Source organism: Ammospiza caudacuta, chromosome 26 (genome assembly GCF_027887145.1).
Source record: "Ammospiza caudacuta isolate bAmmCau1 chromosome 26, bAmmCau1.pri, whole genome shotgun sequence".
Classification (NCBI taxonomy): domain Eukaryota; kingdom Metazoa; phylum Chordata; class Aves; order Passeriformes; family Passerellidae; genus Ammospiza; species Ammospiza caudacuta.
In genome coordinates this window covers 5,995,592-6,115,650 of record NC_080618.1, presented here as the reverse complement: position 1 = coordinate 6,115,650, position 120,059 = coordinate 5,995,592, and the positions used below count along the sequence as shown (strand labels likewise).

At 50.6% G+C, this 120,059-nt stretch overlaps 6 protein-coding genes across 10 annotated transcripts; 2 read left to right on the top strand and 4 right to left on the bottom strand.

Annotated features, from left to right (window-relative positions):
* Positions 1-6,986: 6,986 nt before the first annotated feature.
* On the top strand, positions 6,987-75,944 carry ANK1 (ankyrin 1). 4 transcript variants are annotated; one of them, XM_058820331.1, is made up of 44 exons: positions 6,987-7,127; positions 37,196-37,297; positions 41,762-41,860; positions 43,171-43,269; positions 44,006-44,104; positions 44,596-44,781; positions 44,897-44,995; positions 45,244-45,342; positions 45,612-45,710; positions 46,871-47,068; positions 47,544-47,642; positions 47,966-48,064; positions 48,266-48,364; positions 49,397-49,594; positions 49,758-49,856; positions 49,940-50,038; positions 52,948-53,145; positions 53,809-53,907; positions 54,241-54,339; positions 54,842-54,940; positions 55,041-55,133; positions 55,876-55,948; positions 56,352-56,375; positions 57,188-57,287; positions 57,546-57,693; positions 57,886-57,983; positions 58,570-58,794; positions 59,512-59,666; positions 60,022-60,233; positions 60,319-60,523; positions 61,394-61,490; positions 62,269-62,497; positions 63,072-63,197; positions 63,278-63,397; positions 63,593-63,677; positions 63,891-63,965; positions 64,811-64,942; positions 65,739-65,885; positions 67,414-67,969; positions 69,423-69,681; positions 71,490-71,573; positions 72,216-72,383; positions 72,623-72,748; positions 73,827-75,944. In XM_058820331.1, the coding sequence occupies exons 1-43, from the start codon at positions 7,002-7,004 to the stop codon at positions 72,719-72,721; spliced, it is 5,904 nt and encodes a 1,967-aa protein (XP_058676314.1). In that variant the 5' UTR covers positions 6,987-7,001; the 3' UTR covers positions 72,722-72,748; positions 73,827-75,944. The 4 variants fall into 4 exon arrangements, with proteins under 4 accessions (XP_058676314.1, XP_058676315.1, XP_058676316.1 ...); XM_058820332.1 differs by lacking the exon at positions 6,987-7,127 and adding an exon at positions 28,609-28,724; XM_058820333.1 differs by lacking the exon at positions 6,987-7,127 and adding an exon at positions 32,609-32,625.
* A 1,533-nt stretch (positions 75,945-77,477) lies between these two features.
* NKX6-3 (NK6 homeobox 3) lies at positions 77,478-79,663 on the top strand. Its single transcript, XM_058820306.1, has 3 exons — positions 77,478-77,916; positions 79,045-79,214; positions 79,282-79,663. The coding sequence occupies exons 1-3, from the start codon at positions 77,535-77,537 to the stop codon at positions 79,510-79,512; spliced, it is 783 nt and encodes a 260-aa protein (XP_058676289.1). The 5' UTR covers positions 77,478-77,534; the 3' UTR covers positions 79,513-79,663.
* Positions 79,664-81,439: 1,776 nt separating this feature from the next.
* GPAT4 (glycerol-3-phosphate acyltransferase 4) lies at positions 81,440-92,143 on the bottom strand. Its single transcript, XM_058820142.1, has 13 exons — positions 92,111-92,143; positions 89,841-90,793; positions 87,276-87,345; positions 86,739-87,036; positions 86,587-86,661; positions 85,959-86,048; positions 85,756-85,849; positions 85,243-85,358; positions 84,923-84,978; positions 84,524-84,609; positions 84,218-84,346; positions 84,063-84,142; positions 81,440-83,442 (listed from the first exon to the last, which is right to left on the bottom strand). The coding sequence occupies exons 2-13, from the start codon at positions 90,003-90,005 to the stop codon at positions 83,334-83,336; spliced, it is 1,368 nt and encodes a 455-aa protein (XP_058676125.1). The 5' UTR covers positions 90,006-90,793; positions 92,111-92,143; the 3' UTR covers positions 81,440-83,333.
* Positions 92,144-92,371: 228 nt separating this feature from the next.
* LOC131568245 (protein phosphatase 1 regulatory subunit 3C-B-like) lies at positions 92,372-93,617 on the bottom strand. The gene has a single exon (XM_058820229.1). It carries the CDS (start codon positions 93,615-93,617, stop codon positions 92,760-92,762), a length of 858 nt encoding a protein of 285 aa, XP_058676212.1. The 3' UTR covers positions 92,372-92,759.
* Positions 93,536-101,193, bottom strand: GINS4 (GINS complex subunit 4). Of its 2 annotated transcripts, none has more exons than XM_058820230.1 (8): positions 101,006-101,193; positions 100,833-100,919; positions 99,779-99,892; positions 99,277-99,374; positions 98,869-98,957; positions 98,473-98,563; positions 97,721-97,825; positions 93,536-93,660 (listed from the first exon to the last, which is right to left on the bottom strand). In XM_058820230.1, exons 1-7 carry the CDS (start codon positions 101,129-101,131, stop codon positions 97,729-97,731), a joined length of 702 nt encoding a protein of 233 aa, XP_058676213.1. In that variant the 5' UTR covers positions 101,132-101,193; the 3' UTR covers positions 93,536-93,660; positions 97,721-97,728. The 2 variants fall into 2 exon arrangements, with proteins under 2 accessions (XP_058676213.1, XP_058676214.1); XM_058820231.1 differs by lacking the exon at positions 93,536-93,660 and adding an exon at positions 93,780-93,981.
* Positions 101,194-102,515: 1,322 nt separating this feature from the next.
* On the bottom strand, positions 102,516-108,846 carry GOLGA7 (golgin A7). The gene is made up of 5 exons (XM_058820202.1): positions 108,646-108,846; positions 107,029-107,181; positions 105,995-106,096; positions 105,210-105,272; positions 102,516-103,733 (listed from the first exon to the last, which is right to left on the bottom strand). Exons 1-4 carry the CDS (start codon positions 108,754-108,756, stop codon positions 105,225-105,227), a joined length of 414 nt encoding a protein of 137 aa, XP_058676185.1. The 5' UTR covers positions 108,757-108,846; the 3' UTR covers positions 102,516-103,733; positions 105,210-105,224.
* Between the last annotated feature and the right edge of the window lie 11,213 nt (positions 108,847-120,059).

Sequence of the window (120,059 nt, the reverse complement as noted above, 5' to 3'; positions counted from 1 at the left end):
AGAGCAAGGCAGGACTTCATGTTTCATGTCTTGAAACAGGTGCAGAAACACCTTAAAACAGAGAGAGTCAAGAATTTATTTTCTTATTTCCTTCCTTATGGGGAGATTCTATTCTCTTGGACAGCTCTGTGGCACATAATGACCCCGTTCATAATTTTGTGTCATAATTTTCCTAAGGGTTCCTCTGTCAGTATTTGTTTGCTCTCCCTTGCCAAACACTTTGCCCTGTGAACTCTGGATACGTGACAATTGTCACTGTGTCAATATGTTTGTCATTTCTGTCACATCGTAGAATCTCATTTTGTGATTGAAGTAACAGATTTGTCATACTAAAAAAAAATCATTTTTTAAGGAAAAAGTTATATGGTCCTGTGTGACAAATAATTAAATAAAATTACTGAACATTTTCTACTAATATTTTGGCTAATATATTCACATGGTACCTTTCAGCTAAAGGAGAAAGTCTGTTTAGTGAAGTTGTCATTTTACACAGCAGCAACAAGAGATCATCTGCAATCCCAGATACTTCCCAAACAACTTCTCCAAAGAAGATAAAAATTAATGTTGGACAAAAAAAAAAAACAAAACAAAACAACATTTTGTGGTGAGATAAGTGAAATCGCTATTTTATTTTATTTTATTTTTTAATTTATTTTATTTTATTTTATATTTTTTATTTATTTTATTTTATATTTTTTATTTATTTTATTTTATTTTATATTTTTTATTTATTTTATTTTTTTTATTTTATATTTTTTATTTTATTTTATTTTATATTATTTATTTTATTTTATTTTATTTATTATTATTTTATTTTATTTTATTTTATTACTTTTATTTTCTATACAAAGAAACTCATCATATCAGTTCAGTCATCCACAAATTCTTTATGGATGCTTCTTACTGCAGCTTCAGGAAGAACTGAATTTGTTTCTGGTCACCAAATTTCCTGGCTCGGGGCTTCAGTGAGTCCCACTGGGAGGAGCTGTTCTCCAGGGGAGCAGGTCCAAGTTTCCGTGTGTTTGTTCCCTTCTGATAAAAACCTCCCGCAGTCTGAAGTAAGACTGCAGCTACTTTAGGAGTGTCCTTGTCCTCCTTTGCATTGTGCCAGCCAGCGTGCTCCTGAGACCAAAGCGAACCGCAGAAGTTGGTCTGCAGAAAGAAATCTTCAGAAGTGCCTGGGTATGGACAGCAAGGGGTCGGCAGGTGATGGCTGAAGGGCTGGAAACGATGGAAAGTACTAAAAAAACCCTGAGAATTAGAGGCCATTGCAGACAACCTTGATTGTCTCTGTCTATCCAGCTGTGCCACAGCACTTTGACCTGTTTGGAAGGTTCTGGTGGTCACAAGAACCTTCATCACTGCTCTCAAAAAGAACCTTCATCATGGTGTCCACAGGAACCTTCATCACGGATTCTGCTCAGGGCTCAGGAAATCCAAGCAGGAAATGTTGGTGCACAAGGAAGATAAAAAAGGGAATTGTGATGTTCTAGGGTAGAACTGACTGGAAGCTTGTCGCAGACATCTTTTATGGAAAATCCTTTCCTTGGGATTTTTCCTCCTGAGAAGCTGGGAGGCCTCAGGAACAAAATGTAAACAATGGTTATCTGCTGCTGTGGAATGCAACAGGTGCATCTGGGATTGGTCTCGTGGTTGTTTCTAATTAATGGCCAATCACAGTCAGCTGGCTCAGACTCTCTGTCCCAGCCACAAACCTTTGTTATCATTCTTTTCTTTTTCTATTCTTAGCCAGCCTTCTGATGAAATCCTTTCTTCTATTCTTTTAATATAGTTTTAATGTAATATATATCATAATAAATCAAGCCCTCTGAAACACGGAGTCAGATCTTTGTCTCTTCCCTCATCCAAGAACCCCTGTGAACACAGCCACAGAAAATCTGACAGCTCGTGTACAACTGGAGATCACTGTGTTCTAGTCAGGGTCTAAAGAATACAATAGCGCTCCAGGTAAAGTGATAAGGAAAATGAGTTTTAACAGGGAAACATTTCTAGCCCTAGAAAAATACAAGTATCAGCTGCCCTGGTAAAAGCTCTGCATCAACTCAAATGCACCTTCCTTTTCTGGGGATGGCAGATGATGCTTTTGGTGTCTTCCAGGCTATACCTGAAGTGCATTGGGTCAATAATCCCTCTGAGCTGTGCTGTTAACTTGGAACAGTAAATTCCAGGCTGGTTTTGTGAGTAAATTCTTTCTTAGATGGCTTTTCAAACTCTACCTCCGAGTTCATTAAGTCTCCCTATTCTTTAATGCAGCTGCTTTTTATTCCAGCCTCTTGTTTGGAGCATCTGGTAACACTGCATAAGGATGCCAGGTACAGGAAAAGAGAAATTGATAACTGAGGTCTCACACATCCCCTGCACGTGCTTCTCACTGCTCAGAAAAGGAGAGAACACAGTGCCTGGTGCACCAGGCAGCAAATGGGTTAGCGGGTTAAAAGCAGCAGTGACAAAATAAAAAGCTTTCCAGGGGACTCCTAGGTTCAACAAAGTGGTTGAAGTGCCCAGAGGTGCTGGGTTCTTCACCTTGCTCCCAGAGCAAATGTAGGAATTTTGCTTTTTAGCAGCTGAGACATCTCAACTTGCATGCCCACAGCATTCTCCAAAGCTGCAAAGCCTGGCCAGCCTCAGCATCTTCTCCATCAGTTCCTGGTTATTTGCCTGTGCAGAAACCCAGGAATTTTGGTTTTTAACATCTGAGACATCTCAACTTCATGCCCAGAGCATTCTCCAAAGCTGAGAGCACGCAAAGCCCGGCTAACTTCACCATCTCCTCCATCAGTCTCTGGTTATTTGCTGCTCTTGCTCTGTGCTCACTCTGCTCTGGTTTGTAGGGAGTTAAGAGGTGGGATTTGCATGTGGAAACCTAGGAATTTTTCTTTTTAACATCTGAGACATCTCAACTTCTTGCCCACAACATTCTCAAAGCCTGGCCAGCCTCAGCATCCCCTTTATCAGTTTTTGGTGCTCCTGCTCTGTGCTCACTCTGCCCTGGCTTCCAAGGAGTTAAGAGGTGGGATCTGTGTGTAGAAACCCAGGAATTTTGCTTTTTAGCAGCCGAGACATCTTAACCAGACGCCCATAACGTTCTCCAAAGCCGTGAGCACGCAAAGCCTGGCCAGCCTCAGCATCTTCTCCATCAGTTCCTGATTATTTACCTGCTCCTGCTCTGCTCTGGCTACCAAGCAGTTAAGAGGTGGGATCTGAGTGTAGGAGGGGTTGTGTCCTGCAGCCGGGCAGGGAGGATGCTCCTGCTGGATTTCTTGACATCGGAAAAAAAAGGGAATTCTTGTGCCAAAGGCGGGAGCGCAGCTCAGCCACCCCACAGGTTCTGAGCTCTGACCCTGTCTAAGCCTTGGAACCTGGAAGTGTCACCGCGATGTTTTATAAAAAATCCTCCCACCGGGATTTTTCTCCTGAGGAGCCTCAGAAAAGAAATGCAAACAACAATTATCTGATTGCTTGGAATGTGGTCTGGAGGTTGCTCACCACCAGGTGCATCTTTGATTGGGTCCATGTGAATTGTTTTTAAATAATGGCCAATCACCATCAGCTGTGTCAGACTCTGAGGAGTCAGTAATGAGATTTTATTATCATTCTCTTCTTCTGATGGAATCTTTTCTCTATTTCTTTAGTATAGTTTTAGTATAGCAAATATAATATAATATAATATAATATAATATAATATAATATAATATAATATAATATAATTGTTATATTAACAATATAATATTTGTTATATCAATATATAATTTATATTATATTATAATATAATAAACAGTATATTGCAATTATATTATAATATATATGAAAATTAATTAATTAATTAATATATTAAATAAAATGTTTAATATATTCATTAATAAATTAATATCGACAAATGTATTAATATAATCTATTTATTATATATTTTATTGTATTGTAATATATGATATGATATAATATGATATAATATGATATAATATGATATAATATAATATAATATAATATAATATAATATAATATAATATAATATAATATAATATAATAATATCAGCATTCTGAGAAACATGGAGTCAGATTCTCATCTCTTCCCCCATCCTGGGGCCCCACAAACACCTCAAGGCAGGACTGGAGCAAAGGCTCAGGCAAATTTGGGTCTTGCAGGGAGCTCAGGGTGGCTCTAATGCCCAGAATGGCTGAGAGAAATGAGTTTACTGCACACAGCAGAATTTGGTGTCATTCATGAGTTCCCCGTTTTGAAAAATTAAGAAATTCCACAGAAAGAAATGCAAACTAGCAGAGAGCTGATTTAGTCCAACATCTCAAAGTGAGGCGCTCCCACTGTGTTATGGTTAATTTTGACAATTAGTTATGGTTAATTATTATGGTTAATTTTGACAACTGCCTTCAGTTATGGCAAAGTTTCCTCAGCCTCAGTCCCCAGCAAAGGACTCGTGTGGAGGAGGCTCAATTAGGGTGATATTTTTTTATTTTATTATTATTATTAATGTGATAGTCCTACTGAAGGGAGCTCCCAGCTCCCTCCTGTCTGTGGAGCATTTAAATTCTGCAGCTCCTATTTAATTTTGTGATTTTTTTTTTCTTTTCCCATGGGCATTGAGAGAACATTGCTATAAAAAGATGTGCAGCTGTATCTAGACTTGAGCGTATTATTTATCGATGTGGGAAAAATGCACAGAACTGAAGCTGTACTAGGAAACACATTTTAAAATTTAATCATTTCCTGCCCTTCATATTTTATCAGGATCTTCTCTATGTTATCAGTCATCATATTCTTTAAAAACCGTACGGTGTGCCAGTCTTTTTTCTTGGTTTTAGCACTCCTTGGTCTATGGGTAAAGCAGCAGAACTGGGGGAACTTCAAAGGGAAAAGAAATAAAGGGGAAAAAATGCAAGAAAATTTACTCTAGCAAAAAAAGTGACCCACAGTGTGTGCACAATAAGTTTGCATCTCAGCTTCTCTCCAGTTATTTAGGTGACTGTTGGGTATTTGCTGAGGAATTGACATTAATCCCTGCTTTGCCATCTTTTATCACAAAGGGACCACAACTACCCAGAATTTGGGGAGCCGGTTCCAGAAAATTGCAGCATTTGCAGAGTTCCACCTGAGCAGACAGTTTTCCATGGCTGCTCTGCCCATGGGTTTGCACCTAGGAAATATTTTTGGCGAGGGACAAGAACTGAGCTGATAAAGGCAGGGATGCGCAGGAGCACACCTTGCTGCAGGTGATGCTGTGGTCCCCACGAAGAGCCCACCCCAAAAACCCCATCCTGGTTTTATCCTGGTCCCCTGACACACTGGTGGCGCTTTTTGCAGGAACCAAAGTCAAGAACTGAGCAGAAAAAGGCAGGGATGCTCTGGAGCACACCTTGCTGCAGGTGATGGTGTTTTCACCCATGGCAATGTTTTTTGCAAGGGACAAGAACTGAGCTGATAAAGGCAGGGATGCTCAGGAGTGCCTGAACAGATAAGCACACTTTGCTGCAGGTGATGGAGTTTGCACCCATTCCAAGGGACAAGAACTGAGCAGAAAAAGGCAGGGATGCTCAGAAGCAAATTTTGCAATTTTGCTGCAGGTGATGGTGTTGTCAGCCATGGCAATGTTTTTTGCAAGGGACAAGAACTGAGCTGAAAAAGGCAGGGATGCTCAGAAGCAAATTTTGCTGCAGGTGATGGTGTTTGCACCTTGGCAATGTTTTTTCCAAGGCACAAGAACTGAGCTGATAAATGCAGGGATGCTCAGAGGTGCCTGATAAGCACACCTTGCTGCAGGTGATGCTGTGGTCCCCACGAAGAGCCCACCCCAAAAACCCCATCCTGGTTTTATCCTGGTCCCATGACATACTGGTGCCCTGTAAAGTCATTCCTCCAGGCCTCACCCCTGCGTTCCAACCTGGAATTGTTTGCTCTTTTGGAAAACAGCAGCAGGAGGAACGCAGGGCTCTGTGTGGAGCAGGTATGGCTGACCCTGGGTACCCTCGGAGAGGATTTGAGCTCTGGGGATGCCTGGCCAGGCAGGAGCTGGCAGCTCGGGTTCACTTTGCTGCTGCTGCTGTGTGAAGAGCAGAACTGAGCCCTTCGTTCCTGCCTCCTGCTCACGGCTCAGATCCCTCCCCTCCCCTCGCTGCTCAGTCAGCGGGGAGATGCGAGCAGGGAAGGGAGGAAGGATGCTGCTGGGCTGCACTTTGCTCCAGCACTTGGCACATCCTTTGCAGAATCTGCTGTTTCCTGAGCAGGGACGCTGCCTGCCTGCCTGCTGAGCAATGCAGCCATTGCCCACTGCTCCCTTTGCAGGAAGATGGAACCATAACCGGGAGAGTGAGTGAGTGATGCGGCTGCTGCTGCTGCTGCTGCTGCACACAGGCTGACAGCGAGGAAGAGAATCGGAGAGCCTGGAATATGTGCCTGCCTCAGCAGGCACTGCAGTGGAAAAGCCCCTGACCGAACAAGATGCAGCTTGCTGCTCTTTAGGCATTGCCACAGAGAACTCAGGAGTCGGATGAAATGCATCGGCCTCCTTCTCCACCGCTCCTCTCTTGTCACCGGGCATTAATTGCTGGGAGTTATTTTCCTTCCTGTGGCTGACTGCCTGCAGCTTTTTTCCCCACTGCAGGAGGAGCGGTGAGGGAGGGAGAGCACAACACCAGCCCAGCGTCCTGTCCCACCACAAGGCTCCTGTGATGTGCCAGCACGGCCAAGGGCTGCTGCAATGGTGCAGAGAACCTCTGGAACACCTGGATTGGGGATTATTCGTGGCTCATAAAGTGGTCCCAGCTTGCATCTAGCAACTACCTGGAGACGCTGGCTGTCCTTTTGGGGCTTACTGACTGCTTCCAATTTTCCTCCCATCGCTGCTTCCACACTCATCTGGGTCGGCAGCGTCTGGGAGAGGGGAACGCATTCCCCCGGCCAGGGATAGGAGAGCGCTGCACAAAAAGTGCAGGTGTGAGCTCTGGAGGGGACTGCAGCGTGACCAGCCATGGCTCAAGCCGCTAAGCAGCTGAAGAAAATCAAAGACATCGAGGCTCAGGCTCTGCAGGAGCAGAAGGAGAAGGAGGAATCCAACCGCAAGCGCAGGAACCGCTCTCGGGACAGGAAGAAAAAGGTCAGTGCTGCTGCTGGGGTTTGCAGCCCTGCAATGAGCCCGTGCTGTGTCTGGGGGCACGGCAGGCTGGGCACAGCATGGCACAGGGGCACAAAGGTCCCTGCACAAGGCTGTGTGCAGGCAGCCTGTCGGATGTGGCAGAGGAACAGTCTGGCAAACACAGGACAACTTTTGGGAGCAGAAATCTGCTGTTTACCCTGAGCTGGGGGAGAGAGGGAGGGAGCTCAGATATTAAAAAACCTCAATGAGGGGTAAGGGAACTGAGGGCTTTATCCAGGCAGCTTACTAGACCCAGTAACAGATTTGATCTCTAAGATAAAAAATCCTGTTTTCTGGCTTCCTTCAGTTTCCCACAATTGTTTTTGTGTTCAGGGCTTAGGAACGTGAGACCCCCACCCCTTTTTGTTAGTGAAGGACTCATTTTGCTGCCCACCCCATCCCTTGCTTAACCTGCACCAGGATATTGAGAGGGGGTAGGATATTCTTGCCATGCAGAATATTGAAACCAGGGCACAGCAGGAGCAGACTCCTGGCACAGGAGGCATTTTTGTGCAGAGCTCTGTGGGTTCTGCTGCTGTATTTGTGTATGGGACGGGGGTCAGACAGCAGGTGAGGGGAATCAGGGACAGCACAGAGGCGTCTGTCCCTTCTGCCGATACCAGCATGCTGTTTGGAGCTCTAGATCCTCCCTGAAAAGTCACTTTTGGCAGTTTTTCCCTTGCTGCACGAGTGGGCATCTTGCTGAGATAGCTTTGCTGCCCCTTGAAGACCTCTTGAATGTGAATGTTCTTATCTCAGCGTGCTCTGAGGGTTTCTGGGCTATGCACCAGTGCAGAAAGGCAGCGAGGAGAGAGGTGAAGCCAAGGATAACCGAGGATTTCTCTGACAGGAGGTTGTGACACAGGGACTCTCAGGTGGGCTTCTCCTCTGCCTTTGAGTGCTGGAGATTTCCCTGTGCCCCTGTGGGCAGGAGCCTCACAGCAGAGCTCTGCTGGTGGAACATCCTCATAGCTGGGCCCTGAGAGTGCTGAGCAGAGCCCTGCTTGTCCTAAAGCTGGGCCAGGACAGCCTGGAGAGGTGTGTGACCACAGAGAGTTAGTCCTTGGTGGGCACATCAGGGCAGATGTGAGGCCTGCAGGCAGCAGCTGGGGGGTTGAGTGTGGGCTCTGTCCTGTCAGATCCTCCTTGTCCATGGATAATAATTACTGAGTGATTGCAGGCTGCTCCCTGCAGGGCCTTTTGCTGATGGAGCAGCTTTCCCCTTTTTTTGAAGGGGATCTGATGTGAGGAACCACCACATCAGGACGTTTTTCTGGCGTCTCCTGTTACCCCTGCCCCAAAGCTTCAGTGCCAGTGTTTTTCCTGTGCAATCTCCTTGGGGCCAGGCAGGATACATTGGAATCCCTCTGCCAGGATGTGCTGGAATCCCTCACCCTGCTTTGCTGCAGTTCTGGGTTTGCTCAGTGCCCGTTTGTGCCCTGTGAGCTGAATGAGACTCGTGTGGTGCCCATGCCCAAGGCCCTGGCAGCGTCTCCTTCCTCTGCTCCTCCTCTTCCTCCTCTTCCTCCTGCCAGCTGCGCCTTGCTGCGCACACAGACACAGCAGATGCTTTTCATCCACCTGGTGTTTTGCACAGTGCAGGGTATCATTGGTTTCATTGATATCATTGATATCATTGATAGTAGAGTTATACCTCTACTAACTTCCATTTCACCAAGCGCAGCTGGAATAAAAGTTAGCAAAGGTGACCAACTTATGATCCAGGAAAGCCTTAGCATGACACAAAGCAGAGGAGATGGAGATGATGGCCTCAGGATGAAATATCTTCTCATCCCGTTCCATGAGAGATGCAGTTGTGCCTTCAGTTTAGTATCCATTAGAATTTCCTGGAGTTTTTGTGTGGTTGTATGTGTCCCATGAACTGCATGGCTGTATCCTGCAAGAACCTTGTGTTCTGTGACACTTTGAGGCAGTAAGTTCTGTTATTTAATCCTGTATTGCCCAAAAACCTCCTCCTTGGATGGTTGTATTTGTACAATCCCCATGGTTGGATTTGTTGCTTTCCGGTTTCCGCAGCAATTTCTTGGGTTTTGTGTTAAGTGCAATTCCTTGGGTTTTGTGTAATGATAACCTGATTGACCTTGTTCTGTCCATGTGTTCTCCACCTCTTGTCTGTCTCCTGGCACCAGCACAGTCCAGATGTAGAACCTTGTCCCTCCTCCAACATTCCCTCCAATATTCCCAATATTAAGATGATGACAGCTGAGCTTTCATTTGCCTGCATCAGGGATTTAAGGAATGGCTCCTTGCCACTCCTCCAGGCTCCCTGTCCATTCCAGGAATATTTCTGCTTTGGGCAGAGCTGCCTGGCATGTCCTGAGGTGTTCCTGCTCTGCAGAGTGCCTGGGGGTTGTCTCAATCTTAGGGTGACCACAGAGGCCAAGTTTTCAATAGTTCTGTGTGTTCCCACATTTGATGTAAAAGTGAGGATTTGCCAGGGCTGTGGCATGATGTGTTTGTGACTTCTGACGGTGCCCTGCAGACAAATAAGCAAAATAGAGTGTGAATTAACACAAGCTCACTGCTATCAGAGAATGTGCCAAGCATCTCTGGGCTGGCTCCTTGCTGTTTCTGCTGCAGGATCCCAGCTTCAAATCTCTGTGTTTTCTATATTAAGGGGGACCAGAGCCATTCTGTCACTGCTGCAGGAGTTTCTGCGCTGACAGGGAAGCAGGGATTGACAGGAGCAATATCTGTGCTTTGGGTGCAGCTGAATGTCTCCTTTTTGTGGGTTTTTGAGAGGCAGCCATAGGCAAGAACTCTCCCTTCCCTTCCCTGCAGATGAGGTGGTGAGGCTGCCTCAGCAGGAAGGGAAATCATGAAGATCGCTTCAAAGGCAGTCCTGGCCTTGCCAGGGTCAGTGGGCAGCACCAAAACACTTTGGAAAAGTGGAAAAGTAGAAAAGCGACGTCCTGATGCTGTTTGTGAGGCAGCTCTTGTTACGTGAACACATTTATTTGGGCTCTTTTTGAGTTGCGTGTGACCATTGTAGTTAAGGCAGAAAATGGACCAAACCCCTTGCCAGGAAGGAATTTATGGCAGCATTGGCAGAGCTCACCAAATGGGTTAGAAAGGGCCCAAACTGGGGCCCAGAGCACTTGGCTTGCCCTTTACCTCAAACATAAATATTCAAGCAACTTGCAGCTGTTCCAGGTGGTCCACAATTCTGGTGGCGTTGTAACCTAACTTTAACAGAGACTAATAAATAAAAGTTAGTACTTCCATGAAAATCTTTCTTCCTATTGAAGCGTACTTATCCTGGTACTAAATTCACCCAAATATTTCATCAAGCATAACCAGGGGCAGGCACCTTCCTCTGCCTCTCTGTAAAGGTGCAGATTCCAGCTGCACTTCTCAGTGGACACACAGGAGGCTGGAACCTCTAAAATGTCTTTGAAAAGAGTGCAAATAGCAGGACGACTTCCAATATTGTGCAAAGAGCCCCTCAAGTGCTCGTGTCAGAGCATTCTCAGGCTCTGTGCAGCATAACTGGGGTTAAAGTATTAAATAACAATCTAAGCAAAAGCTTGAAGGGAAATTCTTGTGGTGATTCCTATCAGTGTTTAAATTATTAGTATGAAAGATGTGATAGATCCTCTCAGTACATTCAGAGCAAAATTTGCTTGGGAGCAAGGCTGCCTGAATTTACCACTACTTCTTCTTCTTCTTCTTCTTCTTCTCCTTCTTCTTCTTCTTCTCCTTCTCCTACTTTTTTTCCTTTTTTTTCCTTTTTTTTCCTTTTTTCCCCTTTTTTTTCCAGCAAGGGGGCAGGGAAGGTAAAATAAGGAACAAAACTCTTTTCTCTTTCTGCTTCTCTCTACTTTCTTTGTCTTGCAAATGTTCAAGAGTGAGACATTCTCTTGCTATGGATTTGTGGAGCATCTCCCACAACGCGTTCTTGAATAGCAAGTGATTCCTAATAAGAAACTCCCTGCCTAAAACTCCTTGGCTTCTTTTCTGGTTGCTAGTTTCCTGAAAACAGCGTGCAGATCAGCCTGAGGGCTCGTGGATCTCCACATTTCAGTCTGGCACCCATCCTTGGTGCTGTACTGCTCTGCGTGGAAATGTTTTTGTGCTCAGGATTACACACATCCTGCCAGGAGGGTGCTTTGGGGAAGGGAGGCAAGAAATTTGTGAGAGTGGGTTTGGATTTAGTGGGGAAGTGAGAGCAAGGCGTTTCCATCTGGCAGGGACAGAGCTGGAGTGAAATGGTGGGGAAGAGCTGAGGGAGGGCAGAGGATCAAGTGACCCCCTTCCTGTATTCAGACATGGATAAGGGATAAATGTGGGCAATTAAAAGGCTGATAACGACTGTCAGAAGAATCTCTGAGCTGAGCTGTGTGAGGTAGAGGCAGCGCTGAGCTAATTGGGGCGACGTGGAGGATGCTGATGAGAATGTTTTACATGGATTGATATTCCCCTCCTTTGGAAGCTGGGGAAATGTGGTAACTAGAGCAAGCCGGGCAGGGCTTGGACCAACAGCCACAAACTCAACCAGACAGAGAGGCAAATACAGACGATGATTCCTCAGAAGGACAGTCACTCTGTGCGGGGTGACTGCGCCTGTGCTTTTTGTGTGACAAGCAAAAGAGGCCACAGCCACTCAATTCACTGATAGGGTGTATCAGGGTGGTCTGAGCACGGCATTCTGAGGCAGAAAACCGAGACACCTCTGTCAGAATTATGCAATGAGCACACGAGAAACTGGGGTGAGAAATCGCTGCTGGAGCGCCGCCAAGGAGCAGCCACTGGGTTCGTTCTGTCTGCATCCCTTCAGATGCTGCTCCTTTGCAGCAGCCTTCAGCTTGCTCTGGGCGTGCAGAGGATGCAGAGAGAAGAGTGATGCAGACAGAAGGAGGGCAGAGCATTTCAGCACAGCCAGCTGCGGATGGCTCGGAACATCCCAGGGATAACTGGGCTCTGAGCTCCGCTGTGCCCTGCTCCCACGGGTGGTCACTGTGCTGGATTACTGAGATTCCTGCATTCAGCGGCTGTAGGTGCTGCCAGAGCTGTGGCGTGGCTGGCTGCGAGCCCCCAGGGCCCTCACGAGCTGCTGGAGGTGTGCTGGCATCTTACCTGCAAGCTGGAGCTCAGCAAGAGAAAGGACCTTGCTGCAGCACAAGAGCTGCTTTGTCTCCTTTCCCCATGATGAGGGGACAAACAGGAGCAGAAAATGGGCACCTGGGTGTGAGGGGTGCTGGGCAGGAGCAGAACCCACTGCTGCAGGGATGGCACAAAGCACTGGAGGGGGATGTTGGTGCTATTCTGCACTGCTCCTCTGCAGCCTCTTAAATTATTCAGGTGATAACAACATCTGTATGTGCCTGGTGAGCCCTCTGTGCTGAAAACGAGGTGAGCAGCCTCTGAAGCCTTGCAGCATTCAGAAATGTGTCTCAGGAGCAGGTTCTGTTCAAGCTGTGCCCCGTCCCCTGGCCAGGACACCTGCCCCAGGAGGGCACTGGCTGAATGCAGGCTGCAAACGCTTGCAGGAGCAAATGCTTGCAGGAGGGTGAGCACAAAAGGCACAAAAATCCTGCATGTGACAGCCTGGTGGGCTCGCTCTGTCCAGCACAGGAAGCCACCTGCAGTGTGGTGATGCTGAGGTAGAGCTGAGATCAAAAGGAAAGCAAGCTAGATATGAGAAAAGAAAGAAAGAAAGAAAGAGAAAGAAAGCAGATTTACAGAGCGCTAAAATTAGAAGTTTAGTCTGAATCATGCTAATTTGTTTTAATTGTCCAATGTGTGTCAGGGTTGTTCAGAAATGTAATCTCTCTGTCATGGTCTGGAAAGGTGTAGCAGCATCACCAGGGGTGTGATGGATCAAGAATGGTGGAGATTTCTGGGTGCCCTGGCCTATTTTACATCTTTCTTGCAGTCCTCACCTCCAGCTCTCAAAATGCCACCTGGCTAGGCTCTAAAAATCTTAGTTCTGGATTGAATAGACCAGACTTGTTAAAACTTTCAGTGAGCACAGGGCAGCCTCCTATGTGGAGGGAAGTTCCTGTCGCCTTCTCTCTCAAAGGGCACTTCTCAGCCTGACGGAACCATCTGAAAATTCACATTTTCTTTCACAGATGATTATGTCATGTTCTGAGCCTCGACTCTGCAAGCAGCAGCAAAAAAAAAAAAAAAAAAAAAAAAAAAAAAAAAAAAAAAAAAAAAAAAAAAAAAAAAAAAAAAAAAAAAATCCAAGCTCCCTTTTCTATTTGCAAATCAGATTTTGCTGACTGGGTGAAACTTTATGCCAGAGCCTCACATCTCTGTGTAGGGGCTGCGAGTGTAGGGGACAGCGGTAAATTTGGGGCTTCAAAATGCTGCATCCTCAGTGAAAAATCTACAGCAGGGACAAAGCAGCAGGTACTCACAGGTCTTGGGAGGAGGAAGGAGAGAACACAGCAGCAGGAGAGCATTTGGAACACAGACGAGGTTTCTATATTTGTACAGAGATGAGGAAAGAGGGAGAGAGTGTTGTGCATGTTTGTGCGAGTGTGGCCAGGCCATCAGGAGCATTCCTGTGTAAAAGAAAAGGTTCTCCAGCAAGAGAGCAGAGAGAAGTGAAGGCTGGGTTCTGTTGTATTTGCAGGGAATGCCTGGCAAAGGCAGGAATGATGCATCTGACTCCAGGTTCTCAGAAGGCCAATTATCACTTTATAATAATATATTATATTAAAGAATGCTAAACTATAATAAAGAATACAGAAAGGATACTTACACAATGCTAAAAAGATAATAATGAAAACTCATGACTCTTTCCAGAGCCTCAGCACAGGCTTTGGCCTTGATTGACCAAAGAGTCAAAACAATTCCCATTAAACCAATGAAACAATCATAAACAATCTCCAAACACATTCCAAAGCAGCAAAACACAGGAGAAGCAAATGAGATAAGAATTGTTTTCCTTTTCTCTGAATCTTCTCATCTTCCCAGGAGAAAAATCCTGGGAGAAGGAATTTTTCAGAGAATGTGGGTGCCACAATGGTTTGTCACTACCCTGTGGTGACTTTGCAGGGTGGATTTGTAGGGTGCAGTCATGTGCCTACGTTTGAACTTTTAAATGGGAAATGCAGAGAGCAGCACACTGAAACCCTTTGCAGAATATAAACTGTGTTTGGTTTTTAACCAGTGTGATAGTCTCTGCAAAGGAATAATAAATATTCTCACCTTCTTACAGTGGTTAGAAGTTGAGTGTGAATTATGCTGATTTGTTTTAATTGTCTAAGTGTGTCAGAGTTGTTCAGAAATGTCACCTTTCTGTCATGGTCTGGAAAGGTGTGGCATCACCAGTGCTGTGATGGTAGGATGACCTTCTTACACTGTCATTTCTCCAGATACTCTGCAGGAAATTCAGTGTACTGAGTCCATTCACGGTGCCATGCTTGGAATGAGGAGCACTGTGTCTTTCCCAGGACTTGCTGGTTACAACCCCAAAGAATCAGATAAATTCTGTGAGATAAACACTGTTTGGTGGGTGTGACAGACAGGTGTGGGTGAGTGAAACACAGGTTCAGCTTTAACAAAATACTGTGTACTGAGCTCTTTATTACATTGATCCGAATACGGAGGGGAAGAGTAAAAGGTCCTTCTTTGGTCTGCCTGGAAATCAGCTGTACCTTGCTGATAACTGAAGTGTGAGCTTTTACTGTGTGCTATAACCATAAACACAAATATCTTGTAGGTTCTCACTGCTGTTTGAATCAACAACATTCCTCTGTAAATGCTTTGCATGGATTTGATTTTAGTAGTAACTACTGTGTCCTTAAATAAGATGCTGAACTTCAACAACCCGGTTTTCTTGACTTGTGAATCACTGCATGGAGTTTCTCTTATTTTGGAGTGATTTTTAAAATTTATTTCCCCTTTCCATTTCCCTTGTGGTCAATGAAAGACAGTGGGAACAGGGAGTGGACTACAGAGGGTGGTGGTTTACTAGAGAGTTCTAACAAAGGTAAATCTTACTGAATTGGCTTTCAATGTTAAAATTGCCTTTACTGCCGTGGGGATGTTATAGTTCTTCCCATCTTTAACGCTGAAAGAGAAGGGAAGAGAGAAGAATGTTGACTCCATGCTTCAGAAGGCTTCATGTATTATTTTATCATATATATTATATTAAAACTATTCTAAAAGAATAGAATAAATTATTTCATCAGAAGGCTGGCTAAGAATAGAAAAAGAAGGAATGTATAACAAAGGCTTGTGGCTCAGACTCTCTGTCCGACCCAGCTGTGATTGGCCATTAATTAGAAACAACCACATGAGACCAATCCCAGATGCACCTGTTGCATTCCACAGCAGCAGATAACCATTGTTTGCATTTTGTTCTGTTCCTGAGGCCTCCCAGCTTCTCAGGAGGAAAAACCCTAAGGAAAGTATTTTCCATAAAAGATGTCTGTGACAGCCCACCAGGGCTGTATCAGCAAAACTGCTCCTCAAAACTTGTAAATTGTCCCTCAGACCTGGCAGGGAAGTCCTCCAAGGCCAGCAGCAGTTCAGGAGTGCATAACAAACACCTCCTCTCCATTCCAAAGGTGAGGCAGCAGCATTTGCTGCCTCCTGCCAGCATTTCACAGGGATCAGCAGCTCTGGCCTGCAGAGCTCTCGGTGTTTTGTGTGGCACCATCATCATTTTCTGCACAGGGTCAACGAGGGACATCCATTCTGCCTTCCCTGCACAGCCAGACACCGTGGGCAAATTGCAGATATTTGGGAAGAGGAGCTGACACCTCTCACTAATTCACTCTGCCTTAGAGCCAAGAAAGCTGTGAAGACACTGGGAGCAGCTGATTGGGATGCTCCGCTCACAGCTGCAATAATGATGCAACTTCCTCATGAAAATGGGAGATAAGGTGCATCACTGAGAGGGAGCGTTGCATATTGAGAGCTTTGGGCTGAACAGACCTTTTCTTTGCATTGGTGGAGTGGTTTTTGTCTGTTTTGTCAGGAATAAATGCAGCATTTTGCCTGGAGAAGGTGCACCGTGGTAAGACGTGAACCTGTGGTTTGTTCTGGACAGTAAAAACCTATTGGAAAACACTGAGAAATAAAAAAAAAAAACAGAACAAAACAAACAAACAAACAAAAACAAAAACAACAACAACAAAAACAAACAAAAAAAAAAAAAACAACCAAAAACCCCCCAAAAAATAACCCCCCAAAAACCCCCCCAAATTTTGGCTGTGTTTGTAAAGACCAGCATCAACAAACATACATGTAAACAGGTTTGGAGGGTGTTACGTCCAAACCTTGCAGGTAACCCATCAAAGCAGCTGTAATAGAACTGGTGCTCTCACATATCTTCCACATCCTGGCCAAAAAAGGTTTCTCAGCCTCTGCTTTTTGTTACTATATTATACCATAATACACTATGTTATATGAAAAATTGATCAAACTCTTTATTTTTACTACACTGTACCATGCTACACTATACTTAATGAAAAACTGATCAAAAACTTTATTGTTACTACACTTTACTACATGAAAAACTGATCAAAAACTCTTTATTATTACCACACTATCCCATACTACATGAAAAACTGATCAAACACTTTATTATTACTACATTATACCATAATACACTATATTACATGAAAAACTGATCAAACACTTTATTATTACTACATTATACCATAATACACTATATTATATGAGAAACTGATCAAACACTTTATCGTTACTACATTATAGTACATGAAAAACTGATCAAATACTTTTTTGTTACTCCACCATATAATAATACACTATATTGTATGAAAAATTGATAAAACTCTTTATTTTTAGCACACTGTACCATACTACACTATATTGTATGAAAAACTGACCACTTTATTGTTACTAGATTATACTACATGAAAAACTGATCAAACTCTTTATTATTACCACACTATCCCATACTACATGAAAAACTGATTAAACATTTTATTGTTACTACACTATCCCATAATACACTGTATTATATGAAAAATTGATCAAATTCTTTATTACTATATTATACTACATGAAAAACTGATCAAACACTTTTTTGTTACTACACCATATAATAATACACTATATTATATTAAAAACCGATAAAACCCTTTATTGTTACTACATTATAGTACATGAAAAACTGATCAAACTCTTTATTATTATGATAAACATTTTATTATAACCGATCAAATATATTTATTATCACTATCCCATCCTGCACTATACTACATGAAAAACCCTTCACCCTTGTCACGCACACATGGATCCAACTGGTCAATAAATCAAAACACCAAAGCCAGAGTCCAATCAACAAACTAAATTTTGGTAAGCATCCTCCATAATGTACACGTTCCACAGGTGCAGAGATTGAGAGGAGAATTGTTTTTCTCACAGCTTCCCAGGACAATCCTAGGACAGCTCCGTGTCTCTCTCTGTTCAGAGGATGTGTGATTACCACAGTAAAGCATTCCCTGGCACTGACAGCACTGGTTTTTTTTGCAAATCCTCGTGGAATCACGGCGCTAAATGCTACAAGAGTGTTAATTTTGTAAGGTGAGCCGTTGTGCAGCCATAAGCTCAGAGGTGTCCTTGCCATGCAGGGGATCTGTGTGTGCTGCTGGAGAGGGGACCAGAGCACCAGCTCCTCCTGTGCTTGGCACACCTTGTGTGTGACGTGGAATTATTTCCTCCTCTCTGCTGTGATGCACTGGGAGATGGGGACCAGGTTGTGCTGCGTTTAACTTGGCTCTGCTGGCTGGTTCTTGCTGTCCATCCTCTCCTGGATTCCTTTTTCTGGCTGTCCATCCTCTCCTGGATTCCTTTTTCTGGCTGTTCAATCCCTCCTGGATTCCTTATTCTGGCTGTCCAATCCTTCTTGGATTCCCTGTTCTGGTTTAATCCCCTCCTGGATTCTCTGTTGTTCATCCCCTCCTGGACTCTTTATTCTGGCTGTTCACCCCCTCCTGAATTCCCTGTTGTTAATCCCCTCCTGCTTTCCTTTTTCTGGCTGTTCACCCCCTCCTGGATTCCCTTTTCTGGTTCATCCTCTCCTGAATTCCTTATTCTGGCTGTTTACCCCCTCTTGGATTCCCTGTTCTGGCTGTCCATCCCCTCCTGGATTCCCCTCCTGGATTATTCCCCGTTTTGACTGTTCATCCCCTCCTGGATTCCTTATTCTGGATGTTCATCCCTCCTGGATTCTTTATTCTGGCTGTTCATCCCCTCCTGGATTCCTTATTTTGGTCCATCTCCTTCTGAATTCCCTGTTGTCCATCCCCTCCTGGATTCCCGGTTAGTGTCCATCCCCTCCTGAATTCCCTGTTCAATCCCTTCTGCATTATTCCTTGTTCTGGCTGTTCATCCCCTCCTGGATTCCCTGTTAGTGTCCATCCCCTCCTGGATTCCTTATTCTGGCTGTTCATCCCCTCCTGGATTCCTTTTTCTGCTTCATCCCCTCCTGGATTCCTTATTCTGGCTGTCCATCCCCTCCTGGATTCCTTATTTTGGTCCATCTCCTCCTGAATTCCCTGTTGTCCATCCCCTCCTGGATTCCCGGTTAGTGTCCATCCCCTCCTGAATTCCCTGTTCAATCCCTTCTGCATTATTCCCTGTTCTGGCTGTTCATCCCCTCCTGGATTCCCTGTTAGTGTCCATCCCCTCCTGGATTCCTTATTCTGGCTGTTCATCCCCTCCTGGATTCCTTTTTCTGCTTCATCCCCTCCTGGATTCCTTATTCTGGCTGTCCATCCCCTCCTGGATTCTTTATTCTGGCTGTCCATCCCCTCCTGGATTCCTTATTTTGGTCCATCTCCTCCTGAATTCCCTGTTGTCCATCCCCTCCTGGATTCCCGGTTAGTGTCCATCCCCTCCTGAATTCCCTGTTCAATCCCTTCTGCATTATTCCCTGTTCTGGCTGTTCATCCCCTCCTGGATTCCTTTTTCTGCTTCATCCCCTCCTGGATTCCTAATTCTGGCTGTCCATCCCCTCCTGGATTCCCTCTTAGTGGCTCTCAGCTCCCAGCCCTGATAAAATGGATACCAGCATCCTGATTTTCATCACTTGGAAGGAAGGAGGATTTTTTTTTTTTTTTTTTTTTTTATTAATAACCCAAATTACCCCGTGAAACGGCACTTGTCTGATGTTAAATATTAAACTCCCTTAAGTGGGCGAGCTGGGGCGCAGGAGCAGCAGTGATGGGCTGTGCAGGAAGACGAAGTGCTGCTGGACAGGCATTAATTCCTCCTCCCTGGAGAGCCTTCCATCCTCAGGGCAGCCAGGTGCTCTTGCACGCAGCTCCCCGGCTTCCAAACGGCATTTTTCGCACTTTAGGCATTTTGCACGCTTTGAGCAGATCTGAACATCAAAAGGCTGGTGGATCCTGGCTCTGGGGTTGCCATGGCAACAGCAGCTGAGAGGATTTGGATGTTTCTGGGGTGGGATTTTGCTGCTGGGTGTGCTGGGCACACTGGGGCTGCTCTGCTGAGGGAGGGGATGCTCCGGCCCAGCCCAGGAGCTCTGGGGTGCAGGATCTGTGTCTGAGCTGCTCATCTCAGCTCCCTCCAGTCCGGGAGTGGAGAATGGAGCCCTTCTTCCCATGCTATGCCACATGTGGAAGTAGGTCAGCTCAGTTATACCCTCAGATATTCTCATTTCTCTCTAAGCATTGAGCTTTGCCACCAAGCATTGGCTTTGTAAGAGCCCAAAACTGCTTCAGTTTTGGGTTATCTTTGGGATATTGGCTTGGGATAGTGGCTGTCCTTGGGATGTGGCTTCAGGTGTCTCTCCTACCCCCCTGCAGCTCCAGATATGCTGGACACAATGGATTTTCAGGAGTGAACACCAAGCTCCAGGGCTGCTCTGCTCACGTCGGCGCTGCTGAGGGAGGGGATGCTCCGGCCCAGCCCAGGAGCTCTGGGGTGCAGAATCTGTGTCTGAGCTGCTCATCTCAGCTCCCTCCAGTCCGGGAGTGGAGAATGGAGCCCTTCTTCCCATGCTATGCCACATGTGGAAGTAGGTCAGCTCAATTATACCCTCAGATATTCTCATTTCTCTCATTGGCTCTCAAGGGAGTTCAGCATTGAGCTTTGCCACAAGCATTGACTCTGCAGGAGCCCAAAACTGCTTCAGTTTTGGGTTATCTTTGGGATATTGGCTTGGGACAGTGGCTGTCCTTGGGATGTGGCTTCAGGTGCCTCTTCTACCCCTCTGCACCTCCAGATATGCTGAACACTGGATTTTGAGGAGCGAACATCAAGCCCCAGCAGGGCTGCTCTCCTCACATCAGTACCATGGTGGGGCTGTGTAGGATGCTCTGCCCCAGCCCAGGAGCTCTGGGGTGCAAAATCTGTGTCTGAGCTGCTCATCTCAGCTCCCTCCAGTCTGGGAGAGGAGAAGGGAGTCCTTCTTCCCATGTGGAAGTAGGTCAGCTCAATTGTACCCTCAGATATTCTCATTTCTCTCATTGGCTCTCAAGGGAGCTGAGCATAAAGCCTCACCACAAGCAGGAGCCCAAGGATAACCCAAACCTGAAGCCCCAACTTCTTCAGGTTTGGGTTATCCTTGGGATGTGGCTTCAGGTGCCTCTTTACCCCTCTGCAGCTGCAGATATGCTGGACACGGTGGATTTTCAGCAGTGAGCATCAAGCTGAACACTGTGAAAATATGATATTGATCTGTCTGACAGCAGCACAGTCAAGGAATCAAAACACCAGAGTCCAATTAAGAAACTACATTTTGGTAAAAAATCAGTCTAGGGGCTGCTGTTGACCCTCACTGTGAGTCTGTCAGGCTGTGTGTCCTGGGCAAAATGCAAAATGCCCCATCCTCCTCCTCCTCCTCCTCCTTGTGTGCTGTAAAATGGCCCCTGGGAATTCATTGTTGTTTGGGTGGGAATTCATTTCTCATTTGGGTGACTCTAGCAATATCTGCTGGGGGAAACAGGTATGTGTTAAGGAACTGCCTGAGACCTTATTTTGTTTTTATTTTTTGCGGTGTTTTCATGAAAATGGAGAGAGCTTTTGGAATTAAAAGCTGTTCATTTATTATACTTGTATTTATTATTTTTCACGTGTGATTTATTGGGACATGCAGGTAGCAGATGTCCTTTGGGGGGTGGCAGGGTGGGGTGTGTGTGTGCAGACAGGCACTGCAGACAGATTGAGGGTTTGGTGCAGGAAATCAGGTAATTCTGAGCACCCAGCCTGTTCCCTCTGCTGTCACAGCAATAGACACTGCTCAGACTTGTGATCTCAGTGCTGTTGGCCGCTGCATACTAAAAGGAGAAAATATTTTGTCAAACTGCCTGAACATGACAGAGCAAGATCGTTTGGGTGGTGTTTAGGCACAGTGCAGACCTCAGAGACTGAGAATAAAGGTACACTGAAAAGTGTGGGGCAATGTGATGGTGGTCACAGGGGCCTGAGGATGAGGGAAGAGACAAGAATTTGACTCCATGGTTCAGAAGGCTTGATTTATTATTTTATGATATATATTACATTAAAACTGTACTAAAAGAATAGAAGAAAAGGTTCTCAGAAGGCCGGCTAAGAATGGAATAGAAAGGAATGATAACAAAGGTTTGTGTCTCAGACAGAGAGTCTGAGCCAGCTGACTGTGATTGGCCATTAATTAGAAACAACCACATGAGACCAATCCCAGATGCACCTGTTGCATCCCACAGCAGCAGATAACCATTGTTTACATTTTGTTCCTGAGGCCTCCCAGCTTCTCAGGAGGAAGAAATCCTAAAGAAAGGATTTTTTAATAAAAGTTGTCTGCGACAGGGCAAGATCTGAGCTCTTTTCTCTGTCTGATGCTCAGGGGCAGAGCAGATTTCTGTCCAATCTGCCTGCCAGGTGGGGACATCTTTTCTCACAGGAGGTCAGTCTCTGCTGCCTCCAGGCATGTACTGCAGCCAAGTGATGGAAATCTCTTGGCTTTGATGCTCCCAAACAGGCAAAACATCCGGGCATCTCTCAGTTATCAATAGACTTGCAGTGCCAGCAGGAGCAGTGGATTCAGCAGGATCAATAGCTGGGGTGCATTAAGTGCAGCCTGAGAAGAGTCTTGTTACATCCTTCAGGTGGTGCCTGTCTGAGTGGAAGCTGAAATCTGCACCATGAGCAGTAATTAAGAAGTGATTTGCCCTTGGCCCAGATTGCGGGCATAGTGCCAAATTCTGAGTTCCCAGACGTGGGAATTTTCAGATTCAGGCTGAGTTAGGTGATGTTTTTTGCTCTCAGAGCTGCCTGGTCTCTGAGAGAGGTCAGACAGTGAGTGCTGATCCTGCAGAGATGTGCTCTGGCCCACTGGATAAGGGAGGTGGATGCAGAGGTTGCTTTGAACAACTTTATCTGAGCAGAAATCAGGATGGCACAGCACTGAGCTGCAGCATAAACAATGGGGCATGAACATTCCTCTCCTTTGGGAGCTTTGCAGCTCTTTCATGTCCTCACTCCGAGAATCTGACTTTCTGAATAAGTATAAATAAGGTAAATATAAGTATAAATCAGGTAAAGTATATAAGTAAAAAATGTAAGTATAAATAAGGTAAACTATATAAGTATAAATAAGTATAAGTAAAAAATATAAGTATAAATAAGGTAAACTATATAAGTATAAATAAGTATAAGTAAAAAATATAAGTATAAATAAGGTAAAGTATAGCAGTATAAATAAGTATAAGTAAAAAATATAAGTGTATAAATAAGGTAAATATAAGTATAAATAAGGTGAATATAAGTATAAATAAGGTAAAGTATATAAGTGTATAAATAGGTATAAGTAAAAAATATAAGTGCATAAATAAAGTAAATATAAGTATAAATAAGGTAAAGTATATAAGTATAAATAAGTAAAAAATATAAGTGTATAAATAAGGTAAATATAAGTATAAATAAGGTAAATATAAGTATAAATAAGGTAAAGTATATAAGTGTATAAATAAGTATAAGTAAAAAATATAAGTGTATAAATAAGGTAAATATAAGTATAAATAAGGTAAATATAAGTATAAATAAGGTAAAGTATATAAGTGTATAAATAGGTATAAGTAAAAAATTTAAGTGTATAAATAAGGTAAATATAAGTATAAATAAGGTAAAGTATATAAGTATAAATAAGTATAAGTAAAAAATATAAGTGCATAAATAAGGTAAAGTATAGCAGTATAAATAAGTATAAGTAAAAAATATAAGTGTATAAATAAGGTAAATATAAGTATAAATAAGGTAAAGGATATAAGTGTATAAATAGGTATAAGTAAAAAATATAAGTGTATAAATAAGGTAAATATAAGTATAAATGAGGTAAAGTATATAAGTATAAATAAGTATAAGTAAAAAATGTATTATATAAATAAGGTAAATACAAGTATAAATAAGGTAAATATAAATATAAATAAGGTCAAGTATATAAGTATAAATTGGTATAAGTAAAAATATAAGTGTATAAATAAGGTAAAGTATATAAGTAAAAATAAGTATAAGTAAAAAATATGAGTGTATAAATAAGGTAAAGTATATAAGTAAAAATAAGTACAAGTAAAAAATATAAGTGTATAAATAAGGTAAATATAAGTATAAATAAGGTAAAAATAAGTATAAATAAGGTAAAAAGGTGTGATGAGATTTTCAGTTGTGTTGCCTTGTTCAAATGATGAGCAAAAAGAACATTTGATAAGTCATGGTAAGATGCCAGAGAGGCACATGCTATGAAATTCTGCTCTGTATGAGTGCAGAAAGGGGAAAAAGCCTGCTGAAACCTCTTGTTTTGGGGGTTTGCTTCCTCTCCAAGAACTAAATTGTGGTTGTGCTGGTACAAGGCAGTCTGCTCCATCTCCAAAGCCATGCCTTTGGAGGAACAGGGCACAGTTCAAGGAACACAACCCCAAGAAGATCTATTCAATTTGTGTTTCTGGATTTCCCTTGGGAATCTCAGATTAAAGAGTTCTGCGCTGATAAATGACCACTAAATGGTTTCTTAGATCAGGGCTATGACAGGACGAGATTTCTAATAGCTGCTGAGCCTTGCAGATGGGTTTCTTTTCCACTGGGTTTCTTTTCTTTCATGCAGGGGCTTTCTTTTCCACTGGCTTTCTTTTCATTTGTTCTGTGCTTCTGCGTGCCAGCTTTTAGGCTGATTTGGAGAGATTTGGCTTCCCCATCAACAACAAAGGAGACGGAGAGGCAGCTGGAGAGCAAGGGCTGGGATATTTGTGTGTGCAGCAAATCTTTGTCTCCCTCCCACCCCATCACATTGCACAGCTCCTCAGAGGGAAAGGCGGAGAGCATCCTTACCCACTTATTTATGCCTGCATCACTGCTGCTCTCCCCCAAGAGCAGGAAATGGCCTGACAGCATCTCTGCTGCGCTCTGTACCTGCTGTTACCCGCGGCTGGGCAGCAGCAGCGGAATTGCCAAACATTTAAATTATTCAGCCGCTGTTGTTGACTCAGCTTTGGAGCTGCATTGATGTTTCCTGAGATAATGGCTCGCTGACTGGAACCTGGGAGCCCCAGCAGGGGCACAGGGAGGGTTTTCCTCTCTAAGGGGAGAGGGGACAAGCTGGGGTAAGGTGAACCTGTGTGGGCATCCACGTCCTTGCACCAGGAGAGAGTGCAAGTGCTCAGGAGGGAGCAGCTCCCTTCATTTCTCAGCCTGGCCTCATTTCTCATTTCTCAAGTGGCTGAGTTCAGGAGGGGCTGTGCTTCCTTCCCTGGGCAAAGGCACATGCAGCTTCCTCAAAATATTCAAGCCCGTTTTTACATTATTTATTTTAAAGCCCATTTTTATGTTATTTACTTTTGAAGCCCATTTTTACATTATTTACCTTTAAAGCCCATTTTTACATTATTTACTTTTTAAGCCCATTTTTATGTTATTTACTTTCAAAGCCCTATATTACATTATTTACTTTTCAAGCCCATTTTTATGTTATTTACTTTCAAAGCCCTATTTTACATTATTTACTTTTTGAGCCCATTTTTACGTTATTTACTTTTCAAGCCCATTTTTACATTATTTATTTTAAAGCCCATTTTTACATTATTTACTTTTTAAGCCCATTTTTATGTTATTTACTTTCAAAGCCCTATATTACATTATTTACTTTTCGAGCCCATTTTTACATTATTTACTTTTCAAGCCCATTTTTACATTATTTATTTTCAAGCCCATTTTTACGTTATTTACTTTTCAAGCCCATTTTTACATTATTTATTTTAAAGCCCATTTTTACATTATTTATTTTTAAGCCCATTTTTACACTATTTACTTTCAAAGCCCATTTTTACATTATTTACTTTTGAAGCCCATTTTTACATTATTTACTTTTTAAGCCCATTTTTACGTTATTTACTTTTCAAGCCCTATTTTACATTATTTATTTTCAAGCCCATTTTTACATTATTTACTTTTTCAAGCCCATTTTTACATTATTTATTTTAAAGCCCATTTTTACATTATTTATTTTTAAGCCCATTTTTACACTATTTACTTTCAAAGCCCATTTTTACATTATTTACTTTTTAAAGCCCGTTTTCACAGGTTATTTACTTTTCTCCAAGGCGATGTGTCCGAGGTTCTCTGCTGCCCACATTCCGCCCCTCATTCCCTTTAAATGAGAGGAAGAACAGCTGAGGGCAGCCTGGCAGCAGCCAGGTTCTGGGCAGCCACTTCTCTGGTTACATGGCAGATACCAAAACCCAGGAAGGAGCCTTGCATTCCTTCACAGCTACATCATCTCACAGCTGAGGAGTTCCTCCAAAGGTCAGAGGCAGAACTGTGTATCTTGAAAAAAAAAAAAAATTTTTCTAAATTTCTGACAGAGCTTCTCCTCACCCCTGGCTCTGTCTGCAGGTGCTGGAGTTCAATATTTTCATCTCAGGTGTGAACCCCAAATGCAACGGCTCTGAGGCACTGGGGATGCTGAGCCTTGTCCCAGCATAAATTAATTTTCATGTGGCTATGCTAAGTATTATAGCATCCAGTATTTAAGAGAATATTGGAACCCTGGCTTGCAAAAAAATCCCTAAAGCCCACTGAGGTGCCCAGACGTTGTTATTTGGTATTTTCACTGGAATTCTTGGTTGCTTTTTCTCTATGTGAATTTGCTCATTTGTAGGCAATATTCCTGTTTTTTTCTAGTGTAAATGATGTCCCTTTGCAGAGCCCCAGTTTAACTCAGTGTGGCTTTTGTGAGGCACTGATAGACACTGGCTCTGTGTTGTATTGCACTAAATTCACGAGCAGCAGCATTTTTAGGGTGAATACAGAGTGCCAGGCAGGCAGCAGGGCAGTGCCCATCCTTTGGCAACAAACATTTGAGCTCTACCTGAACTGGAGGTGGAGTCTGTTGTATTTCAAATATTAGAGGGAATCTAGGCCGTCAATGACTCTGGGCAAAGGGAAGTTGTTTTCCCCAGACTGAGGTAAGGACTCTGCTTTGCTCTAATGCTAAACTTGGTACAAAAATCTCAATTTCTATGTAATGCAAAACATTTTGCCATCCTAACACTCTATTGATCTCCTTTTCCTGCCTCTCAGTTTATATAAGCTTTTCTGGTGGTGGGGCTGGGCTGTTTTATAGGCATTCCCTAGAGAGATAACAGTTGGCAAAGCAGTTGTTTCTTCCTCAAAGCTGCAGATTTTAAAATCTGTATTTATCCCTATATTTCCCAGGCCTTTCCAGGTGTGATCATCTCAAGGCTGTGCATTCACTGGTTTGGCCCCAGGGCCTGGCTGGAAACACCTTGTGTGGTATTTTTGGGGTCCCCAGGACAAAGGAAGGAATTGATGAATCCGACTCCGTGTTCTTAGAAGGCTAATTTACTATTTTATTTTATTTTATTTTATTTTATTTTATTTTATTTTATTTTATTTTATTTTATTTTATTTTATTTTATTTTATTTTATTTTATTTTATTTTATTTTATTTTATTTTATTTTATTTTATTTTATTTTATTTTATTTTATTTTATTTTGTAATGCTATCCTAAACTGTACAAAAGAATAGAGAAAGGATACAGACAGAAGGCTACAAAGAATGATAATGAAAACTTGTGACTCTCTCCAGAGTCCTGACAGAGCCTGACCATGATTGGTCATTAAGTTAAGCAATTAAATTAAATTAAACACTTCACATGTTGTATAAACAATCTCCAGACCACATTCCAAAGCAGCAAAACACAGGAGAAGCAAATGAGATCATATTGTTTTCATTTTTCTCTTAAACAATTCAAATGTTGGATAAACAATCTTCAACCACATTCCAAAGCAGCAAAACACAGGAGAAGCAAATGAGATCATATTGTTTTCATTTTTCTCATAAACAATTCAAATGTTGGATAAACAATCTCCAGACTTCATTCCAAAGCAGCAAAACACAGGAGAAGCAAATGAGATCATATTGTTTTCATTTTTCTCTGAGGCTTCTCAGCTTCCCAGGAGAAGAAATCCTGGGTAAAGAAGATTTTTCAGAAAATATGACAGTGACCCACCTTGTCCTTCTTGACTCTTTACGTGGCAAAAGGTGAATGGTAGCTGGAAATAGAACCCAAGCTAAGGGGTAAGGGTTTTTTCAGAATATGTGACAGTGACACACCTTGTCCTTCTTGACCCTGTGAGTGGCAAAAGGTGAATGGTAGCTGGAAATAGAACCCAAGCTGCGTGTGGGTCCCCGGCAGCACCCCAAATCCTTTGCCAGGCTGGCCCAAATGTAGCACGTGGAGCCAGGATGGAGCACCTGGAGCAAAGCACGAGGGGTGAGCCCTGCCAGGCTGGCCATGGTGGCCCTGCAGGGTCACCCCAGGAAAGGGTGGGACGGGAGTGATCTCCAGGAGCTCTGATCCTCTGGACATTGGTGTGACTCCCTTGCGTGTCTTTCAGAGAGGGCATGCACCAACCACTGTGGACCCCTTGCCTTCTTGCTGCAAGCAAGGATCTCCTGAAGGGATGCTGGAGCAGGAGTCTGCTGTGCAGGTAGAAGGGGGGAAGGGGCGCGTTCGTTGTGTCGCAGCGGGCTCTGGGCCCTGCACAGAGCCTGGAGCTGCTGTCACCAGCCCTCATCTGCCACTTCAGCTCCATCTCGGTGTCCTCCATGTGGGACTGTGCCCAGCCAAGCTTCTGCAGGGACCTGGGAGGAACCTCAGGTCTCCTGCTCGCTGTCTCCAGCACAGACCACGAGACAGCGCAGTTCTGCCCACAGAGCTTTCATTTTGCTTCCTATTGCTGTAGTTTCATCTTCCCTTGGTCTGAAGGGCAGAGTTCATGCACACGGGCTCCTCAGACGTGTTTATGAAGTGTGGCTCGGGCGTGACACTCAATAAACACCGCCCAGCTCCTGACGTAGGACGGGCCACAATCTGCAGACTCCAGACAGAATTTGTGCTGCCCTGCAGCCAGGTGTGTGAGTGCTGATAGGGTGCAAGCCCAGCTGCTGATAAACCTCCCCCAGCCCGCTCATGCTTGGTTCTGGCTGCAGCATTCAGCACTGGTGGGTTGATGGGAGCTGCAGACGGGCTGTGCAGGGTGAGCTGACCTTCTCCTGCAGGGATGACATGCTTGCATTGCCTGAGGGTGAGTACTTGGGCATGGTCAGGGGTTCCTTGGGCAGCAAAAGAGGAGAGGATGGTTCACCTGAGGGAGTTTAGGTATATTATGATTATTTAGGTATATTCAGTCCAAAGATAATGCCTCTTCTCCCCAAACAGCTGCTGCTAAATAGACCTCAGGGTTTGCTGCCCTTCCTAGGTCACTGATAACTTACCTAAGGTCATCCTTGGAGCCAATGGTATTGAAAACTGGTCTCTCTGTGCTGTATTTGCCTTGTCCCTCTCACCACTGCTTTACTGGCAGAAGGGAGATGCCCTGGGTGTTGTGTTTTTGCAGTATTGTGATGGTAAATGTTGATTCCTGTTGTGTGGTCACCTTCCAGCCCTGGGACAGGTGCACAGGATGGTGTTTCTGTCTCAGCACAGCGCTGTGCTGGCTCTGCTCTGGAGCAGGTGGCTGTGCTGCAAAGGCTTTGCTTGCATGTCCTGGCAGAGATTTATTTATTGCCAGGCCTGTGCTTCTGGTGCTTTTCTGTCACTGCTTTCTGCCCTGCATGGCTTCCCCAAGCAAGGCTGGCTTGAGGCTCAGGACAGTAAATCTATGGTGGCCACAGCACAGGGGTGTCACCCTGTTTAAGATTTTCTGAGCCTTCTGATGTTGGCATTCTTGTAGCGAACTTTCTCACATGCTTTCTGTAAATAACTCATTGTTTTACATTCCTTTATAGAAGAGTTGATGGGCTGTTGGCTTGTCCAGTGTCACTGGAGAGGTGGCACTGTCACCCTCCAATCCACTGTCACTTTCGGAAAATTATAAATGCTAGAGACAGAAGTCAAACTTCCCTTTTTTCTTCTGTAAATAACTCATTGGTTTGCATTCCTTTATGGAGGAGGAGAAATTTGGTAGACTCTTGGTTTGCCCAGTGTCATTGGAGAGGTGGCACTGTCACCCTCCAATCCACTGTCACTCCTGGACAACTATAAATTTTAGAGACAGAAAACAAATTTCCCTTTTTTTTCTTCATTTTGAGAGCAGCAGTGTGTGCTTGTGTTGTTTTGTGTCCGACAGTGACACAGGGGCTGTACTGTGACACCCCCCAGCATGCAGATCCCTGCAGAAAAACCCCTTTTAAGCACTTTGTGCATGCAGGGAAAGCAGGTGTGGACTCATCCTGCTGGAGGGAATGAGCAGGGAATGAGTCAGAGCAGACTGCAGGAATCAGGAGCAGTTTATAAAGCATAGGAAAGAAAAGGAAGATTCTGCACAGGGCAGCTGGGCAGATCCTGATGGTGTGACCTGGGCTCCAGCCCCTCACCTGAGGGCACTGACAGAGCCCAGGGCACGTCCAGAAGCTGTGCCTTAGTCCCAGGCTGACACCAGAGCACATCTCTGATCCCCCCTTGCCCTGAGCCCTCTCAGCTCCCCAGCGTTCACTGCCCAGACCTGCCTGAGCCATGCCATGGCCCAAAAAAGGCAGAGCATCAGGAAAGCAGCAGGGAGAAAGCTCTGCTGCTGCATCTCTTGGCAGCTGGAAATGTTGTGGTGCTCTTAGCAGAGGTGTAGTGCCTGAGCAGAGAGCTCTCATGTATTGTCTTCAGTCACAGTCTGTATATTTTTTGATGAGGTAAAAATAGCTTTTCTTTTTCAGGATATGCAGAGAGCAGAGGCTCCTGCTAACATCAAAGGAGAGTGACAGCTTTCCCCTGGGTGTGCGTGGCCTCAGCTGGCAGGAGCAGCAGCTCTGTTAATTCTTGCCTCTCTGTGAGAGGAGAAATGTGAAAGGGAAGATGTTCCGCTCTCCTTTTCCTGTTCTGCTCTCTGGACCAGCCTCTGTTTCACTCCCCACTGGTGCTGCAGACCCAGCACTGTACTTGAGAGGGAAAGGGATAGTTTGCAAATGATAGTTTGCAAAAAAAAGAACAAGATCTTGAACGTGTTCCTTAGAAAATCCATTAGGCAGCAAGAAGGTGCCCTCTGTTAATTCTTGCCTCCATGTGAAAGGGAAGATGTTCTGCTCTCCTTTCCCTGTTCTGCTCTCTGGACCAGCCTCAGTTTCACTCTCCACTGCTGCTGGAGACCCAGCACTGTACTTGAGAGGGAAAGTGATAGTTTGCAAATGATAGTTTGCAAATGATAGTTTGCTAATGGCAGAACAAGATCTTGAACACGGTCCTTAGAAAATCCATTGGGCAGGTGGATTCACAGAGCTCTAGCCCCCCAGGGATCCTTATCAGGAGCATCACCCTGCTGGCTGGGGGCATCTCCTCGCTGCCTTGCTGTGTGCAGATTAAGCTGTTTGTGATATCTGCCCTGCCCACAGCCCTGAACCTGTTCCAGCCAGCAAGGGGGAGCCGTGAGCAGGGCAGGAAGGAGTCAAATGGCAATGCAGGTGCCTGAAATTGCTCAGTTAACCTTCACCCTGAGCTGCACCACCAGCGGCAGCCCAGAGCTGCCTCTCCTGTTCAGAGTGCACAAAAATGGGCTTTCCACAAGCTCATTACTCCTGATTATGTAACGGTGGAGAGGCCAGCCTGATGCTGGCACTGGAAAGCTTGCCCTCTCCTCAGCACTGCAAAAATGCCAATTGACAGGTTGCTTCCCTTCCCACAAACCTGCCAGGGCCTTCCTTCCCTGTTCCATCTCCTTTGGGATTTCTCCTTTGCCAGCTGTGTCTTCTCCAGCTCTATCCTTGGCACGGGAATGCAAACAGATCTTCCACGTCCTGCATGCCCTGATTCACCTGCTGCAAGATGGTTGAGCTCCCCCTTGCACCCTGCTCTGGGGATCAGCCCTCTTGGGGCTGTTGTGAAACCTCCACCAAGCAGAAACGAGCATGGGCAAAGGGTTTGCTCAGGCTGGTGCATGAAATGAGGCCAAACTCACCTGGCAGGTGCCTCCCAGAGATGATTTCTTGTGCCTTGACTCCCATCGTGGCTCCTATCTGCAGACCTGTGCTAAACCATGTGAGGGTGATGGCAGAATGGAGCTTGGGCATGTGGATTTATCTGTCTTGAGTGGATAAGGGTGAGGATGGTGAAGGAATAGAATTTAAGCATCTGGGTTTATCCTTTCATCAGATGGATTTTTTCCCCAATTTGGTTTTCTCTTTTTTCTGGGCGTGCAGTCTCTGCCTGCTCCCTGTGTTCTGCTGGCTGCCTGCCTGGGGCTGTGCTGCTGTGGCCTCTCAGGAGATGCTGTGTTCTGCTGAATGCTGCCTTCTACTCAGAAGGCAGAGACCTGCCAGCAGGGTTTGTTTCTGCTGCAGGGCCCAGTTTCTGTTAATAGAGACAGGAGAGAAAGTTCCTGCAGGAGAGACAGCGTGGCTTCTGTTTCTGAGCGCTTGGAGTGGAATTTCCTCTCTTCCCTGATTTTCCTATGGATTTTCCTATGTTATCCCTAACTGCTCTTAATCTTAGCAGCTCTTCTAGTGCGTTTTGAGGCCTGACAAATTCTTCTCACCTGATGAGAGAGGACTGAGGTTATCACCTGCAGAATTGTGTGGTTGATATAGAGTTCCAAATGAGCACTGGCTCCAGAGACATTCCTAGGCTGGACAGTTCCTCAAAAGTTAAACCACCACTCTGATGTGAGGTTTTGGTGTTTCTGCTGGAAATGATGCCTCAAAGGTGAGGATCATGCCCACTGTTGGGCACAAGCCCACGTGAGCAAGGAAATGCCCAAGCCAGTGGCAAGGGCTGCTGCCCTTGGCAAGGGTTTATGACACACCCTCAGCTGGCAGAGCTGACTTTGGGCTCCAGAACACTGGCTTTAGGAGCTGGATGACCTCTGAGATGTGAGCTGGACCTTTCCACAGCATCTAGACAGGATTCCCACGGCAATATTGGTGCCAGGGTTAGGGTTTGCATCTCGCTGCCAGTCTTGGTGTTATTTGGCTGTTGGGTGCTGTGAGCTGCCCAGAATTCTGGTGATTCCCTGCTGGACCTCCTGTCTGCTGCTCCACGCGTGTCAGCTTGGCTGAAGGGATGAGTGGGCACACAGGATAAAGAGGGCAATGCAGCAGGGGGTGTGTGTGTGTGTGTGCCAGGCTGGAGCAGTGTGGGGAGCTGCTTCTTGACTGTCCTTGTGTCCCAGAAAACGCCGTGAGAACATCACAACTCATCTGGGCTTGGAAATCATCGACTTGCAGCATCTAACAGCTCACACGGGGCGGGCCCCTGCCAAGTGTGGCCACCTTGGATGCAGAGACCCTCCCTTGTGTTATCAGTGAGGAGCAGCAGGAGTTTATGGGAGCTCCTCCCTGGGTGTGAGGAGCTGCTAGGAGAGATTAGAGCAGGAGCTGCCTGTGACCAGACACACAGCAGGCTCACAAACCTCTGAGTGCAGCCTTGAAATCCATCCTGAGTTTGACTTCTTTGCTCTGGAGCCTTGGCCACGGCTGCAATGCAATGGGCTCGTGTGGTTCCATTATTGCTGTGAGAGAAGGAGGAAACCTGGGAAAAGGGGCAGAAAAAGCCTCTCCTCAGGGCCAGGAGAGGGTGTCATGAGAATAAATTGACTCTGAAACCAGGACAGAGGGAAAGGGAAAATTTAGATTGTCAGCAGACAGGGGGAGATTTTTCCTGAAGGAAAAGAAAGGGAGGGAGAGTAGCAGCACAGTCTGATGCGCTGTCCTGAGTTTTGACTTTAGAAGGTCTTGGAGCACTTAAAGCCCTGATCTGAGGCTTCTCTCTTGTAGAATTGCTGTCAGCAGCCCCCTGACACTTCACAGCTTGGATGTCTGTAGAGCATGATGCCTGTGTTTAGGATTTAGCAAATTCCACCTGAGAGTGCAAGAGGTTCACAACAGCAAGTGAGGCAGCTTTGATTTCTCCCCTGGAATATCCCCATCCTGGAAAATTGCTGGGCAGGCAAAGGAGAATGGAAAGAAAGGGAAAACCAGCAGAGGCAGTTTCTGCATCTGGAAGCACAGGGGCACACGGGGAGTGCCTGTGTGCTGTGCTGAGCTCTGTGCCTGTCAGAGGGTGCTGATAACGTGTGTCTGTGCCTGGGTGAGTGGGATGTGTGTGTGTATCTCCTCCATGTGCACATCACCCTGTGGTCACAAGGTGTCTGCACTCCTTGCTGTCCTTTTTGCTGAAATTTGGGCGGTGGCAGCGACCCAGCCTGTGCTTCCATTTCCCGGGGAGCAGATTGCCCTGACAGTGGGCAGACAGACAGACAGACAGAAAGGAGGACAATCTGACTGTGGATCTGCTTTTATCTGAGCTGAGCTATCCCATCCTCCCTGGTGGGATGAATTGCTGGTGTCTGATGCCCTGCGCCTCTCTGTGCATCTCTGGAAGGTTCATGCTGAGCATGGGCAGCAAAAGGCAGCACCTCTGACACGTCCCAGCCTTGGCATCTTCTCCAAGGGCATCCAGAGGGATGGAGGGAGCTCAAACCCTCTCCTCTGTGGCAGGAGTTACCTGTGGGCATTTCTGGGGGCTGCTTTTCCTCTGCTGCTCCAAGGTGGTACCTGTGAGTTTCCAGGCTCCTGGGCATATTTGTGGGGCTGCTTTTCCCCTGCTGAGGAGGTACCTGCAGCTCTGACCCCCTCCCTGCGCCTGGCAGCAGCCACATTTGCTTTCCGGAGGTGCCTTGGTATTAAATATCCTGTCTGACACAGTAATGGAGAGAAAATGAACAAATTCCATTAGCAGTTGGCGATCCCCGCAGGGTCTGCATTGGAGGGAGGACGGAGCCTGTATTTTTAGCTAGAATGCAATGTAACTCACTGGCTCTCTCAAAGCTGGGGAGTAGATAACCAAGGAGGCAGAGAGGGGACACCAGGCTCAGGTTTCAGCCGAAGTGCCGGGCTATGGCAGCACGAAAGGGCAGGTCCGGTCCAGACGTGGCTGTGAGTACTCAGCACACTTCTCCTCCGTGCCCACACACACCTCTGCTTTGCTTTTCTGCTTTGCTTTCTGCTTGCAGTCTCTGCTGCTGGGTGTGCTGGGCCTTTGGGAGCCCCTCTGCTCCTACAGGGCCACGCAGAGTTTTACCTTTAATCCTCAGAGCTCCATGTGTGTCCCACGGATGGCAGAGCCTGGCCGAGCCGTGCTTTGATTTTCCAGGGCTTTGCTGCCTTGTGGTCGGTCCTGCCCTGAGAATCAGAGGCTTCCAGCCGTGTCTGGAGCTGGAAAAGCTCTTTGCATTCAGCCTGTTGCTCGAAGCTGTCAGTGTTTCCTCGCTGGACCCCAGCTCAGGGCGTGAATGTGCATTTCTGAGCGCGGCGCTGCTGCTGCTGCTGCTGCTGCTGCCTCTGTGTGAGCAGAGCGAGCACCGAGGAGCTGTGTTGGCTGTGCATTCCCAGCCCTCCAAAGGCACAGCCCTGCTGTGTTTGCTGTGCATTCCCAGCCCTCCAAAGGCTCAGCTTTGCTGTGTCTCCTGTGCATTCCCAGCCCTCCAAAGGCCCAGCTCTGCTGTCCATTCCCAGCCCTCCAAAGGCTCAGCCCTGCTGTGTTTGCTGTGCATTCCCAGCCCTCCAAAGGCCCAGCTCTGCTGTGCATTCCCAGCCCTCCAAAGGCACAGCCCTGCTGTGTTTGCTGTCCATTCCCAGCCCTCCAAAGGCTCAGCCCTGCTGTGCCTCCCAGCAGCCCTGCTGTGAACCTGGGGTCTCTGCTCTGAGCTGGGCGCAGGCAGAGCCGGCTGGCGCAGGAGGGGATGGGATCCGCACGTGGTGCTGCTGCTGCTGCTGCCCTCCAGCTCTGTCCCTCTGACCCAGGGGCTGCCCCACAGGGCCCATGGCACCTTGCCACCCTGCTGGTGGCCTGGCCTGAGCTCTGTGCCTGGTCACCCTCTTTGTGGCCCTTACTCTATAGCAGGAGCGGGGCAAGGCTGCCTTCCTCCCTCCGTAGGGGTGTCAGGCAGAAAGGATGGGCTGGGGGAGGCAGATGGAGGAGGCCAGAAGGCATCCAGAGCCCCAATTCAAACATCTGAGAGTGCAAAGAGAAGGGAAGAGAGGAGCCCTGAACCTCTCCTAATCCAGGATCTTCCTGACCCTGGATGCTCCTCTGCAACCAGGCTGTGGGCAATCAGGATGGGCTGGAGGAGGCCAGAAGGCATCTTTGGAGTTGTGCTGCTCCAAACCCCAATTCAAATATCTGAGACTGCAAAGAGAAAGGAAGAGAGGAGCCCTGAACCTCTCCTGATTTAGATTGTCAGCATCATCCTCCCTGTTATGCCCCCAGGGCTTTTGTCTTTGTGGTGCTTCCAGCTCCTGCCCAGGAGTTTCCTAACTCTGGATGCTCCTGGGCAATACAGGATGGCTTGGGGTGGCAGAACAGAAGCTCTCCTAGCACAGGAGGTCCCTTGGTCAGTCCTGATGTAAATGGTACAAGAGGGGCTCTGATTTTCTCTTGGAGCTGAGGACAGAGGAGTGTGTGCTGCACCCATGCTGTGATGGTGGTCACAGGGGTCTTAGGATGAGAGAGAGATGTAGATTGGATTCCATGTTTCAGAAGGCTTGATTTATTGTTTTAAGATATATATTACATTAAAACTACAATACAAGAATAGAAGAAGGAAAAGGTTTCATCAGAAGGCTGGCTAAGAATAGAAAAGAAGAATCAACAAAGGTCTGTGGCTCAGACAGAGAGAGAGCCAGCTGACTGTGATTGGCCATTAATTCCAAACATCCACATGAGACCAACCACAGATGCACCTGTTGCATTCCACAGCAGCAGATAACCATTGTTTACATTTTGTCCCTGAGGCCTCCCAGCTTCTCAGAAAGAAAAAAATCTTAAAAGAAAGATTTTACACAAAAAGATGTCTGCGACACCCATGCCATGGATCTGGTGGCTCTGGGCTGCACAGATCCCTTTGGGCTGGCACATTCCAGTTACCAGTTCAGGTTCCCACACCCACAGACCCACATCACTGCATTTCCACCCCTCCAGTGAGCCATGCCATCGTCTCCATTTGCTGCCTCACACTGCTAAGTGGTGTTGCTCAAAGTATTGCTGTGCCTTGCCTGGGCTGGCTGTGGTGTGGCAGGGAAGCACTGCCAAGAAAGAGAGTTGGGAAGCACTGCCAAAAAGCAGAGTTGTGTCTTTCCCAGCTGTGAGGTGCTCAGCTGGGGCTGTTCTCCCTGGTGCTGGTGCCCGAGCTCACCTCTGTTGCTACTTCTGGAGGAGGGTAGGGGTGGGTTCATTACAGCTCCATCAGTGCAGTTCCTCAGCCCAGGTTATATGGGGGTTTTCTGGGCCAAGAGAGGCTGCCATGGTGGCAGGAGCTCCCTCCATGCTGTCCCCATAGCGTGACAGAACAACCTTCAGACCTTCTGCCCCATCATCTGGATGCTCTTCATTTACAGTCCAGCTCCCAGCCCTTCTTTCTCCTCAGCCTTGTCCCACTGTGACTTTTCCTGCCTTTTCTGCCTGGTCTGTGTAGTTCTGTTCTCTGCAGCTGAGTGAAGAGTTGGCCCAGTGCTGGTGGTGGGGGAGAACAAAGCGGGCTCTGAGTTTCATGCTTTTTCCTTTTTTGTCCCCAAGGCTGATGCTGCAACCAGTTTCTTGAGAGCTGCGAGATCTGGGAACCTGGACAAAGCCTTGGATCACCTCAGGAATGGGGTAGATATTAACACCTGTAACCAGGTAGGTGAAACACACGGGGCTTCTGGTACTATCTAGAGTTAATGGAAAATGTGGCTGACCAGAGGAGCAGTTGTTTTTGGGGCCAGGAGGGCAGCAATAGCTGTAAAGAGCATGGATGTACTGGTTGGGGCATAGCAAAGGACATTAACAGGTAAGCAGAGAGGGCTCCTTGAGTGTGACAAGCAAATGGGACACTTGGAAGAAGCTCAGCTACTTCTCAGAGGGCAGAGCAGCTGTGAAGAGCAGCACTGTGAAGAACATTACAAAAATAGCTTGTGGGGATTATTCCCCTTGCCCGCAGCGCTGAGGATTTTTATTCCTAGAAGCTGCAGTTTACCACAAGCAGTGAATGTTTGCAAAGTGCCAGTTGTGGTTTGGGAGGTGCTGGGCAGGAGGAGCCCTCCTCACGCTGCACAGAAACAGAGCAAAGAGCTGCAGGCGCTGAGGAATTGTTTGCACATCATCATCATCATCATCATCATCATCATCAGAACATTCTGTATCTGTGCAGCTGCACGTGGCTGAGGCTGCAGGGACAGGTTCAGGGGGTTTAGGCTGAGCAAGGGGGGGCAGAGGCTGAGTGCTGTGTGCTGTCCCTGCTTTGTGGAGCTGCTGGGGAGGCTGACTCAGCAGGCAGCACAAAGGAACTCTCATCTATTTCAGTCCCCAAACCAAGGGAAGCTCAGACCTGGTTTGTGCTGCAGCAGTTGCTGGGGACTGTGATGGTGCTCACAGGGGTTCTTGGATTGGGGAAGAGACGAGGATCTGACTCCATGTTTCAGAAGGCTTGATTTATTATTTTATGATATATATTACATTAAAACTATACTAAAAGAATAGAAGAAAATGTTCCATCAGAAGGCTGGCTAAGAATAGAATAGAAAAGAAAGAATGATAACAAAGGTTTGTGGCTCGGACTCTCTGTCTGAGCCAGCTGGGCTGTGATTGGCCATTAATTAGAAACAACCACATGAGACCAATCCCAGATGCACCTGTTGCATTCCACACCAGCAGATAACCATTGTTTACATTTTGTTCCTGAGGCCTCCCAGCTTCTCAGGAGGAAAAATCCTTAGGAAAGGATTTTCCATAAAATATGTCTGTGACAGGGGACAGGGTCCCACAGGGCAGGCAGAGTGCACCAGGGATATTCACTCATTTCCAGAGCAAACCCAAGAGGAGAGGGAGGATTTCTACATCCACTGGTCCTGTTAATGCTCCAACTCAGAGGAGTGTGGGGTTCTGGAGAAGGCTCTGTAAAGAATCACAACAGGGTGACTCATCCACAAGCTAAAAATGATGGCTTTGAACTTCTCCTTCACCAAAGACATGGTCTGGTTGACTTCTTTGAACTCTTCTTCACCAAAGAGATGTTCTGTCATCAGCTATCTCCACTGATAAGCTTCAAGTCCTTCTCCCAACCAGAATTCTGGTGCTGGTGAGGGTGTTTAACACTTTGATGGGAAGAAAATGGCTGGAGCAGTATGAAGCTGTCCTCTCAGTGATGTCTCTGCCCTGGTTCCTGCCATCTCCCTCAGGTTAGACGGCACTTTGGGGTTTCCACCTGAGGAATATCAGACCTGTGGGAAAGGTCCAACCTCACATGTCCTGTATAGAATAAAGAGGGATATATGTGGTCAGACCTATCCCACAAGTCCTGTATTCTGGCTCAAGTTCTGAGACCTTGACATGCCATCTGACCTTCATCCCGCCGACTTCACCTCCTCCATGGCTGCACCAGTGTCTCCATCACTCACCTTCCATGTTCCCAATTCCAGCATGCTCCCATCTCATCCACGAGGAGCTGCAGGACTGAGGATGAGTGCCAGGACCCTCACCAGCGTCGTGGTGGCACCTGGGTGCCCAGGACATGGTCTTTGTTGAGGTGGCCTGATGGGCATCTCGGCTGGGACAGCCAAAGTGTGAAGTCTCTGTTTTATTCTTCGGGGCTGCATTTGGCACATTGGTAGCTACTGACTGGGATTTCTGGGAATTATTTGCAGCACTCAGTGAGGAAAATACAGCACCCTTCAAACTGTGCACATCCTGTGGCAGTTTGGGGTCGGATGAGCTGTCAGGACAAAGCAAACGTGCAAAACAGCCTGGATTGCTCCTGGAGCAGAAATACCAATGGGCCAGCAATGGAAACAGTACTGTGTGATTGCTGCACAGATATTTGTTATAGCTTAATGATTTTTCACAGATTTATAGCATTCAGAAGGTTATTTATGAATCCTTTGCATCAAAGGCCTTATAGGCTGAGGGGAGAGTATCTGTGGTCTTGCTCTCCATTTGTTGGTTATGTGAGTGTAACTGAGAAAAAACTGCATGTCTGTGGCCACTTATCACTTATAGGACTTGTGAGGTGTTATTATAATCAGTGATTATCTGTTTGGGGCTGTGTAGGTGTGTCCTCATCAAAGAAATGGGGTTTGGCCAAAGATGGACTCAGAGTAGCCAGACACGGATGGGGAGCACTGCCTTTCAGTGTTCTGAGGGTTTTACAGCATTCCCACCTCATCTCCCCTTGGAAGCAAACCTTTTTTCCTTTGGGCTTGATAGATCTGTGGTGTTGGTGTGAAGGAAGCCTGTGAGTTTTTAGGTTTTTGCTCATGGTGCTGTAATCAGAGTTGAGCAAAAGAATCTGTAACTCTTCAGCTACGATCCTGGGCAACTGGTTCTTTGGGTGAGAAAGAGTGGAAAACCTTTCTGCAGTCTGACAGCACTCCTGAAGCAGTTCTGAGTTTATCTGGAGTGCTGAGGGCTGGAACTGAACGTCCCTGGGCATTTTCCTGCTCCCCTGCCAATATTTAGGTGGGGATGAAGCATTTCTGTGAAGTGACCTTCCAAACAGGAGTTGAAACTCATGATTGGAAGGTGGAGTATTTGGGCAGGAATCCCTCTGCCATGCTCCAACACTGTGTAGGGGTGAGTAAACCTGGCATATCTATCTGGGAGAAGTGAGGGACAAGGAGAAAAAGTGAAAATGCCTGCAGGTATTTAACCTCTTCTCCAGCAAATATCCCAGCCCTTGTGTTCACATGTGAGAAGTGGTAGAAATAACGGAGTAGAAGCTGTCTTAGTAGACATCAACATCATCATCATCATCATCATCATCATCATCATCATCATCATCATCATCAATCATCATCATCATCATCCCTGAGGGTGCTGTCTGAGCTGGCACCCCTCCTTCTGACAGCCTGGGGATGCTAAAGGGGCATTGGCCAGTGCTCTGCTCTTCAGGCTCCATGTGTAGGATAAAAACAGGCTAAACTGGGGCAGAGATGTTCCTGAGAAATCACTTGAGCTCTTTGGGAGCTTCCTGGAACCAATGACACAGCCAACACCTTCTCTACACTGTTTGCTGCAGCTGAAATCTGGGGGAACAAAGCCCAGCATGGGCTGCAGAACAAGGTGCTGGTGGGCACTCTGAAAGCCAGGGAGAGGCCAGCTTCTGGCCTGGAGGCTCACAAACCACTGAGAATTAAATAATTAAATTTGGCTGCTGCTTGATGAAATCATTGTCCGAAGCAGGGCTTCTCACTGCACATCTGTCTAAATGTTAAAAACCTGACTGTGAGGAGGGGAACCCCATGGAAAGTCACTTGAGCAAAGACACAAGGGGTGTGCCATGAGCAGGGAGGGCTGAAGCAGCTCCTGTGCCTCAAGCACACAGACACTGAGCTGTGATTCCACCCATCCATCCATAGGAAATTGCCAACGTGGGCTGCATGCTTTGCTCATGGAGAAGCCTCCAGCATTACTCAGCAACACAGTGCTCAATTATGTGAGGTTTTCCTGGCAGCATGGAACTGTTGATTGTGGCTGTAGGACACGAAAAAACACAAGCACACGCTGCTGTTCTCAAGGTGAAGAAAAATGGAAGTTTATTTTCTGACTCTAACATTTATAGATTTCCAAAAGTGACAGTGGGTCGGAGAGTGACAGTGCCACCTCTCCAATGACACTGGTCAAACCAACAGCCCATCAAATTTCTCCTCCTCCATAAAAGAATGCAAAACAATGAGTTATTTACAGAAGAAAAAAGGGAAGTTTAATTTCTGACTCCAAAATTTATAGACTTCCAAAAGTGACAGTGGATTGGAGGGTGACAGTGCCACCTCTCCAATGACACTGCACAAACCAACAGCCCATCAAATTTCTCCTCCTCCATAAAGGAATGCAAAACAATGAGTTATTTACAGAAGGTGTGTGAGAACGTTCACTACAAGAATGTCAACATCAGAAGGCTTAGAAAAATCTTAAAAAAACAGGGTGACAGTTGGTGGCACCATGGCTGGTGCTGGACGTCGGTGCAGGGCTCAAGGACAGGGAAATCCCTCCTGACCCCACCATCCTGGACTTTCCCCAGCACAGGAGCTCAGAGTAGGGTGTTCCTCAGAGGGCTCCATCCCCAGATGACGATGGCTGATTCCCCTTTGCCACCTTTGCTCCCTGCAGAATGGGCTGAACGCCCTGCACCTGGCCTCCAAGGAGGGCCACGTCAAAATGGTGGTGGAGCTGCTGCACAAGGAGATCGTCCTGGAGACCACGACCAAGGTAAGGACAGGGAAGCCTGGCCATGCTGGTGACAGCTCTGCACATTGCCTGTGCTGCCAGGAACACCAGGAGCTGAGCAGTGGTCATGGTGTTTGCTGTCAGCCCCTCTGATGGTGTTCACAGGGGTTCTTGAATGAGGGAAGAGATGAGGATTTGACTCAATCGGAAGGCTGATTTATTATTTTATGATATATATTACATTAAAACTGTACTAAAAGAATAGAAGAAAGGATTTCATCAGTAGGCTGGCTAAGAATAGAAAAAGAAAGAATGATAACAAAGGTTTGTGGCTCAGCTCTTTGTCCGAGCCAGCTGATTGTGATTGGCCATTAATTAGAAACAACCACATGAGACCAATCCCAGATGCACCTGTTGCATTCCACAGCAGCAGATAACCATTGTTTACATTTTGTCCCTGAGGCCTCCCAGCTTCTCAGGAGGAAAAACCCTAAGGGAAGGATTTTTCATAAAATATGCCTGTGACAAGCCCCCAGAGTGACTGTGCCAGTGCAGAGCTGCTGGGCTGGGCCCTAGGACCAGGCTCTGCTTTTGGCACAGGTTTGGCATCTCTTGGTGGGTGAGAGGTGCCTCTCCCCTGTGGGCTTCAGAGAGGAGGAGCATAAACAACAGCATGGGCTATTCCTGCCTTACCAGCATCTCCTCCAGGCTCTCCCCCACACGTTCCAGCCCTGAGATGGCCTCAATACCATTGTCACAAGCCTGGAGAGCTCTGGTGCTCGGTAAATAACATATTGTTCTCTCAAGCATCACCACAGCAGGTGTGGTTTTTCTCTTGATGACAAGCAGGGCTGGCAGAGGAGCAGCCTCCAGCACGGGCTGAAGGGCTGTGAGAACAGGGGGAGGCTCAGTTGCCACCTCCCTGGTGCTCTCACGGGGCTCAGGACGCAGAGCAGGACCTGGCGTTGTGCCCCACCACCCAAAGGCACGAGCCAGGAGAGCCTGTGTGTGCATTTTCATCATCCCTGTGCTATCTGCTGGGATGCCTTGGCTGCCAGGGTGCACACTGCAGCGCTGCCAGCTCAGCTCCCCCGTCCTCCCCCCTCTGCTCATCTCACAGCACCTGACAGTGCACACAGCTCCTGCTGCCAGCAACTTCATGGGAGAGATGAAATCACTCTGCTCCTCCCTGGCCAGCAAAACAGGGAGGGCGGCTGGTTGGCTTACAGCAGGGATGGCACATGCAGCGAGAGCTGCACGGCCTTCTAAAGGTTTTTAGCACGTCAGGCCCACCTTTCCCTGGCATCCTGGGTTGCTTCAGCCCCTGAGGGCTGTTCTGTGGTGTTTTTCAGAAGGGAAACACAGCCCTGCACATCGCTGCCTTGGCTGGACAGCAGGACGTGGTCCGGGAGCTGGTGAACTATGGGGCCAACGTCAATGCACAGTCCCAGGTAGGGTGAGCTGGTCTGGGACAGGGAGGCACAAATGTGTGTGATGGTGGTGTCCTCGTGGTGGGAACTGTGCCCAGCAGGGCTATTTCAGCAGCCCTTTCCCTCAATTCCAGCAATTTCCCTCCAATCTTGCTCAGCAGCAAGGACTTTCCATCAGCTCCAGCAATTTCCCCTCCAGTCTTGTTCAGGGCTGCTCTGCCAGGCTCCTGAAAAGAGACAAGTGTGCAAATGGTGTGGAGGAATCTTGAGGCACTTGGGAGGGATACCAGTGTGGTCTCTGTTGAGGGAATCCCTGTGAACACATACCAGAGTGCTGAATTTATCCTGAGAGGGCTTGTGGCCGATGTCTTCCTGGCAAAGCTTTGAGATCTCCAACAGCCCCTGCAGTTACACACACACTGCTTCCTTTGCTTTCTCTTCCCTGGGCCTGGTAGGGCTGAAAGCTCTTCAGGTTTTGCCTGATGGGAGAATTGCCCCTGAAGCTAGAGATAATACCAGCAGTGTCTCCTCTAAGTTGATTTTTTTGAAGCACTGTTTGTTTCTGATATATGGAGCCTTGGGCTCCATCTCTCTGTGATTGTTCCCCTATTGCCAATTTTTTCTACCTTTTCACCCCCACAATGGATGCTTCCTGCCCCTGACCTGTGAGAGTGGGTGTTGATGGGGTATAAATCTTTAAAGAACTCAGGAAACACAAGGAAGAGTTGTGTTGATGTCCATGGCCCTGTGTTTGCAGAAAGGCTTCACACCTCTGTACATGGCAGCACAGGAGAACCACCTGGAAGTTGTGAAGTTCTTGCTGGAAAATGGAGCCAACCAGAACGTAGCCACAGAGGTGAGATGTGATGGTGTTCACAGGGGTTTTCAGATTGGGGAAGAGATGAGGATCTGACTCCATTTTCAGAAGGCTTGATTTATTATTTTATAATATATATTACATTAAAACTATACTAAAAGAATAGAAGACAAGGTTTCATCAGAAGGCTGGCTAAGAATAGAATAGAAAGGAATGATAACAAAGGTTTGTGGCTCGGACTGGGCTGTGATTGGCCATTAATTAGAAACAACCACGAGACCAATCCCTGATGCACCTGTTGCATTCCACAGCAGCAGATAACCATTGTTTACATTTTGTTCCTGAGGCCTCACAGCTTCTCAGGAGGAAAAATCCTAAGGAAAGGATTTTCCATAGGAGCTATCTGTGACAGTAAGATCCTTGGGGAGGAGCCCGTGGCCCTGACTGAGGGATGCAGTCCCTGGCTGATGATGTAGCCCCATGGCTGGGTCCTGCCATGGCTCCTGGATTCTCTCCCTTCTCCTTGGCAGGATGGCTTCACCCCACTGGCTGTGGCTCTCCAGCAAGGGCATGAGAACGTGGTTGCCCACCTCATCAACTACGGGACGAAGGGCAAGGTGCGCCTGCCTGCCCTGCACATCGCAGCGCGCAACGACGACACGCGCACGGCGGCCGTGCTGCTGCAGAACGACCCCAACGCTGACGTCCTCTCCAAGGTGGGGGCTTTCCCTCTGCTCTCTCTGGCGGAGCAGCAGCTCGGCGTGCTGTATTTATCCCTAGTTTCAGCAGGGAGCGTGTGCCTGGCTGGCTGATCCCTCCTTCTCTCCCTAGACTGGATTCACCCCTTTGCACATTGCAGCCCACTATGAGAATCTCAGCGTGGCGCAGTTGCTGCTGAACCGTGGGGCCAGCGTCAACTTCACACCCCAGGTGAGTGCAGAGGGAGAGGGACACTGGGGTTTGTGCTGCTCCAGCACCAGAGGAGGATGCTGTGCCTCTTTATCCATGCAGCAGCTGCCAGGGCACGCCATAGCTGCACCGCCCTGTTAAACAAGCTGTTCCCCAGTGTTGTTCCTGGGCAGAGATGCAGCTCTCCCTGCCCTCTCTCCTTTGTTTGTTGCCTCGTTGAAGGAGGAGGGAGTGCTCCTTCCTGAGAGACTGTTCATTCCTCCTGACAGAATGGGATCACTCCCCTGCACATCGCGTCCCGCCGGGGCAACATCATCATGGTGCGGCTGCTGCTGGACCGTGGGGCCCAGATAGAGACCAGGACCAAGGTGAGAGCACTCTGAGCACTGCCACCTCCCTCCCTGGGCTCCCTGTGCCCAGTGCTCACCCTGCAAACACCCTGCTGGCACTGGGAGACCTCTCTGGTGCACTAAGGGGATGCACCAGGTTTTTGGAGAAGGCTGCATGGCTACAAAGGCGTGCCCTCGGAGCTGAGGTTTTGCCTTATTTTTCAGACAAAGTCCCCGTTAGCCCTCTAGCTGAGGGAACCCTGCCCTTCCACGCCATACTGAGCCCCTGAACCCTCCTCTCTCCCCAGGATGAGCTGACCCCTCTCCACTGTGCAGCACGCAATGGACACGTGAGGATTGCAGAGATCCTCCTGGACCACGGGGCTCCCATTCAAGCCAAAACCAAGGTACCCAGTGGCTTGGTGTGATTGGTGCCAGGTCCCAGGGCAGCACAGTGGGGTAACAAGCTATGCACAGTTGCTGGATGGCACCCATGGCTGGCTTGGGGCTTTATTTGCCCTGATGAGGGGTTAGGAGCTTCCTGCCCTATTTGGCCCTAGCTGGAGTCCTTTGCCTTGAGGCTCTGCTCCGTGGTTCTCCATGGTTCTCCATGGTTCTCCATGGTTGCAGAATGGAGAATGGTTGCAGAATTGTCGCCCATCCACATGGCAGCCCAGGGTGACCACCTGGACTGCAGGGTGGGATGCCTGGACCCCTCATGGCCCAGCAAGGCAGGGGCAGGGTGGGATGCCTGGACCCCTGGTGGCCTAGCCTTGAGGCTCTGCTTCATGGTTCTCCGTGGTTCTCTGTGGTTCTCCATGGTCCTCCATGGCTCTCCATGGTTGTCCATGGTTCTCCATGGCTCTCCATTGTTCTCCATGGCTCTCCATGGCTCTCCATGGTTCTCCACGGTTGTCAGTGGTTCTCCATGGCTCTCCATGGCTCTCCATGATTCCCCATGGTCCTCCATGGTCCTCCATGGCTCTCCATGGTCCTCCATGGCTCTCCGTGGTTCTCCATGGCTCTCCATGGCTCTCCGTGGTTCTCCATGGTCCTCCATGGCTCTCCATGGTTGTCGTGGTTCTCCATGGCTCTCCATGGCTCTCCATGGTTCTCCATGGTTCTCCATGGCTCTCCATTGTTCTCCGTGGTTCTCCACGGTTGTCCGTGGTTCTCCATGGCTCTCCATGGCTCTCCATGATTCCCCATGGTCCTCCATGGCTCTCCATGGTCCTCCATGGTCCTCCATGGCTCTCCGTGGTTCTCCATGGCTCCCCATGGCTCTCCGTGGTTCTCCATGGTCCTCCATGGCTCTCCATGGTTGTCCATGGTTCTCCATGGCTCTCCATGGCTCTCCATGGTTCTCCATGGTTCTCCATGGCTCTCCATTGTTCTCCGTGGTTCTCCGTGGTTGTCCGTGGTTTTCCGTGGTTGTCCGTTGTTCTCCATGGCTCTCCATGGCTCTCCATGATTCCCCATGGTCCTCCATGGCTCTCCATGGTCCTCCATGGCTCTCCATGGTTCTCCATGGCTCTCTGTGGCTCTCCATGGCTCTCCGTGGTTGCAGAATGGCCTGTCGCCCATCCACATGGCGGCCCAGGGCGACCACCTGGACTGCGTGCGCCTGCTGCTGCAGTACAGCGCCGACATCGACGACATCACCCTGGACCACCTGACGCCCCTGCACGTGGCCGCTCACTGCGGGCACCACCGCGTGGCCAAGCTGCTGCTGGAGAAGGGGGCCAAGCCCAACTCCCGAGCCCTGGTGAGGAACAGAGGGTGGGCTGTGATGATGTTCACAGGGGTCTCAGGTTGAGGCACAAGACTTTATGTTTTAGAGGATTTGACTTTGTGTTTTAGAAGGCTTGATGTATTATTTTATGAGATATATTGCACTAAAACTATACTAAAAGAATAGAAGAAAGGGTTTCTTCAGAAGGCTGGCTAAGAATAGAATTATAAGGAATGATGTGCCTCAGACTCTCTGTCCGAGCTAGCTGGGCTGTGATTGGCCTTTAATTAGAAACTACTAACATGAGACCAATCATAGATCGACGTATTGCATTCCACAGCAGCAGATAACCAATGTTTACATTTTGTTCTTGAGGCTTCTCAGCTTCTCAAGAGGAAAAATCTTTAAAAAAAGGATTTTTCATAAAGGATGTCTGCAACAGTGGGGCAGGCTGGGCCAGGGGAGAGACAGAGTTCATACAAATGACTGTCCATCTGTCTGTCTGCAGAATGGCTTCACGCCCCTCCATATTGCCTGCAAGAAAAACCACATCCGAGTGATGGAGCTGCTGCTGAAGACGGGTGCCTCCATTGATGCTGTCACAGAGGTGGGTGGGCTGAGCCCATCCTTAGCTCTCTTGGTTCTGCACGTGTGGCAGGATGTGATGTCCCTGCTGCTTCTGCCATACCCCCAGCACCTTTCTTGGTGCTCTTTGCAGCTCAGATTTAGTCTGGCAGCCTCATCCTGAAGGGCAAGGAGATGCAGGGGAGACAGCAACTCCCTGTGTTTCCTCCTCACTCACCTGCCAGGCTCCTTGGGCAGATGGGGACTCAGATTTTACCTGTCCTGGGGAGAAGGAGGAGGGGACAGTGAGAGATATTGCCAAGGCCATAAGTCCCATCTTGTTTTCTGGCCCCTTTCTCTTCACAGTCCGGCCTGACCCCCCTGCATGTGGCTGCCTTCATGGGACACCTGCCCATCGTCAAGACACTGCTGCAGCGTGGAGCCTCTCCCAATGTGTCCAACGTGGTGAGTCCCACCCTGGCTGGGGCTTTGGGAGCTCAGCTTACTGGGGTTCAGCAGGATATCCAGCTCCTGCACCCTCTGCTCACCTGAGCAGTCCCTGGTGCCTTCTGCTTTGTGCTGGCACTGCTCTCCTTTGTTCAGAATGACTGCAGGAAGGCATTTCCCCTCCTTTGGCCTCACCACTTTGTCCTGTCTTTGGTGCAGAAAGTAGAGACTCCTCTGCACATGGCAGCCAGAGCTGGGCACACAGATGTGGCAAAGTACCTGCTGCAGAACAAAGCCAAAGCCAATGCCAAGGCCAAGGTAGGTGCAGAGGATAATCAGCTGTGTGATAATCACCTCTGGGAACAGCTGGTGCTGGGTTCCTTTGCTGTGCCCAGAGCAGGGCTGGGATCCCTTTGGCATCACAAGAAGGGACTGGTCTGCCCAGACTGTTGGGAAGGATGAAAGTTTGGCAAGAAAGTCTCACAGATATGTGTGCTTAGCAGAAAGATTTTTAAATGTAGAGTCTGATGAAGGAATAGAAGTTAAAGCAAGTTTTGATATAGAAGAAAAGAATTGCTGAGCCAGTCTTGCTGGCTAACCAAGGAGGCAAAGGGTGTGTTAGTTCGAAATTTTTATAGCTTAGTGCAAAAGACAAACCCACCCCAAACAAGAAGATGTTTTTACCAAGCAGAAGGCACAGGCAAACAAGTCAGCAAAGCTGCAAGTAGAAAAAAGATCTCAGAATTTTACACTGCAAGAAAACCGAAAACCAACTTCTAGCTTAAACTGTAATGTACTGACTTTTAGTGATTGGAGAACAGTAACATGAATATGGTAATTACAGTAGTTATGATAGGCTATAGATAATAGTTAAGGTATAGCTTGGTTGTACTGTATGAAGATGCTAAGCAAAGAAAAGTAAATAATGCATTGTAACCAAAAGAAAAGTAAATAATTCATTTTAACCAAAACCAAAGGGTGTCCAGGCCTGCCTGCAGCTGGAGCTGACAGCTGTGGGCACAGCTCTGTCACCCATGATCCCAGACTGCTGTGACCTCTTAGATACAATAAACTGCATTTTGGAGAGCCCCTGGAGTGACACAGCTCTCATTTTGGCTCTCACAGTGGCGCCCAACGTGGGGCACCATTAGTAGGAGCCTGAATGAGAGATGTGGGTTTCCAAGCCTGCCTGCAGCTGGAGCTGACAGCTGTGGGCACAGCTCTGTCACCCACGACCCTGGACTGCTGTAACCTCTCAGACAGAATAAACTGGATTTTGAAGAGCTTCCTAGACTCCCACATCTCTCATTTAAGCTCTCACACCAGACAGCTCCTTTGCCCCCCTCACAGGACGACCAGACTCCTCTGCACTGTGCTGCACGTATCGGCCACACTGGCATGGTCAAACTCCTCCTGGAGAACAACGCCAACCCCAACCTGGCCACCACGGCAGGGCACACGCCCCTGCACATCACTGCCAGAGAGGGGCACATGGACACAGCCCAGGCCCTGCTGGAGAAGGGAGCCTCGCAGACCTGCATGACCAAGGTAGGCTGCTGAGCCCAATGCTGTGGGAGGCATGGCCCAGCTGGGGCAAGGCTGGTGGCACAGTGTCCTTGTGGCAGGAGGGGCAGCCTCCTCCTGTGTTGCAGCAGGTGCCAGCACTCTCCTTCATCTCTGCCACCCTGTGATGGGCTGCCTTTCTCCTCAGAAAGGATTTACCCCTCTCCACGTTGCAGCCAAGTATGGAAAGGTGGATGTGGCAGAGTTGCTGCTGACGCACGACGCTCAGCCCAATGCAGCAGGGAAGGTGAGAGTTGCTCCTGTGGGAGGGGTGGTCTCGTGTGGGGAGAGGCTCTGTCTCACCTGCCTGTCCTGTCTCATCCACTACAGAATGGCCTGACTCCTCTGCACGTGGCTGTGCACCACAACAACCTGGAGATCGTCAGGCTGCTGCTTCCCAAGGGCAGCTCCCCACACAACTCAGCCTGGGTAAGTCTGGACTGAGATGTGGGGATGTGGGGTGTGACCGTGTTCACAGGGGTCCCAGGTTGAGGGAAGAGATGAGGATCTGACTCCATGTTTCAGAAGGCTTGATTTATTATTGCATTATATTTATTACATTAAAACAATTCTAAAAGAATAGAAGAAAGGATTTCATCAGAAGGCCAGCTAAGAATAGAATAGAATAGAATAGAATAGAATAGAATAGAATAGAATAGAATAGAATAGAATAGAATAGAATAGCAAAGAATGATAACAAAGGTTTGTGGCTCAGACTCTCTGTCCGAGCCAGCTGGGCTGTGATTGGCCATTAATTAGAAACAGCCACATGAGACCAATCACAGATGCACCTGTTGCGTCCCACAGCAGCAGGTAACCATTGCTTACATTTTGTTCCTGAGGCCTTACAGCTTCTCAGGAGGAAAAATCCTTAGGAAAGGATTTTCCATAAAAGATGTCTGCGACAGTGGGGATGTGGGGATGTAGTATGTGGGGATGTGGGGATTGGGGGATGTGGGGATAGGGGATGTGGGGATGGGGAGATGGAGATGTGGGGATATGGAGGTGTGGGGATGTGAGATGTAGGATATGGTGTGTGTCCAGTGCCAGCCTGGGGCCAGCATTGCCCCGCAACCCTGGCACTCAGGGAATGCACGAGGGACTGATCAGCACCAGGCTCTCTTCATGAGGCACACTGATGTCCTCAGAGCAGGTGGAGCAGGCAGGCAGGGTGCCAGGCAGTGGTCCTGCTCCAGCAGCTAGGCTGCGTCAGGCATGGTCCTGCTAGCAGCATGCTGGCTGCTGCGTGGGGAACGTGTTTCCATGGCAAGTCCTGCAGAGCAGCGCTGCAGTCTGGCAGCTTGGGAAAGCACAGGCAAATGTTTGCATGCAGCTATGAAGCAGTGAGTCAGAAAACCCACAGGCTTGCGAGAGCTCTGAGCCTGAGCGTGGCGAGCAGCATCTCCCCACAGAGCCCACCAGCAGGCGCCTTGCCTCCCGAGCTGTTTGCAAAAGCTGCATCCTCAAAACAGCCAAGTGGCTGCTGGTGCCAGCCCTCCCCATCTGGCACTTCCCTCTCCCCTGTGCAGACAGGCTGGTGAGAGGAATGGGGGATTTGTCTTTGCAAACAAGCTGTGGGTCTGCTGGGAGATAAAACCAGCCCTGGGTGATGAAAGAAGCAAGGGGAAGGATTCCACTGATTGATGAATGGAAGAAGATATTTGCTTTTGCAAATAAACTTTAGGGTTGCTGGTAAATGAAATTAGACATTGAAAGATGGAAGAAACAACAGGGAAGAAAAACCCCTAAATTCAGTAAGAATTAAAAAATAGAGGGGGGTTGTGCATTAGAGGGAAATCTTTGGGATCAGGTGTTCGGGGAAGTCTGAACTTCTCAATTACCTCCAAAATGGGGAAAACCTCCTAAATTCCATAAGAATTAAAAGGGAGGGTTATGCATTAGAGGGAAGTCTTTGATATCAGGTGTTCTGGGAGGTCTGAACCTCTCAAGTACCTCAGAAATGGAGAAAGAGAGAAGGGAAATGTGGCTGGAAACTGGGATTAAAAGGGAGGCTGCGTCCCCCAAAACTTGTATAAACCCCAGGGGAATGCCCCATGGCCTCTGCCTTGATTGGAATAAAGTCAAAGGACTCCTCTGTCTCCTTTTTGGACACAAAGCTCTGGTGTTTGTGGGTTAATTTCCCTGGCACGGGGCAGGTGCCAGTGCCGGTGCCAGCCCCGCGGTGTGCCTGCGTCAGCGGCAGCCTGCGCGCCAGCCGGGCAGCGGGTGCTGCCAGCTGCTCTGCTCTGCTCTGCTCTGCAGCACGGGCACGGCTCGAGGCCCTGCAGGCTCTGCTTGAACGCTGATGCTGTGTGCTGGGATTTTTGCTCCACATCTCAGCCAGGTTCATCCCTGTGTCAGCCCCAGGAGGGTGCACGCTGTCGTTATAGTGTGAAGATGTTCACACTATAATGGACTGGGGAAGAGACGAGGATCAGGCTCTGTTTCAGAAGGCTTGATTTATTATTTTATGATATATATTACATTAAAACTGTACTAAAAGAATAGAAGAAAGGATTTCATGAGGAAGCTAGCTAAGAATAGAATAGCAAAGAATGATAATAAAGCTTCTGTCTCAGACTCTCTGTCCGAGCCAGCTGACTGTGATTGGCCATTAATTAGAAACAACCACATGAGACCAATCACAGATGCACCTGTTGCATTCCACAGCAGCAGATAATCAATGTTTACATTTTGCTCCTGAGGCCTCCCAGCTTCTCAGGAGGAAAAATCCTAAGGAAAGGATTTTCCATAAAAGATGTCTGCGACATTATAGGGCACCAAACAACACAACTGCACACACTGTTGCTGTCAAGGTGAAGAAAATTGAATTTTATATTCTGATTCCAACATTTATAGATTTCCAAAAGTGACAGTGGATTGGAGGGTGACAGTGCCACCTCTCCAATGACACTGGACAAACCAACAGTCCATCAAATCTCTCCTCCTCCATAAAAGAATGCAAAACAATAAGTTATGTACAGAAAGCGTGTGAGAAAGTTTGTCACAAGAATCAGTAAACAACAGAAGGCTTAGAAAATATTAAAAAATCAGGGTGACATCACACTGCTGCAGAAATTCATGTGTGGAAAACTCTGGGAGAGCCCCTAATAGCCAAACCTGAAGCAGGTGGTCTTTGAAACCCCTTTGCGCTGATTTGGTTTGAAGAGGGAGCGGGATTTGGCATCCGTGGCAGGGCTGGTTGCTGTCACAGAGATGGTGTTGGGGGGACACCCCTGAGCTCTGGAGGCAGCCAGGCAGGGCAGGGTGGCACCTCCTGTCCCTTGAGCTCTGCCTGGCATGGCTGAGCACTGCCACGAGCCCCTCTCCCCCTGCAGAACGGGTACACCCCGCTGCACATCGCTGCCAAGCAGAACCAGATGGAGGTGGCCAGCAGCCTGCTGCAGTACGGCGCCTCTGCGAACGCCGAGTCCATGCAGGGAGTCACCCCCCTGCACCTGGCTGCCCAGGAGGGCCACGCCGACATGGTGGCTCTGCTCTTCTCCAAACAAGCCAACGGCAACCTAGGCAACAAGGTGAGTTGTGGCGGTGCTCGCAGGGGTTTTCAGCACGAGGCAAGAGATGGAGATCTGGCTCCGTTTTTCAGAAGGCTTGATTTATTATTTTATGATATATGTGTTACAATTATACTAAAGAACAGAAGGAAAACTTTCGTCTCAGAAGGCTAGCTAAGCTAAGAATAGAAAGGAATGAATAACAAAGATTTGTGTCTCAGACAGAGTCCAAGCTAACTGGGCTGTGATTGGCCATTAATTAGAAACAACCACATGAGACCAATCACAGATGCACCTGATGCATTCCACAGCAGCAGATAACCATTGTTTACATTTTGTTGCTGAAACCTCTCAGCTTCTCAGCAGGAAAAAATCCTAAGGAAAGGATTTTCATAAAAAAGATGCCTGCGACAGTAAGTTGTACCAGAGCATCCTGCCAGGCTGGGGGCAAACCAGCCAGCAAAGAACAGCACGGAACAGCAGAGAATAGCAGAGAACAGCAGAGAACAGCAGAGAACAGCAGTCTAGAAGGTGGTCCAGCCTCTGGAATAGCAGAGAACAGCAGTCTGGAGGGTGGTCCAGCCCCTCCTTTAGGCAGCGGTGCCCTGTGTCAGTCAGTTTGCCAGGCTGGAGACCCCGGAGAGTCTGGAGCTGCCACTGTGCTGAGACCCTCTCTCTTTGCAGAGTGGACTGACTCCTCTCCACCTTGTGGCCCAAGAGGGGCATGTGCAGGTTGCTGATGTTCTGGTGAAGCATGGAGTCACAGTGGATGCAACGACCAGGGTAAAGTAGTGCATTGACCTCTTTTTATTCTTTTCTTTGTATTTCTGCAAGAGACTCCTTCTAGCAGGCATCCTTACCATTTTACCTCTATCCTGGGGACTTTTCCTCCTCTTCCCCCCATCTCTCTGGAGGGGTGATTCTTGCCTGCACCCATAGCTCACCTCCATGGTGGAGCATTTGAAGCTCTGTGATTTAGTCTTGGGCTTTTGGGGAGCCCCCAGATGTGTGCCTCATCCTCCATGCACGGAGGCTTGCCTGTGGGATGAGCATATCCAAGCCAGAAGGGCAGAGAGCAATGGGGAGGGCACACAGAGACCTGATCTTGTCTTTCAGATGGGCTACACCCCTCTGCACGTGGCCAGCCATTACGGGAACATCAAGCTGGTGAAGTTTCTGCTGCAGCACCAAGCAGATGTCAATGCCAAGACCAAGGTACAGAAGTCCAAGGGCCCTTCTGCCATGGGCAAAATGTGGTGGTGTTGACTCCATGTTTCAGAAGGCTGATTTATTATTTTATTATATATATTATATTAAAAGAAAATTATATATTGGAAATATACTAAAAGAGTAGAAGAAAGGATTTCATCAGAAGGCTTGAAAGGAATAGAAAGGAATGATAACAAAAGTTTGTGACTCTCAGAGGGTCCAAGCCAGCTGACTGTGATTGGCCGTTAATTAGAAACAACCAACATGGACCAATCAAAGATGCACCTGTTGCATTCCACAGCAGCAGATAATTATTGCTTTTCATTTCCTCTGAGGCTTCTCAGGAGAAAAATCCTGGCAAAGGGATTTTTCAGAAAATATCATGGCAACAGCACATGGGTTGATGGGGAGGTGGAGCTGTCGCAGTGCTCCAGGTGTGAGGCCTGGGGGTATTTCTGGGCCAGCACCTTCCAGAACTGATTGCAGCGTGCTCTGTCCTCCCCTGCAGCTGGGCTACACCCCCCTGCACCAGGCAGCCCAGCAGGGCCACACGGACGTGGTGACGCTGCTGCTGAAGCACGGAGCATCTCCCAACGAGATCAGCACCGTGAGTGCCATGCATCCCTGCCCCTCTGCACTCTGGCAAGCTCAGGCAGCTCCCTGAGCTGCCCCGTGGCTGCCGCTGACCCTCTTTGCCCCCTGCACAGAATGGCACCACTCCCCTGGCCATCGCAAAGCGCCTCGGCTACATCTCTGTCACCGACGTGCTCAAGATTGTCACAGAGGAGACCGACATCCCGGTGAGCCCCCGGGGGCCAGGGTGCTGGGCAGGAGGAGGGCTGGGAGTGGGAAAGGTCTGCAGATGGGTGCCCCAGTCCTATGAGGTGCCCAGCCCGAGTGTAAGGAGTCAGCTGCATGTAGCTGTGCAGCAAAATAGGGTTCTCCTTCAGCCAGGTCTCATAAGAGATCTGTTGGAGATCTATTTCACACCCAAGACAGCTCAGCTACCTCAGAAGGCATAAAATCAGCAGGATGGCTTCTGTGGCAGTGTTGGAAACAAAAAGGTTTTAATAAAAGGCAAAATAACAAAACTTTTTACAGAGAAAAACCAAGCCAGGTGCAAGAGGTCCTTGTAAAACACCTCACAAAAGCAATTAGTTTCTTTGTTCTCTTCTTTTTCTAGTAAATTGCTCAGGCAGGACTTTTTGTCTTCTGTGCAATTAGTTATCCTTAAGTTTGAGGTGAAGGTTCTGTGAGATATCTTTTCACCTAATTGGGGAGAGGGCTTATTTCCTTTTTAAGGGGACAAAGGATCGTTTTGTCATTCTGTCAACAGGGAGCACATTCCTATACAAGACTTTTTGGCTCCTGTCCAGTTAGCTATCCTTAAGTTTGAGGTGACGTCCCCCAGATCCTATGAGGTGTCTTTTCACCCAATTGAGGAGAGAAACTTCTGGGTTTATTTCCTTTTTAAGGGGACAAAGGAGAGTTTTGTCACATTCCTGTAGGCTTCCTCTGACCCTGCTCTCTCTGCTCCCACAGTCTGTTGGTGACAAACACCGCATGAGCTTCCCAGAGACTGTAGACGAGATTCTGGACGTGTCAGAGGATGAAGGTGAGGGGTGGGAGGTGGGTCCCACCATCCCAGAGATGTGCCACGCTGCTGGGTCAGTGCCAAGGGGATGGCACTGGTGTTCCTGCTGGAACAGGGACATCCCCAGGCCAGGGAGCTGTGTGGGCCCTGCTGGGGTCTTGCAGAGAGGATGGAGGGAAGCCCACCAGGCTCCTGAGGTGTCACCTCCTGCCTTGGGTGCCTCCCTGCACTGTGCAGGAGGGATAAGTGTGGACATCTCCGTGATCCCATGGCCCAGGGACTCTGCAGAGAGTCCCAGGGCGTGCAGAGCCCCCACTGCGCCTTGCTCAGGCAAGGAGGGTCCCAGCTGCCAGCCCAGCTGCAGCTGGTTTGCTCCTGCACCCTCCCAACCAACACCTCACTTTTGCCTCTTCTTACTTTGCAGGCACTGCTCATGTCACAGTAATGGGTATGAAATGTGTCCCCTGCCCCAGCTCAATGGCCCATTTCACCCCATGGCCACTGACCATCCGCACGCCATGTCCATTGCTGAGCCTCGCTGCTGCTCTGCAGAGCCAGCCCTGCCATCCTGCCCTGCCAACCGTGTCCGTGCTGCTTGCTGTGGTGTGACTGCATGAACGGGCATCCTCCCACCCAGGAGGAGCCTGAACGCCCTGTCAGAGCCCAGGTGGAGGAGCCTGGCGCTGTGACAATCCCTGGAACTGTGACAATCCCTCCACGACTGCCCCACGCCACCCTGGCCAGAGCGGGGATTGACCCGAGAGCTCAGGGGTCTCTCTTGCTGTGGTCCCCTGCCCATTTCTGGGGCACTCTGCTGCAGGAAGTGCAGGACACCCTTCCCACAAGGCACTGGCCAGAGCCAAACCCTGATGTGCTAATTAGCAGGTATTAATGAGGCCAGTGGTCAGTATTAGCAGAGCTCTGTGCTTCCAGTGAGGGGTAGTGTTAGGGCAGCATCGTAATACCCCTAACATCCCCCAGTGGTGCCCATGTCCCTGTGCCAGGCACCAAAGTGTAAAGCATCCCCTGCACTGTGTTTGGTGCTGTGAGAAAGAGTTGGGGAGCAGCCACGTTTCCCAGTGGCTCCCACAGCCCCTGTCCCCCTGTCCTGCCATTGTGGCAGCAGCAAAGCCCTCCCTGTGTGTGTGTGTGTGTGTGTGTGTGTGTGTGTGTGTGTCCAGCAGGGATGGGCCCAAGGGTGGGGTATCTGTGTTCCCTTGTCCATCCGCCTCTGCTTGCTGAGCGCACTCTTGGTTTCAGAGGAAGAGCTGGTTGCAAAGCCCAAGACACCAGATCTCAGGGAGCAGGAAGGCAAAAGAGAGCTGCTGGAGTTCATGGCCACAACGACACTGGAGCAAACGTAAGGGACGCTGCGTGGTGGGGAGGGAGCAGGTACAGGGCACAGGACCAGCTTTATGCTGGGCAAGGGGCACATAAAGCTCTGGGCAAGGAACAGATCACTGAGCCCTCGCAGCAGGCAAAGCTGTTCCTGCAGCAGGACATGGGGCTGCTGCTTAATTTACCTTTATCCAGTGGCCCCAGGACTCTGTGGGGATGGATGGGCAGGGGCTGAGGGTCCCTAACACTTCCATGGCTGTCACTGACCCTCTTCTGGCAGGGTGGAGTCTCCAGCTGTCCTGCAGGTCCCCTGCGTCCCACCTGAAACTGTGGTGACCAGAGCTGAGGAGACTGAGCAGGTAGGACCTGTGGAGACAGAAGCTGAGCAAGTCAGCCTGCTGCATGCACCCTCGGTGTCCCCACAGGAGGTGAGCATGACACACAGCCTGCCACGGCCTCCCCCAGGCTCCCCCATCACCACAGAGCTCAAGTGTGTGGCGGGTAATGGGCACTGACCCGGTGGTACAGGATGGTCCCGTGAGGATTGTGTAAGGGTGGGCAGGCTCAACACCGCAAGACGGGACTATCTGCCCACAAAATCTCTTCCCTGCCTTTCACAGCCCTCCAAAGAGTTCGATGAGGACTCTCTGATCCCCAGCAGCCCAGCCACGGAGACCTCAGACAACATCAGCCCAGTGGCCAGCCCCGTGCACACAGGGTGAGTGCCCAGCCCGGGCAGCACATGCATGTGACCGTGTTCACAGGGGTTTTTGGATGAAGGAAGAGATGAGGGTCTGACTCTGTTTCAGAAAGCTTGATTTATTATTTTATGATATATATTACATTAAATCTATACTAAAAGAATAGAAGAAATGTTTTTGTTAGAAAGCTGGCTAAGAATAGAATGGAATTGAATGGAATGGAATAGAATAGAATAGAATAGAATAGAATAGAATAGAATAGAATAGAATAGAATAGAATAGAATAGAATAGAATAGAATAGAACAGAATAGAATAGAATAGAATAGAACAGAATGATAACAAAGGCTATGTCCTGGACTCTCCATCTGAGCCAGCTGGGCTGTGATTGGCCATTAATTACAAACATCCAACATGGGCCAATCACAGATGCACCTGTTGCATTCCACAGCAGCAGATAATCAATGTTTACATTTTGTTCTTGAAGCCTCTCAACTTCTTAGAAGGAAAAATCCTAAAAAGACGATTTTTCATAAAAGGTGTCTGCGACACATGCGTGCTCTGGCTGCAGTGTGCCCACATTCCCGTGATTCTATCCCCTCCAGGTTCCTGGTGAGCTTCATGGTGGATGCTCGTGGTGGCTCCATGCGGGGCAGCCGGCACCACGGGCTGCGCGTGGTGATCCCGCCCCGCGCCTGCGCGGCGCCCACCCGCATCACCTGCCGCCTGGTGAAACCCCAAAAGCTGCCTGCGCCCCCTCCCCTGGCTGAGGAGGAGGGTCTGGGCAGTCGGATCATTGCTCTGGGGCCTGCTGGTGCCCAGTTCCTCAGGTGAGCACAGCTGGGATAAGAAGGGCAGACTGGGCTGCCCACAGCAGGACTGGGAGCAGATCTGGGTTCTTCTGGAGGACTTTGCCACGCAGGGCAAGAATTCTGCCTCTATCTGCTTCTTGAGGTTGCTACAGGAGACATCCTGTGACGGTGTTCACAGGAGTTCTTGGTTGAGGGAAGAGATGAGGATCTGACTCCATGTTTCAGAAGGCTTGATTTATTATTTTATGATATATATTACATTAAAACTATTCTAAAAGAATGGAAGAAGGGATTTAATCAGAAGCTAAGAATAGAATAGCAAAGAATGATAACAATAGTTTGGCTCAGCTCTCTGTCTGAGCTAGCTGACTGTGATTGGCCATTAATTAGAAACAACCACATGAGACCAATCACAGATGCACCTGTTGCATTCCACAGCAGCAGATAACCATTGTTTACACTTTGTTCCTGAGGCCTCCCAGCTTCTCAGGAGGAAAAATCCTAAGGAAAGGATTTTCCATAAAAGATGACAGAAATCCCACCTCTTGTGGGGTGCAATGTGTTTCTGGCATGAGCCATTCAACAGTAACAGAGCAGTGTCACAAAAGCCCTGAGCAGCCCCCAGGTGCAGAGCCCTCTTTGGCAGAGAGAGGGAGGTCAGCACTCCTTCCCCAGGGCCACCTTGCTGCCTGCGCGTCCTTGTGGGTGCCAGTGGCCTCCCTGTGCTCTCTGCAGCCCTGTCATCGTGGAGATTCCACACTTTGCCTCCTATGGCCGTGGGGACCGCGAGCTGGTGGTGCTGCGCAGCGAGAACGGCTCCATGTGGAAGGAGCACCGCAACCGCTACGAGGAGAGCTACATGGACCAGCTGCTCAACGGCATGGACGAGGGTGAGGGGACAGCAGGGCAGGGGCTGCTCGCCTGGCAGGTCCCTAAAGGCTGCAGGTGGCCTGGGAGGTGGAGTGGGGCTGAGTGGTGTGGTCAGTGTGGCGTGGTGGGGCGTTGAGTGACATCCACAGGCTTGGTGTATGAGCACCAAGTGACATCCACAGGCTCGGTGTGTGAGCACTGACAGCCACAGGCTGGGTGTATGAGCACCAAGTGACATCCACAGGCTCAGTGTATGAGCAGTGACAGCCACAGGTTTGATGTATGAGGCACTGACAGTCACAGGCTTGGTGTATGAGCACTGACATCCACAGGCTTGGTTTTGAGCACTGTTTGATGGCTGTGCTGCCCCTGCAGAGCTGGAGAGCCAGGAGGAGCTGGACAAGAAGCGCGTCTGCCGCATCATCACCACCGACTTCCCCCTCTACTTCGTGGTCATGTCCCGGATTTGCCAGGACTGCGACATGATCGGCCCTGAGGGAGGGTGTTTGAAAAGCACACTGGTGCCCATGGTGCAGGCCACCTTCCCAGACGCTGCTGTCACCAAGAGAGTGAGGCTGGCCCTGCAGGTGAGCCTCAGAGAGCCTGGCCTGGAGCTCAGACATGCTTCTGGGGAAAAACCATCCCTGACGCCCACCCTTGTGCTCCCCACAGGCACAGCCTGTGCCTGATGAGTTGGTGACCAAGCTGCTGGGGAACCAAGCCACCTTCAGCCCCATTGTCACCGTGGAGCCGCGGCGGAGGAAGTTCCACCGCCCCATCGGCCTGCGGATCCCGCTGCCACCGTCCTGGAAGGACAACCCCCGGGACAGCGGCGAGGGTGACACCACCAGCCTGCGTCTGCTCTGCAGTGTGATCGGTGAGGCTGCAAATGTGCTCTCCGTGGGGACGGGATTGATAGTGGAGCCCTGGAAAATGTTAAAGATAGAACTTTGAAAATGTTGGGCTTTGTGTTTTCTCAGATCGCTGCACCTGCGTAAGCAGTATGATAAATGATATGATTGTTAGATGTGATGATTGTTTAGTAATTAAATATAATTGTTATATAACCATAAGAAGAATCATGAGAAACTATGTTGGAAATTTAACGGGGCCATCTTTAGCTGAAAACTGTATATACAATAGAGCAATATAAGTTTAATAATTAACATGAAAGTTATATAACGATAGAGTATAAAAACATGTTCATCTCGGATGTATGGTTGGAATCAGATTCGGGTTCTAACACCCCGATTCCCCGAGCTCTTAATAAAAGCACTGCATATAATCACTTATGTGATTATGTGTTTTTGAACGCTAACAGGATGGACTGCCTCAAGGTGTGCAGCTCCAGGGACCTCATTTCCCCTGTAGAGAAACCAAATGCCCAGGGGATGCAGACCCCAGGCTTTTTGTCATGCTTTTTATAAGCTACAAGAACAATATTTGGTGGGTGATTAGCCGATGGTTTATCGTCATGGTTTGTATTTTTTTTGTTTGGTTTTTGGAGGGGGATCAGTTCTGGGGTTAGTTCTATGTTTGTTTGGGGATGGTCGTGAAGCAATGATGATGGTTGATCGTTATTTTTGATAGTAGAAAATCTAGAGGAAGGTTAATTGAAGGTGCTTTGGTGACAAGTGATTTGGATAATGCAGGGATATACGGTTTAATTATTTGACCAAAAAAAAAAAAATCAAGATTAAAAAAATAGATGGAAAGACAGTATGCTCACCCTTGCTTTCTGCTGCAGGAGGGACAGCCCAAGCCCAGTGGGAAGACATAACAGGCACCACAAAGCTAATCTACGAAAATGAGTGTGCTAATTTTACCACCAATGTGTCTGCCAGGTGAGTCCTGGGCAAAATTGTGCCCGTCTGAGGATATCTGGTGCTCCTTGGGCCTTGCTACAGCCTTTGCCAGGAGAAGCCCCTTACCCCTGGGGCTATTCCTCCATGCAGGTTGGTTTCCTCTGGCTTTGAGACCCCCATAGCAAACTTCTGGAAACAGTCATTACAGCTGGGCGTGCAGAAGGAAGGGGATCATTATTTGTATTTGGCTGGGTCCATATCCAAGATGGGGCTACACCTTTGTCCAGAACTCTTGGGGCTTCCTTTGCAGTCCAGTTGGGTGTTGAGTGTGGGATTTTCAGGGTTTCCCCATGGCAGGAAGAAATTATGAATCTGACTCCATGTTCTTAGAAGGCTAATTTATTATTCTATTCTATTCTATTCTATTCTATTCTATTCTATTCTATTCTATTCTATTCTATTCACTGTACTAAAACTATACTAAAGAAAAGAGAAAAGATACAGGCAGAAGACTACAAAGAATGATAATGAAATCTCGTGACTCCTTCCAGAGTCTCGACATAGCCTGACTGTGATTATTAAGTTAAAACAATTCCCATGTTGGATAAACAATCTCCAAACCACATTCCAAAGCAGCAAAACACGGGAGAAGCAAATGAGATAGTATTGTTTTCCTTTTTCTCTGAGGCTTCTCAGCTTCCCAGGAGAAAAATCCTGGGCAAAGAGGATTTTTCAGAAAATATGACGGTGACAGTTGAAGGGGCTGTGGAGGGCAGCAACCACTGCCCAGCAGCCCCCTGACCCAAATGTCCTGCAGGTTCTGGCTGGCCGACTGCCCACGCACGGCTGAGGCCGTGCACTTTGCCACCATGCTGTACAAGGAGCTGACAGCCGTGCCCTACATGGCCAAATTCGTGGTGTTTGCCAAGATGAACGACGCGCGGGAGGGCCGGCTGCGCTGCTACTGCATGACTGACGACAAGGTGGACAAGACTTTGGAGCAGCATGAGAACTTCACTGAGGTGGCCCGCAGCAGGGATATCGAGGTTTGTGCCCTCAGCAGCGTGTGTGGAGGGGAGAGGCATAACAAAGTGAGGGGAGAGGGATAACAAAGTGAGGGGAGATTTGTGACCCTGTTCGCAGGGGTCCGAGGATGAGGAAAGAGGTGAGGATCTGACTCCATGTTTCAGAAGGCTGATTTATTATTTTGTGATATATATTACATTAAAACTATACTAAAAGAATAGAAGAAAGGATTTCATCAGGAGGCTAGCTAAGAGTAGAAAAGGAATGAATGATAACAAAAGCTTGTGTCTTGGACAGAGAGTCCAAGCCAGCTCAATGTGATTGGCCATTAATTAGAAACAACCACATGAGACCAATCACAGATGCACCTGTTGCATTCCACAGCAGCAGATAATCATTGTTTACATTTTGTTCCTGAGGCTTCTCAGCTTCTCAGGAGAAAAAATCCTAAACAAAGGATTTTTCATAAAATGTGTCTGTGACAGAGACTGACACCACTGGAAGGGGCTGGCCCTGGCCTGGCTGGGAGAGTCAGGGTTACCTGCCCTGAAGCAGCTCTGCACAGGCTCTGAGGATATTTTCTGCTCTGGCCAGGTGGTGGAGGGAATGCCTTTGCACGTGGAACTCTCAGGGAACCTGGTGCCTGTCAAGAAGGCTGCTCAGCCCCGCACCTTCCTCTTCCAGTCCTTCCGCGAGAACCGTCTCGTCATTCCCATCAAGGTAACGCCAGGGTACAAGGCTGGGCAAGCATTTAGGGCCCTTGGCTGGTGCCAAGGCACCTAACTGGGCTCTGCACTCAGGTCAGGGACAGCAGCAGGGAAGCCAGTGGCTCCCTGTCCTTCCTGCGCAAGGCCATGAAATACGAGGACCTGCAGCACGTGCTCTGCCACCTGAACATCACCATCCCACCCTGCAGCAAGGTCAGTGCAGGGCCTTTGGCACTCTGGTTGGGCCCATCCCTTCCCCAAGCGCAGGGGACAGCCCTTGGTGTCCTCACCTGCTCCACGTGGCCATGCCAGGCCACTCAGGAGGTGAAGGAGAAGCAGCCGTGTCAGGGCAGAGCTGCTGCCTTCTCTTCAAGCTGCTGACCCCTTGGTTTGTCACCACCTTCACAGGGAAGTGGCAGTGAGGAGCGAAGGAGGACACTGACCCCATTGTCCCTGCGGGAGCGATACAGCATCCTAAGTGAGACCAGTTTTGGTATGCAGCCTGCTGGGAGCATCCCAGCCCACTCACCACCTGCAAAGCTGGGATGATCCTGTCATAGTTGCACTCACAGCAACTCCCCTGTCCCTGGAGGTTCCCTTGGTGCTGCCTGCAGGGTCTGTGACCCCCAGGGCCAGCCCCCCTTCCCCTCACTGCTCTGCTGCAGGACCCTGTGCAGCTGAGCTGTGACTCCTTCTCCCCTTCCAGGCTCTCTGAGCAGCACAGACAAGGCAGACCAGAAGATGGTTGACATAGCAGAGCAGCTGGGCCTCAGCTGGGCAGGTGAGTGCACACCTGAGGGTTCTGGGGATGCACAGCACTCCTGGGAAAGCTGGCACTTAGGGAGGCTGGCAGTGTGCTGGAAGTGGCTGCTTTGCAGTGCATTGTGACCGTGTTCACAGGGGTTTTCAGATGAGGGAAGAGACGAGGATCTGACTCCATGTTTCAGAAGGCTTGATTTATTATTTTATTATATATCTTATATTAAAACTATACTAAAAGAATAAAAGAAAAGGTTTCATCAGAAGGCTAGCTAAGCTAAGAATAGAATAGCAAAGAATGATAACAAAGGTTTGTGGCTCGGACTCTCAGACTCACAGCCCAAGCTGGGCTGTGATTGGCCATTAATTAGAAACAACCACATGAGACCAATCACAGATGCACCTGTTGCATTCCACAGCAGCAGATAATCAATGTTTATATTTTGTTCCTGAGGCTTCTCAGCTTCTCAGGAGGAAAACTCCTAAGGAAAGGATTTTTCATGAAAAGATGTCTGCGACAGTGCACCCCTGCTGCGAGCATTCCAGGGCACTGAAATGAACCTTCCCATGGCTGTGCACATATTCTCATGCATGGCTACCAGGCTAGGGCTTTGTCATGAGCTGTACAGCTCTTCATTGCAGCCACACATCCAACGAGCCCACAGTTTTTAGCATGATTCCCTCCTGTGCTAGTCACAGCAAGGGGGTTTCAACCCCTGCCCCATCCCAGCTCCTGCATGTTGTGCTGTGTTCAGCTGTATGGAACAGAGGGTCTCTGCGCTGCTCCTTCACTGGCTGAGCCCTTCACAGCATCCCCAGCCTGGTGATGGGTTATAAGGTGTGACACTGACCCGCTGTTTTCCCCAGAGCTGGCGCGTGAGCTGCAGTTCGGCGTGGACGACATCAACAGGATACGTGTGGAGAACCCCAACTCCCTCCTGGAGCAGAGCATCGCCTTACTCAACCTCTGGGCCAGCCGTGAGGGCAAGAACGTCAAGAGTGAGTAGCTGTGGTGCCCTGACACAGGCACAGGGGTGGCAGGGCACGGTGTGCATCTCCAAGGACCACTGGCTGGCTTTGCAGTGGTGGTCCATGCATACCTGCCTTCCCACACCTGGAGGGTGTGTGGAGCATGGCTGTGCCTCCCTGTGAAAAACGCCAATGGCTTCATTTTAAAATTTTAAAAGTTTAGTAGTAATGAAATGGTTAAAAAAATAGTAATACAATTAGAGTAATAATAGTTTGGACAATTTGAATTAGGACAATTGAGACAATAGAAACAGAGAGTTATGGACGTCTGGGTGCCTTTTTCTGGGCAGCACAAGCCCGAAAAAGGACCCACATTAACAGAGGATTAACCCTTAAAAGCAACAGCCTGTTGCATATTCATACACCTCATACATGATGCATAAATTCCATTCAAACACAGGATTCTGTCTGGTCAGTGTCAGCTTCTTCCTTCTAATCCTAACAGCGCCTTCGAGGCAGGAAGAAGTTCCTTTCTTCTGATAAGAGGGCAATAAATTCTTTTTTTCTGAAAGATTCAGGTATCCTGTGGCTAATATCTCTCTGTAAGCCCTTTCTTTAAAAAAAAAAGTATCCTACACAGCATTGTTCCTATTTTAACAATTTTTACAACCTAAAACTATATTTAACACACGACTTAAGAGAATTAACACAGCATCACTTTCCAACGCAACACATACAATACTCATTTCAGTATTTGCAAAAAGCCAATCATAAAACACATGCATTTTTCACGCTCCCCGAGTGACAACCACCTTTCCCCCTGCAGTTGAGAACCTGTACACGGCGCTGAGGAACATCGACCGCAGCGAGATCGTCAACATGCTGGAGGGCTCGGGCCGGCAGAGCCGCAGCCTCAAGGGGAGCTGGCGCTACTCGGACAGGGATTACTCCCTCTCCCCGTCCCAGATGAATGGTGAGCCCCATCTTCTGCCAGGGAACGCAGGAGGGCCCTGGGGGCACAGTCTGTGCGCAGATTGGGGCTGGGGTCTTGCCTGAGCAGGCTGCACCCACTGAGAAGTGAGTGGGCACTTTGCTGGCAGGTGTGGCCTCTTCAGTGGGGCTGGTGCTGCAGAAAGCTTGGCTCTGCCATGCTGCTTTCTCAGGAACTCCCCAGCTGGGGTTGAGGTGTGCTCCTCATCCCACATGAGAGGTGAGAGGCGTCTCTGGCTGGTCAGGGAGCTCACTGAGCCCTGGTGGTGGGTGCCATCCAGGCAGAGGGGGCCTGGATGTGGGGACACAGCCAGAGCGAGCTGTGGCACATGCTGCTGGGGAGCCAGCACAGCAGACAGGGGCAGGGCTTTGTGCTGCTGCAGCCCTGCACTGCGGCCCTGCAGCGCCGGCTCATGGCTCTCTCCCTCTCTGTCTCTCCCCTTGTTCTGTTCTCTCAAATATGCCACCTAGCGCTGCCAGGTGCGGGCACTCCTCCTGTGGGTCACTTCTTTTCATCTTTCTCCTCTGAGCTCATCCCGGCCTCTCCTTCTCTCATCCTCCACTGCCTGTCTCCACTGTCTCCACCTCAGCTAAGCCCTCTGGGAGCCGCATCCAGCGACTGCATGGCACCAGGGACTGCCCCTCTGACAGCTGCCACGCTTGCAGGCAGCCATCCCAGGCCTTCTTCTGCACAGTCCCAAGCTCCTTCCCCTACTGGCACTGCTCTGCATGCCCCTGCCCATGGGTGAGGTGCCCTTCCTGTGCCTTGGCTGTGGCTGGCACTCCCTGGGCAGCAGAACAGCTTCACTGCTGAAATCCAGGGGTGAAAACGTGGCTCAAAGCTGGGAAAGGCTGAGCAGAGCCACCTGCATGGGTGGGAGTGCCTGGCTTGGTTGTGGTTCATGTAGAGCTGTGCACATGGCCCTGGGCATGAGACGTGACAATGGTTTGTGGCCCTGCAGACACCAGCGGGGTTGTGAGGCCCTGGCTGCCTTCTGCAGGGCCTTGGGGATGCATGGCATGCTCTGGGGCCATCCTTCTCTGCTCGTGGTCCTTCCAACCCGCTCCTCTGTGCTGTGTGGAGTGTTTGGCTTTGAGGGTTGATGCCTACTTGAACTCCAGGCTAACTGCCGGCCAGCTGGTGCTGGATGGGGGCTGTGGGCAGGGGCCAGGGGGTCTGATGGAGCAGGGTAGCAAAGAGGGCACTGTGTCCTGCAGTGCGGATGGAGAACCGTGTGAACACCGGGCCAGCCCTCCTCACGGGGAGGAGGCAGCCCCAGGACCTGCCCAAAGCAGCCCCAGGATGTGAAGGGAGGCATGGCAGCATCTGCAGGGACCTTGAGAGCTCTGCTGTGAGCACAGCCCCGCTCAGCCTGGCCCTGGGGCATGCCCATCGCTGTCCTCGGGGCTGCCATCCCTCCCGAAAGCTGCGTCCCTTTCTGCCCCCACTGCGCTTGTGCGTGCCTGAGGGCGGCTGCTGGACATGATGATGCCTCTGTCTGCCCATTTAGGTTACGCTTCGCTGCAGGACGAGCTGCTGTCCCCTGCCTCCCTGCATTACACACTGCCATCCCCGCTGCGTGCCGACCAGTACTGGAATGAGGTGGCCATCATGGATGCTATCCCCATGGCTGCCACTGAGCAGGATGCCCTGATGGAGATGTCCGACATGCAGGTGTGGTCCTCGGGGCTCACCCCCTCGCTGGTGACTGCTGAGGACTCCTCTCTGGAGTGCAGCAAGGCGGAGGACTCGGATGCCACGAGCGAAGGACGCTTCCCAGGGCAGCTCCTGGCAGATGCTCATGGCCCAGACCACATGGGCTCCATGGACCTGGTTGAGGATGACACAGTGGACTCAGATGCCATGAATGGGCTGATTGACCTCCTAGAGCAGGAGGAGGGGCAGAGGCCAGAGGGGAAGATGCCATCTGGTGATCATCATCAAGCAGGGACTGGGGAGCAGGACCCGGAGAGTGAAGTCTCTTTTGTTTCAGTTCAGGAGAAGGTGCAAACCAGGATCTTGACATCACCCACCTTTAGCCACGATGTGGAGAAGAGTGCAGACAGGTACTGCAGCCTGGGTGAGCGTGCCAGGGGAGCACAAAACTGCTTTGCCAGCTACTGCCCTGCGCTGGGCCAGCTGCAATGATCTCCCCGCTTTGCTTGCTTCCCTGCTGCTCTCCAGCTCTGCAGCCCAGGCATCTGCAGTGCACAGAACCATGGCTGGGCCTCATTCCTCTCTGGAAATGCTCTGGAAGAGAGCCCCAGTCAGCCAGGCCCTGCATGGAGGGCGTACTTAGGAGAGCTAACCCTAACCTGGGCTGCCTCCTCCCACATTGTCACTATAGGATATGAAACAACACAAGCACACACACTGCTGCTCTCAAGGTGAAGGGAAAAGAGAAGTTTATTTCCCAACATTTATAGTTTTCCAAAAGTGACAGTGGATTGGAGGGTGACAGTGCCACCTCTCCAATGACACTGCACAAACCAACAGTCCATCAAATCTCTCCTCCTCCATAAAGGAATGCAAAACAACGAGTTATTTACAGAAAGTGTGTGAGAAAGTTCGTTATGAGAATGTAAGCGTCAGAAGGCTTAGAAAAATCTTAAAAAATCAGGGTGACATCACATTCCCAGTGGCACTGGACCCATGAAGTCCTTGGCAGCACCCAGAAATGCTCCAGAGCATTAAACCACATTAGAGTTAGAGCTAGACCACACTGGACCACGAGAGCACAGCATGCTCTTGCCTCAACCCCTGGCCACTGTGATGGTGTTCACAGGGATTTACAGATGAGGATCTGACTCCATGTTTCAGAGGGCTTGATTTATAATTTTATTATATATATTACATTAAAACTATACTAAAAGAATAGAAGAAAAGGTTTCATCTGAAGACTAGCTAAGAATAGAATAGAATAGAATAGAATAGAATAGAATAGAATAGAATAGAATAGAATAGAATAGAATAGAATAGAATAAGGAATGATAACAAAGGTTTGTGGTTTGGCTCTCTGTCTGAGCCAGCTGACTGTGATTGGCCATTAATTAGAAACAACCACATGAGACCAATCACAGATGCACCTGTTGCATTCCACAGCAGCAGATAACCATTGTTTACATTTTGTCCCTGAGGCCTCCCAGCTTCTCAGGAGGAAAAATCCTAAAGGAGAGGATTTTTCATGAAAAGATGTCTGCGACAGGCCACCAAGCTGTGAGGCCGTGGGATGGGCAGGGAGAGCATGGCATGGAGGTGGCCTGTGCCTTTTGTGCATCTGTGTGCCTTGTGCTGCTTCTGCCAGGTGCAGGGGTGCCTGTGGGGTGCCCAGCAGCGCCCGTGGGGTGCAGGTGTGGGGTACAGGTGGGGTGCAGGTGTGCCTGTGGGGTGCAGGTGTGATGCAGGTGGTGCCTGCCCGAGCTCGGCTGCTGCTCAGGGTGCAGCACTCCGTGCAAAGCTGACTTGCCCCTCTCTCTCTCTGTCTCTCTCTCCCTGTCCCTGTCCCTCTCTGGTGCCCAGGCTGAGGGACTGGAATGCAGAAGGCTCCTTTATCTCCTGCCTACAGGACCTGACAGCGGGCTCCTGGCAGGAGGGAGTCACCCGAAGGCTGCTCCCAACGCACAGCACAGCCTCCGGGGCGCAGGGCCAGCAGCAAGGGCAGGTCCTGGTGGCACCCACGGAGCTGCTGAGGGTCAGCTCTGCCGAGGACAGCGAGTGGCAGCCCCAGCACCCCACGGGCGGCTGGCAGGAGGAGCCCCAGAGCCGCTTCTTTGGGCAGGTGAGAGCAGGAGCAGGGGAGTCAGCCCCGCAGGAAGGTGTGACCCCATGGACAGCCCCTGCTGGAGCCCTGTCAGGCAGACCAGGTGACAGCAGACCTCCTCAGCTCCCCTGGAATACTTCCTGCCCTTTGGGGTGCCTCTCAGCCCAGAATAGCCTGCTGGGCTTGACACCTGAGCTCTTGCTCTCCGTTTATAACCCAGTCACCCTCCCAGAGCCGTTCCTTACTGAGGATCTGCCCTGGCTGGCAGCCCAGCAGCCTGCCAGAGCCACAAATAATCCAGGGGCCAGGCTGGGCGGTGGGCTGGATGCCAGGGTCACACAGAGCCAGCAGGTACAAGGCGAGGGGGAGCACCTTTACCAGCCAGGGCACACATGGCCACGCTTGGAGGTGGCCGCTCAGCCCCGTGTCACCTGAGACAGGTGTGATTCCAATGACACCCCAAAGCTCTGGGCTTCATTTGTCCTGTGATGGAGGACTGCCCACCATAGTCAGGGGGACAGGATGTTGGGCAGGGTGACAGAGAAAGGGACAGATCTGTCCTGTCGCTGCCATAGTCAGGGGGACAGACAACAGGGACAGATCTGTCCTGCTCTCCCTGTCCATGGGACAGGCTGGGTGACAGAGCAGAGGAACAGATCTGTTCTGCTCACTGCCATAGTCAGGGGGACAGAGAAGAGGGACAGATCTGTCCTGCTCTCTGCCTGGGCATGGCACAGGCTGTTGGGCAGGGTGACAGAGGGACAGATCTGTCCTGCTCTCCCTGGGCATGGCATGGGCTGTTGGAAAAGCTGACAGGGAAAAGGGACAGATATATCGTGCTTTCTGCCTGGCCATGGGACAGGCTGTTGGACAAGCTGATAGAAAAGACGGACAGATCTGTCCTGCTCTCCCTGGCTATGGGACAGGCTGTTGGATAAGCAGACAGACAGACAGATCTGTCCTGCTCACTGCCATAGTCAGGGGGACAGAGAAGAGGGACAGATCTTTCCTTCTGTCTGCTGTAGTCAGGGGGACAGGCTGTTGGAAAAGCTGACAGAGAAGAGGGACAGATCTGTCCTGCTGTCCCCGGCTGTGGGACAGGCTGTTGGGCAAGGTGACAGAGAAGAGGGACAGATCTGTCCTGCTCTCCTGGCCATGGGACAGCTCTGTCCTGCTGTCCCTGGCTATGGGACAGGCTGTTGGGCAGGGTGACAGAGAACAGGGACAGCTCAGTCCTGCTCAGTGCCTGGCCGGGTGACAGAGGACAGGGACAGCTCAGTCCTGCTCAGTGCCTGGCCGGGTGACAGAGCAGAGGGACAGCTCAGTCCCGCTCTCCCTGTCCGGGCACTCCCATCCACATGTGACCGCCCAGGACGCTCCCCCTGCCCGCTCCCTTCTCGCCGCCCAGCGGGAGCCGCGGGCGGGCGGCATGGCCGGGCTCTGAGCGCCGCACCGGGCACCATGTGGGCTTTCCTGGCCCAGCTGCTGATCGCTCTGGTGCTGCTGGCCTTCCTGCTGGTCAGCTGCCAGAACGTGATGCACATCGTCCGCGGCTCGGCGCGCTTCCTGCTCAAGCACGCCCACCGCGAGCTGGACAAGGAGCTCGGCGAGAGCCAGGGGCTGGCGGATGATGAGGAGGCTCTCTCCGCCAGGGTGGTCCGCCGGAGGGTCCTGCTGAAGGTAACGGGAGCGGACAGAGCAGCCCCGGGCAGAGGCAGAGGAAAGCAGGGATGGATGGGGTGCATGTCAGGTGTGCTGTCCTGCCAGGTAAACCACTGCCGTCACCGCCCTCGCGTGCCCTGATCTCCCCATTGCTGTTCCCGCAGGGGAATGAAGCTCTTCATCTGCCTGGAGAGCAGGTGACTGAGGAGCAGTTCACGGACGATCAAGGCAATATCATCACCAAGAAGGTGAGTGAGTGACCTGGGTATGGGTATGGGTATGGGTAAGCCTTTTCCTTCTCCCCTTCACCCTGCAGCCTTTCCCTTCTTCCCTCGAGTCTTCCAGCCTTCCCCTTCTCTCCTCCACCCTTCAGACTTTTCCTTCTCCCCTCCAGCCTTTCCCTTCTCCCCTTCCAGCCCTGCAGCCTTTCCTTTCTATCCCTCCACACCCTGCAGCCTTTCCCTTCTCCCCTCCAGCCTTTCCCTTCTCCCCTGCAGCCTTTCCCTTCTCCCCTGCAGCCTTTCCCTTCTCCCTTCCAGCCTTTCCCTTCTCCCCTCCAGCCTTTCCCTTCTCCCCTGCAGCCTTTCCCTTCTCCCCTCCAGCCTTTCCCTTCTCCCCTCCAGCCTTTCCCTTCTCCCCTCCAGCCTTTCCCTTCTCCCCTGCAGCCTTTCCCTTCTCCCTTCCAGCCCTGCAGCCTTTCCCTTCTCCCTTCCAGCCTTTCCCTCATCCCCTGCACCCCGCAGCCCATGTAGGGCATTGATTGCCGTGCCGCTGTCTTGGGTTACACTCGCGGCATTTCTCCAGCTCTCTCACACCCCGGGCAGGGTGGGCAGGGGCTGGTGGTGCCCCGGTGCCGGCTGTGACACCCAGCTCCGTGCGGGTCCCCACAGATTATCCGCAAGGTGGTGCGCCAGCTGGGCCCTGGGGACGTGGGTGACAGGCAGGAGCAGGAGGAGCTGATCCTGGAGGGCTCCCTGCAGGAGCACCCGGACCTGGAGGCTGACGAGGATCACTTCATGAAGTACTCCATCCTGCACCGGGATGGTCTGGGCGCCAAGGTACGGCGTGGCTCACAGCCCTGGCTTTCTGCAGGGTCAATGTCACCCTCTGTCCTTCCTTCTGCCTCTCCTGTTTCCCCTCTAAGATTTCTGAAGCGAATCATGCCCACTGCGCCAGTCTTCTTGCTCGGTGTTTTCTGCCTGCCAACTGACTCTGCCTTTCCCTTTCCTGTCCTTTTCTCTCTGTCTGTCTGTCTGTCTGGGTGATGTCCTGCTCCCTGCCCCTTCGGCTCCCTCAGGAGGAGGTGCGAGTGCGTGTCCCGAAGCCAGAGGTCTCTGGGGGCAGGATGGGGGCTCAGATAGTGAAACGAGCCAGCCTGAAAAGGGGGAAGCAGTGACCCCCCTCAAATGGCCTCTTTTTTGAGGTAACCCTGCCTTTGCTCTTGCTTCTGTCCTGGCTGCCTGCACTGAGCTGCTGGTCGTGCACATTCTCCTGGGGCAATTGTGGTGGGGCAGTGCCCAGCTCTTGGGGGCACTGAGGGTTTGCTGTGCTGCAGAGAAGCACTGAGGGTGGGCAGCAGTGTGCCCTGGTGCTGTGGTCTGCAGGGGTGCTGCAGCCAGCTGTGTGCACTACAGTCACAGTGCCAAGGGCTGCTCCTGCAGTGCCAGCACACTGAGATGGTCCCCGGTGACAGGGTCACAGAGTTGTTATTCCTGGGCTACAGACACAGGGATGGTCTTTGTCCAAGTCACTACAGGGACTTGAGGGATGGATGGTCTCTGTCCAGGGACTACATTGCATTTGCACGGGGTGTGAGCAGAACTTCCCCCTTCAGGCATGAGCACTACCTGTGCAGCCTTGTGGCAGATGAGAGCAGCCCTCGTTGTGCCCTTTGGTGTGCCCCTTCCCAAGGGGTGCAGCTGAGCCCTGGCAGAGCTGTGGGTGAGATGCAGGGTGGGTTTTGTGGGGCTGGGGCTGCTCCTTCTGCTCACAGCCCTGCAGTGGGACGTGCAGCTGCTGCCTCTGCCAGCCATGCAGAGGAAAGCAGTGATTCTGCTGAAGGCAGGATGGGGCCCGGCCTTGGCAGGTGCTGCAGGAATGTGACACTTTGTAGGGGCTGACAACAGGGCACCCTCCTTTGTCCTGGGATGTTTCTTCAGTTGATCCTCACTGAGCTCAGAATGAGCTTGTGCATTCCCTGATCCCCCTGCAGAGTGGGACCAGGCCAGGTTGAGGGCAGGGTGCTTGGCACAGCACATTTGAGCCCAGCTGCACCATTTTCCTGTCATTTTTCTCTGTGCAGATGGGGCAGCACCATCAGTGCCACCCTTGTCATTGCTCCCAGCTCCAGGCCTGCCACTTAGTGCTGCTCTGTCACTGTCTGACACCCCTCAAATCTTGTCTTGGGTGCATGTGGGACAAGCACAGTGTACAGAAGGGGCTCCCCATCCACCATTAACCACGGATCCCTGGTAACCCCATTTCTGTGTCTCTCCCTCCAGGATCACACCTCAACACCAAACCACTGAACTTCACCCACGTTCTGACACATCCCTGAGGAGAGAGGAGAGGAGAGCAGAGAGTGGAGGGGAGCAGGGCTGGCTGTACATGTTTCTATAGGCTAATGGCATGATTCCTGTATGAGATATACTTACCCTCCTATCCGCATGACTGACTGACTGCAAGACGCATGAGCTACAGTTCTTCAAACAGATGAGGGGCCTCCATCCTTGCCCCAGAGACAGCACCACGCACCAGGGGCCTGCTCTCAGCTCCTTGGGGAAGCAAGAGCTGGAGCAGAAGAAAAGGAGAAGGAAGGAGATTGCACCTCCGTGCGTGGATGCATCCCCGGGCGTGAGCTCCAGCTGCAGGAGGAAAGCTGGCACAGCGTGGCCCAGCTCAGCGTGGAAGGAGAGGTGCTTGGCCCCCCCTGCAAATGCCTGTGCTGCCTCTGCTGGACTTGCTTCTCATCCCTCCCTGTGAGTGTTGGGTTCTGGGGAGGGCAGCAGTGGCCGGAGGGCGCCAGGGGAGGCTGCAGGGACAGAGGGGCTGCTGCAGGGCTGCCCTTCCTCTCCCCAGCACGTGCAGAGCCTCCCAGCAGGGCAGGGCGCACTGAGCTCGTCGCTTCTGTCGAAAGTGTAAAACTGTACAGCAATCAGCCTTGTGTATATGAACCAATAAATACTATGCAAACCCCTAGGGACACTCTAGCAGTATGTACAAAGCACTGACAGCTCTGCTCTCATATACCTCTTCAGGCTGCAGGGTGGGCAAAGCCTTCGGGAAATATTTGAGCAGGAAGGCTGTGGGAGCGAGAGGGCAGCAGCCTGCCCCTGTGCTGTGCCCCTCTGCCTGAGCCTGGCCCTTTCCTGGCCTGAAGAGGGGGGTTAGAGGTGCAGTGCCACCAGTTTGTGTTGGCTCCAGCTGCGCTGAGGTGCTCGGGGCCCCAGGGAGGATGTGCAGAGAGAGAGAGAGAGAGAGAGAGCAGGAGGTGCTCGTGCCACGACGTGGGGTTGTGCCTAGCTCTACTCAGCACAATATCTGCTCAGGAGATGAGCCAGGAGCTAGCAATAGCCAGCAGCTGTGCAATATGCACCCCAGGCAAGGGCTTTGCAGGGAGCCTGGCCTGCCTGCAAGGGGGGGTGAGCAGCCCTGGATCCGACTGCCCCGGGACCAAACCCAGAGCCACGGGAGCTGCTGCCGCCCCGGTGGCTGCGTTTCCTCCGGGTGGAATCTGCCTGAGCCCTGGGAGCTAGGGAGCCTCCGGGAGAGCCGTGCTGGGCAGAGCTGCCCAGGCAGCTCAGAGCTGGGCAGGACGCTGACCCTGCTGTAATACTTGAGCCCAGGAGAGCAGGGAGAAGGTAGTGGCACTTGCTCCCAGGTCCCTGCCCCTGTCCTTTACCCAGCTGATGCGGGGACCTGGCCCTTTGTAGCACAGCGATGTGGGGACGCCCTGCTCTTTCTGCTGGAGGTGGCCGCTGCTTTGGAGAGTCTGTTCTCTGTGGCCAGGTGCAGAACAAGCGCCCCTCCAGCTCCAGGCTGCGTGCTGGTGGCCTCGGCAGGGCAGCCCTGCTTCTCAGCGGGTGCAATCCGCTGGGAGAGCCCCTGGCTGCCCCGAAAGCCTCGCTGCAGCCCAGCCACCGACCCAGCCCAGCCTCGGAGAGCAAAGCAGTCCCCTCCCCGCCCCAAAGCTGAGCCATACGGGCACAGAGCCTCCATCCATCACCCTCGCTGCGTACAGTAACCTCCCTAGGCCCACTGCAACAGCTGACTCCGTAGCATCACCCTAGAGTTGTGTGTGGGTCCAGTGCTTTGGCCTTGTGTATGCCGTAGGGAATGTGCTGTGCTGAACCGTGCCAGGCACCTGCAGTGACATTGCTTCGCGCTCAGATTGCTTGTAGGGCTGGTAGGGGGAGGCTGCACCCGACATTGAGCCTAGAGAATGCTGCAGTCTGCACACTAGAAGCTTTTTAGAAGTTTTAAAGATTACTTTTATTTTCTTTTTTTAATTGGTATGGAAACAAGCCTTTTGGATCTCCCTGTCTTAGGCCCCCTGATGTATAGATCATTTCCCTGTACACCAGCTATCAGAATATGAATTAATAAAGAAATCAACACAAGCTGTGTCTCGTCTCTGCTTTTCCAAAGGTGGGGATGACGGAGAGCCCGGGGCTGGGTTCTCTCTTGCAGGGAGAGCAGGGGCGGCCGCGTTTCTGCCGTTCCTGGGGAAGCTGAAGGGAGCAGGAGCCCCCGAGGGGCTGAAAGGGCCTCTCTGGGGGTGGGTGATGGGGAAGCGTCCGTGTTACCCCTGCGGAGCTGGCCCGGGGCCGCGGCGCTGCTGAGACCGCACCGGAGAGCACCGGAGAGCACCAGAGAGCACCGGAGAGCACCGGAGAGCACCGGAGAGCACCGGAGAGCACCGGAGAGCACTGGCCCGACCGGCGCTGTCCAGGGTCCGCGCTGCCCCGTGCTCCGGTCCTGTATCCCACCCATCCCTTCCCATCCCATCCCATCCCATCCCATCCCATCCCATCCTATTCCCGTGTCCTGTTCCGTCCCGTCCCATCCCGACCCATTCTCATGTCCTGTCCTGTCCCGTCCCATCCCATCCATCCCTATTCCCGTGTCGTGTTGTGTTCCATGTCCCATGTCCCTATTCCCGTGTCCCGTGTTCTGTCCCATCCCATCCTGTCCCGACCCATTCCTTCCCATCCTATTCCATCCCATCCCATCCACCCAGACCCATTCCCATGTCCTGTCCCATCCTGTCCCGTCCCAACCCGACCCGTCCCTTCCCACCCCATCCATCCAGACCCATTCCCATGTCCTGTCCCATCCTGTCCCGTCCCAACCCGACCCGTCCCTTCCCACCCCATCCATCCAGACCCATTCCCATGTCCTGTCCCATCCTGTCCTGTCCCAACCCGACCCGTCCCTTCCCACCCCATCCATCCAGACCCATTCCCCATTCCCATGTCGTGTCATGTCCTGTCCCATCCCAACACGTCCTGTCCCATCCCATTCATCCCATCCCATCCCATCCCATCCCGTCCCATCCCATTCCCTTGTCCTGTCCTATCTCTTCCTGTCCCGTCCCAACTCGTCCCTTCCCATCCATCCTGACCCATTCCCGTGTCCCATCCCATCCCATCCAATCCCATTCCCGTGTCCCGTGTCCTGTGCTGACCTGTCCAGTCCCATATCCCGTGTCGTGTCCCGTATCCCGTGTCCCATATGCCGTGTCCCCTCTCCTGTCCGGTCCTGTCCCGTGTCCCGTCCCGTGTCCCGTCCCCGCCGCCGCCTGTGTTCAAAGCTCCATTTATCTGGACCTCACCAATCAGGCGCTGCCGCCCCGGCTCAGCCAATGGCAGCCGCGGCCGCCGACTCCTGGCCAATCAGCGCGCCGCCCGCAGCCGCGCGGCCAATGGCAGCGCGTTATTCTAATGAGCCCGTCTTTATCAGAGAAATGTTGGTGCTGCCCGAGCCCAACTTGAGGGGCCGGGGCCGGAGCCCCCCGAGGTCACCGGGACCCACCGGGACCCCCGTGCCAGCCTCACGCACGGGCAGCGCGGATTCTGGGGCTCTGCAGCCGCCGGTGGCAGCCCCGCCGCGGACCCCGGGGCTCCGCACAGCCCGCAGACCGGCGGCGATGGCCCAGCCGTCGCACCTCGGGGGTTACGGGCTCTGAGTGCCGCCTCGCTGCTGCAGCCATGGATGCCAACCTGCCGGGCACCTTCCTGCTCAACGGCCCCTCGCTGGGCGCCTTCCCCGAGGCCAAGGCGCCCGTTTGCCAGTACTCAGTGCAGAGCTCCTTCTACAAGCTGGCACCCCCGGGGCTGGGCGCCCAGCTGGCTGCGGGCACCCCGCACGGCATCTCCGACATCCTCGGCCGGCCCGCGGCGGCGCCCAACGGCGGCATCCTCCCCGGGTACCCGCACGCGGGCGGATTGAACGGACTGGGCTCGCCGGGCGTCTATTACGGGCCCCAGGTGGGCGCCCTCCCCAAGGCTGGCGGCGAGTACCTGCCCAGGGGCCGGAGCTGCTGGGCGGAGGCGGCCCCGGAGTGGCGGGGCGGCCGGCAGTGCGGCGGCCGTAAGTACCGGGGGGCTCGGAGCGGCTGCTGCGGCCCGGGGGGGTCCGTGGGTACCGCAGGGGATACAGACGAACCGCACTAAGGCGAGGGAATGGGCCGGGCTGTGTCTGTTCCATTGCCCTGCATGAGGTTGGTCAGCGGGCTCACCCAGGAGCCCAGTGCTGGAGTTGCTGGACCTCAAACGGTCACAGAACTTTTTGGCTCTAATGGCAAATAGTGGCTACTTTCACATAGTGGGAAAGTGCAAAAGCAAAGCAACAGGAGCGGTGTTGCTTTGCCCCAGAGACAGGCAGAGCCAGGGCGTGTATGGGGAGTGGGGCAGAGTCTGCATGAGCGAGCATAAGGGTCCTGACTCTCATACAGCCACAGAGAGCTCACTAAGGGAGGGGAGAGGGAGGACACAGCGAGTCGTGCATGTACAGCAGAGGCCAGAGCACCAACTGCCCCCACTCCTGCCAGGATTTGTCATTAGAGCCGATTCTTTGCCCCCAGGCAGCCACAGCTGGCAAGGACAGGCAGAGCGCTCTGGCTCACAAGATCTCCCTGATTCTCAAGCAGCCTCACTGGGGTCCGTGCCTGGGTGGTTCATGGCAGAGACAGGCAGGATCAGGAGCCCCAGGCTGGCAGCACTGCTGGAGAGCTGTCAGGGGCATTGCAGAATGTTGCTGCTGTCCCACAGGGTGGATGGGATGGGTGCATCCTCTGTCCCGTGGCAGGTTGCGTGCAGCTGTTCAGAACCTGCAGCTCTGCTCCCCTTCACCCCTTTGCAGGTGATGGTTTTGGAGCAGATGGGTTAGGCAGCCACGAGCCAATGACCTGCATCCTGCAAGGTGTGGGACATGGAGGTGTTCCCACTGCTGCATGGCTCTGGGGTCAAGCACTGTTGATAGTCCTTACCCTCTCAGCACAACCACCTAGCACTGTCCTTGACCAGGAGGTGCCTATCCCACCTGTGGGACCTTTACCCTGGGCAGCTCAGCCCTCCTGTTACAGGGGAGCAGGAATGAAGTTTTAATTTGCAGAGGAGCGGGTGTGGAGGGATTCTCTGGTCACTGAGTGTGGACAGAGAGTTGTCCAGAGCCGTGGGCTGCCCAGAGCTCACCCACTCCTCCCTTCCTCTCCTGTAGCCCCTGCTCACCTGGCTGACAGCATCCACAAGAAGAAGCACACGCGCCCGACCTTCACAGGACACCAGATCTTTGCCCTGGAGAAGACATTTGAGCAGACCAAGTACCTGGCAGGTCCGGAGCGGGCACGGCTGGCCTATTCCCTGGGCATGACCGAGTCCCAGGTGAAGGTGAGTACGGCGTCCCGCGCGGTCGGGGCGCGCAGCGTGCTGCCCGCTAACCGAGCTGGGGCACCAGGTCTGGTTCCAGAACCGCCGGACCAAATGGAGGAAGAAGAGCGCCCTGGAGCCCTCCTCATCCTCGCAGCGGGCGGGGGGCTCTGGCGGAGAGCGGGCGGCCTCCGAGACCGAGGACGATGAGTACAACAAACCCCTGGACCCGGACTCGGATGACGAGAAGATCCGGCTGCTGCTGAGGAAGCACCGTGCAGCCTTCTCAATGCTGGGCTTGGGCACTCACAGCGGCTGAGCGGGGGCACAGCCTGGCCCCTCTGAACGCCCCCTGAGCAGCACAGAGCCCTGCCTGGCTGCTGGCATGGATGGAGCTGCATGGGGAGCACGGCTCACAGGGCTGGGAGCAGCGCGCTGGTAGTGGCAGGTGCAGCTGTGCCATTGATGAAATAAAGGTGCCAGTCAAGTCCCAGCACTTGTTTCGTGGTCCAGGGTGGCCTTGTGAGGCTGGGCTAGAGAAGGGTTGGGGATAGGATGGACGGGGCAGGGTCTGGTGCTGCATGTGGCACAGGAGGTGCCCACAGAAGAAGGGGAGCCCTGGAGATTTTCCCAGGGTGTGACCCAGCAGCAAGAGCTGCTGGTTCAAAAGTCACTCACTGGGGCCTCTTACTGGAAGCTCTTAGCAGCAAATAAATATCATTTATCTTAACGGCGTGAGTGAGAGCCCATTCACCTGTCGGGGCTGCAGGATTGATGTGGCATCAATAACCCCAGTGTGTTTGCCTGCCAACCTGTTGGGTGCCCCCCTGCTCTGTGCTGCACCCCTGTGCAAGGGGGGCTGCACATTCAGATATTTGTGTGCACATGGGGCTGCACACCCCCTGTTCTGGCTCACCAGTGGCATGCCAGCTGTGGGTGCCAGCTGTGGGTGCCAGCTGTCCTTACCTGCTGAGGACACCAAAGGAGCTCCAGCTGGCACAGACAACAAGCTTGGCAGTTGTTCAGCCAAGAGCCAGCTAAGTGCCAGGCAGGTGTGAGCAAACACGTGGGCTGTGTCTTGGAAGGAAATCGATAGCAGATAAGGCACTGATAGCAGCAGAGGGGCAGCAGTGGGGCTGGGGAAGGGCTGCCCCTCCCTGCAATGTGGCTGAGTGCACGCTTGGGCCACTGGCACCTTTCAGTGCTGGGCACCAGCCTTGTGTGGGGCTGCAGATCATTGCTGTACAAGGCTCACACTTGGCTTAAAGCCCTTTTCAATGTCTCACTGGGCTCTGGGCACTTTGCAAGGAGCTCTGAGTGCTCAGTGCCACTTTTCCAGGGCTTAGGGCACTGCTGTCCCTGCTCAGGTCCCTCCCCAGCCCCTGCATTATGAGGGGCTCATAATGCTCCCCCCTCAGCCCCTCTGCCTCCATGGGACAAATGCTGGGCCAGGACAGAGCTGATGGAGCTTTGGGATGGCAGGGAGCTCCCTTGGGAGCACAATGCCACCAGGAAGGGACACATCACTCTGTGGACAGAGCCAGCACTCAGCAGCAGCAGGTTCCACATGGTGGGAGAAGTGAGGGGCTGCTGCTGCTGGGATATTTTTTTAACATTTTCTAAGCTGCCCCCAGCTCGGCTGACAATTTTTAATGTACTAACTGCCTGGTCCAGTGAGCTGATTAATTGGTGCTGTGGAGATCAATACAAAACAGAAAATTAAAACAATTTTAAAGTGATTAAGTAGTTTAACACCTGTCTGATGCCACGTCAGGGCTGGGAGACAAATAAAGCAGGTGGCAAAGGGCCTGCTGTAGCCAGGGAGAGTGACAAATGGCTGCTGCAGCCTGGCTGCCCTGTGCATCCCCACGTTGAGACAGGACCCCAAACAGTGCAGATCCACACAGGGATCAGCCAGGTGGGCAGGACTGACCCTTCTCCTTGTGCTCGGCTCCAAATTTGAGCATTGCTGCTGTGCCCATCAGTGCTGGGGAGCAATCGGCAGCTCTGCCAGGCTGTGCCCGGTGCCAGGCAGCCTCAGGGTGTGCGGGCAGAGGCAGGAGGCACACGGGAGGTGCAGAACAAGGCAGGCCAGGCTGGCAGGCAGATGGATGGCAGCTCCGCTTCAATTCCGCATCGCTTTCCTCGCAGACAAACCCCGTCGGATTTTCATAAATCAAAGCACCACACTGTTTAATAAAAATTTATTGACTTACAAGTGATTATTTATCAAAAGGCCATTAATAGCAGCTTCGGGAATGATGTGCTACTGGGTGGTGCGTGGAGACTAATAGCAAATCAATGCCAGCAGCCGGGCAGAATGCATATGAGGGCTCCTGGCCCCAGTGGGGTGCACGGCTGCTGCAGCCAGAGCCAGCAGCCCCTACCCCGTGGGCCACCCAGTGCTCCCCCCCTGGTTATTTATGGCTTCCAAATGAAATGATCGATACTTTTAATCTAGAGCTAAATTTATTAACTTTCTCATCGGAGAGAGACGTATTGACTGGGGGCATGGGGTGGGAGAGGCAAGAGAAGATGGATGTGTGCCTCCTAACCTGTCCAGCCAGCTCCCTGCCTGCTGTGGAGTGTCCTGAACGCTGCTGGGGACTGTCCCCAAGCACTGCAGGGTGGCTGCATGTCCTGCAGTGCTGAGGAGGGCTCTGCAGGCTGGCTCTGCAGGTTGGCTCTGCAGGCACCTGCAGCTGGATCCAAGTGCCTGAGGGCAGGGCAAGGCTGAGCACCTGGAGGAAATGTCTGTGCCGGCCTCAGAGAGGAGAGCTCTGGGGACACAGCCCTTGGTAGGGCTCTCCTCCTCAGGAGGGGCTGCTGAACGGGGTGAAGTGAAGGAGATCAGCAGGCAGTGATGTCCCTGTCCCCAGGTGTGTCCCCAGCTGCAGGGCCATCCACAGCACTGCCTCAGCAACCCACAACTCACTGTGCCTCCCCAGAGCAGGGCTCTTCATCCAAATGGCCCCTGAGCTGGCAGCCAGAGCAGCAAAGTTCCATCAGGAAATTTAAAAAGTGAAAATTCAGATTTAAGGCCACTTACACAGAGCAGCTGTCCTCACCTGGCATGGCAGATGCCCTTCCCAACAAATACTCAAAGTACAAAGGAGGCACTTTGGAACTGCCTTCTCCAGAGCAGTAGAAAATGCAAGCAGGTTTCAGCAGGTAGCAGTGCCTGCAGAAGAGAACCCAGAGAAGTGCCCAAGTTTGTAGGAATGTAAGGAAAATGGGAAAGCACATGGGAGAAATGCTCAAATGCAAGTTGTTTTACCAAATAATTTACGTGCAGAGCAAAAAGGGGCACCACCTCCAGCACAAGATTTCAGTTTTTGTGCGTGCATGACAAGCTCAGATGCCAGTTTCCCTCAGGAGATATTTGAAAAGGGATTTGCTGCCCTAGCCATGAAGTCTTGGGCTCTCCTACACACTCCAGGCTCCCACTAGAGCATGTAGAGATTCCTCAGGAGCCCCACCTGCCACTGGGGGGACACCTGGCACCCCACAGCCCCAGGGGACAGAGGGAGATTTCCAAGGAGTAAGGAAAGGATTTCCAAGGAGTGTGATCCTTACTGCACCAGGAGCAGGGAAGAGGCTGCTACTCAGACACTGTAGAAGCAACAGTCTGGGTCAAGCTGACAGCAAGGTGGCGAAAGAAAAAGATTTCTCCTGGAAGTGGATCTGAAAATGGCCTGAGAGGCACATGCTGCTCCTAAGGGGTTTGTGCCTCACACATGAGTGGGACAGGCTGATGAGGATTCCCCTGGTTGTCAAGGCAGCCAATTTCAGCCCAGCTCAGCAGCTGTTGTGTTGTGAGAGACCTGTGATGACACACATGCACATGACCCCAGTCCTTCCCTGGGCTGGACACACCAGATGGAAGCACATGACACCATCAGAGTTTCATTTAATACTGCCCCTGCACGGGGCTTCGCTGTAACAGTAACAAGAAGGCATCTTTGCCATGAGCTGCCCAAAGACTCCAGGCAGCATTAGTGCTCCTCAAAACAACAGCCAGAGGATGCAAAAGCGAGTCCCAGCAGCTCTGGAGGAGCCCAAGTCCAAAGATTGAGTTGAGAGTTCTCCAGACAAGCCCTGGCTGTGCTGGAGCAGGTGGCAGTGCTGGAGGCAGCACACTCAGGAGCGGCTCCGGTCCTCGTGGCTGCCTACAATCATTTTGCTGTAGAGTTTCTGCTGCTCCTCCTTGAAGGCATCTTTCACCTTCTCCCTTTTCAGTCCTCCATCCCTGGGGAGAGAGTCGTATCAGAGAGGCTGCAGGCAGGCACCATCTTCATCTGGGCAAGTCAGAATTCCAGTGCCACGTGCTGCCAGGGCACACCTGTCCCCAAAGGGCATCACTTCCTTACCTGGTTCTGCCAGGAGCTGCCCCCATGGCCCTGCACACTGAGCTCAAAATAGCAGCTCTGCCAGAAACATGAGCTACTCTAGCAGAGCTACAGGAGACTGCCAGCCTGCCTCCTGAGCTCTGAGCCCTCAGTGCCTAGGAAAGCAAGTTCCCAAGCTGAACACACCTTGCTGAGCGGAAACAAGCCAAACCCAGGGCATCCCAATGCAAGCCACAATCACAGAATGAAGCTCTGATGCCCAGCATACAGAAGATGCAAAGATTTTGGTGCCTACTACAGAATGACATTCCTCCCCTTGCTCTACCCTAAGCAAGGGGGTAGAACTTTACCTTACCCTGAGCAAGGGGGTAGAACTTTACCCTACCCTGAGCAAGGGGGTAGAACTTTATCCTACCCTGTTCTACTCTAAGCAAGAAACAAATGGAGCTCTGCAGCCCATGAGCACATCCCAGGACAAGGAACTCTGGCACCAGGAAGAGAAAAGCCTGCTGGGACTCACCAGAGCAGATCCACAAGGCCCCCCTGCCTGGCAATGGCTGACTTCACTCGATTGGCAAACTGCACTGCGTCCTCTTCGGGCTGGGGCAAAACAAGAGTGATCAGCAGGAGCAAAGGGACACACAGGAAAGTGGTCACACATCTGGGTCACCTTACCTGCCTGGTCATTGGGGGCAAGTACCAGACACTGCAGACAATGGCCCAGCTGGTCATCATCCTCAGGAGGTAGGTCACCATGCCATACTTGCTGCTGTTCCAAAAGGCATCTCCAAACTGTGGGTCATACTAAAAGGCAGAAGAGTTCATGAAGTGTCTCTGAGGCTCCAACTTCAAGCCCAAACTGAGCTAAAGCTCAGCTCACTACATGGAGTGACCTCAGCTTCCCTGTGCCCTCAGAGCAGGCTGGGCTGGGCTGCCAGGACAGAGGTACAGAGGGACAGACAGACTTGTGCCTTGTCATACCTTGATGGCTACAGGGTAAACTGTAGCTCCAATTTCGAAGCTCCCCTTTTTGAACATCATCACAGATGTGTTGTTGATGCAGGTTCCTGTAAGAGGCAAGCACAATCTTAACTTTCCTCTGCAAATCAGGCCAGAAGTCTAAGCTTAAGGGCAGGGCAACAGGAACCCAGCAACTCTCTGCAATTCTCTGTCCAAGCCCTGCTCTCTGTGTGCACAGAAAGGGTCACTGGGACATCATGTGTGTCACTCTAGGCTCACTCAGCTCTAAAGACACAGTGTCCCTTTTGTCTCACTGCAGGGTCTCAAGCTCTTGGCTATGTGAGAAGGAAAGGAACAGAGATTGGTGCTGTCTCAAGGTGCCTTCTCCACCTGGTGCTTCTCTGGCCTCATTGCACTCACCTTCTGGAAAAATAAGAATGGGCAGCTTGCTTTTGTCCTGGACATGTTCTGTGAGCCTAAAGAGAAGAATGTCAAAAATCAGCAGAAGGGACAGACACCCTCAGTAACAATCCACACAGCACATAACCCACACCCTGCAGTCACCAGGCACTATCAGGCTGCAAAAACAGGGGCACAATCTCCCAGCACTTATGAGGCCTCATCCAAGGGAGGTGAGCAGCTCTGTACCTCTCCCAGCCCTCAGAGGCACCCTGCAGGCAGCTGTCACCCACTGTCACCCACTGTCACCCGCTGTCACCCGCTGTCACCCACTGTCACACCTTCTGGCCACGAGGTGACGATCCTTGACCTCGGAGCGCTCGAACCAGACGTGGGGACAAGCTTTCACCATGGCTCTCTGGATCACACCCATGAGCCCTCCATGGATCTGACCCACCTGAACAGGGCAAGAACACACAACTTACAAGACCTGGGCACACACAAAAGTCAAAGCTGCATTCACAGCCAGACTGAGGTTTATCTTCCTGCCCTCTGGAAAGGCTAAGAGGAAAAGCCCCAGGCTGTGATCAGAAAGACAGACACAGCAAACCCCAAGGGCTTTCCCCATGGGGAAGAACTTTTCTCTTCCAGCAACAGCAAAGCCCAGAGCTCTTCTTGCAAAGCTGCACCCACAGACCCCTGGTGCTCTGAGCTCCAGGCTGAGCTTGCACACCACAGACAACAGTGCCCCACTGTGTAATGCAGGGCCAAGAAGTTCTACATGCTCAAAGGACTCTTGCTGCCCCACAACAAGCTTTGCTGCCCCCTCCATGCAGGCAGAGCTGGTACCTTACCATGGCATAGTAGCCATCACTGGCCAGGATGATCACATCAATGGGGGAGGTGTGATTGGCCACACAGATGCCTCCATTTCGGGGTCTGTTCTCTCTACAAAACAAAGGCAGAGGTGAAGAAAGAGGAAAGAAGCATGAGAGCTCCATAATGCCCAGCATGGAGCACCCCTGGGCAGGGACAGCCTGGAGCACACAGCCCTTACCTGTCATGGTAGGTGATGATGGCTGTGAGGGCACGCACACAGATCCTGTAGCACATCAGGTGCACGTGTTTGCTCAGGAAATCCTTACACCTGCAGCCCAGGACAGAGAACATCACTCCCCATATATATATTCTATATATTATATATATTGCATATTATATATATATATTATATACATTATATACATTATATGTGATATACATTATATATATTATATATTATAGCTATACTATATATATACAATATTGTGTATATTATGTATACACAATATAAATTGTATGTACTACAATATCCCCTGTAACAGTGCCACTCAGCCCAGTGAAATCTACAGAAACACAGCATGCCCTGAGCTCTGCTGTCAGCTTATGATCACTGATTCTTAACTCAAGAGAATAAAATTTTGGCCTTTGCTCTTTTCTGTTATTATTTTTTTCAGAGGCCACAGCGCTTTGCCACAGGCTTAGTGCTCACATCTAAGCCTTTTGTTGAAAATTACAGGGTGCCCATTCCTCAGAGACCACCTGCTCTGCCTGCAGGTGGTAGAACACAAAGCTTTGTAGGGAAATTTCAGGATTATATATAAGGATGGAGCGCTCCCCATCTGCTTCTCCCTCAAAGATGCACTCACCTTCCATTTGGCAAATATCCCACCACTGTGGTACCAGTCACCAACAAGCTGATGCCAGTAAATGCCAGGGCTATCCTGCAGAAAGAAGAACATGCTAGAAAAACCAGGCCAGCAGCACGTTCTGGCAGGCAGGGGCCAGGATCAGGACCCACCTGAGGGGCAGGAGGAAGCAGTAGCGGATGAGCACCCCGAGCCCCCAGAGCACAGTGAGGCGCAGGCTGATGTACTGGAAGTTGTAGTTGGTCCTGCTGAGCAGGTTCCAGGACTCCAGCTCTTCAGCTGAGAATCTCTTGGTCACTTCATCATCCATGATGGTCTCGATGCCTTTGCGGCAGAAATAGAAAATGTCCGAGAGCTCAAACTCGGGCGTGTCCAGGGCTTTGCCGCTGCCGCTGCGGCGCAGCTCCTTGATCTCCTCCTCCAGGGACGTTGGCTCCTTTGCAATGATACCTGCGACACACCACAGGCAGCTCTCAGCAAAATGGGACTTGCCCGCTCTAAGAGAGACAAAAGTCACCCTCCTCAGGGTCCTCTTCCCTTCCCTCCCCACTGCCAGGGTGCTCCCTCATGAAACAGAGCTCTCCTCCCTCCCACATGGAAAAGATTTCCCAGCAGCTCAGACACCACATTTACCCCACGTCCCCACAAGAATTTTGATCTCCATGTACCCATGCAGGGCAGGATCTCACCATTGACATAGGGCTTGTACAAGGGATGGTTCTTCTCCTTGGCACCACGCTCTATTCTTAGTGTTGCCCACTGCAAGACAGACAGGACGACCAAGATTGGCAAGAAACTCCACACTACTGCCCACTTCAGAGCTGGCTTTCAGGAAGGACCATAGTGCAGGAGAGAAGATGGGGCTAAAGCAGGAAGCTTCCATACAAAAAAGAAAGAGTGAGTGATGAACCCAGCTGAGGTGGAAACAGAGACTGGCCCGGGAAACTGGGAGTGCCACAGGGAGGAAGAGTTCAGTGGTGAGATGGCACAGCAAGGTTTTCTGCAGTTTCTGTGACCTCTTAGCTCAGTGGTGAGATGGCACAGCAAGGTTTTCTGCAGTTTCTGTGACCTCTCAGCTCAGTGGTGAGATGGCACAGCAAGGTTTTCTGCAGTTTCTGTGACCTCTCAGCTCAGTGGTGAGATGGCACAGCAAGGTTTTCTGCAGTTTCTGTGACCTCTCAGCTCTGCTGCACCTTGCACACGTGGTTGCCACTGCACAGCTTCTGGGCTGTCTGCAGCACACTGTAGGAAGCTGGTCAGGGCACCAGTGCTACCCTTCAACCCTTGTTTCTTCCAAATTCAAAGCAGAGACTGTTTTCAGGTTGCTGCTGACACATCAGGCTGAGGATGGGAAGGGATCCTGTCCCCTCTGATTCAGCTGATGGCTGCTGCTGCTTCTCAGCTCAGCAATCTGCCCAAAACAGCAGCAGCAAGCACCCTCAGACAGCTGGTTGCCAAACCCTGTGCCAGGACTACTTGTTCTATCAGCTAATTTTCAAGGGCAGCAGCACAAACTGCAGGCTGTATTTCTGTGCAGAATCCCTGCCTGCCCTCCAAATAACCTTCACAGCCTGTAATTCATACAAGGCCTGGAAGGAGAAGCTTCTGAAGAAGAAGGATTTGTGTACAATGTGTTTCTCTGTGAGGAGGGAAGTTGGGATTGGGAAGAGCATCCCAATCTGAGCCCATACCAGGAGGCAGCAATGAGGGAATGCTGATTGCACACAGAGCATCCTGCTCACCTTGCAGCTGCCTCTGCCAGCAGCCACACTCCAGCATTGCACAAGGCTGCCTGGATGCTGCCATCCCAGAGGTCAGGAGAGGAGCTGTGACCTCACAGGAGCTCAGCAGCCTATGGGGAAGGCAGTGCTTGCAAGGCCAGCTCATCTCCTGACTGTGGCAGCAGCAAACCCAGACTCCCACCTGAGAGGCACCAGGTAGGTGCCCTCCCTGCCACCAACACAGCTGTGCTGCTGCCAGGCTGTGCCCCACAACACTCCCAGGTGCTGCCCCTCTGGGTTCCCAATATTAACCTTGAGTGCTGGGAAATAGCCCTCCAAAATACAAATCTATGGTCAAATTTAATTTCCACCAAATCAGTGACCAGTTGTGCATGAGTGCTCCTCTATCCAGCCACTAAAATCCTTTAATAAAAGGTGGAATAGACTTCCCAGTCTTTTCAGAAAAATAGTTTCAAACACCAATATAGGTGTGGAGAGTAAATGTTCCTGAATTGAAGGAAGAGGGGAAAAAAAAGAAAACATTGTGAAAAGTTCTTTTTAAAACTTTTTTTCTGCCAACTTCAGTCAGTAAATTTGTAGTCAGGTCTTCTGATACCTGTGTTAAAAACAAAGCCCAGGGCCTTCCCATTTATACCTCAGGTTTTTGGGAGGACTCAAGAGTTTAAAGAGCTGAACGCTGTGAGCTCCAGTCCAGGGATACTCTGGGGACAATCAGCCCTGTTCCAACAGCAGTAGCTACACCACACATCCTTTAGCAGCACAAACTCCGTATTTAAGAGCCTAAAATCTCCCTAGCAAACACTTTGTTTCACCTGGGCTACCAGGGTAGGGTGGTATAGGCTTTACCTACTACTCCTAGTAAATAAAAAATTCTGGTCTGGTCAGGAACTTGCTTCAAGAGGTGTTGGCTCAGAGACAGCCCATAAAATTAGTCCACCAAAGGCAGGCAAGGGAACAGCATGACAACAAGCTGGAAAATTCCACTTGGCCTCTCTGTGCCAAGAGGGTGGGCAAGGGCTGCTGGTTGTCCTCCAAGGCAGCAGGTCCAGGCAGGGCTCAGTAGGTGACACTCCAGGACAGCAGAATGTGGAGAGCTCTGGGTTTTGGCCACAGACCACTCAGGGCTTGCAGCACAAATGTCCTGCCTTGCTTCCTCTGCTCTTGTTTCCTCCAAATGTGACTCAGACAGGAGCAGCCTGCTGGCTCTGGTCCCTCCTCATCACAGCTGACACCAGTGCAGCAGCACCCTGCCCTGACTGGGACATGAACCCCTCCAAGCTCCCCCTCACATCCCGTACCTTGCCAGACTATTGCTTTACTTGAAGATTTACTAGATTAATTACAGGGAAAAAACAGCCTGAGATGAGTCAGAGGTCAGCTGGCAGTAGCACGACATCCACAGCCCTATCTTCCACTCTAGTCACCCAAAATCCCCTCCTGAGGCAAAAGCCTCTCTTCCATGCTTGGAAAAACCTCTGTAAACACAGAGAACACTCTGAAAATACGACTTACCTGAAAAATCTTTAATAAAGTTTTCATGTAAACCTTGCGGATGCCGAAGGAGACTCCAAAAATGGCTGGCACGATGATGAAAACCAGGAGCAGAGTGAAGAGGACAGTTATGGAAATCCCCAAGAGATTAACCACTAGGCTGTCAAAGGGCAGCAGGAGGAACATGGTGAAGGGCCCAGGCAAGGCTGGTGCCCTGCAGCCAGACACAAGGGCTGCTCACAGCACTGAACCAATCCTCCTGTTAGTCAGCAACAGTGTCACACATGCACCGAGTCTGCAGCGTGCTCGGAGACCCCATTCCAAAGTTCACATCCTCTCGGGGCTCTGAGACAGGGAATGCCACAGGATCAGAGAGAGCACTTGGGAAAACAAGCCCAGAGTCTGCCAGGAGCTCGGCTGAGTTCAGACGATGCAGGCCAAAGAGCTCAGAGCACACACACAGCTTTGTCCAGGGGCAGGGCAGCAACACGAGTGCAGGAACTGATCTCCTCCCAGGCTGCCACTGAGCAAGTCCTGCTGCGGGGCAGCTCCTGGAGAATCTGGCAGCAGAATGCCCTGGGGGCTGCTGAGAGCATGCAGAGTCTCTTCAGAGGGACAAGGTGGAGTCCATCCCTGAGCCTGCATTGGAGGAGATCGAGGGAGTTGGCACTCACAGGAGCCTACCGTGTGTGCAGCTATTATTGCTCTGGCCACGAGGGCACGGGCACCAGCACGGCTGCTCCTCGCATGACGCCTGGACCCGGTTCAGTTCTGGAGGCCCCTGGCATCCGCTCACGCTGAAGGGTCATCACAGACACCGATGAAAGCTTGTGCTCCTGGAAAGCTTCCAAACAGCAAGTTGGCTCCTTGGCAGATGTGGCACTCACATGCCAGCAGCAGCAGAAGAGGAGGAGGACAGCACTGGAGTCTGCAGACCGGAGAGATGCCAACGCAGAGACAGCGGGCTCTGAAACCTGCAAGGCAGTACCTGGGCTGAGGTCACACCATTCACAGCAGCTCCCCACAGCAAGACTGAGACTCTATATCAGCAACTCTGATACTCTAGCTACGGCCTGTCACTGTCACAGCCCAGGGAATCACCTCCTGCTGCCATTCATCCTGTATGGTCATACCATGCACACTCATCCAGAGCCACGCCTACGGCACAGGATGCTGCAATCAGGTCTCGAGTACAGGAAAGGAGTGACAGAAAACCCTTCCTCGTGACGAAGCCCTTATCATGTCTCTCATTTCAGGGGCATCCGAGAGAAGTGAGGAAGTCAGGCACCGAGATTCCTGGACAGGCATCACTTCCTCTGCTCCTGTCTCATCCCCAGTGACAAAGGGCAGATTTACAAACAGTGCAGGACAGGAAGTTAGCCCCTAAGGGGAGAATTACAGCTCATGATTAGTCAAAGAAGAACTCGCCGGGGCACAGGGACCAGCCAAAGGTCCCATACCCACAGGGTCAGCAGTGCCTTATGATAAAAAATTAGTATACTCAGGAGAGCCTGCCCTCTGGACACCACATCCACAAGCTACCCGAGGATGGGATTTAACAGAAAAGCACACAGAGCAAAGGAGAGTCTGTAAAGATCCTCTTGCTCCCCTGTACACTGTGTTCCAGCTGCTGATTAAACACTGCTGTACCAGTAACGCCAAGAATAGCGTTAGCGCTTCACAGTGACACACAGACCGTGTACCGTCGGCTCGTCACCCACACGTGTCCATGATGCCACCGCTGTCCCCCATCACAGGCAGGACCGGTCACACGGGCCCCTGAGGCGGCAGCGCTCCGTGAGGACTCAGCCGCGACTCCCGTGCCCCAGTCACCGGCACGGCACAGCCCACGTGTGCTGCGGCCCTGCCCGCGGGCTCCCGCCGCCCGCAGCCGCCCCTCCGGCCCCGCCCCGGGCTGAGGCACGGCCGGGCGGGCCCGGCAGGCACAGAGCCCGCTCCGCTGTGCCGGGGCCGCAGCGATTCACCGCTCGGCACAGCGGCATAACGGCCGGGCCGGGGCCGCGGCGAGCGTGGATCGCAGCTCGGTTCCCCGGGAGCGCGGCGGGGCCAGGCCCGGCCCTCCCGACGCCCTTCGTGCTCGGTGCGCGCGGCGCGGGGACGCGCGGGGCCGGCGCGGGGGGCACTGCGGCGCGGCCTGAGGGAGGCCGCGCTCCCGGGGATAACGGCGGGCGGGCGGGCCGCGGCTTTTCTGCCGGGCCCGTGCGGGGCGGGAAGGGGCGCGGAGGCCGCCGCGAGCGTTCGGTCACTCACTCACTATCTCAGTCACTCACCTGCTGCCGCCGCCGCCGCCGCCACCGGGCCCCGCTCCGCCCCGCCACGTGCCGTGCGCGCCCCCGCACCGCGCTGCGTGCGTGGCGTCAGCGCGCCGCCCGCGGGGCCGCGCCCGCCAGGCCGCGCCGCTCACTCCACCGCCGGCTCCGCCAGGGGGCGCCCGCGCGTCCCTCCCGCCGCCCGCTGAGGGCCCGGCCCCGCCCCAGCCCCGGAGGCGCACAGGAGGCAGGAGTCGCCAAACGCCGTCACTTTATTATATAATAAACTCCCCGTTACAGCACCAACCACCGCAGGCACCCACTCCCGGCACAGCGAGCCCGCGGTGAGCTCTTCTCGGGAGGCCAGGATGGTGCCCCCTCCCTCCACACAAGGCACTTGGGCAGCACCGGGCACCGCGGCTCCCGGCCTGGCTCCCAGCCCGCAGCCCTGCCCCTACTCTCGTGTTGCCCTGAGAACCTACACGAAGGAGTTGCTTCAAGCAGCAGCTTCCAGCCGCTGGAGCAGCAGCAAGAAGCGAAGAAGCTTCTGCAGTGACTGGCGGCTGCTCATGGAGCAGCAGGCCACGAAGGAGCTAACAAAAATGTGAGGAGCATCTTCTGCAGCTGACCCCTCCCCAAGGGACTGGGAGGGCACCTCCATGTCCCCACACTACCAATAAGGAGCCTGGGTCTCTGAATGCCGCCAGGTCTGCAGGTGAGACAGCACTAGAGCAGCAGCCCCAGAGGTGCCAAGGTGCTCCCAGGCCCTGCTGGCGCTCTTCACAGCACAGGAGGCAGGGCGGATCACGCCCACCTGGCAGATCTTGTAGTTCTTCCCGTGGTTGTTGTCCCAGTGGGTCTTTTGTCCACACTGGAAGGAGATGCAGAACTCTGCACCCCTGTGGGAAATGGATGGTTTGGGCAGGGTAAGCTCAAAAGTGAAGATGTCCGTGTCGGCTGAGCCGTACGTGCTGTGCATGTACTGGCAAGGGACGTCCCTGAAGCTCTTCCAGCCATCAAAGGTGATACGGACCATCACTTTCTTCTCGTACTCGATGTTTTGAACCTTCACTGTCCCTGACAGAGCCCGGCCCTGGATCACACAGCTCTCCAGGCACACCAAGTTGCTGTGCAGGCTGTTCCTGAAAGCCACGTAGTTTGCAGACGGCTGTGGGAAGTCCAGCACGTACCTGCCCGCTTCCCACAGGGGGCTTTTCTTAGGTCTGAAACCAGCAAGGTCTGACAGGGCATGCTGCAAATCGCAGAGGTCCTCCTCAATCTTTGAGAAGAAGCGGACAGCTGTCAGCGAGAGCCCTTTCATATCAGCAAACACAACCTGCTTCTTCTTCTGGCCCTTGGAGCCCTTGTCTCGCCTCTCTGGCTCAGGTTCTGCGCTCAGCTTCTGGTTGAGACAGGATCGGAGGGGTTTGCGGCCTCGGTTGCCCCGCAGCTCCTCGTAGGAGTTCAGCAGTTTGCGGATGGGGGGCGAATGGCTCAGGCACAGCCGCACGGCCAGGTCCACGGGCATGGCTGGCGGGGCCACAGCCCGCCCGCTGCACACCTGGAAAAGCCTAGAGACCAACAGGAGGGGGTCAGGCGGCGCGGCCCCGGCGAGCCCCCCGTCCCACCCGGCCCGGCCCCGCTCACTCGCCGCAGCTCATCGCGTCCCGCCCGCTCCGCTGCGCTCCCGCCGCGCCCGCTCCGCATCAATGGAGCCGTGGGAGCGCCCGCGGCCGGGACACCCCGCCCCGGCCAATCAGCGCCGCCCTGCGCTCCCCACCGGCCAATGGGAGCGCGCTGCGCCGCCTCGCCCCGCCCCCTGGGGGGCTGCGCTACTCCCGGAGAGGGACCGGGACCGGGACCGGGGAGAGGGAACAGCACAAAAATGGGCCCTGGTACCAGAAAAACACGAGTGCCTTTGGAGGAGAAGCAGCTGTGCAATATCAACAACGGGAGTGAGCTCTGGGAGAAAGGGGGACATTCCTCTTACCCGGGCTTTAACATGTTCCTTTTACTTTGGACTTTAATATGTTCCTCAGACCTAGGCTTTAATATGTTCCTCTTACCCGGGCTTTAATATTTTCCTCTTACTTTGGACTTTCATATGTTCCTCTTACCCAGGCTTTAACATGTTCCTCAAACCTAGGCTTTAACATGTTCCTCAAACCTAGGCTTTAATATTTTCCTCTTACTTTGGACTTTCATATGTTCCTCTCACCCAGGCTTTAACATGTTCCTCAAACCTAGACTTCAATATTTTCCTCTTACTTTGGACTTTCATATGTTCCTCTTACCCAGGCTTTAACATGTTCCTCAAACCTAGGCTTTAACATGTTCCTCAAACCTAGACTTCAATATTTTCCTCTTACTTTGGACTTTCATATGTTCCTCTCACCCAGGCTTTAATAGGGGAGGCTTGAATTGCTTTCATACACCCCTTCTCCTATATTTCTCCACAGACAGCTATTTCCAGGGTGTCTAAGAAAACCCCAGACCTCCAGCTCATGCTCTACCAGCTCAGAAGTTCTTACCCTGGATGTGTGCACTGAGAAGGAAATTTGCTCACACGCAAGAGATAACGTGGTGTCCCTGACATCTCTAATGAAAATCACCCTCACTGTTCAGGTCACATGTGACTCCTTGACAGTAAAGACTGTCACCTAAAGCAGATCACCCTTGCCTTGTTCTCCTTGCTAATCTCCCCAGAGCTGTCCAGCCATTTATGTTAAGCAGCCCTGATTGCTCCTGCTGACAGCACAGATTTTCATCAGCTCATGACACAGCTGACCGACCTACCAACATTTCTACATGGCTTTCACCACCATGTCTGCAGCACAATGCAAGATTGGCCAAAGTGAGCTTGAACCCAGTGCCCAGCTGGCAAAAATATGATGCAAAAACATGCTTTGAACACATCATCTTGGGCTGACAGTGCAAACCCCCCAACCTAGGGTAGAGAACACAAACATGAGTCTTCCTAGCAATGAAAGTTGTCCCACCTTTCTCTCGGCCCCAGGAGAGCAGTTCTGGCTCAGGCAGGGAAATTGCAGCTCAGCATCAGTGCCCTGCCTGTGACCTCTTCACCATCCACCTGCTTTGTGTCCAGAGAGTAAACCCAAGCTATTTCCACCCAGGGGAGAGCAGAGAACAAGGAATGTGTTTGACATCAACAGCAGAACCCACAGACACTGGAAAAGCTGCCCCTACTCTCCCCATTCTCTCCCAGCAGCACAGATTAAGTGGATGCCCTGCTGTGTCTTCTCCTCCATTTAAAGAACAATCCAAAACCATCATTTTCTCAATAAAGTTCTGGACATTTCTCCTTCCCCCAGCCCAGACAGAGCAGAGGTGCAGTGTGAGCAGTTCCACAGATGTTACACGGGAATTTGGTCATGGAAGGACACAAAACCAGGCGGCATTTTCAGAAAACCATCAGGTCAGTGTCAAACCATGACACTCAGGTAAAGTTCAGCCCCTAGGAGAAGACAGATGCCCCTCAAACTCACACTGCAGAGGTGCAGTGTGAGCAGTTACACAAATGTCCGTGCATTTAGTCTTGGAAGGACACAACAGCATTTTCAGGTGACATTTTCAGGTGTGCCACAAGTGACTCTCACCTGCAGCCTGACTGATCTCAGCCATCTGCACTCTCCTCTGTCGCAGACATTTCTCCACAGAAATCCTTTCTTTCAGATTTCTGCGTCTTCGGGAGGCCAGAGGCCCCCGAAGAGAAGGTAAACAATTATTATCAGCTGCTGTGGAATGCAATAGGATTCACCTTGATTGGCTCATTTTCTATGTTTATAATTAAGGGCCAATCACCAGGGCAAGTGAGGGGACTGAGTCCCTGGACACAACTTTGTTTGGGATTCTTTTCTATCTTAGCTTAGCTAGCAGCTCTGCAAAACCTCTCTCTATATTCTTTTTAGTATAACTATAATGTATCATATCATATATTAATAAATCAAGCCTTCTGATCAAGATACAAGATTCACCATCTCTCTCACCAGCAGCAACCCACTCAGGACGCTGTAATACTCCTCCCTAGCCATGAATGAAGACACAGCTGCAAGCTCCACCACAGGCACTCTGGAAACCATCAGGTCAGGTAAATTCAGCCCCTAGGAGAGGACAGATGCCCCTGACGCTGCTGCAGCCATGTGACAAGCACAAGCTGTCAGGACAAGCATTCAAACTGAACAGGGCCAAGGAGAAAGGCTGCAGAGGTGCCACCTGCACTCTCCTCAGGCAGATCCTGTGCAGCACGCTTCCACAGCGGCAGATTAACAAGGGTTTTGTCTGGAAGCTTCAGTCACCTCTGTGAAGTTGTCTGGCTGTAAATACACACTTCACAAGCCCTTCCTGGAGGGCTGTCCAGAGGAACATGCTACTGATTCCTCAGGATTAAACCCAGCCCCCTCTTAATGTCTATACTTGAAAAGAATCTTCTTTACCTAAATGGATTAATTAGGAAGACTATAAACCACACATGCAAAGCCACTCACACTACAAGATGCCCTGTGTCACCCCCAGCTTTGCAGAGGAAGATGCTCCCCAGACACTCCTCATGTAGGAAAGAGAAACCCTGCCCTGATGAGCCCTTGTTTGCCACAGGTTCTGAGCTACCACACAACACCCTGGCTTGTCCTGCATGGGGCAGCACTGCCAGAGGAGCTTCTGCTTTGTGTGACCAGCAAAAATGAACTGTGTGAGCTTCCCAAAGCTTTTGCTTTGTGTGACCAGCAAAAATGAACTGTGTGAACTTCCCTCAGCAGTGGTTTCTGCACAAGGGGGTCTGACAGTGCAACCTGAAAGTGTACCAGAGCCCCTCACCCTCTGCAGGGAGGGTACTGAGGTGACACACAGCAGAAACTACTTTCTCCTGAGTCCATGACCACAGCTGATCCATTTTAGTGATGCCATCTGCCACTGCTCTTAAAAAAGGCAGTGCAGCAGCTTCACACTGCAGCTTTCCCTGTGACACAGCCTGCCCTCAGCCAGGAATGCCACAGGAAGGATTGTCTGCTGGGCATGTCACAGGCAATCAGGAGCCTGATGAGCTGTGGGGGTGGTGAATGCCTCTGTGGTACAATGTCACAGACATCTTTTATGGAAAATCCTTTCCTTGGGATTTTTCCTCCTCAGAAGCTGGGAGGCCTCAGGAACAAAATGTAAACAATGGTTATCTGCTGCTGTGGGATGCAACAGGTGCATCTGGGATTGGTCTCATGTGGTTGTTTCTAATTAATGGCCAATCACAGTCAGCTGGCTCAGACAGAGAGTCCAAGAGAGAAGCTTTTGTCATCATTCTTTCTTTTTCTATTCTTAGCCAGCCTTCTGATGAAATCCTTTCTTCTATTATTTCAGTATAGTTTGAATGTAATATATATCATAAAATAATAAATCAAGCCTTCTGAAATACGGAGTCAGATCCTCATCTCTTCCCTCAACCTCACACCCACCATGAACACTGTGTACCCACCTCCAGTGCCACCCTGCTCTGCCTGCCATGGACCTGGGGATGTGGCCCCGGGAGGGGACCCAGCCCCCAGGCAGCCCCACAGGGACCCCACTGTGGTGGTGAGGGCAGGGGAGATGGAGCTGTAGCTGCTCCTCCCTGCAGGTGCTTACCTGTCCCCTCAGATGAGCTGCACAGCCCCCGAGGCCACCAGAGGGGCCACGGTTCTGTAGCGGATCAGGTGCTGCGAGCCCTCCTCCAGGTCAATGGCATATTCCCTGCAGGGACAGGGGGTGAGAGCTGCTGCTGCCCACAGGGACACTGGCACAGGGACACTGAGACACAGGGACACCCACTGAGACACAGGGACACCCACTGAGACACAGGGACACCCACCGAGACCTGTACCCCACACAGAAATGTGGTGCTGCGAGCCCTCCTCCAGGTCAATGGCATATTCCCTGCAGAGACAGGGGGTGAGAGCTGCTGCTGCCCACAGGGACACTGAGACACAGGGACACTGAGACACAAGGACACCCACTGACACACAGGGACACCCACTGACACACAGGGACACCCACTGACACCTGTACCCCACACAGAAATGTGGTGCTGCAAGCCCTCCTCCAGGTCAATGGCATATTCCCTGCAGAGACAGGGGGTGAGAGCTGCTGCTGCCCACAGGGACACTGGCACAGGGACACAGACACATGGACACCCACTGATACAGTGACACTGACACAGGGACACCTGTACCCCACACAGAAATGCGGTGCTGCAAGCCCTCCTCCAGGTCAATGGCATATTCCCTGCAGGAACAGGGGTGAGAGCTGCTGCTGCCCACAGGGACACTGAGACAGGGACACTGAGACACAGTGATACTGACACAGGGACACCTGTACCCCACACAGAAATGCCCCCCTACCTCTGCTCATCCGTCTCTGGCTCCACCAGGATGTTCTCCTGCCGCTCCAGCACCCGCAGAAACACAAAGGAGTCCAGGTTGGGCTTTGGGACTGCAGACAAAACATTGGGAGCACAAGCTCAGCCCTCATTTCTATTCCTCTGCAGGGCACCAAGGGCTCTGACAGGTGACAAACAAAGGGAACACCAGAGCCTTGTAACCAGACGTGTGTGCTCAGCCTCAGTGCAAGGCAGGACTTGACAGCAGCAGCACGGAGCCGTGTTACAACATGACCATCACATCATCTTTGCTCAACTCAAGGACTTGGCCCTTACATTTGGGGCTCCCTGGAGCTCTCCCCACGCTTTCACCTGCTTTTACAATTTTCAGATTACCCTGGAGTCTGGAGAGACTCACCTGACTTCAGGAGAGACACTTTCTGCAGGTTAGGTGGCATGTGCTTCAGGGCCACATTTTTCAGGTAAGCCTCTGTGTTTGCCATATACCTGAAAGAAACCATTGAAGAATTGAGTTGGTTAATCAAATACAAATCTGCAGGAAGAGTATTGACTCAAAACAAGAGTAAGAAACAGCTTCTCATCCTCAGGCCATGGGCACAGCCAAAGACAGGCCCTTGGCCTACCCTGGTAGCTGACTCAAAGTCATTTTCAGTTCCTTTTTTGCCCACAAGGAAACCTCATGGTAAGACACACTGATTCTTACTTCAGACTGTCTGCTCACAGTCTCAAGAACTTCAGCAAAACCACCCAGGTAAGTTTCTCTAATCTATAAAAGGGGAGGAAGGTACATTGAAAACCTACTCACTCTGTAGCAAAAGCAAACTCCTCTGGTGATAGAATGGAGGGCTCCCCTTCAGCTCGAGACTTCTCCTTCTCCAGGATGTGGGGAAAAAACTTCTCTATCTGATATTGGAACACAACCCAGAAGGATGACACAGATCTCTCACCAGTTCAGTGTTTAAACCCCCACTCTCCACTGGATTCCCTAGGAGCTGCAGGCTGCCCAAATCCCTGCTCCTGAAGTAACTGTGACACCAGGTGGGATCACCGAGCTACAAGGACACAGGGACAGGAGTGGGACACGCTCAGCTGTGCCAGCCCAGGCTCAGATGAAGCCAGCAGCACTCACAATATTGTCATCAACACTGCTGTGATCTTCCTGCATTACAACACCAAATTAAGAAATTAATTTGAGTTACACTTCAGAGAAGACACTTTAATGAAATGCTGTGCTGAGGCAGGAGGCCCTGTGTAGGTGAAATCCCCCTGAAATGCCCCTTTTTCCCCTCTGGGCTGCACGGTGTTACCTTCACCAGCCGACACCTCAAGTAGCTGCTGAGCACGAAACGGATCCTCTCGATCTCCATGTGATGCACACTGACCTTCAGGTCTCCTTTCTTGGCCCGTTTCAGGTTGGCTTCCTACAAAAAAAAGCAATAAGAAATTAAAATTCAATGGCTGAAACATCAAAGAAATAACAGAGGAAGACAAGTTTTGTACACAGAACCCACAAGCCCAGACTAAGGCTGTTTTTGATGACCCAAAGCTCACTGCCTCCTTTAGCATACTTTGGGTCATCAAAATGTAATTTGTGTACTTGAGCCCCTTTCCAAGGCAAGCTCAAAGAAGAAACTCAGAGTTTTGTCTCAGGGGCAGGGGAGCAAACAAGCCCAGCACTCCCAAAGAGCCTCAGGCAAGCAGGGCTGCCCAAACCCCACCCGAGCCAGGAGCACCTACTGTGAAAATGCCAATCAGTTGGTTTAAAATTTTAAAAGTTTAACAGCAATAAAATTGTTATAAAAATAGTATACAATTAGAGTAATAATAATTTGGGCAATTTGGATTAGGACAATATGAGACAATAGAAAGAAAGAGTTATGAACAGTCCAGGTGCCTCTTTCTGGGCAAAATAAGCCTGAAAAAGGACCCACGTTAAAGGGTATTAACCCTTAAAAGCAACAGCCTGTTGCATCTTCATGCACCTCATCCATGATGCATAAATTCCATTCAAACACAGGATTCTGTCTGGTCATCGTCAACTTCTTTCTCATAATCCTGACAGCATCGTTCTGCCCCAGCGAGCCAGGAAAAGTTCATTTCTCCTGATAATGGAGCAATAAATTCTCTTTCTCTGAAATATTCAGGTGTCCTGTGGATGCTATCTCACTACGAGTCCTTTCTTTAGGAAAAAAGCATCTTACATAGCACAGTTTCTATTTTAACATTTTGTTACAACCTAAAACTATATTTAACACACGACTTAAGAGAATTAACACAGCATCACTATCTAACACAACACATACAATATTCACTTTAATATTTGCGAAAAGCCAATCACAAATACTCATTTTTCACACCTACCATGTGGTCCAGCTGCTCCACCACGCACTCGATGATTTCAGGTTTACTCTCCAGCAGCTCCGGAGCAAACTTCTCATTGAGCCAGGCCTGAAAGAAGGCACGCTGTGAGTGTAACCGAGGGAACCCTCAGCCCCAGCGCCCCACAGCCCCGCCCGTGGCTGCAGCCCCGGTACCTGCTCCAGGCTCTGGATCAGCTGGGCCGGGGTCAGCACCAGCTCCTCGCTCTCCCCGTCCGAGTCCCCGCCGCCCGCGGCCGCCATCGCTCCCGCCATCACCCGCACGGCCGCGCCTCTGCGCATGCGCGGCAGCCCGGGAACATGGATGGGGAAACGCGCAGCGGCCGCTTGGCCAATGGGGAAACGCGCTGGGGCCGCAGCTCCTCCTTCCGGCCAATCAGAAGACGAATTGGAAAAAAGCTATCCTTTTCAACCAATCAGAACGCAGACTGAAGGTGCTAGGCCAACAGGAAGCGGATTGAAATGCAGCTTTCTCAGCCAATCAGGGTACGGCTCTTGGCTGCGAGCTTTTTCAACCAATCAGGAAACGGGTTGAGCTGGCCAATCAGGAGGCGGATGCAGGAAGCCGGCCAATCAGAAGGCGGATGCAGCTGTTTTGGAAGTCAGCTGGCTCGGGCTGCAGCCGCCTCCACCAATCAGGGAGCGGCGTCCAGCTGCAACTTCTGGGCCAATGAGGAGGCGCAGGGAAGCTGCAGCTGCTTCAGCCAATCAGGGCTCAGCAGGTTTGACAGCTCCCAGCGCCAGGTGCCAGGTGGGCACTGGCCATGATGGAGCCACAGCACAGGGACACAGCCCCCAGCCAGGCACCAGCTGGGCACTGGCCATGAGAGAGTCAGACCATGGACTCGGGGACAGAGCCAGGCACCAGGTGGGCACTGGGCATGATGGAGCTGGACACAGGGACAGAGCCCCCAGCGCCAGGTGCCAACTGCCACCTGCTGCAGCCATAGTCACAGAGCCTGGCACAGCCCCCGGCCAGGCACCAGGTGGCCACAGGCCACGATGGAGGCATAGCCCCAATAGCCATGGGGCTCGGACACAGGGACATAGGGACACAGCCCCCAGGCCAGCCTGGGCACAGGGGCACAGGGACACAGCCCAGGCACAGGGACAGTGCCCCAGTGCCAGGCACAGCCCCCAATACCAGGTGGGCACTGGCCCTGATAGATCCAGAGCCATCAAGCCCAGACACAGGGACACAGCCTGGGCACAGGGGCACAGCTTGGACACACAGACACAGCCCCCAGTGCCAGACACAGGGACACAGCCCGGACACACACCCCCAGCTCATCCTGGGCACAGGGGCACAGCCTGGACACACAGACACAGCCCCAGCCCTGGCACAGCCCCCAGCCCAGCCTGGGCACAGGGGCACAGCCCGGACACACAGACACAGCCCCCAGCCCAGCCTGGGCACAGGGGCACAGCCCGGACACACAGACACAGCCCCCAGCCCAGCCTGGGCACAGGGGCACAGCCCGGACACACAGACACAGCCCCAGCCCAGCCTGGGCACAGGGGCACAGCCCGGACACACAGACACAGCCCCAGCCCAGCCTGGGCACAGGGGCACAGCCCGGACACACAGACACAGCCCCAGCCCTGGCACAGCCCCAGCCCAGCACTCCAGAGTCACCCCCAGCCCCGCTGCCACAACACACCTGCACACAGTTTAAGAAAAGGTTTACTGATCCATCAGTACTTCTGCCAATATTGCAACAGCTGTGAAAGGCAAACACTGTTACAGTTTAGAAAAAAAGCAAATTTATACAATGAAAATATTAATCAAATCTCAACCCCCTCCCCCAGTGGCTGAGGAATGAGCCTGGAGTTCCACATCCAGTATTAGCACCTGCAGCACCACCAGCAAGCAAGCCAGCCCCTCCAGCCTGAACTCCTGAGTCCCTTGCACAGCTGGCCACTGACACTGGGCCCCCACACCAGGACACAGGGAAAGGATGGAAGGGGAGGGGTTCAGCCAGCCTGGACTGAGGGGAGCTGCACTCGTGCAGGTTCTGCTGAGCAACGCACGGGGATGCTGAGGAATGCACAGCTCCACTCCTCAGTGAGTGCCAGAAACACAATTCAGAAATCCATCCTACACAGTATCTTACAGCTTGTCAAATCAATGTTTTCCTATAAATTATATATAAGAAATCCATAAAGAAACAGTTTTACACTTCACATATTAATCAGAGAAGGGTGGGAATTGTTATTTTTATTGGCTCAGCATCCACTTTACTGTGCTCACTGTTCCATGGCTGACCTGGCCAACAACAGCACAGACACAGGGGCAGAACAACCAGCAGGGTTAAAGTCTGCCTACAGCCCCCTCTCCCCAGGACAACCAAGACTTTAACTCAAGGGACACTTTTGCCTTTTGGTTTTCCACAAGGACCAGCACAGCAGATGCTGCCTTGGGTCACTCCTCACTGGGAAGAGGCTCTGTGTATCTCTGCACTCTTACACTGAACTGGAGAGAAATTCCCAACTTGGAGCTGGAGCTTTCCAAAGCCCAGCTGCCACACAGAAGGGTTTAAGAACCAGGGACAAACAGCACTGCACTTACAGGACTAAAACTAAACCTCTCTTGGGCTCAGAGCCCCATTTCGTTCAGGAGACAACACAGCTTTACCACTTCTGCCTTTTCTTGAGGAAAGAAAAAGAAAACCCCCAACCAAACAAAAACTAAAAAGTGATCCTCTTGCTTCCAAATCTACTGCAAAGTGGATGCTGACCAGCTAGGTGACCCCTGGGGAGCAGCTGGAGGAAGTCAGTCCTTGTAGTAGATGGCACTGTGGATCTGGCAGCAGAGAAAGGAATGATGCTCTAAAGTAGGAGGTAGGGGAACCTTGGTACAGCGAGTCCACCGGTGAGCTGGCATCTGGGAAAGAAGTTCAGGTGGTTAAAACTCCTCCCAAGTCAAACCAAATCTCCCCTACACAAACCTTTCTGCAGTTCCCACTTGCTGTGGTGAGCAGTGTGAGCAGAACCTAGAGCTCTCAATTCCAGTTGTCCCAACAAAAAACAAACACTTGTACTATTTGCTTCTTTTCACACAAATATAAATATTCCCCACTCTTTTCTGCATATACTGCCAACAATCTGGATTTAACTCCCCCATCCCAGGGCCTGCAGAGCACCAAACACAAGGGAGCCAGTCCCAGTGTCACCTTTCCAAAAGCTGACAGTAATTTTGGTGGTCTATATTGGATATAATCACCACGAGCCCCTGTTACATTTTCTGAAAAATCTCTTTGCCCAGAACTTTGCTCCTGGGAGGCTGAGAAGCCTCAGGAAAAAAGGATAACAATAATTATCTGATTTGCTTCTCCTGTGTTTTGCTGCTTTGGAATGTGGTTGGACATTGTGATTGTTTCATTGGTTTCATGTGAATTGTTTTTACTTAATGACCAATCAGTGTCAGGACTCTGGAAGGAGTCACAAGTTTTTAATTAGTATCTTTTAGCCTTTCATAAGTATCCTTTCTCTATTCTTTAGTATAGTTTACTATAGTATTCTTTTATATTTTATTTATGGTGTATTTATATATATAATTATATATACTTATAATATATAATATAAATAATATGTATAATATGTATATAACATTTATAATTATTACAATTATATTTTATACATTATATATATTATATACATTATATATGATATAGAATATATGTTCTATATTCAGCATATAGAACATATAGACCACATAGATTATATATATATATTATATAGAACATATAGATTATATATATTCTATTGAGCATATAGAACACATTTATATTTATAATAAATAAAATAATAAATTAGCCTTCTAAAAACATGAAGTCAAATTTATCATTCCTCCCCCCTTTGATGGGTGAGTCCAAAAAAAATACCCAAAAAATGCCACAAGCCCCAGTCCTGCAAACACCCCTCACTTTGTGAGGGCAGCACCAAGAGAGCTGAGAGCCTCTCAGCAGAGCTTTTCAAACCTGCTGGGTTTTTTTACCTGAAAACATCACCAGTAAAGACATCAGCATGATAACCAGAACTGCAGCCAACTGAAAAACTGACACAAAAAGTCTCCGTATGCTAGAGCACATCCAGAGACAGAGCACATTTTACTGACCTGAGAAGAATTTTGGACATGATATAGCACAAGTTAGCAAATTTATACAATCAAGACTCAAATTTCTCCTAGGTTAAGCAGCATCCTGCCCAGTACTGATATTTTTATTTTCAAGAGAGCTGGTTCACACAGGATTTATGTGAACAGTCTTTGGTTATGTACAAGGGTGGGATAAACTCTCAGCATGACATTTCTGAGCACAGAAAGATGTTGAGACTGATCTGAGATAAGGCTAACACATACCTGAGACTCCACAGTTTATCTTCCACTGGTCAAACCTCTGTCTTCATAAATGGTAATTTCAATCTGCACAGAAAAGCTGTCAGGGAAACACACTATAAAGAGACTATGAAAACATACCTAGAAAAAGGCAGAAAAACATCAAGATGGTGAAATTTTTGATATTTTAGCTGTTTAAAGGCAGGTCCAAGAGCTCCAAAGCAAAGGGAACAGTCTATATGAGATGGCTTATCAGGTAAGAGCACTGCACAGGAACTCAGTGCTGGGTGGGTTTGAGTCTTGCCCCCCTGATAAATTTTGGGGAAGGCTGTGCACCAAGCAAAAAAAAAGTTAATACTGCTAAAAAGTCACCTACCAAACTGAGAATGCTTTTGCTCAAGTCGAATGCTGAAGGTGAATGCACAATGGAAAACACACTGAGGAAAAAGGAGTTGTGGAGGTGACAGCTCTGAGTTATTTGGACAATCACAGAAAATCTTCAGCAGAACCTGAGCTGAGGGTTGCACGTTAACAGACAGCCAGGTCTTGTTGTCACAACATCAATTTCTGTCCTACCAACATGGCCACTTCTTTCCCCAGTGAGAAAACTAGAATTTCTGGAGGTTACTGGAATAGAGGAAGGATCTCAAGTCACAAACGTTGGGTTCCACACCTTCATGTACCAAACCTTAACACACCAAAGCCTGACTGGGGACCAGAACATAACAAACAGCAACAATCACTGATTCTGTACCCCAGCATGAGCAGAGGTGCCTCACTGACACAAACCAGAAGGCACAGAAGGATACAACTCTTAATCCTCTTTCAATGGGGTCTGTCAGCAGAAGGCCCTGAGGAGCGTAGATCTTCTCATTCTGTTCCTGAATGAACTTAGCAATTTTCTTTAGAACCTGGGGATGAAACAGCACAGAAGGCACAGCAAGACCAAGGTGAGAACTGACACACAACTGCTCTGGTGGCTGCACAGTGCAGGGTTCAGAGTGACCCCATGGACCCAAACTGAGCAGTACCAGCATGTCTGAGGGACAGAAATACATTACATTACATTATAGAATGATGATATTATAGAATGCCTATATTATATTATATTATATTATATTATATTATATTATATTATATTATATTATATTATATTATATTATATTATATTATATTATATTATATTATATTATATTATATTATATTATTATAGAATGCTTATAATGCTAATAATTGTATTATAGAATGCTTATATTATATCACAGAATATTTGCATCATATTGCAGAATGTTATGTTATGCTATAGAATGCTTATATTACATTATATTACATTACATTATATAATGCTTATTCTATATTATAGAATGCTTATATTATAGAATGTTTATATTATTAGGATGTTGACATTCTATTATAGAATGTTTATATTATATTATAGAATGCTTATATTATGCTATATTAAAACTTCCTGAATAAACTTGGCAATTTTCTTTAGAACTTGGTTTTATATTAATATTATATTATAATTATTTTAATATTATATCATAATATTATAGTAATATCATATTAATATTACATTATTAGTATATTTTATATTATATCTTCCTGAATGAACTTAGCAATTTTCTTTAGAACCTGGGAATGAAAGAGCACAAAAGGCACAGCAAGGCCAAGGTGAGAACTGACACACAACTGCTCTGGTGGCTGCACAGTGACCCCATAAGTCCCAAACTGAGCAGAACCAGCATGTTTGAGGTTTATCTGCACAGAATCTGCCCCAAAACACTGCAAGCCACAGCAAAACCACCAAGAGGCAAGGATGGAGGGGGAAACAAGCTCCTACCTTTTCATAGTGTGTCTCCATGCACAGGAAGATGGTGTAGGCAGTCAGGCAGGCGAGACAGCCCTCAAGGTAAGATTGGCCCCCAAGTTTTTCAGCTTCTGCATAGAGGTTGTTCAGTGTCCTGACTGTCTCCTCAAACTGCTGCCTGTCAATCTGCAGGGAAAGCAAGAGGTGGTGTCAGGAGAACATTCCAGAACTCAGCAGGACCCTTGGACATCCAGCTCCACTCAGGGATCACCTATGCTTTAATATATTATATTAAATTTTATTATATTTATACTACACTATACTATATTATACTGTATTATACTATACCATATTATATTATACTATATTATATTATACTATATTATATTATATTATATTATACTATATTATATTATATTATACTATATTATACTATACTATATCATACTATATTATATTATACTATACTATATTATATTATACTATACTATATCATATTATATCATATTATACTATACTATATCATATTATATTATATTATACTATATCATATTATATTATATCATATTATACTATACTATATCATATCATATTATACTATACTATATCATATCATATATCATATTATATCATATTATATCATATTATATCATATTATATCATATTATATCATATTATATCATATTATATCATGCTATACTAAAACTATACTAAAGAAAGAGAAAGGATAAAACAGAAGGCTTAACAAGAATGAATAATTAAAACTCGTGACTGACTCTTCAATCTGATAGTGATCGGTCATTAAGTAAAAACAACTCACATTGAACTAATCAAACAATCTCCAGGCCACATTCCTAAGCAGCCAAACACAGGAGAAGCAATCAGATAATTATTATTTACATTTTTCTCTGAGGCTTCTCATCTTCCCAGGAGAAGAAATCCTGGTGAAGGGATTTTTCAGAAAATATCACAGTGACACAAAAGCACTCAGAGCAACACGCCTGTGCAATTCAACTGGGGAAAAAACCGGAATTCACACACTAAAATGAACGCGTTAAATGGTTAAACTATATTAAAGCGGTTAAAATGAACAGGAGCTGTGGAAGGACACTCCACACCCACAGCGCCTCGGTGTTGCTGCAATGCTGACCAAACACACCTCAGCAGAGGAACGGGGAAGAGAAAAAAAACAAGCAGAGAAAGAAAACGGGGTAGCAAGGCGTGTTTGTGTGTCTGTCACCCTCAGATAGCACTTTTGATAGCGGTGACCAAAAGGAAAACACTTGGGACAGCATTTGGTACTTGGGACAGCATTTGTGAGGCCTCTAAGGATTTCAGGAGAGGCCAGTGCTATCACCTGAGAGATAAAGACACAACGAGTACATTCCGCTTCACCGCTGCACACCCGCCGCTTTCGCCGGGACCGAGCACAGCCCGGGGACACCGGGCACGAACCGATTCCGCCCCGCACCGGAACGGCCCCGGTCAGAGACTGGCACAGGAGCTGCCGCCCCGCCCTCAGGGAGCCCCCGGAACCGGCCCTGACCGGGCACCGGCGAACGCCCCCCGAGCGCAGGCCCGTGAGGCGCTGCCCGGTGTGCGGCTCCGTGCGCCGCGCCCGCCGCCAACCCCGGCCCGGCCCCGCCTCACCCGGTTCTCCAGCTCGGCCGGGAACTTGCTCTGGAACTGGCAGCGCGTCCCTCCGCTGTAGTCGCGCTGGATGAACACCTTGCCCGACACAGGCGCCTGCTGCGGCCTCATCGCGCCGCCGCCCGCTCCGCTCCGCTCCCGGCCGCTCCTTCCGCCGCCCGCCCCGCGCACTTACGGCTGTCGCAAAAGCGCCGCGGCTCCGCTCAGGGCGGAAGTGCCGCTAGGCGCCACCGGGCGCGCCAGTGCGCAGGCGCAGCCTCGGAGGCCGCAGAAGGGCATGAGCGCGCATGCGCAAAAGCATCCGTATTCTATTGGGTGAACCGCTCACCTCAGCTCACGTAACGTTCCCCCCTCCGGCAGTACTTGGTACTGCCCAAGCCCTCCGGCTCCGCCGCTTGGCGCTATCCCGGGGCCGGGCGATATCCTGGGACAAGGCGCTATCCTGGGACAAGGCGCTGTTCCGGGACAACGCGCTGTCCCGTGGCCCACAGGCACTGACATCTGGCATCGCTATCCCGGGGCTCGGCGCTCCTCCGGCGGGCCCCCCCCGGCCGTACTTGGTACCGCCCGAGCCCTCAGGCACCGGTACCCGCCGCTATCCCGGGGCCGGGCGCTATCCCGGGACGAGGCGCTGCCCCGGGCCCACCGCTCCCAGCTCGTTCATCAGTTCCATGCTTTTTCCTAGAAAACTGAGCGCTGCAAGCAGACGGAGGCGCTCCCACAGCTCTGTCCCCGCTGCCGTACACGGGGGCCGGTGGCGGCCCCGTAACCTTTGCCCAGAGCTCCGGGCAGCGCTCCCTCAGGCTGGGGCAAGGCTGGGAGCTGCCGTGAGGGCACAGAGAGCTCAGAGAAGGCAGGGCCGTGTCTGTGGTGGGAGCTCATCCTCCGGGACTCCCTTCAGGAGGGTCTGCTCGTGCTGACGGTGCCCCTCTGCTCCTGCTGAGAGCTGTTAAAAATAAGTTAAAAACTGCTGTAAAATAGTTGATAGATCGTTAAGCATGTACTCTCTGTTTGGTTATTATATTGTAAAAGGGGTTCAAAGGGTGGTTGTAAGAAATCCGGTACTCAAGGTACCATAACGCACCTCAGTAAAGCACACCACGAGCCAGCCTGGACAGAACTGTAATGGCCAATCAAGGCCTAAAACCTTCATGGAAATGAAGGATCCAAACAGAAACCAATCCAAAGGGACAAAAAACAGGATAAAAAGGGGCTCCTGACCCACTGAATTGTGCTGCTCCATCTGGGCCGTCGGGGATGGAAAAGAAGCCCCAGTGCCGGCGCTGCAGCATCCTCGATGGGAAAGCTCCTGCTCGACCTGGGGCCCCCTTGCCTTAGGCCTTTTTTTGTATTATAATAAATGCTGAAAACCACCCTTGCTTTAGGCTTTTCTTTTTCTCATAATAAGTGCTGAAACCACTTTAGTACCAGGAGGCTGTTCCTGTTTTTACCAGCTTGGGTACCCATCCAGGAGGAACCCGGGACCTCATTCAAGTGAAATGAGCCAGCCTGGACAGAACTGTAATGGATCAATCAAGGCCTAAAACCTTCATGTAAATGAAGGATCCAAAAAGAAACCAATCCAAAGGGTTGGAAAACTATTCCAAGGGACACTTGTGGCTCTTGAGGACACAGACACTGAAACAGAGTCTTTCAGGCCACCTAACGCAGTAGAGATGCAAGAGGACAAATCAAATTTGGACATGACTTAGATTGGGAGATATACTCCCAAAGCAAATTTGTGTCGTTTTATGGGCTTGAAAGATTCTAAGTCAGAGGTCCCTGTGTGGTTTGAATTAGGTTGGGACAGGGGTATTCTGGAAAGCCATATCTGGAGAAATTTTTATTCAGGGCATTTGAAATTGAGTAGGGGCCAACCAGCATTTCTGTAATAAATAATTATTCTCTCTTAAATAAAATATTGTTCTCTCTTAAACAAAGTACTCCAGAACACAAGCTTCCACATGACAAAGAAAATGATGAATACCTGGAAATGGATAGATCTATTTGTAGTATTTTTGTAGTATAATATAGCATGTATATAGCAGCAAGAAGCCCTTGGCAGCAGTGAGCTGGTTAATGGCTGCACTCAGTGATCCTCGAGGTCTTTTCCAACCTTGGTGATTGTGTGATTTCTGAGGCTATTTCAGCGCAGGGATAAGCCCCTGGCTCCCACTGCTGAGCTCAGCTGCCAGAAAAGTTCCCCGGGAAGTAGCACAATCTTTGTTTGGTCATTAAAGCAGAAAAAAGAGAGAGGGAATCTTAGGAAATGCTTGAAACGATTAGGTGATCTTAACTCTAAGGAGCTAAACAAATGCAAAGCAATTCCCCCCTCAGCCCCTCGTGCTGCTGTAGAATGTAATCTCATTTCTAAACACACAATTACAGAAAATAAAAAGAAAAGAAAAGAATAATTAATTTCTGCTTCCTCATGCAAATCCTCTGACCAATCATTTAGGGATCAGGGGCAATTCAGCTTCTTGTGCAAATTCCAAACTGAAGGCCTGAAAAAAACAAGTGAATGGATTTACTTTTCTAAGAACCAGAATTAACAAAGGTTCCATTTTCCATGGTTATGTGCCTGGCCAGACAGCCCTTGCTGACAAGCTCTCAAAAAACATGTGTTGGCCCGTTGAAAAGGCCCCAGTGTTGACTGACAGACAATTGAAGTGACAAATTGTTTCATTGTACTTGGCAGGGAGAGCGCTGTATTAGATAATTATGGCGAGGAGGGAAGCGACAGGTCACAGGTCAGAAGACACGTCTGACCCTGTTTGCTGAAAGCCCTGAAAGGAGCCCATGCCCTTCAGGGAGAGCAGCGTGCTGCTGGGGCTGCTGGGGCTGCTCCTCCTGCCGCTGGGCTCATTAGGAGCAAACCAAGATGGAGTGGGGACGAGCTGGCTCTGTTCTTGCCCCAGTTGTGGCTCTCAGAATGGGTGTGTGGCTCTCAGAATGGGTGTGTGGCTCCCAAGATGGTTCTGTGGCTCCCAGGATGGGTGTGCAGCTCCCAGGATGAGCTCCCAGTTTGGACGTGTGTCTCCCAGTTTGGATGTGTGGCTCCCAGGATGGGTTCATGGCTCCCAGGATGGGCTCCCAGGATGAGTGTGCAGCTCCCAGGATGGGTGTGGGGATCCCAGTTTGGATGTGTGGCTCCCAGGATGGATATGTGGCTCCCAGGATGGGTGTGTGCCTCTCAGAATGGGTGTGTGGCTCTTGGATGGGTTCCCAGAATGGATGTGTGGCTCCAGGACGGGCTCCCAGGACAGGTGTGTGGCTCCCAGGACAATTATGTGGATGGATGTGTGGCTCCCAGTTTGGATGTTGGGCTACCAGGATGAGTGTGTGGCTCCCAGGATGGGCTCCCAGCACAGATGTGTGGCTCCTAGGATGGGTGCATGGCTCCCAGGATGGTTTGTGGCTCCCAGGATGGTTTGTGGCTCCCAGGATGGTTTGTGGCTCCCAGGACAGGCTCCCAGGATGGCTGTGTGGTTCACAGGATGGGTTTGTGGCTCCCAGGATGGGCTCCCAGGATGGGTGTGCGGCTCCCAGGATGGGCATGCAGCTCCAGGATGGGCTCCCAGTTTGAATGTGTGGCTCCCAGGATGGTTGTGTGCCTCAGGACAATTGTGTGGCTCCCAGGATGGCTGTGCAGCTCCCAAGATGGGTGTGCAGCTCCCAGGATGGATGTGTGGCTCTCAAGATGGGTTTGTGGCTCCCAGGATGGTTGTGTGCATCTCAGGACAATTGTGCGACTCCCAGGATGGATGTGGGGCTCCCAGTTTGGATGTGTGGCTCCCAGGACAATTGTGTGGCTCCCAGGATGGGTGTGCAGCTCCAGGATGGGCTCCCAGGACAGTTCTGTGGCTCCCAGGACAATTGTGTGGCTCCCAGGATGGGTGTGCAGCTCCCAGGATGGGCTCCCAGGATGGATTCGTGGCTCCCAGGACAGGAGTGTGGTTCCCAGAATGGGTGTGTGACTCCTGGGATGGGTGTGCAGCTCCCAGGATGGGCTCCCAGTTTGGATGTGTGACTCCCAGGATGGGTGTGCAGCTCCCAGGACAATTGTGTGGCTCCCAGGATGGGTGTGCAGCTCCAGGATGGGCTCCCAGGACAGTTCTGTGGCTCCCAGGACAATTGTGTGGCTCCCAGGATGGGTGTGCAGCTCCCAGGACAATTGTGTGACTCCTGGGATGGGTGTGCAGCTCCAGGATGGGCTCCCAGGACAGTTCTGTGGCTCCCAGTTTGGATATGTGGCTCCCAGGATGGGTGTGCAGCTCCCAGGACAATTGTGTGGCTCCCAGGATGGGTGTGCAGCTCCCAGGATGGGCTCCCAGTTGGGATGTGTGGCTCCCAGGATGGGTGTGCAGCTCCCAGGATGGGCTCCCAGGATAGGTGTGTGGCTCCCCAGCAGCACCCACCACCCCTTAATAAATAAAAATAATAAATAAATAATAAACAAACCCACCACCCCTTATTAATAAAATGGCTCCAGGGGCCTGGAGCTTGGGCAGCTGCCTTCACTGCCACCTTTGGGAGCACCTCAGCAGTCTGTGTTCTGAACTGGCAGGAAAAAGCACCAAGAAAAGGCCCTGAATTCTGTCCCAGGCACTTGGGCACAGGCACCTTCCTTGCAGGATCAGCCCAGCCCTGCTGGGGCCTGGGGTTTTTTTCAGGCTACAACTAATAGTTATTGCAGCTTCTCTCCTGCCACAGAAATAAAATATGGCGTGGAATCACAGCACAGCTACTCCATTGAGAGCAATGCTACACTGAGTAATAGCAATAATTCAAAACAGATGAGCCAAAGGCTGGAGCACTATGGGCTCAGTATCCCAGTCTGCCCTGACCCCTGGAATTCGCTGAAAGTTACCTTGAGACTCGCCAGAACTCTTTTGTAACTTCTGTGAGGGTTATTTATTGCAAAGTCATAAATATTTGCTATGGATTTTCTCCATCAATCTACAAAATGAATTAGGTTAGAACAAAAATGTATGTACTTGGATTCTGGGCATGTGTTTCCCAGGCAGGGGAGAAAGCATTGGATCTCCATTGTGTAGAAGACAGGCTGCTGCAGAGCTTTGGGCTCTGCTGCCTGCACTAATTAATTCCCTTCCACAAACAAAAAAGTTTAAAATGCACAGTACAGTGGGGAAAGGGGGAAGGGAGGAAAGAGATTCTTCTTGAAATCTCTTATAAAATCTTTCATAAAATTATTTACGGTGGAAAGGAAAATTCTGTTTCCCTCTCCTCCCTCCCAGACACCCTGCCAGTCCATTAAAAGCCTGAAACTGAGAGGCAGCACGTTGTGCCCCAGGGAATCAACCTTAAGTCAAAGTTTACCTCAGGAGCCAGCACTGGCAGCTGGGTGTGGGGATGGAAGGAGAGTGCCCAGGCTCCTCTCTCTTTCCATCCCAAGGCAAAATTGTCTTGGGGCAAAGCCACCCCATTTTCTCACTGTTAAAAAGAGGAGGTGAGAGCAGGACTTGCCTTGCCATGCAGGCATTTCTCTTAACAAGTTTTTATTCAAAAAGTGCTTAAATCAGACCTTGACTTTGAGGATACTACAGAAGAATTTGAGCACAGGTGGATGCTGTACCTGGTGGTGAGGGGTGACAATGAAAAGTGGGGGAAGTTCTTCCCCCAGAGGTTGGTCAGGCACTGAACAGGCTCCCCAGAGCAGTGGTCCCAAGCCTGCCAGAGCTCAAGGGTTTGGACAACACTCTCAGCCACAGGATGGGTCCCTCAGGCACATCAGCAGGGCCAGGAGTTGGACTTTGATGATATTGTGGGTCCCTTCTAATGAAGCCTCCAGGATGCTGCACCTTTTCAAAGCATAGGACCTGGCAGCCTGTGCGTGCAGAGAGCAATTCACACACAGAAATTCACACACAGCCAGAGAATCCTGCACTCCTCTGGCTGCTCACCCTGCCACCAACAGCTCCTGAAAAGGTTTGCATGAATGAGCTGATCCAGCTTTGTTTCTGCTCCCATGCTCTGCCCTTTACCCTTTGGCCTTTGCCCAGCTCTGTGGCCACAAGAGCAAGGGTCTGGCCACAGATGACTGCACAGCTGCCCAGATGTTCATTGTGCATGGCACAAAGAGCCACGCTGGGGGCTCACCAGCAGCAGCTCCTGCTGCTCCTCACCCCAGCCACTGCCATGCTTCATAGAGTACCAAAGCTGCATTTTTCCCTGGGAGCTGTTTATCCTGGAGAAGAGGAGGCTCAGAGGTGACTTTATTGCTCTCTACAATTTCCTGAAGGGAGGTTGGAGACAGCTGGGGTTGGTCTCTGGCAGAACCAGAGGATGCAGCCTCAAGCTATAGCAGGGAAGGTATCACAGAATCCCCGAATCACAGAATCCCAGAATCCCCGAATCACAGAATCCCAGAATCCCAGAATTACAGAATTACAGAATCACAGAATCACAGAATCACAGAATCGCAGAATCCCAGAATCACAGAAACACAGAATCCCAGAATCCCAGAATGCTGAGGTTGGAAGAGACCTCTGAGATCATCCAGTCCAACCTGTGCCCTGACATCCAACCAGACCATAGCACCCAGTGCCATGTCCAGGCTTTTTTAAACACATCCAGAGATGGTGATTCCACCACCTCCCTGGGAAGAGCATTCCAGTACTTTATTATTCTTTCAGTGAAAAATTTCTTCCTAATATCCAACCTGTACCTCCCCTGACATAGCTTGAGACTGTGACCTCTGGTTCTGTCAGTGCTGCCCAGTGGAAGAGACCAATAGGTTGGATATTAGGAAAAAGTTTTTCACCAAAAGAATAATAAAGTACTGGGATGCTCTTCCTAGGGAGGTGGTAGAATCACCATCTCTGGATGGGTTTAAAAAAAGCCTGGGCATCAGAGTAGCAGGAAAAGCTGAGACAGGGAGCAAGGCAGGAGGAGCTTTTTGCTCAGTCAATGATTTACCAGATGTGTACACTGTACTAAAGACTTGTAAACACACTTTAATGGCCAGCTGTAAATCCAGGCAGTAGCAGTGCCAGCTCCATTTCCATCAGATGTGTCTTAAGAACAGCAGAGGAAGGGCTCTGAATCACTTTGTGGCAAGCTCTGTCAGCTCTGCATGTAAATAAAAGAACCAATGTCCTCAGGTCAAAAATTATTTGAGCGACATGAAAGGTTTTATGACCAGCAGCTCCTCCTTTGCTGGGTTCCCTGCAATCTTCCACAGAGGGCATCTCCAGAATGTTGGATTTCTGTCCCAGTGCCCCAAGTGCGTGGCTGTGTTTTCACTGACTGTGCTGGAAGTCTCTTTTGTTAATCACTGAAGCACAGCGTCATTAGCGAGAAGTGCAGAGTGTACACAAAGAGGAACTTGCCAAATTACTAATAAGCAGAAACTCCATCCATCTTAATGAGACAGGGTTAAGAAAATAGCAACCTAGAATATACACAATGGAGCCTTTCCAATCTGCTTATTTACTCCTGTTAGAAAGCAGTTCTGAACTCCATCTCTGCTCCAGCTTGGAGACTATCACATGCTTTCCAAACCACAGGTATCTTATGCTCTTGAAAATCATTTAGCACGAGAAGGATAAATAAATAAGTGGACAGAAGGATAAATAAATAAATGGCTCAAAATTATAGAGGGAAGCGAGCAGATAGGATTGCTGAAGAGCAAGAAGCATGAGGAGATGTTTCCTCGTGGTGGGCTCCTGTTCCCTTCCTTTGGGGTCCCCACATTCTCAGGTAGCACGGGGCCACTCTTGGGCCAAAACCTCCATGAGCCCAGCCCAGCATTGTGATTTACACCTCCCCAGTGACTTGCAGCACTTCCCCAGGTTACTCTGGCAAGCCAGAAGGGGTTTGCACCCACACCAAGGTGCCTGCACACCTGTGCTCCCCAGCACATTTTTCTTTTGTTGGGTAAGGAATGGCGTGCAGTGCCTTTCACGTGTGCAGCTCGGCTGCTGCTGTTTTATTGAACACCAGCACTTGCTGTATGTTATTCAGGCAAACTTTATATGTGCCACAGAGCCTCTCAGCAGCCTGCACCTGGTCCAGGGCAAAGCTGAGCCTTGTGGAGAAGAATGTGCTGTAATGCAGCAAGTTATTACAGGATAAATATTTATAAGCCCCTGTAAACATTTGCCATCGGTTCCCTCCTGGGACTCGGGGCAGACGGTCAAGAGTTTCACCAGTGCTGAAGGCATTTGCTCTTGCAGTCCTTTATATGTTAGCTAGTAAATCTGTTGTTGGTCATGTGTAGTTATAGCATTTATTGGTGCTAATTTCACACAAACGGGAGACATCAGCTGGAATTGTTGTGTGCATTGATCCTTGCCAGCCTTTGGTGAAGGTGTCTCCTGCAGCCCCAGGGGCACTGGGCACCTGGCTGAGGCATCAGAGTGGGTCCCCACAGCTGCAAAACCTCCCTGTGCAGGAGTTTATCATGGGGGTTGTCCTTATCATGGGGTGAGGGAGTGCTCCTGGCTGCATCAGTGTTATTGGACTCTTGCAGCAATCTGCTGAGAAAACCAGAAAACAAAATGGCAAAACCAGCATCCTCCCCAGGGACTGACCCTGGCGGGTCTTGCTGGGCTGAGGGGGGTCTAACCTAAAGCAAATATTCCCTGGGGGTGTCCAGGAGCCGTCCTGCTGCAGGGCTGGCATGGTGGGGCTCTCCATGTAGGGACATGGTAGGTGGGCTGCCTCTGCTGGTGCATCCCGTCTGACAACGCGGGCATCCCTGTCCCTGAGTCTGTCTCATCTCCCCCATCCCTGCTGTCTCTGCTGGGGCTGAGATGGGGCTAAGGCAGCGGTGGGAAACTGGAGAAGAAATGCCAGGGCAGGCAAGGCCGTGACTCCTCCATGCCCTCAAGTGCAGCAGTAAAACAAAGAGCCCTGGGCAACAGCGCTCGTTGCATGGGAGTCTTTGGGGGCTCCACTTTGCTGCTCATGCACGAAAGCCAGTCACTTGGCAAAAATCAGCTCAGTTAGCAGGCTTTGTTCATAAAGAGCCAGGGCCTGAATGGACTCAGGGCTAATATATTCTATTATCCCATCCGTGCCTGCCTGTTTCCCCAGGGCAGCATGCAGGGAAAGGCAAATTCCAGCACCAGGTGCCCAGGGTGGGCAGGGAGGATGGGACAGGTGGGACAACACCGCTGCCAGCAGCACTGGGACATGTCCCACATGTCCCCTGGCACCTGCCCTGTCACCCCTGATCCCAGGACATGGAACAGAGCGGGATGTGAGCTGCAGATGAGGGCAGAGTGCCTGGTCCTGCACAGGCTGCTGGGGTGAACAATGGAGCCAGAAATAGGCACGGTTAATTGGGCTGGGCTTTTCACAGGGCACGAGAGGTCTTGGGACAGCCAGAATGGTGTGTGGTGCAAAGGGGCTCGTTATTCAACAAGAAAATGTTAGCTCCCTGTGGGAAAGGCAGCAATAAACGGCTATGACATTAGAGACAAGGCAGAGATTTAAGAAGCAGTGGGCTACGTAATTATGGAGGGAAATGGCTGCACAGGCTTCACTCAGAAAAATCCATGTGCAGTTTGGAAGAGGTCTGTTGGAAGAGCAGCACTTGTTGGGCAGCTGCTTTCTAAGAGGTCTTATATCATGGATTAAGCAATTTAGTGGCCTAGACTAGAGTTGGCATTTTCCTTTGGTTTAGTTTTTTTTTCCTCCTTCTCCGTGATTTCTTACATTTTTTAAATAAAAAAAAATGGCTTGCCAGCAATTGTATTTGCTGCTCAATTGTATTTCAATTTAAAATTCACTCTTGATTTCCCATTCAGGCACTGTTGTCATCAATGTGGACGTCAGCCACAGAAGAGAGAAGGCAGCCAGCAAAGACCTTCCCTGAGCCAAGTTCAGGAACTGTCCAGGCCATGCACGTGGTCAGATTTAGCAGCCAAGGCGTGCTGAACTGTAAGTTTTCCTGCTTGGATCAAGAGCTGGGAACCGTGGCAGGCTCAGCAGCTACTGTTGAGTGAAACCCACTGAATCAGTGTGGGATGCTCCAGGACAGCCATCCCTGGGGTGACCATCACAGCACATTTACCTGGTGCCATGCGGCAATTGCTGATCTGCAGATAACTGCAGGTAACTGGAATCTTGACTGGAGTTTTGTTGCAGTGTTACTGCTGTTGCCTTTGGAGAGCTCTCCAATTTTTGAACAAGAGTTTCCCAAGAGCTCACCTTGCCTGCCTGTGATATTCCAATTCCATCCATCCTGGAACAGAAGGATCACAGCACTGCCAAAGTCAAACACACCCATTGCTGCTCTGCAAACACAGAGGCTCTGAGACTTTCCCATGATTTTGCCATGGAAAATGAAGTGGCACTGGCACAGTTTGGTTCCCAACTGGAGACTTGTGCCCATGGATGTCACACCTGGGTGCAAATCAGGATGCCTGAATTACACTTGTTTCCTGGGACACAGCACTATTTCCTAAATTCTCAAAATTGGATGTTTCGGTGTTCCTAAACTACTTTTGGTAAAAGCAGATTCTGTCAGGATTTCTCAAGGAATGAGAAGTCCATTTTTTGCAGCTGTTTCTTGGTACAAGCAGTGATCAGAGCTTTGCCATCATTTCCTGAGCCCAAGTAGCAGGAGAGAGCCTGCTCCATCCAAAAATGCCTCTTTCGCTCCGGGTCCCTCGTTTACCGCTAAATTCTTCACTTCATTAGTGCTGCTAACTGGCCGCTCTGTTCCGCTGGCCCTCAGGTGAAAGTGGCTCGTTCAGCCCTCCAGGCTGCAGAGCCTCTTCCATTTACCTCTCAATGAGGTGTAGTTCCTGTTTTAAGTGGCACAAGTTGTTCCAGCCGAAGGGAGCAGCAGGAAGGGGAACTTTGGAGGATCCCAGAGGAGGGAGAGAGCTCAGTGCCCTGTAGGCACGCAGGGGCAGAGCTGCACAATGGCCAGATGTGCACAAGGATGAGACAGCTTCTCCTGCCTGGCATGCACCAAGGGGCACCCTCCGGGCACCTGGGCAGCCCCACGGGCTCCATCCTCCTCCTCCTCCCGGCCTTGGAGGGCAGCGAGTCCTTGCAAGCCTGAGGAGCACAGCAAGGTAAGGGTGGAGGAATGGGGAATGCAGCTCCGGCTCCTCCAGCACATCTGGAACAGGGCACCCTTTACAGAGCAGGGCCCCTTGCTCCCTCCTGATTTTTGTTTTGTTTGGTTGTTGGTGTTTTGTTTTTGTTTTTGTTTTTTTTTTTTTTTTTTTTTTTAATGTCATAGTTTCTGTTGGGATTTGTTCTGCACGGTCCAGTACAGGTTCATAGAAATATCTAAAATATCTGCAACGCGGAACAGCCGCTCAGGAGCGCCGGGAGCTCCCAGAGGGACCGGGAACGGCTCCGGGGGGTTCGGGCCAGGCCGGGCCAGCCGAGCCGAGCCGAGCTGGACCGAGCCGAGCCGAGCCGAGCCG

Excerpts from the sequence above, each read along its gene's own strand:
- GOLGA7 (XM_058820202.1), bottom strand. The coding sequence starts at position 108,756 with ATGAGGCCGCAGCAGGCGCCTGTGTCGGGCAAGGTGTTCATCCAGCGC. Across the intron at positions 107,182-108,645 it reads CGGCCGAGCTGGAGAACCGG|ATTGACAGGCAGCAGTTTGA; the intron begins GTGAGGCGGGGC and ends CTTTCCCTGCAG. Across the intron at positions 105,273-105,994 it reads TTGAAAGAGGATTAAGAGTT|ATTGAAATTACCATTTATGA; the intron begins GTATCCTTCTGT and ends TTTTCTGTGCAG.
- GPAT4 (XM_058820142.1), bottom strand. The coding sequence starts at position 90,005 with ATGTTCCTCCTGCTGCCCTTTGACAGCCTAGTGGTTAATCTCTTGGGG. Across the intron at positions 86,662-86,738 it reads TGCTTCCTCCTGCCCCTCAG|GATAGCCCTGGCATTTACTG; the intron begins GTGGGTCCTGAT and ends TTCTTTCTGCAG. Across the intron at positions 84,610-84,922 it reads CATTCTTATTTTTCCAGAAG|GAACCTGCATCAACAACACA; the intron begins GTGAGTGCAATG and ends TGCCTCTTACAG.
- LOC131568245 (XM_058820229.1), bottom strand. The coding sequence starts at position 93,617 with ATGCCCGTGGACCTGGCCGTGCGGCTGTGCCTGAGCCATTCGCCCCCC.
- GINS4 (XM_058820230.1), bottom strand. The coding sequence starts at position 101,131 with ATGCGCAGAGGCGCGGCCGTGCGGGTGATGGCGGGAGCGATGGCGGCC. Across the intron at positions 100,920-101,005 it reads TGATCCAGAGCCTGGAGCAG|GCCTGGCTCAATGAGAAGTT; the intron begins GTACCGGGGCTG and ends GCCTTCTTTCAG. Across the intron at positions 98,958-99,276 it reads GAGTTTGCTTTTGCTACAGA|GTATATGGCAAACACAGAGG; the intron begins GTGAGTAGGTTT and ends GGTTTCTTTCAG.
- NKX6-3 (XM_058820306.1), top strand. The coding sequence starts at position 77,535 with ATGGATGCCAACCTGCCGGGCACCTTCCTGCTCAACGGCCCCTCGCTG. Across the intron at positions 77,917-79,044 it reads CGGCCGGCAGTGCGGCGGCC|CCCCTGCTCACCTGGCTGAC; the intron begins GTAAGTACCGGG and ends CCTCTCCTGTAG. Across the intron at positions 79,215-79,281 it reads TGACCGAGTCCCAGGTGAAG|GTCTGGTTCCAGAACCGCCG; the intron begins GTGAGTACGGCG and ends CTGGGGCACCAG.
- ANK1 (XM_058820331.1), top strand. The coding sequence starts at position 7,002 with ATGGCTCAAGCCGCTAAGCAGCTGAAGAAAATCAAAGACATCGAGGCT. Across the intron at positions 47,069-47,543 it reads AGCCCAACTCCCGAGCCCTG|AATGGCTTCACGCCCCTCCA; the intron begins GTGAGGAACAGA and ends GTCTGTCTGCAG. Across the intron at positions 53,146-53,808 it reads ACGGCAACCTAGGCAACAAG|AGTGGACTGACTCCTCTCCA; the intron begins GTGAGTTGTGGC and ends CTCTCTTTGCAG.